This window comes from Platichthys flesus, chromosome 2 (genome assembly GCF_949316205.1).
Source record: "Platichthys flesus chromosome 2, fPlaFle2.1, whole genome shotgun sequence".
NCBI lineage: Eukaryota > Metazoa > Chordata > Actinopteri > Pleuronectiformes > Pleuronectidae > Platichthys > Platichthys flesus.
This window is the reverse complement of record NC_084946.1, coordinates 28,544,734-28,688,912: the sequence shown is the minus strand read 5'-3', so window position 1 is coordinate 28,688,912 and position 144,179 is coordinate 28,544,734. Positions and strand designations below refer to the sequence as shown.

The 144,179-nt window shown below is 43.3% G+C and overlaps 4 protein-coding genes and 3 long non-coding RNA genes across 14 annotated transcripts in view; 5 read left to right on the top strand and 2 right to left on the bottom strand.

The window, feature by feature from the left end:
• The window catches only part of matn4 (matrilin 4), a 23,072-nt gene extending 20,955 nt beyond the window's left edge, over positions 1 to 2,117 (bottom strand). Inside the window, exon 1 of the mRNA XM_062410081.1 lies at positions 1,899 to 2,117. The gene's annotated coding sequence lies outside the window, so the exon portion shown is untranslated. The remainder of the gene's footprint in view (positions 1 to 1,898) is intronic.
• rbpjl (recombination signal binding protein for immunoglobulin kappa J region-like) overlaps positions 1 to 15,618 on the top strand; it is a 19,069-nt gene extending 3,451 nt beyond the window's left edge. For 3 of the 6 annotated variants that reach the window (XM_062410210.1, XM_062410202.1, XM_062410194.1), the window contains 11 exons: positions 1,783 to 1,954; positions 5,071 to 5,205; positions 5,319 to 5,389; positions 5,916 to 6,031; positions 7,398 to 7,575; positions 8,469 to 8,606; positions 9,469 to 9,581; positions 11,134 to 11,274; positions 12,425 to 12,580; positions 12,683 to 12,786; positions 15,129 to 15,618. In XM_062410210.1, coding sequence (XP_062266194.1) covers positions 1,783 to 1,954; positions 5,071 to 5,205; positions 5,319 to 5,389; positions 5,916 to 6,031; positions 7,398 to 7,575; positions 8,469 to 8,606; positions 9,469 to 9,581; positions 11,134 to 11,274; positions 12,425 to 12,580; positions 12,683 to 12,786; positions 15,129 to 15,438 — 1,634 coding nt within the window. In that variant the 3' untranslated portion in view covers positions 15,439 to 15,618. The remainder of the gene's footprint in view (positions 1 to 1,782; positions 1,955 to 5,070; positions 5,206 to 5,318; positions 5,390 to 5,915; positions 6,032 to 7,397; positions 7,576 to 8,468; positions 8,607 to 9,468; positions 9,582 to 11,133; positions 11,275 to 12,424; positions 12,581 to 12,682; positions 12,787 to 15,128) is intronic. The other 3 variants (XM_062410224.1, XM_062410231.1, XM_062410218.1) reach the window with 2 other exon arrangements.
• A 12,055-nt stretch (positions 15,619 to 27,673) lies between these two features.
• On the top strand, positions 27,674 to 120,345 carry LOC133972819 (leucine-rich repeats and immunoglobulin-like domains protein 3). The gene is made up of 8 exons (XM_062410399.1): positions 27,674 to 27,750; positions 33,485 to 33,823; positions 35,782 to 36,063; positions 81,602 to 81,880; positions 114,117 to 114,389; positions 117,987 to 118,121; positions 118,675 to 118,719; positions 118,992 to 120,345. The coding sequence occupies exons 1-8, from the start codon at positions 27,693 to 27,695 to the stop codon at positions 119,024 to 119,026; spliced, it is 1,446 nt and encodes a 481-aa protein (XP_062266383.1). The 5' UTR covers positions 27,674 to 27,692; the 3' UTR covers positions 119,027 to 120,345.
• Positions 42,145 to 43,973, top strand: LOC133973347 (uncharacterized). The gene is made up of 2 exons (XR_009924564.1): positions 42,145 to 43,083; positions 43,343 to 43,973. It is a non-coding gene; the product is annotated as an uncharacterized LOC133973347 (long non-coding RNA).
• On the top strand, positions 66,450 to 67,869 carry LOC133973319 (uncharacterized). The gene is made up of 2 exons (XR_009924554.1): positions 66,450 to 66,816; positions 67,116 to 67,869. It is a non-coding gene; the product is annotated as an uncharacterized LOC133973319 (long non-coding RNA).
• Positions 88,135 to 92,261, bottom strand: LOC133973303 (uncharacterized). 2 transcript variants are annotated; one of them, XR_009924552.1, is made up of 5 exons: positions 91,831 to 92,261; positions 91,054 to 91,199; positions 89,877 to 90,811; positions 89,326 to 89,765; positions 88,135 to 88,997 (listed from the first exon to the last, which is right to left on the bottom strand). It is a non-coding gene; the product is annotated as an uncharacterized LOC133973303 (long non-coding RNA). The 2 variants fall into 2 exon arrangements; XR_009924551.1 differs by having other exon boundaries at positions 89,326 to 89,469; positions 91,831 to 92,252.
• A 6,442-nt stretch (positions 120,346 to 126,787) lies between the features above and the next one.
• The window catches only part of LOC133972706 (CD276 antigen-like), a 37,295-nt gene continuing 19,903 nt past the window's right edge, over positions 126,788 to 144,179 (top strand). Inside the window, exons 1-8 of one of the 2 annotated variants that reach the window (XM_062410281.1) lie at positions 126,788 to 127,106; positions 128,399 to 128,731; positions 129,299 to 129,631; positions 130,201 to 130,533; positions 139,846 to 140,085; positions 140,897 to 141,025; positions 141,652 to 141,696; positions 142,122 to 142,659. In XM_062410281.1, coding sequence (XP_062266265.1) covers positions 126,998 to 127,106; positions 128,399 to 128,731; positions 129,299 to 129,631; positions 130,201 to 130,533; positions 139,846 to 140,085; positions 140,897 to 141,025; positions 141,652 to 141,696; positions 142,122 to 142,147 — 1,548 coding nt within the window. In that variant the 5' untranslated portion in view covers positions 126,788 to 126,997 and the 3' untranslated portion in view covers positions 142,148 to 142,659. Of the gene's footprint in view, positions 127,107 to 128,398; positions 128,732 to 129,298; positions 129,632 to 130,200; positions 130,534 to 139,845; positions 140,086 to 140,896; positions 141,026 to 141,651; positions 141,697 to 142,121; positions 142,660 to 144,179 lie in introns of those variants that run through there. The other variant, XM_062410274.1, reaches the window with a different exon arrangement.

The following is a 144,179-nucleotide window of genomic DNA, read 5'->3' as shown; positions in this document are numbered from 1 at the left end:
ACAGGAATATGAGGGAGGAGGGGGGAGTCAGAGAGACAGGATGATGAGGGAGGAGGGGGGAGTCAGAGAGACAGGATGGAGAGGGATGAGGGGGGAGTCAGAGAGACAGGATGGAAAGGGAGGAGGGGGGAGTCAGAGAGACAGGAATATGAGGGAGGAGGGGGGAGTCAGAGAGACAGGATGATGAGGGAGGAGGGGGGAGTCAGAGAGACAGGATGATGAGGGAGGAGGGGGGAGTCAGAGAGACAGGATGATGAGGGAGGAGGGGGGAGTCAGAGAGACAGGATGGAGAGACAGGAGGGGGGAGTCAGAGAGACAGGATGGAGAGGGATGAGGGGGGAGTCAGAGAGACAGGATGGAGAGAGAGGAGGGGGAGTCAGAGAGACAGGATGGAGAGACAGGAGGGGGGAGTCAGAGAGACAGGATGGAGAGGGAGGAGGGGGGAGTCAGAGAGACAGGATGGAGTCAGTGTGTGTCAGTTAGAGAGGAGGTAGAGGGTGTGAGCAGTGAGACAGGTGAAGCGGCTGCAGTCTCTCCTGTCCCACTGAGACAGTGGGACCGGATGGACTCAGTGAGACAGGTGGTGGTGGTGGGGGGGGATACAGTGAGCAGTTTGAGTGACAGCTGGAGTCCAGACTCAGATGAAGACACAGCACTTGTTGTTAGCTGAAGATCAGAACCAGATGTGGACTCTGCTACTGTTTCACTGAGAGACCGACAGTTTGACTTCCTGTCTGTCCACCTGTCTCACCCTCTCACTTCCTGTGTGCCACACACACTTCCTGCTGTACCCACCTGGGGTCCGTCACTCAAACACTGGCACTGTGGCTTAGATCCAACAGACCTCAGATCAGTGTCTACATTCATCTGCCAGGCGTCGCAGCAGCACTGCCACCTACTGACCACACTGTGCAGCACACCCACCTCAGACCAGTTCACAGTTAATTCCTCTTCACAAAACTCTTAACAATGAAATGGAAACACAGTGAGCATCAGACAGACCCACAGACACAACACCACAGACCAGTCTAATGTCTGTCTGTCTCTCTGTCTGTCTGTCTGTCTGTCTCTCTCTCTCTCTCTCTCTCTCTCTCTCTCTGTCTTTCTCCCTGAGCAGCTCTGAGCGTCTGAGCTTCACCTCCAGTCAACCAGTGTGAACCCAATGCATTTCTCTCTCTCTCTCTCTCTCTCTCTCTCTCTCTCTCTCTCTCTCTCTCTCTCTCTCTCTCTCTCTTTTAATCAACTCTTGTTTTCTGAAATGAAATCTTTGTTTCATCGTCTCACTTCATCCAAAAGCAGAATTACACATAAATACTAAAATCTTAAAAACAAAAAGCTTTTCCCACAATGAATCTGTGACCAATGTGTTCGTCCAATTCTATTGATCAGTTTTTCATCATCTCTCATTTAAAAAAGTTCATTTATACCAAACTTAAAGCTTCTGAGCTTGAAAAATATAGAATACAAAAATCTTGTCTGTGTCAGTTACACCTGATTATTAATTCCTCAAATGACCAACTCATTATTTAATCTCTACGTGAGAGAATATTGAAAACGATGAGGCTGATGTGACAGATGTTTTATAATCGAAGTCCGTTTACACTCAGATCAACAAAGAGAAGCAGAAGATCTTCAGAGTTCAGAAGCTGAAACTAAAGATTGATGAATTACCTCAGCTCCTCAGTTCTAATTCAGATTATTTCAGATTATATTATCTTCTACTCTTCAATTAAAGGTGGTTTAAGTGACGCATTAATCATTGAATTACTTTTATTCTAACAGGTTTAAAATCTCTTATCTCAGAGACTCCGATGCTCCAGGCCGGATGTCCCCCGGCGGACCCCGCGCTCCTGTTCCCCGCCCCTGGGGCCCCGGACCCGGTCATCCCGCTCACTCACCTGGGGCCGCTGCTGGCCGGACGCGACGCACCGAGGACCGGGAGCGGCTGGGACAGGTGAGACGATCAGACCTCTGACACTTAAAGTCCAGATGTCCCGGGTCGGGGAGCTGAGATCAGGGCTCGACTCGAACTTATCCCAAACTTCTTCAGACGCGTGAGGAATGAGCCGTGGAGACGCGTTCAGGGCGCGGGGTGTCTGTGACCTGTCCTCGGCTTGACTCTGTGGAATGAGCCGGTGGAGGGATGGAGGGCAGCTATTAAAATACCAGGAGGAGGAAAGTATTTGTGGAGGCAGAGAGAGACCCCTCCCCCTCGCTCCCCCGGCCCCAGCCTCTGAAACCTGAGGACAGGTCCGGTGGAGCCCGGTGGCTTTCCAAGGTTTTGAAAACTCTGAACTTCAAGACAACTACTTCAAACGTTGGAGCCAAATCAGTCTCATAACTTAAAACAATAATCTACAATAACAGAGCATTATCTTGTATCTTTCATTGCAGTGGCGGATCTAAGATTTATCTCAATCAGGGGCCATTAGGTGGCCACCATTTACACAGAGGGGCCAATTATATGTCCATTGTTGATGATTGGTTGTGAACAGACACACACCAGTGGATATATTGTGAAAATAGTTTTTTGTTCAAGCAAATTGTCATATTTATAGTTAGTAGACAAGTTTATTTAGAAAAAACGACTTCAGGGGCCAATCAGGTTCCAGCTGGGCCCAGTGTGAAGGTGAGGTGAAGACCTGCTGCTGCACAACGATCTCCTCGCCTGCTCCTCAGCTGCTCCTCACTGGCTCCTCAGAGTGAAGCAGCTGTCATGAATGAACTGTTGTTGTGAACGAATGAGTTGTCGTCGTTGTGTCTTGCTGATACAAAGCTCTGGTTGGCAGTTCAATCATATTTAAAACAATTCAGCTCTTCCCTTCAATGGATCCTAACAACACACCTGACGAGTGTGAAGATGATGAGCTGATGAGATGATGAGATGATCGGTTCTGGAGAAACGTGAGACACAGACAGAGTTTCTGGAACAAAGTCCGAACAAACAAACAAACACACGTCTGAATATAACATCTGTTCAACAGAGAGAGGACGGTGATGTCACAGGTTGTGGATGTATCATGTGACCTTGTTGTGTCAGGTGACAGCAGACAGGTCTCAGGTGCAGTTGTGTTGCGCTGACGGACCTCACAATGATTGTAGTCATTACAACTTTTCAACCTCGGGACGAGAGGACAAAGTTTCCCTGGAGGTGAGAGTGAATTCCTCCCCCCCCCCCCCCCCCCTTCAGGCCGTTCTGTGTCCTCCGTGTGAAATACCAGAGGCTCTGAGCTCCTGACACACTGACCTTTGACCTTTGGAGAGGGGAAGGTCTAATTTAGACTCCATGGTGGCACCCTGGTGACTGACCACACACACACACACACATACACATACACACATAGCCAGTGAAGTGTGACCCTGAACTCTGAACTGTGGAGAGGGGAGCAGGGGGTCAGAGGATCCCCCCCCCCTGTACATGACCACTCACTCTCCAGTGTCCTCCTCTGAGGACATGTACCAGGATGCTGCATTGAGGACGGAGATGATGTCAAACCAGAGGGACTCTAATTACAAAGTGGTTTAACACAAGCTTAAAGTTTAAGTTTAACGTTAAAGCACCGGTTTGGTATAAAAGTAACTTTAGATCTCCAGTGGAACAGACGTCAGATGTTTGATTCCTCACGTTAACGTTTGTCCAGTGGATTGGTGCAGCTCCAGGAATCTTCTCTCACGTTCTTCAACACTTTCACTGACACGTCGACTTGTTTCTCCATCTGGAGTCACACACTCGAGTCCTTTCTGCTGTCGTTTCTTTTTGTTGCCGCCCGTCACCACTGCTTGTTTGCTGCCCTCCTCCTCCTCCTGCTCCGGGTCAACAGTCTTCATTATGAGGAGCATTCCAGGCTCCAGGCCCCGGGGCTGTAGCTCAGTGTCCGGCCCCTCATTACACCATCGCTGCAGAGGGAGAACACAGCTGATGTGACAGCTGACTTTGTTAGCGGAGCTCCGAGGGGCCGCTCAGTGGTTCACCGGCCGCCCAGTGGTTCACCGGCCGCCCAGTGGTTCACCGGCCGCTCAGTGGTTCACCGGCCGCCCAGTGGTTCACCGGCCGCCCAGTGGTTCACCGGCCGCCCAGTGGTTCACCGGCCGCCCAGTGGTTCACCGGCCGCCCAGTGGTTCACCGGCCGCCCAGTGGTTCACCGGCCGCCCAGTGGTTCACCGGCCGCCCAGTGGTTCACCGGCCGCCCAGTGGTTCACCGGCCGCCCAGTGGTTCACCGGCCGCCCAGTGGTTCACCGGCCGCCCAGTGGTTCACCGGCCGCCCAGTGGTTCACCGGCCGCCCAGTGGTTCACCGGCCGCCCAGTGGTTCACCGGCCGCCCAGTGGTTCACCGGCCGCCCAGTGGTTCACCGGCCGCTCAGTGGTTCACCGGCCGCCCAGTGGTTCACCGGCCGCCCAGTGGTTCACCGGCCGCCCAGTGGTTCACCGGCCGCCCAGTGGTTCACCGGCCGCTCAGTGGTTCACCGGCCGCCCAGTGGTTCACCGGCCGCCCAGTGGTTCACCGTCCGCTCAGTGGTTCACCGGCCGCCCAGTGGTTCACCGGCCGCCCAGTGGTTCACCGGCCGCCCAGTGGTTCACCGGCCGCTCAGTGGTTCACCGGCCGCCCAGTGGTTCACCGGCCGCTCAGTGGTTCACCGGCTGCTCAGCGATCACGTGACCTCTAATGACACACGGGCTCTAATCGTCCAAACAGAGATTAATCGCTCACTGAGGAATTAATGAGCCGGTTTCCCACTTTGAGGCCGAGAGACACACGAGGAGGAAATATCATAATGTTATGTCAGTTTGTGGCCGGTGTTTCTTTTATTTGATGGAAGCACTTTGATCCTGTTTTCCTGTTACATGACAAGTAACGTAAATACAGGTCAAATGGGAAATATAGAATTTTTTTAAGGAAAAGAGTAAAAACCTTCATATTGATGCTTTTAGAAATGATGATAAACAAACTCCTGTGAAATGTTTCTGAATGTGATTCAAAGTCAACCGTGACCTTTGACCTTCATCCACTGAAATCTAGTTCCATTCTTGAGCTGGTTCTTTGTGAGTCACGGTTTTCTCGTCCAATCAGGAGGCCGGACCCCAGGTTTCACGGCTGCCAGTCGGTGGGAGCAGCGAGGGAACCAGGACGAGACGCCCACGCTGACCAGAGCGTGGTCATCCTGCACGCCAAGGTGGCTCAGAAGTCCTACGGCAACGAGAAGAGGTGACGACAACTCACTTTGATTAACACAACCGCAGCAAACTTAAAAAACACGAACAACTCTGGCTACGTTCACACAAAAGTTCAGGTTCACGAGTAACGTTTGAATTGTTCAGGTTCTTCTGTCCTCCGCCCTGCGTGTACATCCGTGGTCGTGGATGGAAGGTCATGCAGGATCATCTGAAGGGTGAGGAAACCAACATGTTAGAATACAACATCAGATACAGCTCTGTCCTTATCCTTCTTTATTTGTCTTCTGTTCCTCCCTCCTCTCTCTCATCCTCTTCATCCCTCTGCTGTCATGTCTTCCTCCCTCCTCTCTCTCATCCTCTTCATCCCTCTGCTGTCATGTCTTCTTCTCTCCTCTCTCTCATCCTCTTCATCCCTCTGCTGTCATGTCTTCTTCCCTCCTCTCTCTCATCCTCTTCATCCCTCTGCTGTCACGTCTTCTTCCCTCCTCTTTCTCATCCTCCTCATCCCTCTGCTGTCATGTGTTCCTTCCTCCTCTCTCTCATCCTCTTCATCCCTCTGCTGTCATGTCTTCCTCCCTCCTCTCTCTCATCCTCTTCATCCCTCTGCTGTCATGTCTTCCTCCCTCCTCTCTCTCATCCTCTTCATCCCTCTGCTGTCATGTCTTCCTCCCTCCTCTCTCTCATCCTCTTCATCCCTCTGCTGTCATGTCTTCCTCTCTCCTCTCTCTCATTCTCCTGCAGCCGCTGGTTATGGAGACTCTGTGTATCGGATGTGTGGTTACATGTGTCTCGACAACTCCAGCCAGTCTCAGGCCGACACTTTCAAACTGGTCTTCGATGAGCAGCCAGACTCCACGGTTAGAGAGCTGTGTGTGTCTGTGTGTGTGTGTGTGTGTGTGTGTGTGTGTGTGTGTGTTTTTGTCACCAGTTCTCTGGTTTGAACCTTTGTTCAAGATAAATTCTCCTCCAGCAACAGGAGATAAATGACGTGTTGTGTGTAGAGACGAAGCACCAACACATCTTCTTACATCCAGAACACCAGTTATTCAAATCAAAGACTTTCTAAATCTATCAAGAAGTTCTGAGATGCACTGGAGCTCCGTAGCTTTGCTTGATGCTGGGACCAGCAGCAGTGGGTGAGTGGCTGATGGGACCTGAAGACCTGGAGGGACAGACAGCTCGGTGTGATCGTCCACACGAGACAATCACCTCCTTCACAGCAGACACCACTGTTGACTCAACAAACAGTCGTGTCTGCTCCTGTCAACACATTGTTTGTCTCTCGCTGACGTCCTCACCGAGAGAGAAGAGACTTCCTGTTTCTCTGTCCCTACAACTCACCAGGGCACAACTAACACAGTGACAGGAACAATATTCACACATATACGTCCACACTGATGTGACGTTTTAAAATGCTTCACTTTTGCTTTGTTGACTAAAGAGACTAAACGCTGCTGCTTCTCGTTGATTGATTGACTTTGAAAACTCTGGGTTTGAGTTTCAGTCTGAACAGAAACTGAGACTTTAGTAAACGATGACGCAGACGTTCTGATTGGTTCTCATCAGTCACATGACTCGACTACTGGCGGTGAACACAAAGCGTCAGTAACACTTTCTCTCAGTTACACTTCCCGTCAGTAACACCTCCTCTCAGAACACTTCCTGTCAGTTACACTTCCTCTCAGAACACTTCCTGTCAGTTACACTTCCTCTCAGAACACTTCCTGTCAGTTACACTTCCTCTCAGTAACACTTCCCGTCAGTAACACCTCCTCTCAGAACACTTCCTGTCAGTATCTCTTCCCGTCAGTAGCACTTCCTCTCAGTAACACTTCCCGTCAGTAACACCTCCTCTCAGAACACTTCCTGTCAGTAGCACTTCCCGTCAGTAGCACTTCCTCTCAGTAACACTTCCCGTCAGTAACACCTCCTCTCAGAACACTTCCTGTCAGTAACACTTCCTCTCAGTAACACTGTGGACGTGAATGGTCATGTGACGTGTGTTTTTTGCAGGTGTGTTTGTGTGGATGGAGATTATTTCTGATACGTATCTAAAACACTTTTCAGTCTTGAATGTTGCAGAGTGAACGCAGCTAAAGATGGACGACAGAGCAAAGAAGCCAAAACATCTGTATCGCCCCCTGGTGGCTGTCGGTCTGGACAGAGTGGAGTCCATCTTCATTCACCACCTCTGACCCACTGACTCCTCCTCTGTCTCTGCAGCAGATGTTTGCCTGCGCCAAGTCGCTGTTCATCTCTGATCAGGACAAGAGGAAACACTTCCGCCTCCTGCTGCGACTCTTCCTGGGCAACAGACAGGAAGTGGGTTCGTTCCAGAGCAGGCTGATCAAAGTGATCTCCAAGCCGTCACAGAAGAGACAGTCCATGAAGAACGTGGACCGTGAGTCACCTCTTCACTTCTTCTCCACGTTTCATTCCTCCACAGCCGGGTCAGCAGGCGTTGGGTTCTCAGGCTGTTTCAGGTTTCTTCATGTTTGACTAGAGCAGAGTTTGTGTTTCACTGAGTACGAACCACAGCAGCAGGTTGTCGGGTCCGACTCGTTCAAACAGGAACATCTGGGAACATCCAGGTGAGGGGCGGAGCCTGTAGAGCAGCAGGGGCGGAGCCTGTAGAGCAGCAGGAGGCGGGACATGACGTATAAACTCTGCTGTGGAAAGATCAGTGTTGTTGTTTCCAGCTCCTCCACACCGGGTCGGCCCTCATCACCAGAAGATCTGGAATCTCCTCGTGTTTCCGAGTGGACGTCTTCATCTTCTACGTGTGCGGCTCCTCTTCTTCATAGATTTGAACATCTCATAGTAAAACAGCTTCGTTGAATTTATCTTGAAAACTTCAAAAACACTTTCAGTCTTTTTTATTCTGATTCAGTGATAAATCGTCTTTCCGTGGTTTTAAACATCCTGCTCAGACAGAGACTGATCCAGGTTCAGCTGGACGATTGATAGCCGGTAGTGACAGGTCACTGCAGGTCACAGGGTCAAAACCAACACACACACTCACACACACACACGCACACACACACACTCACACGCACACTCTAAAAAGAGGCATCATCTTGACAGCTGACACTGTTGATCATATGACGTCCGATTCCTCAGGTTTCTGTGTGAGAACGAATCCTTATCGAGCTTTCAACCTGAGTGAGTGTCAAATATTACAGATGCCACCAATGCAAAGCTCAAATGAAGAGCTTGTACTGTGTTGTACAGTGTGTGAGTGTGTGTGTGTTCAGAATCAGTGTGGGTCAGCCTCTGTCTTTGTGTGTGTTTCAGTGTGTATCTCCTCGTGCTCCAGAGTTGCTTTGTTCAACCGCCTGCGCTCTCAGACGGTCAGCACTCGTTACCTCTCAGTGGACAGAGGAGCTTTTGTAGCCAGCGCCAGACAGTGGACAGCCTTCACCATCACCATGGGTAAATCTGAGAGTGTGTGTGAGTGTGTGTTCACACACTGACTGATGCCTTGTGTACTGTAAAGGTCACATTGTGGTCACTGTGTGAGTTTAAATCAAAAACAGAGGCTCAGAGGAGAATCCAGAAATCAACCTCCTCTGGGTGTGACCGGGCCGGACGCTCTATGGGATGTTAATACCAGTGGCGCCGCCAGGATCATATGTTACAGTATGAGAAGGAACTGTGGGGAGGAAACTCAGACTGTACACACACATCTACTCAGCATGAGAACGAAATATAGACTAGAATATAGAATATCAGTCTGGTTCCCTCCAGTATCAGTCTGGTTCCCTCCAGTATCAGATTGGTTTTCCTCCAGTATCAGTCTGGTTCCCTCCAGTATCAGTCTGGTTCCCTCCAGTATCAGATTGGTTTTCCTCCAGTATCAGTCTGGTTCCCTCCAGGATCAGACTGGTTTCCCTCCAGTCCCCAGACGTCTCCTCACCAGTCGGCCACCCTGCATTAATACAGTCAGTGTGAGAGCGAGTTATTCACCAGTGTTTCCCTCACACTCGTCTGGAAAGACGCTCCAAAGATCTGCTGGGAGGTTATTTATTTAACACAGTGCACGGACCTCCCACCAGCAAAACCTAAACCTCAGTCCTTCACCCCAACACACACACACACACACACACACACACACACAGACACACACACACACACACACACACACGCAGGCAGGCACTCAAAAGATGAGTCTGTGTTGCAGTGAAAGTTAAATATACTATCTGTTAATGTACAGTTCATATGAATATTCATGTGTGGGTTTGCGCATGTGCGTGTGTGTGTCTCTGTGTGTCTGTGTGTGTGTCTGTGTGTGTAGTGGAGGACCAAAGTGCTGACCAAGGGGACTTTGTGCTGAGCGAAGGCTTCATCTGTTACGGCGCTGTGGTCCAGTTAGTGTGCACGGAGTCTGGAGTAGCACTGCCACCAATGGTAACACAAACACACACACACACACACACACACACACACACACACTCATGTGTACTGACCATATAAAGATGGACGACATGACAGCTCCCAAAAGAGAAGCCAAAGCCCCCTGGTGGCTGGTCATTAACCAAACTATGAAGTCAAAGTAGACGTTAAAGAAATGTTCATCTGGTTCTCCTGTGAGAGAGAGAGTGAGAAGAGAGAGAGAGAGAGAGAGAGAGAGATAGAGAGACAGAGAGAGAGAGAGAAGAGAGAGAGAGAGAGAGCGAGAGAGAGAGAGAGAGGAGAAGCTCATCATATCATGTTTAAATGTTTGAACCACAGATTGTCGTGGTACAAGCAGCTCCTGATTATCACGTGTGTCTCACAGATGTGTGTCTCACAGATGTGTGTCTCACAGATGTGTGTCTCACAGATGTGTGTCTCACAGATGTGTGTCTCACAGATGTGTGTCTCACAGATGTGTGTCTCACAGATGTGTGTCTCACAGATGTGTGTGTGCACGTCTCTCATTATCTGCTGATCCCTGAAAGGCTGAGATGTTCCTCCCATCATGCACTTTGAGTTAAACTGAGAAGAAGCGCTGAGCAGACTCTTCTCAGCTCCTCTAAACTGCTGTGATAACAACCTGAGCCCCGGCCCGGTGCTGGAAGCTGCTCTCTGCACCTCTGGATGTTTTTACACTGGAGGCCTGTCGCTGCTTCAGTTTGTTTGAAGACCAGGAGCGTGGAGAGCAGCTTGGTTGTGGTCGACCTTCAGGGACTGAGGAGGTGAAGGCAGACGTGCAGATGAAAACCTTCAGCTGCATCAGCAGCCCGGGAAGAGAACAAAGTGCTTAATGTTCTGTGTGCATGTTAGCGTGTGGTGTGCACGTTAGCGTGTGGTGTGCACGTTAGCCTGATGGAGCTCAAGGTCAGAAGATACCAGAGGATTTCCCCTGTGCAGCCATGATCAGACCCCTGCTGGACAGTTAGAGCTTTTCAAATCTCAGTCTGCAGTGAGACGCATGTCAGCTGGTCTCAGCTCTCCTTCATCATCCAAAAAAAGAGATGTAATCTCATCTAATCCAGCACTGAAGTCCAGATATGATCCTGCCGTGTTCCTGACGTGTTCCTCACATGTTCCTCACATGAACAAATGTCAGAGTCAGTGTCTCTGGACATGTTCTGGATCTTCTCCTGCAGCCTCCTGGTAACATGTGTGTAACATGTCAGAGTGAGTCCATGTGAGGAACCAGCAGGACAATGTGTGGAAGCTTCCCAGAGAGCGAGTGGACGTGTCGATGAGGTTTCTAACACGTGACGTGAAACCTGAAGAACACAAACATCTCAGGATGAAGAAGAGGAGCCGGACACGAAGAAGACGAAGACGTGAACTTTCAAAGATGTTGTACACTTGACAGGACCACATTTTAGTGAATGAGCAGCGTTCCTGTTTAAGTGTGATTTAGGAAAGTTTTTTAAATGAATCCATAAATATGTTAATTGAATGTATTTAAGTTGTAAATCATGTTATTGTTGTTTCTCTTCATCGTGTTGTTAAACGCCACCAGGTGATTCGTAAGGTCAACAAGCAGCAGGCCATCCTGGACGTGGACGAGCCGGTGTCTCAGCTCCACAAGTGTGCCTTCCAGTTCAGAGACGACCCCCAGGCCTTCCTGTGTCTCTCCAACGACAGCATCATCCAGTACCTGGTGAGACTCCCTCCTTCATCTCCATCCTTCTCTGGCTTCAATCCTCCTCCCTCCTTCATCTCCATCCTTCTCTGGCTTCAGTCCTCCTCCCTCCTTCATCTCCATCCTTCTCTGGCTTCAGTCCTCCTCCCTCCTTCATCTCCGTCCTTCTCTGGCTTCACTCCTCCTCCCTCCTCCCTCCTTCATCTCTATCCTTCTCTGGCTTAAATCCTCCTCCCTCCTTCATCTCCATCCTTCTCTGGCTTCAGTCCTCCTCCCTCCTTCATCTCCATCCTTCTCTGGCTTCAGTCCTCCTCCCTCCTTCATCTCCGTCCTTCTCTGGCTTCACTCCTCCTCCCTCCTCCCTCCTTCATCTCTATCCTTCTCTGGCTTCAATCCTCCTCCCTCCTTCTTCTCCATCCTTCTCTGGCTTCAGTCCTCCTCCCTCCTTCATCTCCGTCCTTCTCTGGCTTCACTCCTCCTCCCTCCTCCCTCCTTCATCTCCATCCTTCTCTGGCTTCAATCCTCCTCCCTCCTTCTTCTCCATCCTTCTCTGGCTTCAGTCCTCCTCCCTCCTTCATCTCCGTCCTTCTCTGGCTTCACTCCTCCTCCCTCCTCCCTCCTTCATCTCTATCCTTCTCTGGCTTCAATCCTCCTCCCTCCTTCTTCTCCATCCTTCTCTGGCTTCAGTCCTCCTCCCTCCTTCATCTCCGTCCTTCTCTGGCTTCACTCCTCCTCCCTCCTCCCTCCTTCATCTCCATCCTTCTCTGGCTTCAGTCCTCCTCCCTCCTTCATCTCCATCCTTCTCTGGCTTCAGTCCTCCTCCCTCCTTCATCTCCATCCTTCTCTGGCTTCAGTCCTCCTCCCTCCTTCATCTCCGTCCTTCTCTGGCTTCACTCCTCCTCCCTCCTCCCTCCTTCATCTCTATCCTTCTCTGGCTTCATTCCTCCTCCCTCCTTCTTCTCCATCCTTCTCTGGCTTCAGTCCTCCTCCCTCCTTCATCTCCATCCTTCTCTGGCTTCAGTCCTCCTCCCTCCTTCATCTCCATCCTTCTCTGGCTTCAGTCCTCCTCCCTCCTCCCTCCTTCATCTCTATCCTTCTCTGTGTTCAGTCCTCCTCCCTCCTTCATCTCCATCCTTCTCTGTCTCCATCTCTCTTTGTCTGGCTCCAGGCTCCGTCCAGCGCCAGGGACCCCAGCCGGGTGGTGCTGAACGACGGGTCCTGTTGGACCATCATCGGAGTGGAGATGGTGGAATTCACCTTTAACGAGGGTCTGTCCTGTGTCCAGACGCCAGTCAGTCCTTTTCCTGTCATCATAGGGCTGGAGGTGAGTCCGATAACACACGTACAAACACACTCACACACACGTACACACACACAGAGGTCACATGAGCTCAGGCCGTCAGTCGCTTGTTTCCTGTTCCTCCAGGTGAACGGTGGAGGACACGTGGCCATGCTGGAAATCCTCGGGGAAAACTTCAGCCCTCATCTCAAAGTCTGGTTTGGAAACAGTGAAGCTGAGACCATGTTCAAGTGAGTCGAGGAGAAAACAGAACAAGAGACATTAAGAGAATAGATCAGGTGGATTCTGATTTGATGGATTCATAAGTTATTTAATATTGACGAGCTAAAGTCTTTTAAACCTTTTTGTTGATGGACAGTTTCCTGATCGTGTTTAACAGCAGGTGGAACGTCGGGGGATGAAATGAGTTATTCTTGAGATTTATCTTGTTAATAATATTGTTGGTTTTCAGGTTCGTTGATTTAATTCAGTTTCACACCAGTCGCTCTCCTGCAGCTTCCCCACAGAGGATCCAGGTGTGAAGTTCTGCTGCTCATAAATTCTGTCCTAAAAATGAATTCTGGCTCCTACAGACTAACTGTTAGGTAACCAGGTTTGAACCCAAATTACATTTCATCTCACCCAGATTCCAAAAGCTGTTATTTAGCTTCTTGTTGAGGAATTTAAATAAAACACAACAGACTCGTTTTAAATGGGAACAACTCAACGACTGGAGAAACTGAAACAAACAAGCTTTTGACTTTGCTTGAACAAATATTTGAATGATAAAGCGATGCATCATCTTTATTCACATTTCATGTCTTCATTCTGTTTCTAAGAGGGTTTTTTTGCTGACTTAAGGTAAAAAACTGTTCACTCAACAAGTTCTAATAATCAAACATTGATTCACACATTCAGGGAATTTGTTGAACTTGCTTGTTTACTGGTTTTGGTCCATTTTGAGAAACCAACCTGGACCTGTGCAGCTTGAAGGAGTTTAAGTTAAAGAGAAGCTTCCCTGACTCCTGAGGCGTCTCCTCACAGACTCACAGATCCAAACAGCTCCTCTGACGTCAGAACCCCCTCAGATGCCCCAGCTGAGGTGCTGAGGCTCCTGGCTCTCTGGCCTGAGGCTCCTGGCTCTCTGGCCTGAGGCTCCTGGCTCTCTGGCCTGAGGCTCCTGGCTCTCTGGCCTGAGGCTCCTGGCTCTCTGGCCGAGAGGCTCCTGGCTCTCTGGTGGATCCTCCTCCTGGCAGCAGCCGCTCGGCAGCGTGGAGCGAGCCGTGTTTATTTAACAGTCGACCACACTGAGCTGTTTGTACGAGAGGCTGCAGCCAATTAGAAACATGATCCTCGCTGCCGTGCAAGAGGGACGTGTGTGAATGAAACACCTCATGAGAGTGCGTTCAGAATATCTGCTGCTCGCTAGGACTTCATATCAGATCGTGTTTAGTCTGTCACGTACTCATATAATCATATAATCATATAATCATCTACACATGGACAGGTTCCTGTGCAGTTTTCTCAGTGGTTTCTATATTTATTTTCCTCTGTCCTCTTCTTTTACTCTAGTTTGTTTTGAAAAGTGCTGAATAGAAGAAGTTTGTGTGTTTTGTTTTCTTAATTTTAAACCTTCATTATCTCTTTTGCGACCACTTGGGGGCAGCACAGAAAGTGGTCAATGCAACAATACATATTATGGATCGTGTTGCATATTCGTATTCAGATAAAAGCAGCTTGGTCCCTCAGGGTAGTTTGTGAGGAGTTTAGTTGCTGGGTTCTCTCTGTTTTGTCTCTGGGTTTGGTCTCCACCACCTCCTGATGGAGACGTCAGCCTCTCGAGCTGCTCAACGCTTCACTGCAGCTTCTCCTGTGGAAACATCTGCTGCAGCTGGAGAACGACACGAGAGGCGGAATCACAACCGTAAATCTGAGCTGGGCCATAATTACTCACGTGATTTACAACTGGAGTTAAAGCTAGAATGAAGTTAACCTCAGAGACATGTTGTGTTGCTGCAGTAAGAAGCAGAGGTTTAAGTTCCATGTTCTTTTTGCCTCACATTGGAAATAATAATATTCACATTTAATACCTGATACTTTAAGTTTTATTAAAACGGGAATTTCTTTGCAAATTTTGCTCAATTAGTCTTTTTCATATGAATTTAGATTTTCAGACATATTTAAAAACTTTAATTATTAAAAGAAACTTCATATATAGAATCAAAAGTTATAGTTTATTAATGTGTGATTGTATCACAAACTGCAAATATAGATGGACTGCAAGTCCCCACTTAAAAAATGAATAACATCTTACACTTGAAGTGTGAAGAACTTTTTTAGTTTGGTCCATGTCCCATCAGCTGACGTGGAGGGGGCGGGGGGGGGGGTGAACTGTGCTGCTGCCGGCCACCAGGGGGCGCTCCAGGTGTTTAGGCTTCACTCGTGGGAGCCCCTGTTTGTCCACAGTCATCATCGTGTTTGTTTGTGTACACGTTGTGATTCTGGATTCCCCCTCAGGACTCAGAGGATGAAGGTCTCACTTCTTCACCGTGACCCATGACCTCACTCTTCTTCCTGCCTTGCTTCTCTGCAGGTCGCCCAAGTCTCTGCTGTGTGTCGTCCCTGACGTCTCTGTCTTCAGCGACGGGTGGCGCTCTCTGCGGCGCGTCCTCACCGTCCCTCTGTCCCTCATCCGATTGGACGGCCTGATTTATCGCACCTCTTTCAGTTTCACCTACACCCCCGAGCTCCAGCCGCCTTCGTCTGTCCGAGGAGGAGGAGGAGGAGGAGGAGGAGGAGGGAGAGACGGGGGCAGTGACGAGGGACAGGAGGACGATGTCCTGCTGGAGACCATCCACCAGGAGTTCACCAGAGCCAACTTCCACCTCTTCATGCAGAGTTGACCTGATGATCAGAAGCCGATCACAGGAGGACATGAATATAAAATATATGATCCAGAGATATCAGTTTAATCTAAATCATTCAATCAACCTATTGAGCTTATTAATAGATTCAGTTTGTAACTTTACTGCATTAAATGTTTATTTCAGACGTCGGACCTGAGTCGTGTCTGAACATTTTAATGTGAAGCTGCTTCATTCAGAGTTTTCAGTTTAATTTAAATTATCAATGTGATTTCCTCTGTTTCTCTTTTCCATCCAGACTAAAACTGTCTCACCCCCAAAAACTGTGTTCACATCCAGACTCATGAGATATATGTTCAGCACATTCAAAAGGTATTTCCTGGTATTGAGCCAGAATGAGACTCGTGTTCAGAGCAGCAGGAGAAACATCAGCTCAGTTCAGTCTGTTTCACTGTGACCTTTGAACTCCAAACTCTCCTCAGTTCATCTTTGAGCTCAGATGTTGTTCCTGAGATGACGCATTCAAAAGAAGCAACAGGGACGAGGTTTTAATGATCCTTATCGAAGTCCCACTGGTCCAGGGTCAGTGTGAGAGGGGATGAAATGAACTGGGAGTGAGCTGGGACCAGACAGAAAGAAACCTGAACTAAAGACAGAGAGTGGGCGGAAGTGGAATTAATGAACTGAGAGTGTCGTGTTCATAGAGAAAGCAGAAGTGAAACAGTGCCCGCTTTCACATGGAAGCTGGTGTGTGTCTGTGTGTGTGTGTGTGTGTGCGTGTGTGTGCGTGTGTGCCTACATTACAGATTTTTTTTTTGTAACATTCATTCCGATACCGTCGAGTTCATACAAATGAACCTGAGCTCAACTTAAACAAAATTATAAAAAACTTTCAGAAATGAACAGATTATAAACTGATGAGGTTGAAGGACCATCCTGGTTGAACTGAACTCTTCTGATCGTTTTCATGAGGGTTTTAACTTTACACAACTTTTACAATCACAAAAAAAAACTAGAGGAAAGAAACAGTGAGAAAAGATCAAATGTCTCTTTTCAGGTTTTCACGTTCAGGCGATGAAGCTTCGCAGGGAAACTTCTTCTGTAACGTTTGTGTGAATGAAGCGTGCACAGAGAGGAGGAGCTGGTCTCCAGAGGAAAAGTTACAGCATCGATCAAACCGATCAAACGCTTCGATCGTGTTCTGGAAGTTCATGAAGCTTTTGGTTTTTCATCACAGCTGCTGCCTGAAGAAACTCGTCAGCTCCTCTCCTCAGGAGGAAGACGCCTCGTTGTATCTCGCTTCGTCTCTACAACACGTGTGATGGAAATTCATCTTGAGATTTGAAACAATGAAATTCTCAGAGCGGAGTTGCCATTGAGTCTTCATAACAGTAAGCTCTGCAGAGTTACACAACAAGCACGGGTGCTCAGGATGCAACAACTGGCTGCAAGTGTGAAAAAACCAGGACTTGTACAAAGAGGCGTTTCACAAGACAATATGAAAAACAGAAGAGGTGCCAGAACTAATACAAAGAGGGGCTTCATAAAACGTAATATGAAAAAAGATATGAAATCCTCCTCTGTGTCTATCTGCTGTGTCCGTCCGCTGTAGCAAACTCCCTGTATGCCACAGCAGTGAGACGACTGGTCAGTTCAATTTCCCCTTACACACGTGTACTAAACAGAAATTATTAATAATTCACATTTTGTCCCTTTGTCCCTTAAATCTCTCCTGGTCCTCGTAGTGTTAATCCTCTCAATGGAGGAGTCTGGCAGCAGCAACAACTTTGTTCCTGCGGGATTTGATCTGTGGGATTTAAGTTGTGATTCATTAAGTGTGTGGTCCAACGCAGAACCAGTAAACCCCTTTGTTCCAGACTGGTGAAGCAGGGGCTGATCTCAGAGGCGTGAGCAGACCTCCCACGTGGCTCGCTCGGAACCGGATTCCTTTCTGTTTTCAGCCTCTCAAGGTTTTCACTCTTTTTCACGAGACCAGTAACTCGACAAAAAAACACAAAGAGGAAAAGAATCTCTGCTAAAGTCTGAACCAGCTTCATGTGTTTGTTCCACAGTTTCATTGTTTCTGGTTAGTTTTGGTTTCTTTATGTAATTTAGGGACTAAACACTTTTGTCATCACCTACGTGGGCGGAGTCTACCTGTCCTGGACTCTGATTGGTTTCCTGTAGTTTGCCACTTAAACAAACAAAATAAATCCAAATGAAATTGGATCATATTTTTCCTCTCCTGGTCGTGGATCCGGTCGACCCCCCCCCCCCCCCCCACACACACACCTTCCTCCATACCTCACGTGCCTGATAGCCTGAAGGGAACAGAGCGGCATGTGTTCCTCTTCCTGCGCTCGTTCTCCCTTCCTCTCCTCCTCCTCCTCCTCTTCCTCATCATTAACAAGACCAACATGTGTGAGAGGGAGGAAGGAGCCGGGTAGAAACACAAGACCCTGCCGTCTCCGGGCTCCTAATCTCTATCATGTGGGAGAAGCTTCAAACTGGGAGATCCACGTGGGCAGAACACCGAGGGCCGCCACGCTTCCCTCCGTCCTGAATGAAAAGAGCCATTCTTCACTTTCCCTTCTGCAGGAACACAGCTTCATTCTTCACTCAGAGCCTCCACCTCCTCCGCTCTCTGTGCTGGAAGCTCACTGCTGCTGTTCAGCTTCACTCTGAATGAAAGTCTGTCTTCACCTCCTGCAGCCGTGACTGTCACCAACACATTCTACAGGCTTTAAGTCAAATAATAACATTAAAGTTAAATATAAATAAAGATTTAAATACAGTGTGAATAATGTTCCACCAGGTTCGTATTGGATCTACAGACCAAGGCTCCTTCAAACTCTGCAGAGTCAGCCTCTGAGACCATGAAGGCTCAGAGGAGAACCTTCACCTGAAGACGTCTCATCTCAGCTCAGTCCTGTGATGATCGTGTCTGTCCACAGTTCTGACACAAGACAGATTTTAGTGACCAGTGGAAAAGAGGCTTCTGCTGGTTTTACTGGTATTTGTTTGATGCCAACACTCGTTCTCCTACTGCTGTGGAGAATATCACAACTTTAGCTAAAATATATGATAGTGGAGCCGTTATGTGACGTCATTCTGAGCTGGAGTCTGAGGGGTGGAGCCACAGTATCGAGGTCCCACCCCCATACATGTAGCCAGCCAATCAAGAGTCAGTCTCGGCTGTCAATCAGGATCTGTTTGTATATCATCAAATAACCAATTAAAAACCAAACTGATCAGAAACAGCTGAACATGGAGACGTGGCAGGTGAACGATACTGCAGGCGGCCACCAGGGGGCTATTCAGGGGTTATGGCTTCATGTTGTGAGCCGTCACAACTGTCGGGGATGACAGTTTCATTGATATATAGCCTTTTACATATAACCTGTGGTTTATGGTAGACGTGAAAAGGTTAAAGGTCAGAGTATCTTTAATTCTTTAGGTCAAAGATAATGTTTGTGTGTTTAATGGAAGAAGAGGGGACACATGGAATTTATATTATTTTGTGTGTGTGTGTGTGTGTGTGTGTGTGTGTGTGTGTGTTATTGAGGGGCCCTTCTCCCTCGTATCTTCACAGTGTGCTGGCGGGGGCCCCGGCCTCTCTTGTGTATTACAGTGGGATAAAGGAGCCCAGTGTCCGACCCTCGGCTTCTCCTCCGTCCTCCTCCTGTACTTCATCACCTCCTCATCACTGTGATGGACAGGCGGCCGGGTGAAGAGAGAGAAAACACACAGAATATGCAGAGAGGCGAAAAAGGAGAGGGCCAGAAGAGAGACGGAGGGAAACAGGGATCCCGGTTTAGATCAAGAGATTTGGACAGAAAGAGGTGAAGAGGCAGAGATGGAGAGAAGTAAAAGAGGAGAGGAAAACATGGAACTGAGATTTCCAACAGATAAAGATTTAATGAAAGAATAAACAAAGTGAGGAGACATCTCATGAGAGGAGAGGACCTATCAGAGGACACCTCCTGTCGCTCACAGCTGTTCGGCGGCCGGCGCTGACGGGAGCTGTCGCTGAGGAATCCCGCCCCCCCGTCAGAGCTGCAGGAGAGACATGAGCAGAATGCTAATTGTCCGAAGCTAACGGAGCATGGGAACTATGAGAGGAATGATAATGATGGTTGATAGAGATCACGTCCAGGTGGCAGCGGCGGTCCTGTGTCCTGAGACGAGGATCCTCAGAAGAAGAGAAGAACTCCGACTGATCAAAGGCACCGGCTGGTTCCTTTGTACCTGAGATCAGGGCTGTGATTGGACGATCCAGAAAAACAAGCCCAGTCGAGAGCTGCTCTTCCTGTGAACTCTTCTCATGCGACCTGCTGAGATGTGACATTTACTCCAGCTTATATTTTCCTTCTGAGATTGATGCAGATTTATAAATACATCCCGATGAAACACGACTCTGACTCTTGAGTCCTTCACTTCGGTTTACTGAACTTCTTTATTCAAAAAGTGAGAGAATCATAAAAACATCCTCACCCCCCCGACAGAGAGACGATTTATTTTCTTACTTTTTTATAATAATTTTGTGACAATTAAAGTTAAAGTCAAGTTAAAGTGTGGATCCGATGTTTCCCAAAACTACAAGATTTAGATGATAGAGAGACTTTGAACTCTCTCTCTCTCTCTCTCTCCCTCTCCCTCGCCCTCTCCCTCTCTCTCTCCCTCTCTCTCTCTCTCTATCTCTCTCTCTCTCTCTCTCTCTCCCTCTCTCTCTCTCTCTCTCTCTCTCTCTCTCTCTCTCTCTCTCTCTCTCTCTGGCATCTGGACCTGACTGAACATCTGGTTCAGGCCTTGAGAAAGGTCTCTCTGTTTTAGAGAGTTTATCTATGACTAAACATTAACACCATGATGATGCGGTGGTTGACACACTGTCGCCTCGCAGCACGAAGGTTGCTGGTTTGAATCCCGGAGGCTAACACTAGATTACCTCAGCTTCCTCCCAAAGAAAAAACTAGAAACTCTAAATCAACTGTATGTGTGAGTATGAGTGTGATTAAACGATAATAAAGTCATAATTGAGAATACACTTGTTATGACATAATAAACAATAAGGAGAAGCTGTGCTACAGGAGGAGAGGTCTTTTACTGTATATATTGTTGTTTTTTTAATATTGTTATATTGTTCGCTATTGTTGTTTTTAATTTGTTGTTTGTAAAGTGCACCAACCACACCAAGGCAATTTCCGACAGTGACTTGTAAACAAATCCTCCTCCTGACAAACCTCTGATATCAACTCAAGTGAATGTGTGAACGTTTCTCTTCATCGGAGTCAAACTCAACATGCAACACAAACAAGTTCCGTCCTGACAAGAACTAATGCAGATGTGCATTCCAGAGCCACGTGTGTGTGTACTTGCACTTACAGTAGCTGTGTGTGTGTGTGTGTGTGTGTGTGTGTGTGTGTGTGTTGAGGAAGTTACCCCAGATACCCAGACGGTCCAGGGTCACATGTAGAGCACGATGTTGAGCAGAAAGAATTTACGAGTCTCCTCAGACATGAAACTCTTGGTATCGTGGTGTGAAGAGTGTTTAACGAGCTCCTGGTGAAGATCGTCCATCATCATCGTCAAACAGGAACAAGTCTGAATCAGTCTCTCACAGTCACCAGGTTGTGTAAATCCCTGTGTGTGTGCCTGCCCTGCAGGTTGTCGACAGTCAGGCGTTGCTGGCTCTGTTGTGTAACGGTTGTGTTTCTTTCAGGTGGACAGGAAGTGCCTGCGCTCTCTGAGTCTCTGCTTCTGATTCGACTTTTCTAAACCTTCTTGTTAGTTATTGTATTTTTTTTATAAATATTTTGGGACTTTCAATATTTTTCGTGGAGTCGAGCTGCAGCGGCCTGCGTCCTGCTCCTCCTGTTCTGGAAACACAAAACAGGATATGAATCTGTTGACGGTGGAAGATCCAGTTGAAGGTTTTTACTGAAGTTTCCAGTTCAGTTTCCCAGTGGGTGAGAGACGGCATCTGGCAAACAAATGTTTCTCTACTGGTTTTTATCACATTAACACAGCTAAGTGCTGGTCGTCAGCATCTGGGAGGTGGAGGAGGTGAAGGAGGTGAAGGAGGTGGAGGAGGAGGAGGTGGAGGAGGTGAAGGAGGTGGAGGAGGAGGAGGTGGAGGAGCTGGTGGTGGTGGAGGAGGTGGAGGTGGTGAAGGAGGGGTTGGAGGAGGTGAAGGAGGTGGAGGAGGAGGAGGTGGAGGAGGTGGAGGTGGTGAAGGAGGGGGTGGAGGTGGAGGTGGAGGAGGTGGAGGAGGACTTGGAGGAGATGGAGGAGGTTGAGGAGGTGGAGGTGGTGAAGGAGGGGGTGGAGGAGGACTTGGAGGAGGTGGAGGAGGTGAAGGATGTGGAGGTAGTGGAGGAGGTGGTGAAGGTGAAGAAGGTGGAGGAGGAGGAGGTGGAGGAGGTGGTGGAGGTGGTGGTGGAGGTGGAGTTGGAGGAGGTCGAGGTGGTGAAGGAGGGGTGGAGGAGGTGGAGGAGGTGGAGGAGGTGGAGGTGGTGAAGGAGGTGAAGGATGTGGAGGTAGTGAAGGAGGTGGAGGAGGAGGAGGTGGAGGTGGTGAAGGAGGGGGTGGTGAAGGAGGGGGTGGAGGAGGTGAAGGAGGTGGAGGAGGAGGTGGAGGAGGTGGAGGTGGTGAAGGAGGAGGTGGTGAAGGTGAAGGAGGTGGAGGAGGAGGAGGTGAAGGATGTGGAGGTAGTGAAGGAGGTGGAGGAGGAGGAGGTGGAGGTGGTGAAGGAGGGGGTGGTGAAGGAGGGGGTTCGAGGAGATGAAGGAGGTGGAGGAGGTGGAGGTGGTGAAGGAGGAGGTGGTGAAGGAGGGGGTGGAGGAGGAGGAGGTGGAGGTGGTGAAGGAGGGGGTGGAGGAGATGAAGGAGGTGGAGGAGGTGGAGGTGGTGAAGGAGGAGGTGGTGAAGGTGAAGGAGGTGGAGGAGGAGGAGGTGAAGGATGTGGAGGTGGTGAAGGAGGAGGTGGAGGAGGTGGAGGTGGTGAAGGAGGAGGTGGTGAAGGTGAAGGAGGTGGAGGAGGAGGAGGTGAAGGATGTGGAGGTAGTGAAGGAGGTGGAGGAGGAGGAGGTGGAGGTGGTGAAGGAGGGGGTGGTGAAGGAGGGGGTGGAGGAGATGAAGGAGGTGGAGGTGGTGAAGGAGGAGGTGGTGAAGGTGAAGGAGGTGGAGGAGGAGGAGGTGAAGGATGTGGAGGTAGTGGAGGAGGTGGAGGTGGAGGAGGTGGTGAATGAGGTGGAGGAAAAAATGCAAAAAATTTGTTTTAATAATTTTAAAAACTCAAAAATTCTTAACAGAATCATAAAATATATTTGATAAACTGACGCCTGAGAGGAGACAGGATATGAATCTGTGATTTTGAATGTTTGCTGACATCCTCCTGCAAACCTGTCAACTCAATGTACACACACACACACATATACACACACACACAAACACACACGCACACACACTCCACACACACACACACACACAAATTATTCTGTTAAACCTCTAATGTCCACGCTTCATATGAATTATAAAACTAAATTAAATTAAGTTTCTCTTTTTTTTCATTTGATCAACAGCAAAGTAGACGTTTAATAAAAGTTTGTCAAAGATGTTTCTTTCTTTTCACATCGTTCTTCTCTCTCTGATGTTTGTTCAAGTTTCTGATCAGTTTGGTTTGAATCAGTTATTTGATGATTGACAGCTGACACTGACTCCTGATTGGTCGAGCCTGTGAATCTGTGTCATTTTGACTCTTAACGTTGTGTGTGTCTGTGTTTGACTTTAGTAAAAACACTCAGAGGTTGTTGGAGTTGTGGGTGAATGAATGTAGAGTGTGAGTCCTGAAGCTGAATATTAAAGAGCTCCTTCAGGTCGACTGCCTCAGGTGGTCTCTGTTTGTTTATGGCTTCAAATATTGAAACTGGCTCAGGCTGATTTATTAAACACAACCAGACACTTCAGTGTGAACATAATATGAAACAAGATCCCAATCTGCAGCCTCATGATGCCCTGGTTCAAGTTATTGATTATTGACTCTGATGTTAGTGAGATGATCACAGCAAAGATACAGAAACGAGATTCAGAGAAAGAATCAGTTTGTGTTAGAATCTCAAACAGGAAACTAAAGAGACAAACATATTTATAAAAATTAAATGTGTTAAGTTTTGTTTTGTAAATCATTTTGTAATAAAAAGGCAGCTCCTTTGCATCCAAGATTTGAAAAGTTGTGTTTGCATTTAAATGGTTTTGTTTGGTGGATCAATAAAATCACCTTTTACATAAACTAATATTTTGTTGTGTAAAGAAATTTGACAGAAGCATGGACTGTAAATAAAGATTACAGTCAAATTCCTCCAGTTGTTAAAACATCTCAGGTTCAGAGACGTCCTCAGAAAACACAGAGAAACAGATCGAATGTGTCTGAGACAGGAAGTGAAGAGACAGGAAGTGAAGAGACAGGAAGTGAAGAGACAGGAAGTGAAACACGATGAGGACATGAAGTGAGAGCGAGAGAAGAAACAAGTCGCTCAAAGGAACGGAGACAAAGGTGTGAGGAGCTGAGACACAAACATGTGCACCAACAACCACACAGACACACACACACAAACACACACACACACACACACACAAACACACACACCCACACACACACACATACACACACACACACACACACACACACACACACACACAGAGACACACACCAACACACACAGACACACACACACACACACACACACACACACACACACACACCAACACACACACAGACACACACTCTGCAGGAGACTGGGCTCACATGACCACCTGGCGCTGCTCCTCTTGACCGAACTAAAGGGTCAAATAAATGAATGTGACCGAGCTAAAGGGTCAAGATTGTCCATATCATTGTGTGTGTGTGTGTGTGTGTGTGTGTGTGTGTGTGTGTGTGTGTGTGTGTGTGTGTGTGTGTGTGTGTGTGTGTGTGTGTGTGTGTGTGTGTGTGTGGGGGTATGTGTCTATGTCTATGTGTGTGGGTGTGTGAGTGTTTGTCTGTGGGTTTGTCTGTGTGGGTTTTGGTGTGAGTGTGTGTGTGTGTGTGTCTGAGTGTGTGGTTGTTGGTGCAACATTTTTTCTCTGATCCGTTGAGCGACTTGTTTCTTTGCTCGTTTTCACTTCCTGTCTTCGTCGTGTTTCTCGTCCTTTGGCCGACATCTGCCAATCAAAATCCATAAATACACATTTCCACTTGTTCAGATCAGTCTGGAGAATCGAGATGAAGAACAAGCCTTTTGAATTCCTTAGTCACAATATCGTGGTAACAAAACACTACAGATGTAAACGTCTCCTCCACTGTGGAATCAAACTGAAAGAATTTGTCTTTATTTAACAAATAAATAAAAAAGGTCAAATTCACTGAAACGTTTTGTGGCCTTGACCGATTCCTTCTTCAGATTTACTCGTTGTGTTTGATTCTGTTTCCTCAGGACTGTGGAGTTTCTCTCTAACCAGGTCTCCACCTCTCTGCCTCCAGACGTTGTGATTCGACGCTGAGCAAATAAAAGTGAACTGAACTGAATTAACTTTCCACCATTAAAGACCCGGCTCTGTTATTCCGGTCTCCTGTTCCCTCAGAACACTTCAGTGATCCTGTAACGATCGGACCACCTCCTCTCAGAGGAAGTTCTTGCTCTCAGCAGCTCAGTTCAAATATGAGTTCTACGACAGAAGGAGCCGGTCGGTTCAGGATCTATAAATCCTGTTCAGGTCAAAGGTCACAGGTTCATTTCCCAGAATTAGTTTTTACAAATCAAGACACAGAAACAACTTAGAATCAGTGAAATCCAGAAGGTGGTTAGGTCCTGACGTGTGATTTCTGTCTCCAGGTCAAAGTTCAGCTCCAGAGGAACAACTGTGAAGAGCAGAGATGTTCTCCTGCTCCGTGGAAACAAACATTCCAGGAATTCTGTTCCTTTTCTACCTGAAGTGATGCGATGCTGAATAATCCACAGGTTCCGTGTTGTTTGCTTGTGACCTGTGACTTTTGACCTGGATTCGGATGATACATCACATCACAGGCAGATATGAACTAAACTGAGCAGAGGGTTTTCTGATTGGCTCGTTTTCTCAGAATAAACAAAGATCGCTTCTGAAGGAATTCATCGTTCAAGCCTTAGCATCAAATCGATTTTTTATATAATCTTTATTTAATCAGGCAGTCAAAGAAACAATGAAACCCAAGCAACAACATAAAAACAGTCACAAGATTCATAAAAACCACAGAGTGAAGTTGTGAAGATGTAAAAAGAGAGTTTCAGGAAACATGACATGAAAAAAAGACAGGAAATCACCATCGCTGTCTATCTGCTGGGTCCATCTGTTGTTGCAGTTTGAAGAAAACGTTCCCTACTAAGGACAAACTCACTGTCTGTCCAGGTCACAGCAGTGAGACACCTCCAGATAAGAGCTCCATCCTGTCAGGCAGACAGGGTCACAGCAGTGAGACACCTCCAGATAAGAGCTCCATCCTGTCAGGCAGACAGGGTCACAGCAGTGAGACACCTGATCACTGGAATCTTCTATCACACAATCATTTGCATATGTGGTCGTTCGACTTCAGTCTGAGAGAAAACATATGAAAGTGAATAACACGTAAGACCATAAACATCAAACAGGATAAAGGATTATTCAAACTATTACTCTGCAGAGAAACTGTTCAGGAAGAGAGTGAATTCATCTCTGCTCCTTGACATGAGAAGAGAAACGTTTAACAGAGTTTAAACACACAGGGTGAACCCTTCACTACAGATGTTAAGATGATTTGCAGGGAAACAAAAAACTGTATTTGTGGTTCATGTGTAAGAGAATGAAATAGACATATATGTGTATATATAGACTGTTATAAGTATGTAGGCAGGTATGTATACAATATGAATATGAGTATACAAATGGTATCTGCTATATGTACATAAATAGATTCATTGTAGTATTCTACAGATGTGTTATAGAGACGTCTCCTATACAACAACACCACAGTCCTCTGTCTACTGAAGCCTGGTGTCGTAGCCTCAGTGAACTCCTGAGCAGACTGGGCAGACTGGGCAGACTGGGCAGAGCAGGACTCTTCTCCTTGATGTGAGACTGTGGGAGACTAACAACACATCGAGTGTTGGAGCGCTCAGGACGTTATGTAACACACCACATGTATACTGACGGCTGGTATAGATCCACTGGCCTGATGCCTGCTCAGCAAACTGCACACGTCAGAACAGACCTGAGACTGTTTGGAAAAATGGAGGTAGACTCCGAGTTCAGAAAGTGAAGCCGATAAGTGCCCAAAACCTGTTTTCTGTGTAGTAACCAGCAGAGGGCGACTCCTACACTTTGCATCTGACAGGTTGACGTCATTCACAGCTGATTGTAAGATTACCTTCATTGGTTAATAAGCGATGATGTCATAAACGTGACGTTATGATCACATGAATTTTCTCAGTCGCGAAAACATTTTTCTGATTATCTCCGTGAGGCCCCGCCCCCCAGCTCATCCGTATATGGTTACTTCTGGCTCAACTGAATCCAAAATGGCGCTGGATGAAATAAAAAACTGGAGGCTTCAAAACTGCAGCTGACAAACCACTGGGTCACGTCCCAGTCCGGCTCTTCACCCCTCTGTAGTGGCTGCCTGTAGAGTGATGTGCATATTATTAACGTGAACGTAGACAGCGCGCACACAAACACCGGCACCGGGCTCCGAGCTCCGTTACCTGATGATTCTGAGGATTTCAGGCTGCTTCATTATTTCTGTTCAACACTTTGAAGAAACTAACTCGGTCTCTACGGCTATTTTATTCTCAGTAAGAACAGTAAAAGCAGAGTCCACTTTATTAGGTACACCTGTGTAATGTGATGCTCAGTCCTCACATGTCTATAAAGACACATGTATGTAGACGTCATGTACAGATATGTGCTGAAGGGCTGATCAATCATTATCAATCAAACAAACTTTATTGGTACAGACGTTTTCATACCAAGAAAAATGGATGAAATAAAAAATACAAATGAAATGAGGAAAAATACTATGATGAAGATTAAAGAAGAAAACACAAAGACAAATATAAAATATGTCAAAACAATATAAGTATATCATGAGTCATCTTTTGAGGGTTTTATTGTGAAGGGCTGTGGGATGCTGCAGCTGCAGAAGAGGATATAAGTGAGAGAGAGAGAGACATAGAGAGAGAGAGAGAGAGAGAGAGAGAGAGAGCAGCGAGTGAAGCAGTCAGTAACGTCACAACTGGACTCGGACAACGATGAAGCTTCTTCTGCTCGTGAGTTTCCTGAGTCTGTGGAGAAGAAGCGATGGAACCGGTGAGAGGATCCCATTGACTCCCATGTTAAAAAGCCTGACTTTAGATCTGAATTAAACCTGTTTACAGCCGGGTTCAAAAAACGGTTTTAGTCTCAATCACTAAGTTCCTCCTTCATGACAACTCTGAGAGGGGGGGACATATTTTTCTAACTCACTTGTTTAAATTATATAGAGGTTTGAAGTTATGAATAATTATCACTTGATGGACAGATGACGTCACTGCTCGGCTTCAACTGAGCTCATCCACTCGACTCTAAACTGCTGTTTGACTGTGGTGAACACGTGTTGATGTGTTTTCTGTCTTTCTTTTAAACCTGATCACGTGCATGTGAACTCACTGATGTGCACGTGTGTGTGTTCCAGGTGCAGCCTTCATCAACATGCTGGTGAAAGAAGGGGATGACGCCATTTTACCATGTTCCTTCAGCAACAAGAACATCAGGCAGGAGCTCTTTGACTGGAAAAAGAACATGAAGGAGGTGTTCATGTACGATAAGGGAAAACTATACGATAAGGGAGATTCACGTCAGGACGAGCAGTTCAGAGGTCGCGTCTTTCATTTCCCAGAACATCTGGACGTGGGTAACGCCTCCATAGTCATCAGAGCCACCAAGTTGACTGACAGTGGAAACTACACCTGTTTATTTCCACTTCTTCTTCCAGAGAGACGATTGAACGTTGTGCTCGTCGTCGGTGAGTTTTTCTATAAAACTGTTGAAAAGATGATTTACAGTCTGAGGCGTTTCCTGACTCTTTGTCCAGAACGGACACAAACCAGTCTCATCTGTAGACTGGTTTAAACTCAACACTGTTTTCCTTCTGTTTAGTTTTCCATGTTAAACGTCTGTTTATCAATAAGATTCCATAGTCACGTGTTTTGTCAGATTGATGACATCACACAGAGACTCTGACATCATGGTGTTTTCTTCTTATCTTTTAAATCCTATCTTAACCGAAGTGATGAAAACATCCCAGGTCAGTCGGATCCGCAGGTTTCAGCAAATGTCACCTTGAGAAATAACACATGACACTAACACTTCACTCATCATGAACACATGAATCAGTTTTTTTCATTAAAGAAGAATCTCTCTCTTTGTTTTCTTTTCTCTTTAACACTTTGTCTCCCACATTAAACAAACAGAACAGAAAGATCCTGATATTTATTAGATGTTTAACTCTGTAAATGTTCTTTACAAGTTTTTCTTCATGTTTACAGGAGCTGCTCCAAAACCGGTGATCGTGATACTTGGTGAAACAGGATAAGGAGTTTTGCTGCAGTGTGAAGTTCATGGTGCGTTTCCAAAACCTGATGTTCAGTGGCAGAACAGAGCTGGAGACATTGTTCCTGCTGAAGAACCTCAGGTCTCTGAAAGAGGAGGCAGATATGACATCATCCTCCAAACGACTGTGACCAAGACCGACCACTATCGCTGTGTCTCCACTCAGGAGGAGATCAACCACCAGATATATACTGAGACATATGTACCTGTCCATGGTGAGCTTCTTTATATTTCTGCTTTTAATCATCCATCTTCTACACCACTCATCTTCTGAGAGTCGCAGGATGGAGAAGGGGGTGGGGGTGTGTGTGGGGGGTTCACCTGTCAGTCAATCTCAGAGCTGAGTAAGTTTACGTGGACAATATTCAGACTGTGACCTTATTCAGAAAAAGACAGTATTTATATAACAGTGTTTAAATGAGTTGTTTATAAAACCATTCATTTTTCTTTTTACATTCTAATGAGCAGAGTCTGATTATGACGTCTTCATGTCCGAAGTTACTCTGCTAGTTTTAAACAACCTGAGACAGTTTAACATACGATGCTACAGATCTTATCATGTTAGGTGAGGAACGTGATAAAGCAGAAGATGGAGGCTCAGGTCACTGAGCCTGGAGACCTTCATCCCTCTGGTGTTTCTATCTGCTCATCACTTCACTTGTGAACCTTTAGTTCTGTGTGAAGGTTGTGACGTCCAGTCTGCTCCACAGGAAGTGACGCTGTCTTCTGTCCTCTCTTTCAGACGCTGGAGGGACGGGTCCTGTTTGGGTGGTTGTTGTCGGTGTTGTTGTTGGTGCCATTTTGACTCTTCTTGTCGGTGTTGTCGCTGGTTTACTATGTAAATACCGTGTGTGTAAAAAGAAATCTCCCACTGCAGTACCACTTGAAGAAAGTAAGTTTATTTAACTTGTTAAATCAACATATTGATGATGAGCAGACGACAACACAAACAATTCTTTATCTGATGTTTAGAGTCTTGACAGAGAAACTATTTATTGCCCCCTGGTGGCTGATGGCAGTATAGGTCATCCCTTTTTTTTTGCCAGTCATTGATTGTGTAGTTATATGCTGTGGGTAGTATTTTACTGTGTGTTGTTATTTACAGTGAAACTTACCCAAAGCAACAATGAGACGTTCACACCTGCTTCATGCAGCCGCTGACCATGTGACACAGGAAACAGGAAGTGAACTTATCCAAAGCTCCTTTTCATTGGTCCAACAAATATTTACCTTCGACTCAAACACGAATGAAAAGCTTCAGAGTGACGACCACACAACGCTGTTTATTTAAAGATGATGATGTCATCATGACGTCACTTCCACCACATGATGACACATGATTGGTTCTTGTAAATAAGCTGATTTTTCAATATATGTATAAAAGCTTCAGGTCGTATCTATCGTCCAATAGGAAGCAGAGACTGTTGAATGATGCATGAAGTCATTTTCTGACCTTTTCTTCAGAAACTGAAATGAAACTGTGACATCACATCCTGGACACGTATTTTGAAGGAGACAGGATGTTCCTCTCTGTTTCATGATCTCTCTGCTTGTGGTTCTTCTCTCAGCTGAACTTTGACTCAACCACACGTCACTGATCTCAGACCTGCTGCTCTGCTCTCAATCAATGTGAATGTTCTGCAGCTAAAGTGAAAATGTGATGAGTCAGTGTTTATTGGTGAAGGTGCTGAGTCGGGTCCAGTTCCAGTCTCAGCTGCTTCCTGTTGTCACTGTGATGTTTGACCCGTCGCTGTCTGACTCTGACTTTGTCTTCATGTTGTAACCTGATGATTCTGAGGATTTCAGGCTGCTTCATGATTTCTGTTCAACACTTTGAATAAAACGTGACAAACATCAAACTGTGTGTTGAGACTGTTTTGGACGTTTCTGTTCAAACTTTGAAGAAACTAAAGTGATTTCAGTGTTTTGATCGAACTCTCCCATGTTTTATTTTCCAGAATCACTCGACCTCTACGACTTTAACTGTAAATGTTTGTCTCAGAGTAAAAGAGGTAAAACAATAGAACAGTGTGTTAATGTGTTAAATATTGTTTATAATAGTGAAAGTGACATTGGTTGTTACATGAACTATCAACAACCCTGTTTTATTTTCTTTATCAGACGGAATAAAACTTGGATTAAAATTAGAAATGAGTCTCAATGTCCATGAGTTCATTTTGCTTCTGCTCTGTTTTCTGTCAAATCATTTCTGAAGGTTTGTTTTATTCTCAGTGATGTGGCGCCCCCTGCTGCCGGGAAACTAACATTTATTTTTTCAACAACCCTGTTTTATTTTCTTAATCAGACGGAATTAAACTTTGCACTGAACAGTGACTCACTTCATTCACGTGCACACACACACACACACACACACAGTCTGAGGATCACATCACGTGTTTCCTGTGGATAGTGAAGCAGTGTCCACTTTATTAGGTACACCTGTGTAATGTGATGCTCAATACTCACATGTCTATAAAGACACATGTATGTAGACGTCATGTTCAGATATGTGCTGAAGGGCTGATCAATCATTATCAATCAAACTTTATTGGTACAGACGTTTTATTACAACTTGTCCTTTACAAAATAAAAGCCGTCTGAACAATACGTAAAAAACTAAAAATTCTCAAATTAAATCACATTTAATTAACACGGAAGATAAACGTTTAAAATACGAAGAAAAATGTAATAAAAAATACAAATGAAATGAGGAAGAACACTGAAGAATAAATAATGAAACAAATATCAAAATTTTAAAAACAATATACAGTAAGTATATCATGAGTCATAGTTCCGATGGTTTTATTGTGAAGGGCTGTGACGTCATGCTGCAGCTGCGGAAGAGGATATAAGTGAGAGAGTTAGAGATGAAAGTCAGAGAGAGAGAGACAGAGAGAGAGAGAGAGAAGCGAGTGAGGCAGTCAGTGACGTCACAGCCACGGTCAATACGTCACAACTGGACTCGGACAACGATGAAGTTTCTTCTGCTCGTGAGTTTCCTGAGTCTGTGGAGAAGAAGCGATGGAACCGGTGAGAAAAGAAACGGGGGAGGAGAGAGAGTTTGTGTGTGTGTGTGAAGGTGTGTGTGTGGGTGTGTGTCACTGACTCAACTTTAAAGGACTGATTAACTCTTGGTTCAGGTTCATGTTGAGGTTTTAGAGTTTGAGGGTTTAGTTGTGATGGTTAAGGTTTGGGTTAGGGAATACATTATGCCAACGAGTGTCCTCACAACTATATAGACATGCATGTGTGTGTGTGTGAGAGTGTGTTTGTGAGGGGGACAGACAGAGTGTGTGTGCACATGCACTTGTGCTCGTGCACGTGCAGGGCGGTGTCTCCATCCTGTTGTCAGTGCATCACAGAGATGTGACGTAAAGAAGTACAAATACTCAGTTCCTGTACTTTTCTTGGGGGCTCAGATGAAAGCAGATTCAACATGTGATGACGTCATCCGGCTCCTCTGCTACATACGTGTTGGTCATGTTCTAAAATCCATGGAGGCTCTTTTCATCAGGTGAAGATAAGTGGAAGGAAACTCTGCTCAGTGTATGTGTCATTCAGATAATGAGATTGCCCCCCCCCCCCCTGCCATCACAGTGCTGAGCAGATAAAGAGGGGGTTTTCATTTCTGGGTGAACTATCCCTTTAATTCATTTCATTCTTATTCATTTGAACTCACGTGTCTCTATCTCTGTTCTTCAGAATTTTCTTCTTCTTCTTCTCTTGAATTTCTGATTAAATGTAAACCTGCCTGAACACGTTTATCTAGTTCTGAAGAAACCGTTTCCTTCTTCCCACGCGTTTTAGTTTCTTACTGGTGCAGTAACATCCTGGTGTATGAACGTGGGCGTCACTGGCACCAGTGACACTGTAAAAGGTGGTAACAGGTGGATCTTATCTCCAAGTCACTTCACGTGGTTTCATTTCCACTGAAGAGCTCAAGTGTTCATTCATTCATTTATGTTTCGCCACTAGGGGGCAGTAGAACCAACTGAACACAAGGTGGTCTTCAGGGTTTTTGGAGAACTTGGTCTCAAATGAGCAGAAACCAGAGAGACACACAAATAAAACCTCCAACAAAAGGTTCTGTGGGGAAGCTTCAGGGATCAACGTCTTCAAAACAAACTTCTAAAGTTTGGTGATGATATTAATCCACTTTCCTGGTTCCACACTCAGGTCTGTTCTCCCCACCAGGGGGCGTAGTTTTCACTCAGCATCAATACACATGAGGGACAAGGACAAATCCCAGCGTCTGGTCAGAACAGCAGGATTCTGGGATATTGAGGCAGGAAGCAGAAGCAGAGAGATCCGTCCAATCAGAGCAATGGTGGAGAAGAAATGTGACTCGTCTCTAAACTGCTGTTTGACTGTGGTGAACACGTGTTGATGTGTTTTCTATGAAACCTGATCACGTGCATGTGAACTCACTGATGTGCATGTGTGTGTGTTCCAGGTGCAGCCCCCATCAACAAACTGCTGGTGAAAGAAGGGGATGATGTCACTCTACCATGTTCCATCAGCAGCAAGAACATCAGGCAGGTTCTCTTCGACTGGAAGAAGGACAAGCGCCAGGAGGTGTTCATGTACGATAAGGGAAAAGTTTATGATAAGGGCGATAACCGTCAGGACGAGCAGTTCAGAGGTCGCGTCTTTCATTTCCCAGAACATCTGGACGTGGGTAACGCCTCCATAGTCATCAGAGCCACCAAGTTGACTGACAGTGGAGACTACACCTGTTTATTTCCACTTCTTCTTCCAGACATCATACAATCAAACATTGAGCTTGTTGTCGGTGAGTTTTTCTATAAAACTGTTGAAAAGATGATTTACAGTCTGGGGCGTTTCCTGACTCTTTGTCCAGAACGGACACAAACCAGTCTCATCTGTAAACTGGTTTAAACTCAACACTGTTTTCCTTCTGTTTAGTTTTCCATGTTAAACGTCTGTTTATCAATAAGTTTCCATAGTCACGTGTTTTTTCAGATTGATGACATCACACAGAGACTCTGACATCATGGTGTTTTCTTCTTATCTTTTAGATCCTATCTTAACCTCTTAGGGCGCATTTTTCACACGTGCACACGTGTCTCTTTACACTTTCCCATTTTAAACTGGGATTCAAACCCGCAGCAGGAGCAGCTGATGCGTTTCCTCTGCGTCAGTGTAAAGTAACGTCTCCGAGGTTTCATCGTGTGCGTTGATGTTTCTCACGGCTCTGAGACGCTCGATGTGCCGAACGATGACACTGCAGAAAATACCTGTTTCCTTCTGGTGTTGTCTTGACTTCCTGTTTGAAAGCGGACCAATCAGAGGTGATGGGAGTTATCAGACTGAAACTCTCAGGATCTCTGCCTCCACTCGTCTTCTACATCTGCACCAAGTTTCATGTTGAAGGCCTCAAGTGGCTCTGAGCTGTTTGACAGAGTGCAGTACCGAGCCCGGCCATCAGGTGGACACAGAGCTTCATTACACTTCTCCAAAGTGAACAGATTAAGAAGATAAACGTGTTTTCTGATGCAGGAAATGTTCGTTACAGTTAAAGTTGTCAATAAAGAAGAAGTTGTTGATATTTAGATCAAGTTTAACATGTTTAATCTGATTGAATCACGTGAGTTTGGATAATAAACGAGTTTCTGTGTCTCTCTGCCCCCGGAAGTCAGGCTGCACTCACCTCCATATATGGTCACACAGGTACATTGACCGGACACTTCCTCGGAGTGGTTTCACGGTGCTGACTTTCTATTGGATGAAGCAGCTGTCACTCAAACACGCCGGGAGCTCCTGTGAGGTTGCTGTCCTCTGATTGGCTGCTGGAGTTAAAAGGTTCGTTATCCTCGTCGCTTTAGATCGTAGAGAGACGCTGATTGGTTGTTAGGCAGGTGGGCGGGTCCTGATTTCAGAGATATTGAACACGATTGGTTGAATCTTTGATGGAGTCTGTAAAATGGGCGGAGCTGTGGTTGATTGTGAAGTTTGAGGAGCAGAGTTAAAACTGAACCAGAGAAATTATCACTTTATTCAGGGGATTGCGTCACTTCCGGTTCAGATGAAACCAGGTGGATTTAATCTGAGTTCTTTTCTGCGGTCACATGTTTCCGCTTTGTCTCTGACGTCACGTGTTCCTCCGTGAGACGGGTTTGAACTGCGGTGACGCGCGTTAGCATGTTAGCTCCTCACTGTCCGCTGCCGTAAAGTAACACGCTGGCGGTGTCGTGTCGTGAACGTTCCCTGTGGACTCCTCCCTCGTTCGTTCATGAACACGTGATGTTTCCAACGAGATATGAAACGTGTGGATTCAACAGGAAAACGTTTCTAACAGCGACTGGTTCAGAGTCACGTGTTAATCTCGGGTCGCCTGCAACCTCCAATCCTCTTGAGGTTAAAAGACCGAAGTGATGAGAACATCCCAGGTGAGTGGAAGGTTCCAGAGGAGATCACACGAGGAGACATCACGTGACATGAACATGAACCGCGTTGTTTGCTTCAATCATGAACATTTCAACAGTTTGTTTATTAAATCAGAACTTAGTAAAAGATGTATTCTTGACACAAACTAGAATAATTATTACAGAAGATTAAAACCGTTTATTAATTTAAAACAACAGTTTTGAAGTGTAACTGATGATTATTTTGTGTTTTTTAATGTTCTATGATCCTGTATCATCTATAAACATGAGCAGTAAGAGGATATAAAAAAACAGATGGCTCTTAATTCCTTCATGAAATAAGTTGTTTATACTCTGTTTACAGGAGCTGCTCCAAAACCATCTGTCACAATACTTGATGGACCACCGGACTGGGCTCGGCTGAGATGTGAGGTTCTTGGTGCGTCTCCAAAACCTGATGTTCAGTGGCAGAACAGAGCTGGAGACATTGTTCCTGCTGAAGAACCTCAGGTCTCTGAAAGAGAGGGGGGCAGATACGACATCATCCTCCAAACGACTGTGAACAAGACCAACAACTATCGCTGTGTCTCCACTCAGGAGGAGATCAACCACCAGATATATACTGAGATCTTTGCACAGGTTCATGGTGAGTTTTGTTCAATTTCTTCCAGTGGTGTACAAAGTACTTGAAAGCCATACTTGAGTAAAAGTACAGATATCTTACCTGAAAGTGACTTCGGTAAAAGTAAAAGTCACCAGTCAGAAAATGACTTGAGTAAAAGTCTTAAAGTAGCTCATATTAAATGTACTTAAGTATCAAAAGTATCTGGTGTTGAAATGTACTTAAGTATCAAAAGTAAAAGTACAAGTATCAAATTAAAAATGTAAAGTGCTTTTTAAAGTAGGCCTACACAGAAACAAAACAACCGAAATTGTTCTATTCAGACTTTATTTCAATTGATTTCAATTATTATTTCTAAAATAATATAGAACTCATACATGAACAAGTGAAATTGGAAGTGATGAAACTTAAAATAAATATTAAATAACATTTTCTCATTTTCTAACAAAGAACTTTAACCACTTTAAACAAAAAATGTTGGGTTGTATTGTTACCGTGCCATGACAACCATGCCATATAACAGGTCTTAAAGCTACACTTGTAGAACATTAACTGATAAGGTCTGATTTTGAGACCCGTTTCCCCATGCAACTACACAACCCAAACCTATACCAAAGTTAACAATTTTGAAATAAAGACGCCTAAAAACTCAATGCAGTGGTTAAACTTTGGTAGAGGTTTGGGTTGTGTAGTTGCATGGTGAAACGCCTATAATGACTTTAATTTGTCATAGTGCTTTATTAAAAGTCAACAAACTTGTGGTTCATCTTTAGCAGAAGTTGATTCTCAAAATTGCTCGAATCCAGCCGAGCTCTTCGAGGGCTGAAGACAGGTCCTGCAATGCTAAATAGTCGTTCACAGGCTGCAGAGGCAGGCAGAGGTGTGTTCAGCTTAACAGACAACTTGCAGACAGCAGGGAACATCTTCAGTACATCCATCTGATCTGCTGTAAGGTATCCATCTAGTTGCTTGGAGCTGTCTTGAGTAACCTGAGAGCTCTTCAGCGAAGAGAAGAAGTCTCCCTCATCAGATGAGCTGGATCTGGCGGCTTCTCCTGACAAGGAAGGATCCGCGATCTGCTCCTTGATGTAGTCCATTCCTGAAATACAGGGAGGGTCAAAATAGAATTAGTACAGATGAAATACCATTAACCCTGATTTCATGTACATTCACATATTATTTTCATTTACAAATTTCAACATTGATCATCTTCATTTGTCTTACCCATTCTGATTGTAGCAATATCTTTTGTCCATGCAGTTCTAAATTTTGGGAGGAGAATAGCAGCGGCAACCATTTCAGGGTCTGTTGACATGTGGCCAAAGCGGTTGTTTATTCCCACTTGTAAGGCTTCAACCAACGGCTTGCAGTACTTTAGATGGAGCTTGGCTTTCGCCAGTTTTGAACTCAACAGGGTAATAGTCGGAAGCAGCCATCGTTTCGGCCTGAAGAATGTTGATGGCCTGGGTGACTGGGCTCATGGTGGTGACATACTCAGATAGGAAAGTGAGTTCAACTGGATTGAACCTGTTCGGAAAAAACAAAACATCAGTGTTTTACCATGGTGCATAAATATTTTATCCAAATAATCAAAAGCTTATTAATCTATAAGGTTTTAGGCTAAGGTTTTAAAGTAAATCATGTAGCTGGGGTTGTCTACCGTTTCCTATTGTGGTTCAGTTTATTGGGGCAATAAAATATTTTTACCACTACTGGAGTGCAGTAGATAGGTTGTTGAAAGCTGAACAGGATTTGTTCTGATGGGTCAAAAGTAGATAAGTAATTTCCCCTTAGGGATCACTACATATGCCGGATTTTTTCTAAAGGGTCAAGAACGATATAGGTGTTGCTGTAATAGGTAACAAACCAGGGACATTCACCAAAGCCATGACATAAGTATTAATATAAATTCAAATTCACACAACACATAATCCCAACTTACATTGGAATCTTCAATTCTGTGCAGACAGCTCTCAAAGTTGTCTCTCCCTTGTCTTTCAGAATCTTGAGCAGCCTTTCCACAGCCATAAACAGTGAGTTCCACCGGGTGGCATTTGGACGTAGCAGCTGGATGGAGCAGAGGTCTTCCACTGCTTCAGCTGCTAGAGTGGATCGCCCACATTTATTCCACAGTCCTTGACACTTGCTGAATGCTGAGCGATGCAGTTTTTTGTATGCATCGTTGGCAGTAGCTTTTTCAGCATCGACTGTAGAGACCAAATTGAGCAGATGACAGGCACAGCGTTGATGCTTTGGGAGCTCAAATTACAAGCCATCATTCGGATTTAGGATCTCAGACACTCCAGCAAACGCCACTCCTTCCTCATCCTCATTCTCTTCTTCCTCCCCTGGTTCTGCATCACCACAGACTTCATTGTTGTTTGTCTCCTCCCCGAAAACATTGAAAGCCTTTAGGAAGTTGGAACCGTTGTCGGTGGTTGTTCTCACAATTTTGTTCCTGATTCCATATTCTGAATGGATGTCATTGAGTGCTGTGGCTAAAACATCAAAGGTATGGGAACCTCTCAAATGTCTACAGGCCAGGGCTGCTGATTGTCTGGTTAGGCTGTCAGGGTCCACCCAGTGGGCAGTCACACCAATAAAGCTCCTAATTCTGACTGACCAGCAGTCTGTAGTGGTGGCAATGTGATCCACAGCCCTCATGGCCTCAGATACCAATATTTTCATTTTCTTGGCGACAGCTTCAATCCTCGAACGCAGGGTGGCCCTTGAGATGAATTTAGCATTAGGCTGTAGATCGGTGACCAAGTCTCTAAAGGCTTGATTTTCCACTGTAGAAAATGTCTGGAGCCCATTGACAACAAACTTCACCACAGCTTTGTCTATTGAGCTTTGAGAGATGGATCTGGCATTCACCAATTTAGTCTGTTTTCTTTTCAGTGCCGTCAGCTCCTCGTATTTGGTTTTATGATTTGCATGCTTTCTCTACATCAAAAAAAGAAGAGGAAAAATATCAGTTTGATTCTCAAGACATCACATAGCAGTTATTACAATGACAGCAGCCTACAGTTTGTTTAAACATGAATGTTGTTGTAATACATTTTAATATTCCTTTCACAGCAGAAATTTTGACACTAATCTAGTAGGGTAGGGTAAACAGTTATTACCAATGATATCGGCCGATGAATATATTACATTGTATATAAATAGAATTGCATCTTTCCTAAGTTAGTGAGGTAGGATATGCAACTATATGTTGCAGCCAGAGAATATGGATGGGAGAATAAATTACCAATTAGCTGTAAATGTGGTGAACTATAACAATTATGAGCTACATACAATCCAAACAACAATTTGTGTATGCACGCCTACACTTGGACCATACCTGGACGCGCATGCACGCGTCTACTTTGTAGACACGCATTTTAAGCATGTTAAGTAAAATGCTCAACTGTATCTGTTCTGTTGGCAAACTATATTTTACCAGCGAGACTTTTGCACTTACTCCTGGCACAATACATTACATGACTCTGGCTGCCATTACTTAGTTCACTTACCTGAATGTGTTTTTTGAGGTTCGACGGAGAGTTTTGAAACGCCATTATTTCCGTCTCCCTCGGTAGACACAAGAGGCACTTTATTCGATAGGATGTATCTTGTATCCCCACGAAGGCAAACATGGTCGCGAGATACGGCCACGCGTGTGGTGGATTTGTTTCTTCGGCCGTGTCTTCAGCATCAGCGATAGATGAGGTGGATGAGGTAGCCATGGTGGTTTACTCCTGTAAAGTCGGGTTGACGGCTAGCGGCTTATCTCCCGTGCCGCCCTCATGTTATCCTCGCGAGACTCTGGACTGTGGAGACGGACGATATGAGCTGGACATGATCCACAGTGACACTCTGATTGTCCACTGCTGTTTGTCCTGGTGTTTCAGAGAAAGTGTTTGAGCTCAGAACCTGAGCTCATTGACAAGTGGAGCTGAACACAAACCTTTCAGTCCTGAAACACACGTGTGAGCTGTGTCTCCTGAAGCTGCACCTTTCCTCCACACTGACAATCACCAGACTCTTTATGAAACATCTGCAAACACCTGGTTGGATTCTGAGAGGCTGATCACATGAAACACTTGAAGGTCACAGATTCTTCAACAGTCCAACTCGGTCTCATGAAGAAGTGAATGTAGCTTCTCAGCTGGTTCCTCCATCTCTTCTTCAGGGACATGAACAGACTGAAGTTCAGCTCTGACTCGGAGCCTCTTCATCCACAGTCTGTGACTCTTTCAGTCCAGAGGACGACTCTCTGGAGACCAGAGGCCTGTGGTGTTGGTCCACTGCCTCCACTGGGAATCCTCTGGTTCCCATCAGTCCTGCAGCTGGAGCAGCAGCTGGTTGGAGAGTGACACTTGGTTTAACCAGTTAGAACTGAGCTGGTTCCTGTTAACAGAGAGCTTTATGAATACAGTTTATTATAGAGGAGATTTCTGCTTCACTGGATTCAAACGGGTGAAGCCACAGAATCAGTTGTTAGAAATTAAAATCTTTAGAAATAGAAAAGTAATAAAAATCCTTTAGATGAAAGAAAAGTCTCCAGTTGAAGAAGAAAGAGTTTTTCGTTGAGTCATCATGAGACCCAGTGTTCACTTTATTAGGAACACCTGCACATTCTGCTGCAGCTCAACACAACAGCTCCGTCATCAACTCTCCAAAGTTTCTAAAGTTCAGCTTCTGTTGTCAGACATGTTTAAACTCAGTGATGTGATTATTACTGAGCTCCCAGTTACATGTGGTGTTGAACTGGACCACATGACACTAAGAACTGTCTCTTTCATTTAACCTCCCTGCTTAGAAACACCAGGGATCAGAATATTAGGAACAGCTCTGAACATGACACAGTCCAGTTCAACAGCATGACTGACCTCTGACCTCAGGGATCGAACATGTGACTGAATTTAAAACCTGTGACTAAAGAAACTGAGACTCATGATGTTCTCTCACAGCAGAGATCTGATGTTTTATTCTGTGCTTTTATTTCTTAGTTTTCTTTCCTCTTCAACACTTTGTCTCTCATATTAACAAACAGAACAGAAAGATCCTGATATTTATCAGATGTTTAACTCTGTAAATGTTCTTTATAAGTTTTCTTCATGTTCACAGGAGCAGCTCCAGAGCCGCACATCAACAGTGAGTTTCTTTATATTTCTGCTTTTAATCATCCATCATCTACACCACTCATCTTCTGAGAGTTGCAGGCTGGAGGGGGGGGTTCACCTGTCAGTCAAACACAGAGCTTCACAGACAGAGACAAACCAGCATCGTTCACACCCACCAGTGATTTAGATCAACCAGTACAACACAGCCTCATGTCTCTATGGGAGGAATGTGGAGGAACCAGAGAGAACCCACTGACACAGGGAGAACAAACTGCTGATCACTTCACAGGTTAGAACCCACAACCTTCCTCCTGTGAGGAGACAGTTCCAAACCGCTGGACCACCGTGCCATCACTGATACTTTTAGAAAGTTTCAATGACCATTTATTTTCTAAATGTTAACAAATATTGAGACTGAACAGAAACTGAACAGTGAGTAAGTTTACGTGGACAATATTCAGACTGTGACCTTATTCAGAAAAGACATTGTTTATATAATGTTTAAATTAGTTTGTTATAAAATCATTGATTCATATATTACATTCTAATGAGCAGAGTCTGATTATGACGTCATCATGTCTGACGTTACTCTGCTAGTTTTAAACAACCTGAGACAGTTTAACATACGATGCTGCAGATTTCATCGTTTTAGGTGTTTTTACTTTTTTAATCTTGAAAAAAAAAACAAATCGTGACCGTGTCTGTTGTGTCACAGCAAAATAAAAGATGTGTAACATTTTCCTGAAGTCAAACCCAGACTCCACGTAGATCTCAGGTGAGTGTTTGAGCTGAAACAGAAGAATTACACCAGGATGGATTATTAACAGAGTCTGAGCCGAGCAGCTGTCACGTGTTCTTTGATCCCAAATATGAGCAGAGCCGTCTCCGTTTGGTTCCATCAAGTATTTATTAAGAAGCAATGAAAAGGTATGAAAAGTTCAGCAAAGCAATGGGCACCCAACGCACAGCCCCCCCCCCCCCCCCCCCCCCCCCCCCTCTAGCAGCACCGCACAGTCAAGAGTCACAAGGTCGGGGTTGTAATATTTATAACAGTAGGTAGAACAGGATTGGTCAATAACAAGGGGAAGTCTTCCTTGATGGTGAGCAGGAGTAGAACCATCCTCTTGGTACTGGAACCAGGAAATGACGAGGAGCCGCTCCCAGTCTAGCCCCTCCTTCCACCGCTGCTGGGAGAATCTTCATATCATGACAGTGCGATTTTGTGTTTTGAGAAAAAGTATTGAGTCTTCAGTGAGCATGAGCAGTCAGAATTCTTTCTAAGGCGTATGTCATAGTTTTCTTATAAGCACAGTGCATTCATGTGTGTGATGTTGATTAAAGCTGAGGAGTTATGGTTTAATATGAAAAGTTAGGTATGAGAACAAGTTAAAGTAAAGTTTATTGTATGCACAGATTTACAGTTCCCACAACAGACAGCGGCTCTTATCAAGACATGTGTGAGACTGACCAGTGATGAGACACACACACATTCTAACAACTTCAAGATTAACACCAAGCAGCAAAGGTTACTAAAAGTCACTATGTGGTGTGCCCTCCCCCCCCTTAGTTTGTTTAGAGTTCAATTCTATTGCAGAGACACACAGACACAATTTAAAATCCCAACAAAGCGGAGCAGGAGGAACGTGAGCAGAAGATGGAGGCTCAGGTCACTGAGCCTGGAGACCTTCATCCCTCTGGTGTTTCTATCTGCTCATCACTTCACATGTGAACCTTTAGTTCTGTGTGAAGGTTGTGACGTCCAGTCTGCTCCACAGGAAGTGACGCTGTCTGCTCTCCTCTCTTTCAGATAATCACACTCTACTGATTGGTGTAGGTGTTGCTGTTGGCTTTGCTGTTGGTGGGATTGTTGTCGGTCTTGTTGTTTACTTTGCTCTAACAAATAGAACACACTCAGCAGTTAGAACTAATCCAGGTAAGTTTAATTCAATTAAATCAACACAATGATGAACACAAACAATTCTTCATCTGATGTTTAGAGTCTTGACAGAGACACAAAGATTTCTGTTGGTATTTATCATCGACTGTAAATAAAGACGAACATGACTGTTAACAATCTATATCGCCCCCTGGTGGCTGATGGCAGTATAGGTCATAATCCTTTTGTATATACAGTCACTGATTGTGTAGTTATTTACTGTGTGTAGTTAAATACAGTTTGTTTTTATTTACAGGGTAAAGTTCCCAAAGCGAATGAAAAGCTTCAGAGTGACGACCACACAACAATGTTTATTTAAAGATAATGATGTCATCATGACGTCACTTCCACCACATGACGACACATGATTGGTTCTTGTAAATAAGCTGACTTTTTAATATATGTATAAAAGCTTCAGGTCGTATCTATCGTCCAATAGGAAGCAGAGACTGTTGAATGATGCATGAAGTCATTTTCTGACATTTTCTTCAGAAAGTGAAATGAAACTGTGACATCACATCCTGGACACGTATTTTGAAGGAGACCCAGGATGTTCCTCTGTTTCATGATCTCTCTGCTTGTGGTTCTTCTCTCAGCTGAACTTTGACTCAATCACACGTCACTGATCTCAGACCTGCTGCTCTGCTCTCAATCAATGTGAATGTTCTGCAGCTAAAGTGAAAATGTGATGAGTCAGTGTTTATTGGTGAAGGTGCTGAGTCGGGTCCAGTTCCAGTCTCAGCTGCTTCCTGTTGTCACTGTGATGTTTGACCCGTCGCTGTCTGACACTGACTTTGTCTTCATGTTGTTTCCTGATGATTCTGAGGATTTCAGGCTGCTTCATTATTTCTGTTCAACACTTTGAATAAAACGTGACAAACATCAAACTGTGTGATGAGACTGTTTTGGACGTTTCTGTTCAAACTTTGAAGAAACTAAAGTGATTTCAGTGTTTTGGTCGAACTCTCCCATGTTTTATTTTCTAGAATCACTCGACCTCTACGACTTTAACTGTCAATGTTTGTCTCAGAGTAAAAGAGGTTGAAGAAAAGAAAAGTGTGTTAATGTGTTAAATATTGTTTATAATAGTGAATGAAACAGAAGTGACGTCTAGTTGTTACGTCAACGATCAACAACCCTGTTTTATTTTCTTTATCAGACGAATTAAACTTTGATTAAAATTTGAAATGAGTCAAAATGTCCATGAGGTCATTTTTCCTCTGATCTGTTTTCTGTGCAAATCATTTCTGAAGGTTTGTTTTATTCTCAGTGATGTGGCGCCCTCTGCTGCCGGGAAACTAACATACATCTTTACAACAACCATGTTTTATTTTCTTAATCAGACGGAATTAAACTTTGCACTGAACAGTGACTCACTTTATTCACGTGCACACACACACACACACACACACACACACAGTCTGATGATCACATCAGTTTCAGCACATCACGTGTTTCCTGTGGATAGTGAAGCAGTGTCCACTATTAGGTACACCTGTGTAATGTGATGCTCAATCCTCACATGTCTGTAAAGACATGTATGTAGACGTCATGTACAGATATGTGCTGAAGGGCTGATCAATCATTATCAATCAAACTTTATTGGTACAGACATTTTATTAAAACTTGTCCTTTACAAACTAAAAGCCGTGTGAACAACAGGGAAAATGTTCAAATTCTAAGATTAAATTAGATTTGAAAACACTAAAGACAATGTTAAAAATATGAAATACAAATGAAATGAGGAAAAATACTGTGATGAAGATTAAATAATAAAACACGAAGACAAATATAAAATATTTAAAAACAATATACAGTTGGTATTTCATGAGTCATAGTTCCGAGGGTTTTATTGTGAAGGGCTGTGACGTCATGCTGCAGCTGCGGAAGAGGATATAAGAGAGAGAGCTAGAGATGAGAGACAGAGAGAGAGAGAGAGAGAGCAGCGAGTGAAGCAGTCAGTGACGTCACAGCCACGGTCAATACGTCACAACTGGACTCTAACAACGATGAAGCTTCTTCTGCTCGTGAGTTGCCTGAGTCTGTGGAGAAGAAGCGATGGAACCGGTGAGAAAAGAAACGGAGAGAGTGTGTGTGTATGTGTCACTGACTCACCTTTAAAGGACTGATTAACTCTTGGTTCAGGTTCATGTTGAGGTTATAGAGTTTGAGGGTTTAGTTGTGATGGTTAAGGTTTGGGTTAGGGAATACATTATGCCAACGAGTGTCCTCACAACTATAGAGACATGCATGCGTGTGTGTGTGTGTGTGTGTGTGTGTGTGTGTGTTCGTGTGTGAGGGAGACAGACAGAGTGTTTGCACATGCACTTGTGCTCCTGCACGTGCACGTGCAGGGCGGTGTCTCCATCCTGTTGTCAGTGCGTGGATCACAGAGATGTGAAGTAACGAAGTACAAATACTCAGTTCCTATACTCTTCTTATTTATCTGAACTCACGTGTCTCTATCGCTGTTCTTCAGAATTTTCTTCTTCTTCTTCTCTTGAATTTCGGATTAAATGTAAAACTGCCTGAACACGTTTATCTAGTTCTGAAGAAACCGTTTCCTTCTTCCCACACGTTTAGTTTCTTACTGGTGCAGTAACATCCTGGTGTATGAACGTGGGCGTCACTGGCACCAGTGAGACTGTAAAAGGTGGTAACAGGTGGATCTTATCTCCAAGTCACTTCACGTGGTTTCATTTCCACTGAAGAGCTCAAGTGTTCATTCATTCATTTATGTTTCGCCACTAGGGGGCAGTAGAACCAACTGAACACAAGGTGGTCTTCAGGGTTTCTGGAGAATTTGGTCTCAAATGAGCAGAAACCAGAGAGAGACACAAATAAAACCTCCAACAATAAGTGACAACTGTTGTCGTCAGAGTCCAGACTCCAGAGGGGACCTCGACCTGGAGGCCTGACTGATGGGGGGGAGCTTGTGGCTATGGGGCTTAATATCCACACTCAGGTCTGTTCTCCCTACCAGGGGGCGTCGTTTCCACTCAGCATCAATACACATGAGGGACAAGGACAAATCCCAGCGTCTGGTCAGAACAGCAGGATTCTGGGATATTGAGTCAGGAAGCAGCAGCAGAGAGATCCATCCAATCAGAGCAATGGTGGAGGAGAAATGTGACTCGTCTGTAAACTGCTGTTTGACTGTGGTGAACACGTGTTGATGTGTTTTCTGTCTTTCTTTTAAACCTGATCACGTGCATGTGAACTCACTGATGTGCACGTGTGTGTGTTCCAGGTGCAGCCCCCATCAAACTGGTGGTGAAAGAAGGGGATGAAGCCATTTTACCATGTTCCTTCAGCAGCAAGAACATCAGGCTGGAGCTCTTCGACTGGAAGAAGGACAAAGACAAGAAGAATATGAAGGAGGTGTTCATGTACGATAAGGGAAAACTATACGATGAGGGAGATTCACGTCAGGACGAGCAGTTCAGAGGTCGCGTCTTTCATTTCCCAGAACATCTGGACGAGGGTAACGCCTCCATAGTCATCAGAGACACCAGGTTGACTGACAGTGGAAACTACACCTGTTTATTTCCACTTCTTGTTCCAGAGAGACGATTAAACATTGAACTCGTCGTCGGTGAGTTTTTCTATAAAACTGTTGAAAAGATGATTTACAGTCGGAGGCGTTTCCTGACTCTTTGTCCAGAACGGACACAAACCAGTCTCATCTGTAAACTGGTTTAAACTCAACACTGTTTTTATTCTGTTTAGTTTTCCATGTTAAACGTCTGTTTATCAATAAATTTCCATAGTCACGTGTTTTGTCAGATTGATGACATCACACAGAGACTCTGACATCATCATGTTTTCTTCTTATCTTTTAGATCCTATCTTAACCTCTTAGGGCACATTTTTCACACGTGCACACGTGTCTGTTTACACTTTCCCATTTTAAACTGGGATTCAAACCCGCAGCAGGAGCAGCTGATGCGTTTCCTCTGCGTCAGTGTAAAGTAACGTCTCCGAGGTTTCATCGTGTGCGTTGATGTTTCTCACGGCTCTGAGACGCTCGATGTGCCGAACGATGACACTGCAGAAAACACCTGTTTCCTTCTGGTGTTGTCTTGACTTCCTGTTTGAGAGCGGACCAATCAGAGGTGATGGGAGTTATCAGGCTGAAACTCTCAGGATCTCTGCCTCCACTCGTCTTCTACATCTGCACCAAGTTTCATGTTGAAGGCCTCAAGTGGCCCTGAGCTGTTTGACAGAGTGCAGTACCGAGCCCGGCCATCAGATGGACACAGACCTTCATTACACTTCTCCAAAGTGAACAGATTAAGAAGATAAACGTGTTTTCTGACGCAGGAAATGTTCGTTACAGTTAAACGTGTCAATAAAGAAGAAGTTGTTGATATTTAGATCAAGTTTAACATGTTTAATCTGATTGAATCACGTGAGTTTGGATGATAAACGAGTTTCTGTGTCTCTCTGCCACCGGAAGTCAGGCTGCACTCACTTCCATATATGGTCACACAGGTACACTGACCGGACACTTCCTCGGAGTGGTTTCACGGTGCTGACTTTCTATTGGATGAAGCAGCTGTCACTCAAACATGCCGGGAGCTCCTGTGAGGTTGCTGTCCTCTGATTGGCTGCTGGAGTTAAAAGGTTCGTTATCCTCGTCACTTTAGATCATAGAAAGACGCTCATTGGTTGTTGTGCAGGTGGGCGGGTCCTGATGGCAGAGATGCTGAACACGATTGGTTGACTCTTTGATGGGGTCTGTAAAATGGGCGGAGCTGTGGTTGTTCGTGAAGTTTGAGGAGCAGCGTTAAAACTGAACCAGAGAAATTATCACTTTATTCTGGGGATTGCGTCACTTCCGGTCCAGATGAAACCAGGTGGATTTAATCTGAGTTCTTTTCTGCGGTCACATGTTTCCACTTTGTCTCTGACGTCACGTGTTCCTCGGTGAGACGGGTTTGAACTGCGGTGACGCGCGTTAGCATGTTAGCTCCTCACTGTCCGCTGCCGTAAAGTAACACGCTGCCGGTGTCGTGTCGTGAACGTTCCCTGTGTACTCCTCCCTCGTTCGTTCATGAACACGTGATGTTTCCAACGAGATATGAAACGTGTGGATTCAACAGGAAAACGTTTCTAACAGCGACTGGTTCAGAGTCACGTGTTAATCTCGGGTCGCCTGCAACCTCCAATCCTCTTGAGGTTAAAAGACCGAAGTGATGAGAACATCCCAGGTGAGTGGAAGGTTCCAGAGGAGATCACACGAGGAGACATCACGTGACAACATGAAACGTGTTGTTTGTAATTTAATTAAATCTGATGCAGAGGAAAACTTCACTAGATTTTTGTTTCTGACATCATCCACTTTGTCTCACTCATGAATCAGTTTTATTTATTTTACACAGATTTCATGTTACAATTAACTTTCATGTTAATTTACTGACACTTGTTAGTTTTAGTGACAGTTAAAAATCTGAACCTTAGTCCTGACAAACTGGATTTATTTTTACTAATTCTTTGTTCCCGTAAAATACATCAAATCAAGCAGAGAAAGGATGAATAAAAAATATATTTTATACCAATATTGTTCTTCTAATTCTGTTGAATATGATTCTGTCGTATGATCTGTGTTAACAGGAGCAGCTCCGATGCCACATATCACCTCACTTAAAGAAACAAAGGACTGGGCTCTGCTGCAGTGTGCTGTTCGAGGTGCGTCTCCAAAACCTGATGTTCAGTGGCAGAACAGAGCTGGAGACATTGTTCCTGCTGAAGAACCTCAGGTCACTGAAACAGGAGGCAGATATGACATCATCCTCCAAACGACTGTGACCAAGACCGACCACTATCGCTGTGTCTCCACTCAGGAGGAGATCAACCACCAGATATATGATGAGACCGATGTTTATATTGGTGGTGAGTTTCCTCTTGGTCATACTCTCATCTTTAAATAATGTTTACTATGTTAATTATTTTTGGGTCATTAGGTTTTATAAATGTTTGCACATATGGAGACTGATCAGAAACTAAACACTGATGGAGACAGAAACCGTCTCAGACAGAGTCAGATCAGTTGTGAGTCTCAGAGGTCACTGAGGTCACACACAGTCAGTGAGGTCAGGCTCCTCCAGCTGCAGCTCACATCTGTCCAGGTGATAAACTGTGTATTTGTGCTGAATCAACACAAAGTGTAAAAACACTGCTGGTCACATTCACAGGAATAAATGAGCTTCAGTGTGAATTCACCTTTTAGGAGCAGGAAGGTCCTGAGTCCTGGTCTCTGGACTGTGGAGACGGACGATATGAGCTGGACATGATCCACAGTGACACTCTGATTGTCCACTGCTGTTTGTCCTGGTGTTTCAGAGAAAGTGTTTGAGCTCAGAACCTGAGCTCATTGACAAGTGGAGCTGAACACAAACCTTTCAGTCCTGAAACACACGTGTGAGCTGTGTCTCCTGAAGCTGCACCTTTCCTCCACACTGACAATCACCAGACTCTTTATGAAACATCTGCAAACACCTGGTTGGATTCTGAGAGGCTGATCACATGAAACATTTGAAGGTCACAGATTCTTCAACAGTCCAACTCGGTCTCATGAAGAAGTGAATGTAGCTTCTCAGCTGGTTCCTCCATCTCTTCTTCAGGGACATGAACAGACTGAAGTTCAGCTCTGACTCGGAGCCTCTTCATCCACAGTCTGTGACTCTTTCAGTCCAGAGGACGACTCTCTGGAGACCAGAGGCCTGTGGTGTTGGTCCACTGCCTCCACTGGGAATCCTCTGGTTCCCATCAGTCCTGCAGCTGGAGCAGCAGCTGGTTGGAGAGTGACACTTGGTTTAACCAGTTAGAACTGAACTGGTTCCAGTTCACAGAGAACTTTATGAATACAGTTTATTATAGAGGAGATTTCTGCTTCACTGGATTCAAACGTGTGAAGACACAGAATCAGTTGTTAGAAATGAAAATCTTTAGAAATAGAAAAGTAATAAAAATCCTTTAGATGAAAGAAAAGTCTCCAGTTGAAGAAGAGAGAGTTTTTCATTGAGTCATCATGAGACCCAGTGTTCACTTTATTAGGAACACCTGCACATTCTGCTGCAGCTCAACACAACAGCTCCGTCATCAACTCTCCAAAGTTTCTAAAGTTCAGCTTCTGTTGTCAGACATGTTGAAACTCAGTGATGTGATTATTACTGAGCTCCCAGTTACATGTGGTGTTGTACTGGACCACATGACACTAAGAACTGTCTCTTTCATTTAACCTCCCTGCTTAGAAACACCAGGGATCAGAATATTAGGAACAGCTCTGAACATGACACAGTGCAGTTCAACAGCATCACTGACCTCTGACCTCAGGGATCGAACCTGTGACTGAATCTAAAACCTGTGACTAAAGAAACTGAACATTACAGGAGTCGTGATGTGCTCAGGTTGAACAGGTGGACCTAATAAAGTGACTCAGTTAAAGTCTGATAACAAACTGAAACAATATAGAATATCAAATTTGAGGAATAGAAAATGTTTATATCTTAAAATCAGGTTTCATGTGATTGTGTTGATAATAATAATTGTTGTAGCAGAAACATTGTGTTGATTGTGTCTGAGCTTCTGTTCTGATGAGTCAGTTCACTGTTGTGAACCTTCACACAGCGTTGTGTTTGTGTTGTGACTCATGATGTTCTGTCACAGCAGAGATCTGATGTTTTATTCTGTGCTTTTATTTCTTTGTTTTCTTTCCTCTTTAACACTTTGTCTCCCACATTCACAGACAGAACAGAAAGATCCTGGTATTTATTAGATGTTTCACTCTGTAAATGTTCTTTATAAGGTTTTCTTTATATTAACAGGAGCAGCTCCACAGCCGGTCATCAAAACACTTGATCAAACTCAGACCTGGGCTCTGCTGCAGTGTGAGGTTCTTGGTGCGTTTCCAAAACCTGATGTTCAGTGGCAGAACAGAGCTGGAGACATTGTTCCTGCTGAAGAACCTCAGGTCTCTGAAAGAGGAGGCAGATATGACATCATCCTCCAAACGACTGTGACCAAGACCGACCACTATCGCTGTGTCTCCACTCAGGAGGAGATCAACCACCAGATATATACTGAGACATACGTGCACCTGAACGGTCAGTTGTATCAAGATCATTGTCTTGAGTTTCTACATGTTTTCAGGTTGAATAGAAAGTTTCAGTGGCTCAAAGTTTGATGAAAACTCCTGAACAGGTTGAAAGTGTTTGAAACTGAAGGTTTTATTTCCACTGAGGCTCTTTGACTCCTTCATAGTTCTACAGAGAGAAGAAGATGGAGGATGAGGTCAGACAATGATCGGAGCCTCTTCATCCACAGTCTGTGACTCTTTCAGTCCAGAGGACGACTCTCTGGAGACTCCATTGTTTACATCTTAATGTTTCTACAACAGATTTCATGGGTTTTGTAAGCGTTCGTCACAAGTTATTATTCATGTCGAGCCAATCCCAGCTGACGTTGAGCGGGGGGGGCAGAGAGAACCGACTGACACAGGGAGAACAAACTGCTGATCACTTGTTTTTTATATAATCATTGATTCATATTTTTACATTCTAATGAGCAGAGTCTGATTATGATGTCATCATGTCTGATGTTACTCTGCTAGTTTTAAACAACATGAGACAGTTTAACATACGATGCTACAGATTTGATCATGTCAGGTGAGGAATGTGATAAAGCAGAAGATGGAGGCTCAGGTCACTGAGCCTGGAGACCTTCATCCCTCTGGTGTTCCTATCTGCTCATCACTTCACATGTGAACCTTTAGTTCTGTGTGAAGGTTGTGACGTCCAGTCTGCTCCACAGGAAGTGACGATGTCTTCTGTCCTCTCTTTCAGACGCTGGAGGGACGCTTCCTGTTTGGGTTGCTGCTCTTGGTGTTGTTGTTGGTGCCATTTTGACTCTTCTTGTCGGTGTTGTCGCTGGTTTACTATGTAAATACCGTGTGTGTAAAAAGAAATCTCCCACTGCAGTACCAACTGAAGAAAGTAAGTTTATTTAACTTATTAAATCAACACAATGATGATGAGCAGACGACAACACAAACAATTCTTTATCTGATGTTTAGAGTCTTGACAGAGACACAAAGATTTCTGTTGGTATTGATCATCGACTGTAAATAAAGAAGAACATGACTGTTTTAACTCTATATCTCCCCCTGGTGGCTGATGGCAGTATAGGTCATCCCTTTTTTTTTGCCAGTCATTGATTGTGTAGTTATATGCTGTGTGTAGTATTTTACTGTGTGTTGTTATTTACAGTGAAACTTTCCCAAAGGAACAATTAGACGTTCACACCTGCTTCATGCAGCCGCTGACCAGGTGACACAGGAAACAGGAAGTGAACTTATCCAAAGCTCCTTTTCATTGGTCCAACAAGAATTTACCTTTGACTCAAACACGAATGAAAAGCTTCAGAGTGACGACCACACAACAATGTTTATTTAAAGATAATGATGTCATCATGACGTCACTTCCACCACGTGACGACACATGATTGGTTCTTGTAAATAAGCTGACTTTTCAATATATGTATAAAAGCTTCAGGTCGTATCTATCGTCCAATAGGAAGCAGAGACTGTTGAATGATGCATGAAGTCATTTTCTGACCTTTTCTTCATAAACTTAAATAAAACTGTGACATCACATCCTGGACACTTATTTTGAAGGAGAGACAGGATGTTCCTCTCTGTTTCATGGATCTCTGCTTGTGGTTCTTCTCTCAGCTGAACTTTGACTCAACCTCACGTCACTGATCTCAGACCTGCTGCTCTGCTCTCAATCAATGTGAATGTTCTGCAGCTAAAGTGAAAATGTGATGAGTCAGTGTTTATTGGTGAAGGTGCTGAGTCGGGTCCAGTTCCAGTCCCAGCTGCTTCCTGTTGTCACTGTGATGTTTGACCCGTCGCTGTCTGACACTGACTTTGTCTTCATGTTGTTACCAGATGATTCTGAGGATTTCAGGCTGCTTCATTATTTCTGTTCAACACTTTGAATAAAACGTGACAAACATCAAACTGTGTGTTGAGACTGTTTTGGACGTTTCTGTTCAAACTGTGAAGAAACTAAAGCAGGGGTTTTCAACCAGGGGTCCGCGGCCTCATTGCAGGGGGTCCGCGAAATTTGCTTTGATATTTCCAGATTATTTGATATAACACATTTCCAGATTAATCTTGAATATCATGAAAAATCTCTGTCTAATGTCTAAAATAATATAAAGGTGATGAGGGGAACCTTGACACCGGCTTGGGGCTAGAAACTGCAAGTAGTTTTCCCCTGTGCATGTGTGTAAAGGTAATTGTAGAAGAGCGGTTGACCTAGGTAGAAAAACTCTCAGGAGGTCTTAGTTTGTATGATGGGAATTTTTATTTTCCCTAAAAGAAGGCCCAAAAGGGCAGAATTAATAATGAAAATATTAAATAAAACAAATACTTTGTAATAAGACAAATAAATTGGCATAATAGCCAAAACAATTAATTGCAATAACGTCAACTTTACCACGTTCGCTGGTGGAGAAACAATTTCTTTGGAGAGCTCTAGACACACACACACACACAGAAGTACTACTCACGCAGTAGGTGAGATGTGCTGCTGGTGATCCTGAGGTCAAACTTAAGTAGTCCTCAATTGTTTTTGTGATATTGTATGATTATCATTTGTGACATATTCTGCATTACTTTGTCATCTTCCCTCTTCAGCTGTAGCCCCAGTTTATGTTGATTGTTATTGATCACCGTTACTTTAACATTCACTCAACATGTCTGTACATTTAAGTCATGAACGTTATATATTGACGTACATATAGTTCTGAGATGCAGTGCAACTACAAACTGCATTTTAATTTTGTTTTCAATTCTTAAGCACTGAAAATCAACCGTTTTTTTTACACATTTTTGTAGATTTGTTTGAGGTTTTTAAATATAACCAACATGGAAAACCAAATGTTAAAACTTCCTTCTATCCACTTGTACACATGCACACACACACACACACAGGCACGCGCGCGCGTAGGCACATCAGTGGGCCGCGGATTACTTGCTCCCTGGGACAAAACCAGTTGAAAACCCCTGAACTAAAGTGATTTCAGTGTTTTGATCGAACTCTCCGATGTTTATTTTCCAGAATCACTCGGCCTCTACGACTTTAACTGTAAATGTTTGTTTCAGAGTAAAAGAGGTTAAATAAAAGAAAAGTGTTAATGTGTTAAATATTGTTTATAATAGTGAATAAAACAGAAGTGACGTCTAGTTGTTACATGAACTATCAACAACCCTGTTTTATTTTCTTAATCGGATGGAATTAAACTTTGATTAAAATTTGAAATGAGTCACAATGTCCATGAGTTCATTTTTCTTCTGATCTGTGTTCTGTACAAATCATTTCTGAAGGTTTGTTTTATTCTCAGTGATGTGGCGCCCTCTGCTGCTGGGACACTAACATACAATTTGTATCAACAACCCTGTTTTATTTCCTTAATCAGAAGAAATTAAACTTTGCACTGAACAGTGACTCACTTTGTTCACGTGCACACACACAGTCTGAGGATCACATCACGTGTTTCCTGTGGACAGTGAAGCAGTGTCCACTTTATTAGGTACACCTGTGTAATGTGATGCTCAAGACTCACATGTCTATAAAGACACATGTATGTAGACGTCATGTATACATGTGCTGAAGGGCTGATCATTCATTATCAATGAATCAAACTTTATTGGTACAGACATTTTATTACAATTTGTCCTTTACAAAATAAAAGCTGTATGAACAACATGTAAAAAGCAAAAAATTCTAAAATTAAATTAGATTTGAAAACACAAAAGATAAAAGTTTAAAATACGAAGAAAAATGGAATAAAAAAAAACAAATGAAATGACGAAAAATACTGTGATGAAGATTAAATAATAAAACACGAAGACAAATATAAATATTTAAAAACAATATACAGTAAGTATATCATGAGTCATCGTTCCGGGACTTTTATTGTGAAGGGCTGTGACGTCATGTTGCAGCTGCGGAAGAAGATATAAGTGAGAGAGTTAGAGATGAGAGACAGAGAGAGAGTCAGAGAGAGAGCGAGAGAACAGCGAGTGAAGCAGTCAGTGACGTCACAGCCACGGTCAATACGTCACAACTGGACTTGGACAACGATGAAGCTTCTTCTGCTCGTGAGTTTCCTGAGTCTGTGGAGAAGAAGCGATGGAACCGGTGAGAAAAGAAACGGAGAGTGAGAGGGTGTATGTGTGTGTGTGTGTGTGTGCGTGTGTGTGTGTGTATGTATATGTGTGTGTGTGTTTGTTTGTATCTGTGTGTGTGTGTGTGTCTGTGTGTGTGTGTGTCACTGACTCACCTTTAAAGGACTGATTAACTCTTGGTTCAGGTTCATGTTGAGGTTTTAGAGTTTGAGGGTTTAGATGTGATGGTTAAGGTTTGGGTTAGGGAATACATTATGCCAACGAGTGTCCTCACAACTATAGAGACATGCATGTGTTTGTGTGTGTGTGAATGTGTGTGTGTTTGTGAGGGAGACAAACAGAGTGTGTGCACATGCACTTGTGCTCCTGCACGTGCAGGGCGGTGTCTCCATCCTGTTGTCAGTGCGTGGATCAAAGAGATGTGAAGTAACGAAGTACAAATACTCAGTTCCTGTACTTCAGGAGGTTTGTACTTTTCTTGGAGGCTCAGATGAAAGCAGATTCAACATGTGATGATGTCATCCGGCTCCTCTGCTACATACGTGTTGGTCATGTTCTAAAATCCATGGAGGCTCTTTTCATCAGGTGAAGATAAGTGGAAGGAAACTCTGCTCAGTGTATGTGTCATCGCCCCCCCCCCCCCCCACCATCACAGTGCTGAGCAGATAAAGAGGGGGTTTTCATTTCTGTGTGAACTATCCCTTTAATTCATTTCATTGTTATTTATCTGAACTCACGTGTCTGTATCTCTATTCTTCTTCTTCTCTTGAATTTCTGATTAAATGTAAACCTGCCTGAACACGTTTATCTAGTTCTGAAGAAACCGTTTCCTTCTTCCCACACGTTTAGTTTCTTACTGGTGCAGTAACATCCTGGTGTATGAACGTGGGCGTCACTGGCACCAGTGAGACTGTAAAAGGTGGTAACAGGTGGATCTTATCTCCAAGTGACTTCAGGTGGTTTCATTTCCACTGAAGAGCTCAAGTGTTCATTCATTCATTTATGTTTCGCCACTAGGGGGCAGTAGAACCAACTGAACACAAGGTGGTCTTCAGGGTTTTTGGAGGATTTGGTCTCAAATGAGCAGAAACCAGAGAGAGACACAAAGAAAACCTCCAACAAAAGGTGCTGTGGGGAAGCTTCAGGGATCAACGTGTTCAAAACAAACTTCTAAAGTTTGGTGATGATATTAATCCACTTTCCTGGCTCCACACTCTGTCTGTTCTCCCCACCAGGGGGTGACGTTTCCACTCAGCATCAATACACATGAGGGACAAGGACAAATCCCAGCGTCTGGTCAGAACAGCAGGATTCTGGCATATTGAGTCAGGAAGCAGAAGCAGAGAGATCCGTCCAATCAGAGCAATGGTGGAGGAGAAATGTGACTCGTCTCTAAACTGCTGTTTGACTGTGGTGAACACGTGTTGATGTGTTTTCTGTCTTTCTTTTAAACCTGATCACGTGCATGTGAACTCACTGATGTGCACGTGTGTGTGTTGCAGGTGCAGCCCCCATCAACAAACTGCTGGTGAAAGAAGGGGATGATGCCATTTTACCATGTTCCTTCAGCAGCAAGAACATCAGGCAGGAGCTCTTCGACTGGAAGAAGAACAAGGACAATAAGGACATGAAGGAGGTGTTCATGTACGATAAGGGAAAAGTTTATGATAAGGGAGATTCACGTCAGGACGAGCAGTTCAGAGGTCGCGTCTTTCATTTCCCAGAACATCTGGACGAGGGTAACGCCTCCATAGTCATCAGAGCCACCAAGTTGACTGACAGTGGAAACTACACCTGTTTATTTCCACTTCTTGTTCCAGAGAGACGATTAAACATTGAACTCGTCGTCGGTGAGTTTTTCTATAAAACTGTTTAAAAGATGATTTACAGTCGGAGGCGTTTCCTGACTCTTTGTCCAGAACAGACACAAACCAGTCTCATCTGTAAACTGGTTTAAACTCAACACTGTTTTTATTCTGTCTAGTTTCCATGTTAAACGTCTGTTTATCAATAAGATTCCATATTCACGTGTTTTGTTAGATTGATGACATCACACAGAGACTCTGACATCATGGTGTTTTCTTCTTATCTTTTAGATCCTATCTTAACCTCTTAGGGCACATTTTTCACACGTGCACACGTGTCTCTTTACACTTTCCCATTTTAAACTGGGATTCAAACCCGCAGCAGGAGCAGCTGATGCGTTTCCTCTGCGTCAGTGTAAAGTAACGTCTCCGAGGTTTCATCGTGTGCGTTGATGTTTCTCACGGCTCTGAGACGCTCGATGTGCCGAACGATGACACTGCAGAAAATACCTGTTTCCTTCTGGTGTTGTCTTGACTTCCTGTTTGAAAGCGGACCAATCAGAGGTGATGGGAGTTATCAGGCTGAAACTCTCAGGATCTCTGCCTCCACTCGTCTTCTACATCTGCACCAAGTTTCATGTTGAAGGCCTCAAGTGGCCCTGAGCTGTTTGACAGAGTGCAGTACCGAGCCCGGCCATCAGATAGACACAGAGCTTCACTACACTTCTCCAAAGTGAACAGATTAAGAAGATAAACGTGTTTTCTGACGCAGGAAATGTTCGTTAAAGTTATAGTTGTCAATAAAGAAGAAGTTGTTGGTATTTAGATCAAGTTTAACATGTTTAATCTGATTGAATCACGTGAGTTTGGATGATAAACGAGTTTCTGTGTCTCTCTGCCACCGGAAGTCAGGCTGCACTCACTTCCATATATGGTCACACAGGTACATTGACCGGACACGTCCTCGGAGTTTTTTCATGGTGCTGGCTTTCTATTGGATGAAGCAGCTGTCACTCAAAGACGCCGGGAGCTCCTGTGAGGTTGCTGTCCTCTGATTGGCTGCTGGAGTTAACAGGTTCGTTATCCTTGTCACTTTAGATCGTAGAGAGACGCTGATTGGTTGTTGTACAGGTGGGCGGGTCCTGATGTCAGAGATACTGAACACGATTGGTTGAATCTTTGATAGGGTCTGTAAAATGGGCGGAGCTGTGGTTGTTCGTGAAGTTTGAGGAGCAGCGTTCAAACTGAACCAGAGAAATTATCACTTTATTCAGGGGATTGTGTCACTTCCGGTCCAGATGAAACCAGGTCGATTTAATCTGAGTTCTTTTCTGCAGTCAAATGTTTCCACTTTGTCTCTGACGTCACGTGTTCCTCCGTGAGACCGGTTTGAACTGCGGTGACGCGCGTTAGCATGTTAGCTCCTCAATGTCCGCTGCCGTAAAGTAACACGCTTGCGGTGTCGTGTCGTGAACGTTCCCTGTGGACTCCTCCCTCCCTCGTTCGTTCATGAACACGTGATGTTTCCAACGAGATATGAAACGTGTGGATTCAACAGGAAAACGTTTCTAACAGCGACTGGTTCAGAGTCACGTGTTAATCTCGGGTCGCCTGCAACCTCCAATCCTCTTGAGGTTAAAAGACCGAAGTGATGAGAACATCCCAGGTGAGTGGAAGGTTCCAGAGAAGATCACACGAGGAGACATCACGTGACAAGAACATGAACCGAGTTGTTTGTAATTTAATTAATTAATTAAATCTGATGCAGAGGGAAACTTCACTAGATTTTAGTTTCTGACATCATCCACTTTGTCTCACTCATGAATCAGTTTTATTTATTTTACACAGATTTCATAGAATCTTTCATGTTAATTCACTCACATGTTAGTTTTAGTGACAGTCAAAATCGGAACCTTAATCCTGACAAACTGGATTTATTTTGACTTTTTCCTGGTTTCTGGTAAAATACACAAAATCAAGCAGAGAAGGATGAATACAAAATATATATTGTACCAATATTGTTCTTCTAATTCTCTCATATGATCTATTATTACAGGAGCAGCTCCGAAGCCACATGTCACGTCACTTGAAGAAACAAAGGACTGGTCTCTGTTGAGGTGTGAGGTTCTTGGGGCGTCTCCAAAACCTGATGTTCAGTGGCAGAACAGAGCTGGAGACATTGTTCCTGCTGAAGAACCTCATGTCTCTGAAAGAGGAGGCAGATATGACATCATCCTCCAAACGACTGTGACCAAGACAGACCACTATCGCTGTGTCTCCACTCAGGAGGAGATCAACCACCAGATATATACTGAGATTCACATTTATATTGGTGGTGAGTTTCTTCTTGGTCATATTATCATCTTTAAATAATGTTAATGATAGTGTCATTAGGTTTTAAAAATGTTTACACAACAGAAACTAAACATGATGAAGACAGAAACCGTCTCAGACAGCGTCAGATCAGTTGTGAGTCTCAGAGACAAAACTTCATTCATCTCCAGAGAGAAGATGATGAGGTCACTGAGGTCACACACACAGTCAGTGAGTTCAGGCTCCTCCAGCTGCAGCTCACATCTGTCCAGGTGATAAACTGTGTGTTTGTGCTGAATCAACACAAAGTGTAAAAACACTGCTGGTCACATTCACAGGAATAAATGAGCTTCAGTGTGAATTCACCTTTTAGGAGCAGGAAGGTCCTGAGTCCTCGTCTCTGGACTGTGGAGACGGACGATATGAGCTGGACATGATCCACAGTGACACTCTGATTGTCCACTGTTTGTCCTGGTGTTTCAGAGAAAGTGTTTGAGCTCAGAACCTGAGCTCATTGACAAGTGGAGCTGAACACAAACCTTTCAGTCCTGAAACACACGTGTGAGCTGTGTCTCCTGAAGCTGCACCTTTCCTCCACACTGACAATCACCAGACTCTTTATGAAACATCTGCAAACACCTGGTTGGATTCTGAGAGGCTGATCACATGAAACATTTGAAGGTCACAGATTCTTCAACAGTCCAACTCGGTCTCATGAAGAAGTGAATGTAGCTTCTCAGCTGGTTCCTCCATCTCTTCTTCAGGGACATGAACAGACTGAAGTTCAGCTCTGACTCGGAGCCTCTTCATCCACAGTCTGTGACTCTTTCAGTCCAGAGGACGACTCTCTGGAGACCAGAGGCCTGTGGTGTTGGTCCACTGCCTCCACTGGGAATCCTCTGGTTCCCATCAGTCCTGCAGCTGGAGCAGCAGCTGGTTGGAGAGTGACACTTGGTTTAACCAGTTAGAACTGAACTGGTTCCTGTTCACAGAGAGCTTTATGAATACAGTTTATTATAGAGGAGATTTCTGCTTCACTGGATTCAAACAGGTGAAGCCACAGAATCAGTTGTTAGAAATGAAAATCTTTAGAAATAGAAAAGTAATAAAAATCCTTTAGATGAAAGAAAAGTCTCCAGTTGAAGAAGAGAGTTTTTCATGGAGTCATCATGAGACCCAGTGTTCACTTTATTAGGAACACCTGCACATTCTGCTGCAGCTCAACACAACAGCTCCGTCATCAACTCTCCAAAGTTTCTAAAGTTCAGCTTCTGTTGTCAGACATGTTGAAACTCAGTGATGTGATTATTACTGAGCTCCCAGTTACATGTGGTGTTGTACTGGACCACATGACACTAAGAACTGTCTTTCATTTAACCTCCCTGCTTAGAAACACCAGGGATCAGAATATTAGGAACAGCTCTGAACATGACACAGTCCAGTTCAACAGCATCACTGACCTCTGACCTCAGGGATCGAACCTGTGACTGAATCTAAAACCTGTGACTAAAGAAACTGAACATTACAGGAGTCGTGATGTGTTCAGGTTGAACAGGTGGACCTAATAAAGTGACTCAGTTAAAGTCTGATGACAAACTGAAACAATATAGAATATCATATTAGAGGAGTAGAAAATGTTTATATCTTAAAATAAGGTTTCATGTGATTTTGTTTATAATAATAATTGTTGTAGCAGAAAGAACGTGTTGATTGTGTCTGAGCTTCTGTCCTGCTTAGTCAGTTCACTGTTGTGAACCTTCACACAACGTTGTGTTTGTGTTGTGACTCATGATGTTCTGTCACAGCAGAGATCTGATGTTTTATTCTGTGCTTTTATTTCTTTATTTTCTTTCCTCTTTAACACTTTGTCTCCCACATTAACAAACTGATCAGAAAGATCCTGGTATTTATTAGATGTTTAACTCTGTAAATGTTCTTTATAAGTTTTTCTTTATGTTCACAGGAGCAGCTCCAAAGCTGAACATCACGAAACTTGATGAAACAAAGGAAGGAGTTCAGCTGCAGTGTGAGGTTCATGGTGCGTCTCCAACACCTGATGTTCATTGGCAGGATGGTGATGAAAACCTTCTTCCTGCTGAAGAACCTCAGGTCTCTGAAAGAGGAGGCAGATATGACATCATCCTCCAAACGACTGTGACCAAGACCGACATCTATCGCTGTGTCTCCAAACAGGGCGAGCTCGAGTCTCATGCTGACAAATATGTCGTTGTCCCTGGTGAGTTTCTTTATATTTCTGCTTTTAATCATCCATCATCTTCACCACTCATCTTCTGAGAGTCGGGGGGGGGGGTTCAGCTGTCAGTCAAACACAGAGCTTCACAGACAGAGACAAACCAGCATCGTTCACACCCACCAGTGATTTAGATCAACCAGTACAACACAGCCTCATGTCTCTATGGGAGGAATGTGGAGGAACCAGAGAGAACCCACTGACACAGGGAGAACAAACTGCTGATCACTTCACAGGTTAGAACCCACAACCTTCCTCCTGTGAGGAGACAGCTCCAAACCGCTGGACCAACGTGCCGTCACTGATACTTTTAGAAAGTTTTAATGTCCATTTATTTTCTAAATGTTAACAAATATTGAGACTGAACAGAAACTGAACATTGACTAAGTTTACGTGGACAATATTCAGACTGTGTCCTCATTCAGAAAAATACAGTATTTATATAACTGTTTAAATGAGTTGTTTACATTCTAATGAGCAGAGTCTGATTATGACATCATCATGTCCGATGTTACTCTGCTAGTTTTAAACAACCTGAGACAGTTTAACATACTATGCTACAGATTTGATCATTAGAGGTGTTTCACTTTTTTAATCTTGAAAAAACTTTATTTTTCCATCTTGTTTACATTATAACTCAGGTGATGAGTCATCATCAGCTGGTAACTGTCGTATGTTGATGTAAGCTGATGAGAGAATCTGGAATCTGAACGATGAATTCAAATTCACGAATCGTGACCGTGTCTGTTGTGTCACAGCAAAATAAAAGATGTTTAACATTTTCCTGAAGTCAAACCCAGACTCCACGTAGATCTCTGGTGAGTGTTTGAGCTGAAACAGAAGAATTACACCAGGATGGATTATTAACAGAATAGAAACCTGGCGCTGCGTGAGTGGCAGCCTGTTACAGTAGCTCTCACTTTTCGAACCTCTTTTTAGTGTGTAAATAGTGTTTTTAGTGTATTTTTCTTGTTGTTTTTTTACCACATTGACACACCCCCTCCCCCCGCTTGGTCGCTCGGATCACAACCTCGTTCACCTCGTCACGGACTACACCCCTGTGGTGAATAAACAACGACCTGTGAAGAGGCTTGTTAAGGAGTGGTCTGAGGAGACCAGTGCTAGGCTCAGAGACTGCTTCGAGACTACAGACTGGGATGCACTCTGCAGCCCCCACGGCACTGATATTGACAGTATGACCCACTGTATCACAGATTATATTAACTTCTGCGAGGAGAACACTGTGCCCTCCAAGCTGGTACGGTGTTTACCCAACAACAAACCCTGGGTGACCCCCGAGATAAAGACCCTGCTGAACGAGAAGAAGAGGGTCTTCAGTTCGGGGGACAAAGAGGAGCTGCGCAGAGTCCAGAAGGAACTCTGGCTGATGATTAGGAAGGGGAAGGACAGCTACAGGAAGAAACTGGAGAAGCGGCTGGAGCAGAACAACGCCAGGGACGTCTGGAGAGGGCTGCAGACCATCGCAGGCCACGGAAAAGGTGTGGGAAGACAACAACCCAGCGGGGACAAGGACTGGGCAGATGAACTGAATCTGTTCTTCAATAGATTTGATCACCCCCCCCTGCCCCCTCTTCACACCTATCCTGGGCAGCCCCCCCTCCCCCTCCCCTCCTCAGCCTGCCACCTTCGACACCTGTCCCCCACCAGCCCACCCCCACCCCATCTCCAGATCATCATTCCCCCTTGAGACTCTCACCACTCCTCACCCCTTCACCCCCACCCCAGTCATCCTCCACCCCCCTCTCTATAACTGATGATCAGGTGAGAAGCCAACTCAAGAAGATCAAGGCAAGGAAGGCCCCGGGCCCGGATGGTATCAGCCCAAGACTGCTCAAGGACTGTGCTGACCAGCTCTGTGGTGTGATCAGGCTTTTGTTCAATCTAAAGCCTGAAACATGCTTCTGCGTTTTCACGGGCCCGTAAGCGCAAGAGCCCTTCCGGGTCCCTTACGTGCTTATGTATCCCTCCTTACGTGCTGACGGGTGTCGACCCCCTTTTCTAAAATTTACGGCAAAGCACCGCAAGCTCACTCCGCCCGCAAGGCTGTGATTGGTCTGCTCTACATCCCTTCTGGAGCTGCATTTCCGGTTTCATGCCCCATAATACCGGCAGAAATCACGGAAGATTTAGAAGAACGAATATGGACCAAACAGAAGAGCACTTGGCAGAAGATATCCGATAGTATGATCACTTGTATAACCTGTCACTGACTGGCGGATTTGTCCGCCAGAAAAAGGCTACGAGGAGCCGCAGTGGCTATGTAAATAAACAATCGACGAAGAAGAAAGAAGGCGTCTCTAAGGTCGTCTCGACAAAAAGCATTACTCCGCCTAGTGTTCTGGCGCAGAATTGCTTTGTAAGACGCGCAACGGTTGGGGAAGCATGAATGAAAACGAGTCTTGCGCCACAGCGGCGTGAAAAGACGCAGACGCAGTCGCAGAAGCATGTTTCAGGCCTAAGCCTGAGCCTGGAGAAAGTCCCAGCCCTGTGGAAGACCTCCTGTGTGGTCCCGGTGCCGAAGACGCCGCGCCCCAAGGAGCCAAACCACTTCAGGCCAGTTGCCTTGACTTCTCACTTGATGAAGACTATGGAGAGGATTATCCTGAGACACCTACGACTACTGGTGGGCACACAGCTGGACCCCCTGCAGTTTGCTTACCAGCCTGGGATTGGGGTGGACGACTCAGTTACCTACCTGCTGCATAGATACACTGTGAGGGTCATGTTTTATGTTTTTTGACTTCTCAAGTGCATTCAACTCCATCCAGCCTTCACTGCTTAAAGTGAAGATGGAGAACGTGGGAGTGGACCAACACCTGGCTGCATGGACAATGGACTATCTCACCAAGAGACCACAGTATGTGAGGCTCCATCACTGTGTGTCTGACGTGGTGCTCTGCAGCACAGGTGCCCCTCAGGGTACGGTGCTCTCCCCTTTCCTCTTCACCCTCTACACCTCCGACTTCACCCACAACACCACACACTGCCACATCCAGAAGTTCTCTGATGACACAGCTATCGTTGGATGTGTTCCTGAGGGAAATGACATGGAGTACAGGGCGGTCATCACAGACTTCGTCAGCTGGAGTGAGCTGAACCAGCTTCAGCTGAACACCAGCAAGACGAAGGAGATGATCGTGAACTTCCGGAAAAAAGCATCAAACTTAACACCAGTGAACATCCAGGGATTGGACATAGAGGTGGTGAAGAACTACAAATTCCTGGGTGTTCACCTCAATAACAAACTGGACTGGTCGGACAACACACATGCCCTCTATAAGAAGGGCCAGAGCCGCCTTCATCTGCTGAGGAGGCTGAGGTCTTTCGGAGTGTGCAGGGCTCTCCTCAGCACTTTTTATGACTCTGTGGTGGCCTCAGCCATCTTCTACGCTGTGGTCTGCTGGAGGGGGGGTAGCACGGACAGAGACAGGAGCAGGCTCAACAGACTGATAAGAAGAGCGAGCTCTGTCCTGTGCTGTCCTCTGGACTCCATTGAGGAAGTGGGGGACAGAAGGATGTTAGCCAAGCTGGCGTCCATCATGGGCAACACCTCTCACCCCCTGCATGACATTGTAGGGTTCCAGAGCAGCTCCTTCAGCAGCAGACTGTTACACCCACGGTGTAAGAAGGAGAGGTTCCGCAGGTCCTTCATCCCGGCTGCAGTCAGGCTCTACAACACCAGCACCACCTGATAATGTTGTAGTCCCTGTCTATTTATCTTTTTCTCCACTAAACCTCTCACATCATAATACTCAATACTTAACATCTATATTTATATCATGGTCACTTAAAATGGTTAAATTGCAATATTCATATTTCCAGTATGCTATCTTGTAGTATTATTTATATTATGGTCACTTACTTTCTAATTATTTTTAATTATTTTCTGTATCATGGTCACTACTGTTTCATATTTTTCTATTTTCATTACAATAACACTTAACATCATTCCACTTTATCCCCAGCACCTGCTTTTTGTACAGTGTCTGTTTTTGCAGGTTGTTTGTTTTCATACTCCTATTATGTGTAGTTTTAGAAGTGTACTTTTTTTTTTTTTTTTTTACAGTGCTTCGACACTGTTACTTTAATTCTGTTTTTCTATTACTGCTGTAACAAGTGAATTTCCCCATTGTGTGGATAAATAAAGAAAATCTAATCTAATCTAACATAGTCTGAGCCGGGCAGCTGTCACGTGTTCTTTGATCCCAAATATGAGCAGAGCCGTCTCGGTTTGGTTCAATCAAGTATTTATTAAGAAGCAATGAAAAGATTTGAAAAGTTCAGCAAAGCAATGGGCACCCAACGCACAGCCCCCCCCCCCCCCCCCCCCCCCCTCTAGCAGCAGCGCACAAGGACGGTAACAAGGACGGTGATTGTTATATTTTATAACAGTAGGTAGAACAGGATTGGTCAATAACGAGGGGAAGTCTTCCTTGATGGTGAGCAGGCGTAGAACCATCCTCTTGGTACTGGAACCAGGAAATGACGAGGAGCCGCTCCCAGTTTAGCCCCTCCTTCCACTGGGAAAATCTTCATATCATATCTTTAGTTTGTAGAAAGTCTTGAATCAGCTGACTCCTTGTGAGTCTTCAGTGAGCATGAGCAATCAGAATTCTTTCTAAGGCGTATGTCATAGTTTTCTTATGAGCACAGTGCATTCATGTATGTGATGTTGATTAAAGCTGAGGAGTTATGGTTTAATATGAAAAGTTAGGTATGAGAACAAGTTAAAGTAAAGTTTATTGTATAAACTTTACTTTACCCCCCAGTTTGTTTAGAGTTCAGTTCTATTGCAGAGACACACAGACACAATTTAAAATCCCAACAAAGCGGAGCAGGAGGAACGTGAGCAGAAGATGGAGGCTCAGGTCACTGAGCCTGGAGACCTTCATCCCTCTGGTGTTTCTATCTGCTCATCACTTCACATGTGAACCTTTAGTTCTGTGTGAAGGTTGTGACGTCCAGTCTGCTCCACAGGAAGTGACGCTGTCTTCTGTCCTCTCTTTCAGACGCTGGAGGGACGGGTGTTGCTGTGGCTGTTGCTGTTGTTGTTACATTTTTCTTGACTCTTCTTGTCGTTAGTGTTGTTATTTACTTTTTGCGTAAAAAGAAATCTCCCACTGCAGAAACACCTGAAGAAAGTAAGTTTAGTTAACTTATTAAATAAACACAAACAATTCTTCATCTGATGTTTAGAGTCTTGACAGAGACACAAAGATTTCTGTTGGTATTTATCATCGACTGTAAATAAAGATGAACATGACTGTTAATAATCTATATCGCCCCCTGGTGGCTGATGGCAGTATAGGTCATAATCCTTTTTATATACAGTCACTGATTGTGTACTGATATATTGTGTAGTTTTATATGGTGTGTACTTATACATTGTGTAGCTATATACTGTGTAAAGTTGTTATTTATTGTGTGTTGTTGTTTACAGTGAAACTTTCCCAAAGCAACAATGAGACGTTCACACCGGCTTCATGCAGCCACTGACAAGGTGACACAGGAAACAGGAAGTGAACTTCTCAAACTCCTTTTCATTGGTTCAACATGTATTTACCTTTGACTCAAACACGAATGAAAAGCTTCAGAGTGACGACCACACAACAATGTTTATTTAAAGATAATGATGTCATCATGACGTCACTTCCACCACGTGATGACACATGATTGGTTCTTGTGAATAAGCTGATTTTTCAATATATGTATAAAAGCTTCAGGTCGTATCTATCGTCCAATAGGAAGCAGAGACTGTTGAATGATGCATGAAGTCATTTTCTGACCTTTTCTTCAGAAAGTGAAATGAAACTGTGACATCACATCCTGGACACGTATTTTGAAGGAGACACAGGATGTTCCTCTCTGTTTCATGATCTCTCTGCTTGTGGTTCTTCTCTCAGCTGAACTTTGACTCAACCTCACGTCACTGATCTCAGACCTGCTGCTCTGCTCTCAATCAATGTGAATGTTCTGCAGCTAAAGTGAAAATGTGATGAGTCAGTGTTTATTGGTGAAGGTGCTGAGTCGGGTCCAGTTCCAGTCTCAGCTGCTTCCTGTTGTCACTGTGATGTTTGACCCGTCGCTGTCTGACTCTGACTTTGTCTTCATGTTGTTACCTGATGATTCTGAGGATTTCAGGCTGCTTCATTATTTCTGTTCAACACTTTGAATAAAACGTGACAAACATCAAACTGTGTGTTGAGACTGTTTTGGACGTTTCTGTTCAAACTTTGAAGAAACTAAAGTGATTTCAGTGTTTTGTGTCGAACTCTCCCATGTTTTATTTTCCAGAATCACTCGACCTCTACGACTTTAACTGTAAATGTTTGTTTCAGAGTAAAAGAGGTTAAATAAAAGAAAAGTGTTAATGTGTTAAATATTGTTAATAATAGTGAATGAAACAGAAGTGATGTCTAGTTGTTACGTGAACGATCAACAACCCGGTTTTATTTTCTTTATCAGAGAATTAATTTTTGATTAAAATTAGAACTGAGTCACAATGTCCATGAGTTCATTTTTCCTTTGATCTGTTTTCTGTACAAATAATTTCTGAGGGTTTGTTTTATTCTCAGTGATGTGGCGCCCTCTGCTGCCGGGAAACTAACATACATCTTTACAACAACCCTGTTTTATTTTCTTAATCAGAAGGAATTAAACTTTGCACTGAACAGTGACTCACTTTATTCACGTGCACACACACACACAAACACACAGTCTGAGGATCACATCACGTGTTTCCTGTGGACAGTGAAGCAGTGTCCACTTTATTAGGTACACCTGTGTAATGTGATGCTCAAGACTCACATGTCTATAAAGACACATGTATGTAGACGTCATGTACAGATATGTGCTGAAGGGCTGATCAATCATTATCAATCAAACTGTATTGGTACAGACGTTTTATTACAACTTGTCCTTTAAAAAAAAAAGCCGTCTGGACAAAACGTAAATTGTAAAAATTCTATGATTAAATTAGATTCGAAAACACTAAAGATAAAAGTCTAAAATACAAAGAAAAATTAATAAAATAAAAAATGCAAATGAGATGAAGATTAAATAATAAAACACGGAGACAAATATGAAATATTTAAAAGCAATATACAGTAAATATATCATGAGTCATAGTTACGATGGTTTTATTGTGAAGGGCTGTGACGTCATGCTGCAGCTGCGGAAGAGGATATAAGTGAGAGAGTTAGAGATGAGAGACAGAGAGAGTGTGTGAGAGAGAGAGAGAGAGAGAGAGAGAGCAGCGAGTGAAGCAGTCAGTGACGTCACATCCACGGTCAATACGTCACAACTGGACTCGGACAACGATGAAGCTTCTTCTGCTCGTGAGTTTCCTGAGTCTGTGGAGAAGAAGCGATGGAACCGGTGAGAAAAGAAACGGAGAGTGAGAGGGTGTCTGTGTGTGTGTGTGTCTGTCTGAAGGTGTGTGTGTGGGTGTCAGAGAGAGAGTGACAGAGTGTGTGTGTTTGTGTGTTTGTGTGTGTGTGTCACTGACTCACCTTTAAAGGACTGATTAACTCTTGGTTCAGGTTCATGTTGAGGTTATAGAGTTTGAGGGTTTAGTTGTGATGGTTAAGGTTTGGGTTAGGGAATACATTATGCCAACGAGTGTCCTCACAACTATAGAGACATGCATGTGTGTGCGTGTGTGTGTGTGTGTGTGTATGTGTGTGTGTGTGTGTATGTGTGTGTGTGTTTGTGAGGGAGACAGAGTGTGTGCACATGCACTTGTTCTCCTGCACGTGCACGTGCAGGGCGGTGTCTCCAGCCTGTTGTCAATGCATGGATCACAAAGATGTGAAGTAACGAAGTACAAATACTCAGTTCCTGTACTTCAGGAGGTTTATACTTTTCTTGGAGGCTCAGATGAAAGCAGATTCAACATGTGATGACGTCATCCGGCTCCTCTGCTACATACGTGTTGTTCATGTTCTAAAATCCATGGAGACTCTTTTCATCAGGTGAAGATAAGTGGAAGGAAACTCTGCTCAGTGTATGTGTCATTCAGATAATGAGATTTACTATCAATGCCCCCCCCCCCAATCACAGTGCTGAGTAGATAAAGAGGGGATTTCATTTCTCAGAAACTTCTTCTCTTGAATTTCTGATTAAATGTAAAACTGCCTGAACACGTTTATCTAGTTCTGGAGAAACCGTTTCCTTCTTCCCACACGTTTAGTTTCTTACTGGTGCAGTAACATCCTGGTGTATGAACGTGGGCGTCACTGGCACCAGTGAGACTGTAAAAGGTGGTAACAGGTGGATCTTATCTCCACGTGACTTCAGGTGGTTTCATTTCCACTGAAGAGCTCAAGTGTTCATTCATTCATTTATGTTTCGCCACTAGGGGGCAGTAGAACCAACTGAACACAAGGTGGTCTTCAGGGTTTTTGGAGAATTTGGTCTCAAATTAGCAGAAACCAGAGAGAGACACAAATAAAACCTCCAACAATAAGTGACAACTGTTGTCCACTGAGTCCAGACTCCAGAGGGGACCTCGACCTGGAGGCCTGACTGATGGGGGGGAGCTTGTGGCTGTGGGGCTGAATCTCCACACTCTGTCTGTTCTCCCCACCAGGGGGCCTCGTTTCCACTCAGCATCAATACACATGAGGGGAAACGACAAGTCCCAGCGTCTGGTGAGAACAGCAGGATTCTGGGATATTGAGTCAGGAAGCAGAAGCAGAGAGATCAGTCCAATCAGAGCAATGATGGAGGAGAAATGTGACTCATCTCTAATCTGCTGTTTGACTGTGGTGAACACGTGTTGATGTGTTTTCTGTCTTTCTTTTAAACCTGATCACGTGCATGTGAACTCACTGATGTGCACGTGTGTGTGTTGCAGGTGCAGCCCCCATCAACAAACTGCTGGTGAAAGAAGGGGATGATGCCATTTTACCATGTTCCTTCAGCAGCAAGAACATCAGGCAGGAGCTCTTCGACTGGAAGAAGAACAAGGACAATAAGGACATGAAGGAGGTGTTCATGTACGATAAGGGAAAAGTTTATGATAAGGGAGATTCACGTCAGGACGAGCAGTTCAGAGGTCGCGTCTTTCATTTCCCAGAACATCTGGACGAGGGTAACGCCTCCATAGTCATCAGAGACACCAGGTTGACTGACAGTGGAAACTACACCTGTTTATTTCCACTTCTTGTTCCAGAGAGACGATTAAACATTGAACTCGTCGTCGGTGAGTTTTTCTATAAAACTGTTTAAAAGATGATTTACAGTCGGAGGCGTTTCCTGACTCTTTGTCCAGAACGGACACAAACCAGTCTCATCTGTAAACTGGTTTAAACTCAACACTGTTTTTATTCTGTTTAGTTTCCATGTTAAACGTCTGTTTATCAATAAGATTCCATATTCACGTGTTTTGTTAGATTGATGACATCACACAGAGACTCTGACATCATGGTGTTTTCTTCTTATCTTTTAGATCCTATCTTAACCTCTTAGGGCACATTTTTCACACGTGCACACGTGTCTCTTTACACTTTCCCATTTTAAACTGGGATTCAAACCCGCAGCAGGAGCAGCTGATGCGTTTCCTCTGCGTCAGTGTAAAGTAACGTCTCCGAGGTTTCATCGTGTGCGTTGATGTTTCTCACGGCTCTGAGACGCTCGATGTGCCGAACGATGACACTGCAGAAAATACCTGTTTCCTTCTGGTGTTGTCTTGACTTCCTGTTTGAAAGCAGACCAATCAGAGGTGATGGGAGTTATCAGGCTGAAACTCTCAGGATCTCTGCCTCCACTCGTCTTCTACATCTGCACCAAGTTTCATGTTGAAGGCCTCAAGTGGCCCTGAGCTGTTTGACAGAGTGCAGTACCGAGCCCGGCCATCAGATGGACACAGAGCTTCACTACACTTCTCCAAAGTGAACAGATTAAGAAGATAAACATGTTTTCTGACGCAGGAAATGTTCGTTAAAGTTATAGTTGTCAATAAAGAAGAAGTTGTTGGTATTTAGATCAAGTTTAACATGTTTAATCTGATTGAATCACGTGAATTTGGATGATAAACGAGTTTCTGTGTCTCTCTGCCACCGGAAGTCAGGCTGCACTCACTTCCATATATGGTCACACAGGTACACTGACCGGACACTTCCTCGGAGTGGTTTCACGGTGCTGACTTTCTATTGGATGAAGCAGCTGTCACTCAAACACGCCGGGAGCTCCTGTGAGGTTGCTGTCCTCTGATTGGCTGCTGGAGTTAAAAGGTTCGTTATCCTCGTCACTTTAGATCGTAGAGAGACGCTGATTGGTTGATGTGCAGGTGGACGGGTCCTGATGTCAGAGATACTGAACACGATTGGTTGAATCTACGATGGGGTCTGTAAAATGGGCGGAGCTGTGGTTGTTCGTGAAGTTTGAGGAGCATCGTTAAAACTGAACCAGAGAAATTATCACTTTATTCAGGGGATTGCGTCACTTCCGGTCCAGATGAAACCAGGTGGATTTAATCTGAGTTCTTTTCTGCGGTCACATGTTTCCACTTTGTCTCTGACGTCACGTGTTCCTCCGTGAGACGGGTTTGAACTGCGGTGACGCGCGTTAGCATGCTAGCTCCTCACTGTCCGCTGCCGTAAAGTAACACGCTGCCGGTGTCGTGTCGTGAACGTTCCCTGTGGACTCCTCCCTCGTTCGTTCATGAACACGTGATGTTTCCAACGAGATATGAAACGTGTGGATTCAACAGGAAAACGTTTCTAACAGCGACTGGTTCAGAGTCACGTGTTAATCTCGGGTCGCCTGCAACCTCCAATCCTCTTGAGGTTAAAAGACCGAAGTGATGAGAACATCCCAGGTGAGTGGAAGGTTCCAGAGGAGATCACGAGGAGACATCACGTGACAAGAACATGAACCGTGTTTGTAATTTAATTAATTAATTAAATCTGATGCAGAGGAAAACTTCACTAGATTTATGTTTCTGACATCATCCAATCATAAACTTTGTCTAACTCATGAATCAGTTTTATTTATTTTACACAGATACAATTAACCTCCATGTTAATTCACTGACACTTGTTAGTTTTAAGTCACAATAAAAATCTGAACCTTAATCCTGACAAACTGGATTCCTTTTTAATAATGTATTTCATTAAGTCTTGTTCCGGTAAAATAGACAAAAACAAGCAGAGAAAGGATTAATAAAAAACAATTGTTCTAATTCTGTTATATGATCTATGTTAACAGGAGCATCTCCAAAGCCACATGTCACATCACTTGGTGAAACAGGAGAAGGAGTTCAGCTGCAGTGTTCTGTTCATGGTGCGTCTCCAAAACCCAAAGTTCATTGGCTGGATGGTGATAAAAACATTGTTCCTGCTGAAGAACCTCAGGTCACTGAAAGAGGAGGCAGCTATGACATCATCCTCCAAACGACTGTGACCAAGACCGACATCTATCGCTGTGTCTCCACTCAGGAGGAGATCAACCACCAGACTCATGCTGAGACATACGTCATCGTCCCTGGTGCGTTTAGTTGAATTTCTGCTTTTACATTCTTCCATTCATCATCTATACAACTCATCTTGTGAGGGTCACAAGCTGGCTGGAGCCAATCACAGCTGATATTGAGCCAGAGGCAGTTAAATCCTGGACAGGTAATAACATCAATCCTGAGTGATCCCATCACAAGTGTTCAGGTCTAAGTTCAGGTCTGAACGCATCTAACTAGGTCATCAGTGCTTCCTGAGATCTGATCACTAGGAGCATGTTCAGAGGTCATGGACACAAGTTGTTTCATCAGTGTGAAGGTTGATGTGTCCTGGGTCACATGTGAAGGTCAGATACCAGCTGACAACTGATCTGCACAGTTTGATAATGAATCATCACATTTTTACACTTTGTTTTTAGATCAGTCTGATCAGTCACACACACACACACACACATACACAGTCAGTGAGGTCAGGCTCCTCCAGCTGCAGCTCACATCTGTCCAGGTGATAAACTGTGTGTTTGTGCTGAATCAACACAAAGTGTAAAAACACTGCTGGTCACATTCACAGGAATAAATGAGCTTCAGTGTGAATTCACCTTTTAGGAGCAGGAAGGTCCTGAGTCCTCGTCTCTGGACTGTGGAGACGGACGATATGAGCTGGACATGATCCACAGTGACACTCTGATTGTCCACTGCTGTTTGTCCTGGTGTTTCAGAGAAAGTGTTTGAGCTCAGAACCTGAGCTCATTGACAAGTGGAGCTGAACACAAACCTTTCAGTCCTGAAACACACGTGTGAGCTGTGTCTCCTGAAGCTGCACCTTTCCTCCACACTGACAATCACCAGACTCTTTATGAAACATCTGCAAACACCTGGTTGGATTCTGAGAGGCTGATCACATGAAACATTTGAAGGTCACAGATTCTTCAACAGTCCAACTCGGTCTCATGAAGAAGTGAATGTAGCTTCTCAGCTGGTTCCTCCATCTCTTCTTCAGGGACATGAACAGACTGAAGTTCAGCTCTGACTCGGAGCCTCTTCATCCACAGTCTGTGACTCTTTCAGTCCAGAGGACGACTCTCTGGAGACCAGAGGCCTGTGGTGTTGGTCCACTGCCTCCACTGGGAATCCTCTGGTTCCCATCAGTCCTGCAGCTGGAGCAGCAGCTGGTTGGAGAGTGACACTTGGTTGAACCAGTTAGAACTGAACTGGTTCCTGTTCACAGAGAGCTTTATGAATACAGTTTATTATAGAGGAGATTTCTGCTTCACTGGATTCAAACGGGTGAAGCCACAGAATCAGTTGTTAGAAATGAAAATCTTTAGAAATAGAAAAGTAATAAAAATCTTTTAGATGAAAGAAAAGTCTCCAGTTGAAGAAGAGAGAGTTTTTCATGGAGTCATCATGAGACCCAGTGTTCACTTTATTAGGAACACCTGCACATTCTGCTGCAGCTCAACACAACAGCTCCGACATCAACTCTCCAAAGTTTCTAAAGTTCAGCTTCTGTTGTCAGACATGTTTAAACTCAGTGATGTGATTATTACTGAGCTCCCAGTTACATGTGGTGTTGTACTGGACCACATGACACTAAGAACTGTCTTTCATTTAACCTCCCTGCTTAGAAACACCAGGGATCAGAATATTAGGAACAGCTCTGAACATGACACAGTCCAGTTCAACAGCATCACTGACCTCTGACCTCAGGGATCGAACCTGTGACTGAATCTAAAACCTGTGACTAAAGAAACTGAACATTACAGGAGTCGTGATGTGTTCAGGTTGAACAGCTGGACCTAATAAAGTGACTCAGTTAAAGTCTGATAACAAACTGAAACAATATAGAATATCATATTAGAGCAATAGAAAATGTTTATATCTTAAAATAAGGTTTCACGTGATTTTGTTGATAATAATAATTGTTGTAGCAGATACATTGTGTTGACTGTGTCTGAGCTTCTGTCCTGATTAGTCAGTTCACTGTTGTGAACCTTCACACAACGTTGTGTTTGTGTTGTGACTCATGATGTTCTGTCACAGCAGAGATCTGATGTTTTATTCTGTGCTTTTATTTCTTTGTTTTCTTTCCTCTTTAACACTTTATCTCCCACATTCACAGAACAGAAAGATCCTGATATCTGTCAGATGTTTAACTCTTTAAATGTTCTTTTATAAGTTTTTCTTCATGTTAACAGGAGCAGCTCCAGAGCCAGTCATTAAAACACTTGGTGAAACAGAGGAAGGAGTTCAGCTGCAGTGTTCTGTTCGAGGTGCTTCTCCAAAACCTGATGTTCATTGGCAAAACAGAGCTGGAGACATTGTTCCTGCTGAAGAACCTCAGGTCTCTGAAAGAGGAGGCAGCTACGACATCATCCTCCAAACGACTGTGACCAAGACCGACCACTATCGCTGTGTCTCCACTCAGGAGGAGATCAACCACCAGATATATACTGAGACATACGTACCTGTCCATGGTGAGCTTCTTTATATTTCTGCTTTTAATCATCCATCATCTACACAACAAACAACAGCTGAACAGAAAGATCCTGGTATTTATTAGATGTTTAACTCTGTAAATGTTTTTTATAAGTTTTCCTTTATGTTCACAGGAGCAGCTCCGGAACCGCACATCAATAGTGAGTTTCTTTATATTTCTGCTTTTAATCATCCATCATCTTCACCACTCATCTTCTGAGAGTCGCAGGCTGGAGAGGGAGGGGGGGGGGGGGGGGGGGGGGTTCACCTGTCAGTCAAACACAGAGCTTGACAGACAGAGACAAACCAGCATCGTTCACACCCACCAGTGATTTAGATCAACCAGTAAAACACAGCCTCATGTCTCTATGGGAGGAAGGTGGAGGAACCAGAGAGAACCCACTGACACAGGGAGAACAAACTGCTGATCACTTCACAGGTTAGAACCCACAACCTTCCTCCTGTGAGGAGACGGCTCCAAACCGCTGGACCACCGTGCCGTCACTGATACTTTTAGAAAGTTGTAATTTCCATTTATTTTCTAAATGTTAACAAATATTGAGACTGAACAGAAACTCAACATTGACTAAGTTTACGTGGACAATATTCAGACTGTGACCTTATTCAGAAAATACAGTATTTATATAACGGTGTTTAAATTAGTTGTTTATAAAATCATTGATTTCATATTTTTACATTCTAATGAGCAGAGTCTGATTATGACATCATCATGTCCGATGTTACTCTGCTAGTTTTAAACAACCTGAGACAGTTTAACATACTATGCTACAGATTTGATCATTTTAGGTGTTTCACTTTTTTAATCTTGAAAAAACTTTATTTTTCCATCTTGTTTACATTAAACTCAGGTGATGAGTCAACACCAGCTGGTAACTGTTGTGTGTTGATGTAAGCTGATGAGAGAATCTCTGTGGAATCTGAACGATGAATTCAAATTCACAAATCGTGACCGTGTCTGTTGTGTCACAGCAAAATAAAAGATGTGTAACATTTTCCTGAAGTCAAACCCAGACTCCACGTAGATCTCTGGTGAGTGTTTGAGCTGAAACAGAAGAATTACACCAGGATGGATTATTAACAGAGTCTGAGCCGAGCAGGAGGAACGTGTTCTTTGATCCCAAATATGAGCAGAGCCGTCTCGGTTTGGTTCAATCAACTATTTAATAAGAAGCAATGAAAAGTTATGAAAAGTTCAGCAAAGCAATGGGCACCCAACGCACAGCCACCCCCCTCTAGCAGCACCGCACAGTCAAGAGTCACAAGGGGATTGTAATATTTTACAACAGTAGGTAGAACAGGATTGGTCAATAACGAGGGGAAGTCTTCCTTGATGGTGAGCAGGAGTAGAACCATCCTCTTGGTACTGGAACCAGGAGATGAAGAGGAGCCGCTCCCAGTTTAGCCCCTCCTTCCACCGCTGCTGGGAAAATCTTCATATCATGACAGTGCGATTTTGTGCTTTGAGAAAAAGCCTTGTGAGTCTTCAGTGAGCATGAGCAATCAGAATTCTTTCTAAGGCGGATGTCATCGTTTTCTTATGAGCACAGTGCATTCATGTATGTGATGTTGATTAAAGCTGAGGAGTTATGGTTTAATATGAAAAGTTAAGTATGAGAACAAGTTAAAGTAAAGTTTATTGTATGCACAGATTTACAGTTCACACAACAGACAGCGGCTCTTATCAAGACATGTGTGAGACTGACCAGTGATGAGACACACACACATTCTAACAACTTCAAGATTAACACCAAGCAGCAAAGGTTACTGAAAGTCACTATGCCCCCCCCCCCCCCCCCCCGTTTGTTTAGAGTTCAGTTCTATTGCAGAGACACACAGACACAATTTAAAATCCCAACAAAGCGGAGCAGGAGGAACGTGAGCAGAAGATGGAGGCTCAGGTCACTGAGCCTGGAGACCTTCATCCCTCTGGTGTTTCTATCTGCTCATCACTTCACATGTGAACCTTTAGTTCTGTGTGAAGGTTGTGACGTCCAGTCTGCTCCACAGGAAGTGACGCTGTCTTCTGTCCTCTCTTTCAGACGCTGGAGGGATGGTTCCTGTTTGGGTTGCTGCTGTTGGTGCAATTGTTCTTACTGCGTTTTTTTTTATTCTTCTTGTTGGTGTTGTTTTTTACTTTAAGCGTAAAAAGACATCTCCCTCTGAAGTACCACCTGAAGAAAGTAAGTTTATTTAACTTATTAAATCAACGTAATGATGATGAGCAGACAACAACACAAACAATTCTTTATCTGATGATTAGAGTCTTGACAGAGACACAAAGATTTCTGTTTGTATTTAAGTACTAGCTTGACTGTTATAACTATATATCGCCCCCTGGTGGCTGGCGGCAGTATAGGTCATCCCTTTTTTTCAGTCATTGATTGTGTAGTTAAATACTGAGTGTAGTTGTTTACTGTGTTTAGTTAAATACAGTTTGTTATTATTTACAGTGAAACTTTCCCAAAGCAACAATTAGACGACACCTGCTTCATTCAGCCGCTGACCAGGTGACACAGGAAACTGGAAGTGAACTTATCCAAAGCTCCTTTTCATTGGTCCAACAAATATTTACCTTCGACTGAAACAGGAATGAAAAGCTTCAGAGTGACGACCACACAACACTGTTTATTTAAAGATAATGATGTCATCATGACCTCACTTCCACCACGTGACAACACATGATTGGTTCTTGTTAATAAACTGATTTTTCAATATATGTATAAAAGCTTCAGGTCGTATCTATCGTCCAATAGGAAGCAGAGACTGTTGAATGATGCATGAAGTCATTTTCTGACCTTTTCTTCTGAAACTGAAATGAAACTGTGACATCACATCCTGGACACGTAATTTGAAGGAGACAGGATGTTCCTCTCTGTTTCATGATCTCTCTGCTTGTGGTTCTTCTCTCAGCTGAACTTTGACTCAACCTCACGTCACTGATCTCAGACCTGCTGCTCTGCTCTCAATCAATGTGAATGTTCTGCAGCTAAAGTGAAAATGTGATGAGTCAGTGTTTATTGGTGAAGGTGCTGAGTCGGGTCCAGTTCCAGTCTCAGCTGCTTCCTGTTGTCACTGTGATGTTTGACCCGTCGCTGTCTGACTCTGACTTTGTCTTCATGTTGTTACCTGATGATTCTGAGGATTTCAGGCTGCTTCATTATTTCTGTTCAACACTTTGAATAAAACGTGACAAACATCAAACTGTGTGATGAGACTGTTTTGGACGTTTCTGTTCAAACTGTGAAGAAACTAAAGTGATTTCAGTGTTTTGGTCGAACTCTCCCGTGTTTTATTTTCCAGAATCACTCGACCTCTACGACTTTAACTGTAAATGTTTGTCTCAGAGTAAAAGAGGTAAAAGAAAAGAACAGTGTGTTAATGTGTTAAATATTGTTTATAATAGTGAATGAAACAGAAGTGACGTCTAGTTGTTACGTGAACTATCAACAACCCTTTTTTATTTTCTTTATCAGACGGAATTAAACTGATTAAAATTAGAAATGAGTCACAATGTCCATGAGGTCATTTTTCCTTTGATCTGTTTTCTGTACAAATAATTTCTGAAGGTTTGTTTTATTCTCAGTGCTGTGGCGCCCCCTGCTGCTGGGAGACTAACATACATTTAAACTGTAAAACTTTACACTGAACAATGACTCACTTTATTCACGTGCACACACACACACACACACAATCATTATCAATCAAACTTTATTGGTACAGACGTTTTCATACAACTTGTCCTTTACAAAATAAAAGCCATAAACAACACGTCAGTAATGAAGTAAAATAATAAGAAAACTAACAACAATTTGTTTAAGATCAGATTAGATATGAAAACACTAAAGGTAAATGTATAAAATACTAAGAAAAATTGATAAATAATAAATACCGTGATGAATATTAAATAATGCTCTGACGTCATGCTGCGAAAGCGAAAGAGAATTGGCAGAGAGAGAGAGACGGCGAGAGAGAGAGAGAACGATGACGCTTTTTCTGCTCGTGAGTTTGCTGACACTATGGAGAAGAAGCGATGGAACCGGTGAGAAAGAAGAGAGCGAGAGCGTGTGTGTCTGTCTGTGTGTAAGAAATTTTGTCTGGTCTTCACTTTCTGACCAAGCGGGGACACACCTGCTGAGCGACGAGGTCAATGCGGAAGTGAAAGAAGCTGCAGTTCACTGGATGGCCACTTGAGGCTCCAGGAAGGACCCCATTGACTCCCATGTTAAAAAGCCTGACTTTAGATCAGAATTAAACCTGTTTACAGCCTGGTTCAAAAAACGGTTTTAGTCTCAATCACTAAGTTATTCCTTCATGACAACTCTGAGGGGGGTGCATATTTTTCTATCTCACTTGTTAAAGGTCTATAGAGGTTTGAAATTATGAATAATTATCACTTGATGGACAGGTGACATCACTGCTCGGCTTTTACATTACATGTCATTTGGCAGATGCTTTTATCCAAAGCGACATAAAATTATTGCATTCAAAGTCTATGAGGGGCCATTTAGGGGTTCAGTGTCTTGCCCAAGGAGACTCCGGCAATCTGCTGTTTGACTGTGGTGAACACGTGTTGATGTGTTTTCTGTCTTTCTTTTAAACCTGATCACGTGCATGTGAACTTACTGATGTGCACGTGTGTGTGTTCCAGGTGCAGCCTTCATCAACATGCTGGTGATAGAAGGGGATGATGTCATTTTACCATGTTCCTTCAGCAGCAGGAACATCAGGCAGGTTCTCTTCGACTGGAAGAAGGACAAACGCCAGGAGGTGTTCATGTACGATAAGGGAAAAGTTTACAATGAGGGAGATAACCGTCAGGACGAGCAGTTCAGAGGTCGTGTCTTTCATTTCCCAGAACATCTGGACGTGGGTAACGCCTCCATAGTCATCAGAGACACCAAGTTGACTGACAGTGGAAACTACACCTGTTTATTTCCACATCTTCATATCAGACAATCGAACATTGAGCTTGTTGTCGGTGAGTTTTTCTATAAAACTGTTTAATAGATTTTTAAGTCTCTTTGGATAAAAGCGTCAGCTAAATGAAATGTAATGTAATGATGATTTACAGACGCGACTGGTTTAAGTGTCCTCAGGTCAAAAAGGGGAGGAGTCCTCCACCTCTAAAGTCTGTGGTAGAGCTGACCTGAAAATACACTGTGTTTCCCACATCAAGCCCCGCCCCCTCAGTCCCCTGCACAGTTTCAAGTGTTTTTCAAACGCTCCTGCAGTCTGACTCCAAATGACATCATCCACTCAAGATGGCAGCGCTCGTACCGGAGACATTTTGGACCAGCAGGTGGAAGTGTAGAGGTGTCGGCCATCTTGATTTACAGTCTGAGGCGTTTCCTGACTCTTTGTCCAGAACGGACACAAACCAGTCTCATCTGTTAACTGGTTTAAACTCAACACTGTTTTTATTCTGTTTAGTTTTCCATGTTAAACGTCTGTTTATGAATAAGATTCCAGAATCATGTGTTTTGTAAGATTGATGACATCACACAGAGACTCTGACATCATCGTGTTCTATTTTTATCTTTTAAATCTTATCTTGACCGAAGTGATGAAAACATCTCAGGTGAGTCGGATCCGCAGGTTTCAGCAAATGTCATCAGGATAAATATCACGTTACAATAACATAGTAATATTTGCTTCACTGATACAAAAATAAACAGTTTGTTGTCGCTTAAATAAGAATTTCATCAAATTTAATGTTTGATTCTGACTGAATCAATGAATAGAAAAAATCTATGATTTAATTATGTTTCCTTTATTCCTTTATCACCGTGTTCTAATTTTTAACTAACAACAACAAATTACACATTTGTTTGATTTAATACAGAATATTGTAACAATGTAGAAAGTGCTTTTGTCATTAGAGTCAGAAACTTATTCTTGACTTATTTTTTTTATCAAGCAGAAGGAGGATGTAAAAACCCAAATGTTGTCTTTGTAATCGTCTGTGTTTACAGGAGCTGCTCCAAAACCATCTGTCTCAATACTTGATGGAACAACGGACTGGGCTCTGCTGCAGTGTGAGGTTCTTGGTGCGTTTCCAAAACCTGATGTTCAGTGGCAGAACAGAGCTGGAGACATTGTTCCTGCTGAAGAACCTCAGGTCTCTGAAAGAGGAGGCAGATATGACATCATCCTCCAAACGACTGTGACCAAGACCGACCACTATCGCTGTGTCTCCACTCAGGAGGAGATCAACCACCAGACTCATGCTGAGATCTTTGTGCTGCTGAACGGTCAGTTGTGTTTTAATCTCCAGATCATTGTTCTTTGGAGTTTCTACATGTTTTCATGTTGAATAGAAAGTTTCAGGGGCTCAAAGTTTGATGAAAACTCCTGAACAGGTTGAAAGTGTTTGAAACAGCTCCGTCATCAACTCTCCAAAGTTTCTAAAGTTCAGCTTCTGTTGTCAGACATGTTTAAACTCAGTGATGTGATTATTACTGAGCTCCCAGTTACATGTGGTGTTGTACTGGACCACATGACACTAAGAACTGTCTCTTTCATTTAACCTCCCTGCTTAGAAACACCAGGGATCAGAATATTAGGAACAGCTCTGAACATGACACAGTCCAGTTCAACAGCATCACTGACCTCTGACCTCAGGGATCGAACCTGTGACTGAATCTAAAACCTGTGACTAAAGAAACTGAACATTACAGGAGTCGTGATGTGTTCAGGTTGAACAGGTGGACCTAATAAAGTGACTCTCCAGAGAGAAGAGGAAGACACCACATGTTGATGAACTGTGTGAAACCTGAACTTCTTCAGTCTGTTTTCATTCAGGCTGCAGCTGCAGGTTGGAAACATGAAGCATCTTTTTCATATCTGTAGTAATTGTTGAAGCAGCAGAAGCTGATGAGAGAATCTCTGTGGAATCTGAACGATGAATTCAAATTCACAAATCGTGACCGTGTCTGTTGTGTCACAGCAAAATAAAAGATGTGTAACATTTTCCTGAAGTCAAACCCAGACTCCACGTAGATCTCTGGTGAGTGTTTGAGCTGAAACAGAAGAATTACACCAGGATGGATTATTAACAGAGTCTGAGCCGAGCAGGAGGAACGTGAGCAGAAGATGGAGGCTCACGTCACTGAGCCTGGAGACCTTCATCCCTCTGGTGTTTCTATCTGCTCATCACTTCACATGTGAACCTTTAGTTCTGTGTGAAGGTTGTGACGTCCAGTCTGCTCCACAGGAAGTGACGCTGTCTTCTGTCCTCTCTTTCAGACGCTGGAGGGACAGTTCCTCTTTGGGTTGGTGTTGCTGTTGGTTTTGTTGTTGGCTTTGCTGTTGGTGTTGTTGTCGGTGCTGTTGTTGTTTTGCTAAAAAAGAAAACTCACTCAGCAGTACCATCTAAATCAGGTAAGTTTAATTCATATATTAAATCAACACAATGATGAACACAAACAATTCTTCATCTGATGTTTAGAGTCTTGACAGAGACACAAAGATTTCTGTTGGTATTTATCATCGACTGTAAATAAGGAAAAACATGACTGTTAAACTCTATATCGCCCCCTGGTGGCTGATGGCAGTATAGGTCATGCCTTTTTTATATCCAGTCATTGATCGTCTTTATATACAGTCACTGATGGTGTAGTTGTAAACTCTGTGTTCTTCGTACTGGAGTTGATGCCTGTGTGTGTTGTTGTTCTTCTTGCTGCAGATCAAGCCGCAGTCGACTCTTCTGGAAACTCTGGATTAGATCGATTTCGACCCGACTCTTCTGTAGTGACCATCAGGAGACGGCCCTTGATCCAGGACACAGATTCTATGACTTCAGGTTCTGACTCGTCATGATGACATCATTCCTGCCACATGAACATTAATGACTTTTCAATACATGTATTAAAGCTTCAGGTCGTATCGATCGTCCAATAGGAAGCAGAGACTGTTGAATGATGCATGAAGTCATTTTCTGACCTTTTCTTCAGAAACTGAAATGAAACTGTGACATCACATCCTGGACTCGTATTTTGAAGGAGACACAGGATGTTCCTGACTGTTAACATGTCAGGTTACGCAGATTGTTAGATTTATCAATTGTGTTGGGTTTATTTAGTTATTTATGCTTAAGTGTGTTTTTTTGTTTAAATGAGTAATTTGTTGTCGTTTTAACGTAGCGACTCATCTCGTGTAAATGCCTGTAGCTTTCATGAAGCGGACCGATATGATAAATTAAACAAAATCCCTCGCTTCCGGTCCGAGACTGATACAAAACACCTGCTGTGCAGCTGCGTCTTGATGATGACTGCAGCTGTACAGCGAGTCCCTATCATATGTAATTTTTAATCCCCTTATTAAATGATTATGTTATACTAGGGATGTTTTTCTTTGTTTCATCAATCTCTCTGCTTGTGGTGCTGCTCTGATCTCAAATGTAACAAAGCTGCTGGATCTGTTTTCTACCTGAGTCACTTCATGAAGGAATAAACATTCAAAGTTTCATAAAACCCACTGAGGGAATGTTCCAGTTCCAATCAACAGTCGACCTTTGACCTGACTCATATTCTGCTCTGATTTCATTCATGTTGTTTATTCTTCAGCACCTTAAATAAATAACCTTTTGTATGAAAATGACTGTTTTCATTACATTTATTTCAAATAGTTTTTATATTTTGCTCCTCTGAGGAAGAGAGTGGATAGAAATTGATAATTAAACATTGGTTTAGTGTGTTGTTCCTTCAGTTCGTCACTAGGGGTCAGTATTACACTAATTACTTTGAGTCAACACAATCCATAACGGTACATTTCATTGAGCTGAAGCTTTTATCCAAAGCGACTCACAATAAGTTCATCAACCATGATCAGAACAACAAGAATCAAGAAAGTACAATTAAACACAAAGTTATTATCTGTGATTATATAAAGTGTAAAATAATATTGGACAAAATTGAACAGGATAAAATTATAGTACTGTTACAGTTTTGGGTTTTGTGAACTTACTTTATTTATTTGATTCAAATATTTGGAGAGAAACAAGCTCAACTTTGACTTTCTGTTATTTTCACCTGGACACATTCTGTTCACATGCTTTTTTTCTGAGTTTTTAGAATGTAAAGTTGTGTGTTGATTTAGGAAACAATAAACGTTCCTGCATATTTTTGACCACAAATATGTTTTAAATTAACAAACATGTTTATACATTTACAATGAATCAAATATCACAGCCTGAAGCCCTACTAACAATAACAAGGGACTCACACGGAGCCATTTGTAGCTAATAACCATGAAAAAAGTTCACAAAAGTAGAAATCTGTATCTAATACCGCACAACAATACTTGAAGTCCTAATAACATCAATCACAAAAGTTACAAGATGGATATACAAGTTTTACTCTTTGTCAGGAGCATCTCTCCATCCTAAGATGACCAGCAGAGCAGATGTGGAGAGACACAGCTTCAGCTTTCTGGAGCAAGTGGAATTTCCCAAACTGCCATGGGGCCATCGACAGGAAGCATGTCACGATAACAGCACCACACCAGTTCTGTCAGTTTGTTGTTCAATTACAAAAAGACATTTTCTATTTCCTTGTTAGCTCTGGTAGATGCCGACTACAGATTCATAACCGTCCAGGTGGGGGACTCTGGCAGATCAAGTAATGGCGCAGTGAACTCAGATTCAGATCTAGGAAAGTGCAGGAAGTGAAAACCCTGGAGGTTCCTGCCCACTGTCCTCTGCCAGGCTCTGACCAACAACCTGTGTTCTGTTCACCATGGTGGGAGATGCTGCTTTCCACCTGAAAAGATATGAGGCCATTTCCAGGAAAGCACCTTAAAGATGGGGTAATATTTTAAATCAGTGACTGTCCAGGGGAGGCTGCTGTACACCAGAACAAACATGAAGCCAGAGAATGTGGACTCTGTTGTTATGGCTGTGTGTATTCTACACAACGACCTCCTGAATCCATCAGAGAATCAAAGATGGTTGGATGAGGCTGAAGAACCAGGGGAGCACCTGCAGGATGCTGGGAACATGGGGAAACAGAGGAAGCAGAGCAGCTCTTTCTTCATCTCTCCTGAAGGAAGAGTGGCCTGACAGGACCTCATGGAGCCGTCTGAAAATCCAGTTGAAGCTTCAACAAACTGAAAGACCTGAGTCCTTGTATGTGGAAGCCTTGTGTATAACTCCTTTTTTTATTAAACATAAATCTTTGAAAATTTAACTTTTATTTGTCACCGTTTCCTCTTTTCTTGTTGTCTGCTTTCAATAAAGTTGTTGAAAAACCTCAAATTGTTCTTTATTCATAACATTCATTAATGCTAGAACTGTACTGCCCAGGTGATCAGATTGTTTATGGTATTTAATAAATCCCACCGTTTTACTTGCACTAGCACAGTAACACAATCAAACATAAATCCTATACTATATGATGCCATTCCATAACATGGTTTATGTGAGTACCTTTGTTGATTTTGATGTTTACTCAAAAACAATAACTGCCAACATCACATCACTAATCTGGAACAGTGTTGTTTGATTCTCCAAATCATCAAAATACATTTATTTATATATATATATATATATATATACTTAATCTTAATTAATAATTGTCTTGTACTGACAAATTCCAACATTTAAATAATCTGATAGACAGATTATGTGGTTAATATGAAGACTATGAATAAACATTGCACATTAGTACGACTTTAAGTGATTGACTTCATATTTCTAAAGAAAGTAGTGTCACTTTTGGCTTCATATGTTATAATATCACATACAGTTGCTGTTATGAGCTAACACGTGATACTGAGGCCGTATGTTTAACCAACATACCACCAGCTATGTGTCATCTGTACGGTATCATTTTTGAAAAATGGAAACCTCACTGCACTTAGGAGACCTGGTGACCCAGAAGTAAAACAGCATATACTTACTTGTTGCTCCAACATTAACTGCAACAGCGTCCCAACATTGTTCTTTTTGGTGGTTTCTTTACACAACATGTGCTGAAGAACACAACTCACTGTACTTCTCCACTTCAATTACTAACTTTATGTCATCCATCTTCAAGAACTCCTCCGCTGTGTGACCTTAAGGTGAACCCTGTTATCGTTCCATCCCGCTCCACAGTCTGGCATCCACACAATCTTTAGCTCATAAAAAAGATTGAGTCGTGCTAAGCTACCAAAAAAATGTTGTCGCTGAAATTCCAGTCGATTGTTGATGCGTCTATGTTTTATGCAGAACTAGTTTCTTCAGAGCGTAATAGGATTTTGGTCGCGAGTGGTGGCACGGTTCGACACGTTACATCACATGTCATTTGGCTGACGCTTTGTCCAAAGCGATTAAGATTAAGATTAAGATGCATTTATTCGTCCCAAACACATGCACAGACATGCAAAGGCACACTCATGCAGGTAGGGAAATGTAACCTCTGCTTTTGACCCATCTGGTGCAGGACACACAGAGCAGTGAGTGACCATGTACGGTGCTCGGGGAGCAGATGTTGGGGGAGTAAGGTGCCTTGCTCAGGGGCACTAGACAGGGTAGGGAGACTCTTGGATTTTTGGACAGATCCATCCAGGTTCGTCTTTTGTTGTCTCTCCGTGGAGTTGAATGAGGGGCCATTTAGAGGTTCAGTATCTTGCCAAGGACACTTCGGCATGCAGATGGGGAAGAGTGGGATTTGAACCGGCAACCTTCTTGTTGTAGAACCACCACTCTACCACCTAGGCCACACGTGATCATTCTACACCAATGAGGTAGCTGCTTTTTGTCAACAGAATGGCAAGATGGCGGCTCCCATGGTTAGATTCAACGTTACCGATAAAGAGGAAAACACCCGAACATCCTCAAAAATGGGCCTAATGGATTCTAAACAGTGCTGTGTACATAGCCACGTCCAAGAAGAACAAGGAGGCAAATATACGATAAGGTTATGTTTATGTTAAGTCATTTAGATCAAGTTTGAATTACCTGGGAATACACCTTACTGACGATCTAACATGGACTGTGAACACCCAGCTCACACTGAAGAAATCAAGGCAAAGACTGTACTTCCTACTTCAGCTGAGGAAGTGACATCACCCATCAGCTGTGGACAGTGTCCTGACATGACCATGGACTTTTCAAAACACTGAGGGCAGGAAAACGTCTCTGCTGCTACAAGACCAGAACAGAGAGACTGAGGAGGAGCTTCTTTCCTCAAGCATTCTGTATCCTCAACACATACAATGACTATATAAACTGCAATTACACTATTTTTCACACTTGCACATGGACTGTACACACACTGCACTTTATACTCCCTCTTGCTATTTATGAAAAATATTTCTTGATCTTTCTTTCTTCACACTCGCACAGAAAAAGCTTTACACTAAACGAAATTTCGCTACATGCTTTACGTTAGTATTTCTCTGTATGTGACAAATAAACCTCCTTCCTTGTATCAATAAAAGGCAGTAATTGTAATAATACCAATGACCATTTGTTTGTTCATTTAGTCATCCATTCATTCTTCCACAAATTAAATCAACACTGATCAACCATAAAAACAATCTTTATTAAAAATATGAAATATGATATATAAAACTTTACAAAACAGAACAAAGAGTAACAGATTAAGGACACTCAGTCCTCACTGTCAGTGTCAGGACAGTTATCTTCCAGTTCCTCAGTTTCTTTTGTGTTGGCACAATTACAACAACAACATAAGTCTGTGCAACACAGTCCTTCAGAAAAACAGGAACAACCTGTCTCACAGGCACTTTTTCAGCCACAGTGTATCACATGCAAAACACTGTCAGGGGCTGGATTTCTTGTCATCCAGGTGACGTGCAAGGTCTCCTCCTTTATTTGCCAACCATATCCAGCAGTTGATGGAGCACTTATATTTTCTTTGACACAGGACCTCATTATTGCAGCCTGGTAGTTTGGCCTTTTGCATGGAGGGCATCAGTAGTAGGGGGAATGCATAATTCTGGCAAGGCCAATGATGCCATACAGAAAGCCTTGTACCTAGCTTCATTTTCATTTTCGGCAGCTGGCTGATCATACAAGTGTGTGCTTCAGTGACATTCAAATATTCAGAAGTTGGAGGCCATGGGCATGACATGGCAGGAGTCTCACTAAGACGTCTTTTTAAGAACAACGCTGCTGTATATAGTGTCCTTACGTCCTCTTGTGTTGTTTGGCACTTTGTTGTCCCTTTTTCAGTCTCGCTGTCTGTCTGGCTCAACTCACTAGACAGTGTGGTTTCCCCACCTGATGGATAAGGTAGCATGTCCACGAGTCTATCTGTTGACAGAGTCTCTGCCATAGCCAGCTCGCAGACGTTGCACTTGGTGGGGATGTGAAACACCAGCTGGGGGAAATCATGAGTCAGCCTCTTCTTCAACATATCCTGTCTGCAACACAACAAAACAGTGACAATGAAGAGTCACAGGAGTACCATCAAAAGCAGAGAGTGGTGGAGACATTACAGGCTAGAACCTATCTGCATTACAGCACATTTAACACAAAAGATGCCCAAGAAAGGCACACAACATCCCAAACCACACCACACACACACACTACACATCAGCTGTTCTCCTCGTTGCCAACTGGTACATGTCTGTGCAAACAGCAAGACTTAAAAACTGTTTCTCCAAACAGGCCTGTCGCACACATTTTGTGTAAAGCTGGCCTTGCACATGACAAATACTAAGACTTGAGAGAAAAATGAATTGCAGTTACCTGTAGTGTGAAGCATCAAGACCTTCATTTGCTTTCACCAGTTCAATGAAGGCCTTCCTCAGCACCTCTTGGTTGAAAAGCAGCCTGTGGCGAATGATCCTCTCACAGAATATCTTATAGCTGACATCAAACATGGGCTCATTCCTAAAACACATATGAATGAGAAGTAAAGAAATGAATAAGTGTCGTGATTGTGTGCACATACAACAGAATGCAGATTGAATGTTTACTTATATAATGTTAAGTTAGTAGCTCCTTGAAATGCAATATAATAAATAACTTAGTGTTCTTTCTCTGGGTTTTCAGGCCTCGTCAAAAACCTGGTGTACTGATTGTAACAGCCTTTGTGGTACTGCACCTCCAGAGCCACACAGTCTTTGACTTTATATGAATCAGAATACTTTGGTCTTCCTTCAAATCAGCAGCTTTCTGCAATTGGCCTGAACGAAACAAAAAGGATAGCTCAATGTGTTTGTTGAAATGTCTCTCACACATACTTGTACCTTTCAGTCACTCTACCACAGTGTGTGTGTGTGTGTGTGTGTGTTTACCAGCTGTTAATGTGTCAGCCTTTGACAGAGGATCCCTTTGTCGTTTGCCTGCTCGGTTGATTAACTTCTCCTTCTTTTTGTAAATTATGCACAGGGCAGGAAGGACGGGGCCAGAGCCTGCGAGTGGCAGCCCTGACCGGGATCGCAGTTTCTTTGTTGGACTCGTGCTGCTAGAAGTCGATGGAATGGCCTCGTGGTCTTCCGTAGCTTCTTGTCTCTCACGTGCCAGACGTCTTTCCACCTTTGCGATGCTCGGGAATATTGTCAAACTCCACATCCACACAGTGTTTGAAGTTCTCAGCCACGTCCCGACACTGCCCCTTCAACCCGAGACACTTTTCTAGGCTTGTCCTGTACGTTCTCCATCGAGTAGTGGTGAAATAACTCACCTCCTCGTGCTTCACTGAAGTAATATGCATATAACAATGTTTGCTTTTCGATTTATTACCCTCTGGTGTATTTTCTTCGTCGTCCGTACTGCTCGATGAAGTCATGGTGGCCGCCAACTTGGCAGTCTGTTGACAAAGAGCAGCTGCCTCATTGGTGTAGCATGATCACGTGTCGAACCGTGCCACCACGGTTCGACTATCGTCAGATTGTTTTCCCACAGATTTGACTATTAGCTCTATCGGTTATAGGCAAAATTGACATTCAGTCAGCCTTTACCGGAAATGTACACAAGAGCGTTGTCCACAAGACCATCGAAGCGGATGGGAAGGTAGCTGTGGTCATGTACTAGGGCAGGAATGTCAGCAAACGGGGATGGAAGATCTTCTTCTCCTCCTGCTGCAAAGGACATATCTACAGCCGATAGGCTTGTAGAGGTGTCGATGACCGCTGGTAGGGACTCTGTCTCATCCTGCGTTGTCACATTGCCTCGGCATGGTTTAACAACTACTTGAACTGGCTGGCATTAGGGTTGTTATTCCAGCCACCTTAAAAAAACAAGATATACAAGTATATTACACAGATATTCAATATATGATATAATATAAAATGTTTGATGCTAAAAAAAAAAAAAACTAGCCACCCCTGAATGATCTTTCCAAATAAATTAAGTTGAATGACATTATCAAACAATTCAGAAAAAAAAAACATATGGACCAACCAACTGAAAACAATATAAGCTTTGTGTCACCAAGTGTTGCGGTTGGTAAATAACATTTATGAACACTACCGGATGCTCTGATGGAGTTAAAGAGCAGTTCCAAGTGGTCCTTGCTGAATCTGTAGGTCAAGACATATCGCTGTCCTTCAATCAGCACAGGAACCATCGCCAGCAACGTGTCAATGTTTATGATGTAGCCCAGGACAGAGAGGAACCTTCAAAAGCAAATATTGTATTACTATGATGATTCTGCCAAAACAGGACACAAGAAAGCAGGGATGCAAACAAATAGTATAGGCTGAAAATAGTGAATGCTCCCAGTGCAGCACTTCTCAAGGCAGACACAAATCCACATTTCAAACAATTCACTTCATTGCCATGGGGGGGGGGGGGGTTAAAACTGACTAGTTTGCATCCCTGACCTTAAATGTAACACAGAATTGAGGCCTGGGGATATGAGTCAAAGACAGATGGGGGGTCCACTGGCAATAAAGTCAGCAATTTCCTGTAGAAATCATAATGCAAGATGTTTTTTAAAAAACAACCCAATTTGAAATCATGTGAAACCTCAGTTAAATCATGTGCAGCTTAAGTTATATTGAAAAGAAAGAACAATTCTGCCTCTCCTATAAATATAAAATTACCCGGTACTAGCCTAGCCTAGCCGTGGTACACAACTAAGCTGCACGATTAAGTCGTTTTTCGGAGAGAAAAGCTGCGATTTCAACATGTTCAAGCATCCAGAACTATAACCACATTAATAACGTTTGTAAGAAACCAAACCATTTGTAAATCCGTCAAGATTTCAGAGAGATAAGAGTATAAGTGTTTGAGCAGATCACTGACCCTCCCTCAGGTACCACAGATCCTTCCAGAAAGCCTGCCTGTGGCAAGATGGCCGCCAGTGATGACGTTCTAGACTCCGCCGGAAGACATCTAGTCTTTATATATATCTATGGCTACTGCACCCAAGGTCCCCGGCGCGGGAAATTGAAACTGTTCCGCCTTCTGTGTGCCCGGTACAAATGCTGCGGCTCGAGAGACAGGTCTCCATTACGGTCTAAGGACAGGACAGGTTCCTGGAGAAGAAGAGGAGCAGGACGTTTCTCTGAATTCCTCCTGATCACGTTTCTCTGGTGATTTGTCAGAATCTCCACTAACGGATCGATATTCCAAAGCTCGTTGGCGTCAGTTAGCGTTAGTTAGCAGCAGCCATCTCATTCATCGCGATGAACCGTCCCTCATCCCAGTTTACGATGTTCTGGTTCATTTCAACTTACTGGATTCTCTTCACCTTCATGCGTGTTGCTGCTGGATCAGTTCTGCGAGACGGACACGGTAAGAGAACACAGTTCAGTAAAGTTAGAAAGATGTTCACAGATTCTGACTTCCTGGATCAATACCTCATCAGCGAAACGTTGTTAAAGCACACACGCTGCATAACTCCCACCGTAGTGAGGTGGCCAGCGGGCTACAGGCCAGTTACCGTCAATATGACTCGTCCTCCGAGATGGACACAGGGCATCTGTGTGTATGTACAGCCTGCTGTGAGACGAGTCGCAGGGACCGTCTACCAAGTGCAACACTGAAAAGAGATATTACAAAGATATTCAATAACTTCACTGTTACTGTATATTCTCACCAAAATCCTGTCACAGGTCCAGGGAGTCCTGTTGGCTAGTCCGTGTGGTAAGCTCACGGGCGTGACGTGTGAACGATGACTCAGAGTTGTCAAGTTGTGACTGTCACAAGTGAACATGGGCGTGTTCCCTGAAACAATAACACATGGTCCAGGTGACGTGCAAGGTCTCCTCCTTTATTTGCCAACCATATCCAGCAGTTGATGGAGCACTTATATTTTCTTTGACACAGGACCTCATTATTGCAGCCTGGTAGTTTGGCCTTTTGCATGGAGGGCATCAGTAGTAGGGGGAATGCATAATTCTGGCAAGGCCAATGATGCCATACAGAAAGCCTTGTACCTAGCTTCATTTACATTTTCGGCAGCTGGCTGATCATACAAGTGTGTGCATGTCCACGAGTCTATCTGTTGACAGAGTCTCTGCCATAGCCAGCTCGCAGACGTTGCACTTGGTGGGGATGTGAAACACCAGCTGGGGGAAATCATGAGTCAGCCTCTTCTTCAACGTATCCTGTCTGCAACACAACAAAACAGTGACAATGAAGAGTCACAGGAGTACCATCAAAAGCAGAGAGTGGTGGAGACATTACAGGCTAGAACCTATCTGCATTACAGCACATTTAACACAAAAGATGCCCAAGAAAGGCACACAACATCACAAACCACACCACACACACACACTACACATCAGCTGTTCTCCTCGTTGCCAACTGGTACATGTCTGTGCAAACAGCAAGACTTAAAAACTGTTTCTCCAAACAGGCCTGTCGCACACATTTTGTGTAAAGCTGGCCTTGCACATGACAAATACTAAGACTTGAGAGAAAAATGAATTGCAATAACACATGGAAAGATGTTCAAAGGCTTCAGTCATCAGTACATAGAGGTGACTGTACATCAGTCAGATCAGTGGGGCCACCGTCTCTACGTTTTCATGTGAACCACAGCGCATCGATTCCCCCCCCCCAGCTTCCACACACAGTCAGCAGGGACTCCCGATACTAACTACTACCAAGTGTTTGCTTCTAACCTGACGGTGTTTGAGAAACAGTGTCATGACAGCCGTGGGATTAAAGTCGTGACAGCTGGTTTTTCACAGTTACCACCGCAGTTAGCATGGTGGCTAGGACGCTAGCACCGTTATGAAAGTTCGTTATAACCGTACACACATGCTGTCGGGGCTCTAACCAGCCACCGTCAGCCGGACAACTCCGCTGGCTTAACACTAGGGGTGTAACGATTTATTTTAACAACGATTCAATTCGAATCACGATTCATGGTTGCCGATTGGATTCAAGGAAGATCTTGGTTAATTTAGAACGATTCAATTACTTTACTGGACAGTGCAGGCAAAGTTTCCAAGATCCCTGTTTCTTGTAAGGAAATCAGGTTTAAATCAATTATGGATATTATAAACAAGCAAACAACAATTAATGGCAAATGTATTAACCTTTTATTTGAATCAAGTGCAACCATTTTCATTGTAAACATTACACAATAAAGTGCAACCACCTGCTACTTCTGCTGTTGTTTTCAACATAAAAATAATACAGTATCAAAAATAAAGTGCAACCAACATTTCTTAAGTTTGAATTAACAGTAGGTTTACCTGCTACTTCTGCTGTTGCAGAGGTTTTCAAAATAAAAACAGTACAATAATAAAGTGCAACCAACTTCTTTTCAGGTTAAATGAGCAGTGGTTGAACCTCCTACTACTCTGATTTTAATAAACAAACAGCAGTGCACTAATATTTAACAAAAGATCGGAGTAACCAACTACTCTTCAATGACTCTACAGATCTTTTTTCTAAAATATCAGCTGATCCACATGATCTGGTTGCAGAACACTTCTCTGTGCGTTTACTATATCCACAGCAGTACTAAAAACTCGCTCTGCTGGTGCCTGGGATACAGAGGTACCGTTTAGCAAGTGTTGAAAGTAGTGGTAGCTCTTTCTCCTGTGATCTCCACCACTTCATGGCATTGTCAGTCAAAGGCAATGCATCTTTGGCTCGGTACCTCATCACCTCTGCTCTGGCTTCTCACTTTCTTTCTCTTTGGGCGAAGGAATCGCCAAACAGTATATCTAAGGTCTTCTTCTTACATGGAGGCGACTCATTTGAAGCTGCAATATGATTAGAAATGTATTTCAAAATATAGTCATGTTTTTCATTCTCATTAAATAACACCATTTTGTTGGTATTACATGAAGCACACCTGTGGTCTCTTCCCTGGATCCTGACAGCTTTGGGCTTGAGCCTCCCTCACCTTCCTCCTCATTTCCCATTGCTGGTATCTATGGAAGTAAGAATGTGTGAACTGTTAAAATTTCTGCTCTGTAAGATTGCACACAGAAATTTAGAGGAGAGAGGTTAAAGAACAGATGAGAGTTGAGAGAGGACAAATGAAAAGTGAACAAAGCAGAGGAATGAGGAGAGGAGGGGAGAGTTACCTGCTGTGCCTCAAGAACCAGTTTTGCATAGACCTGTTCTCTGTCCTCTTTTTCCAGATAGGGCAGTTCTTTGAATCGCGGGTCCAACGCTGATGCTGTTTAAAGAACAGGAGTATTGCATTGCATTATTAAATTAAGTTGACCTGACATTGCAAGACCACCTGCTCATACACAAAATAATCAAGAGATTAAACTTTAGTATGTTTAAAAAAGAAAGAAATGGCACAGCAATGAGGTAAAGCCACCATGAAGAATTGTATTGCAGATATCTTGTTTACCTTTCCATATGAAAAAAAATCAACTCAACTTAAAACTCAAAGGTTTGGCATTTTACAAATTAATACAGTCTAATAACCAAGGTTGATTTTAATTAAGAATCCAAATTAATTACCTATGTTGAGAGCATCTCGGGAGCCTCTGTAGCGTGTGGAGAGGTCATTGGCCATCACCCTCTTAGTCTCTCCAACCAGGGTTGAGTCGTCTTCGCATGGCTGAAGGTGTTTCAGCAGTTTTGCTTGAAGAGGAGCAATTACAGAGAGACTTGGCTGTTCTTCTTCACACATCACAGTGGTTGGCATTTTGACAGGACCCATCAACTGAACAATGTCCTCCATGTTGGCAATATCACTCTCACTCAGCGTGCCTACATCTGTGCCCCCTTTTCGCAGATCCTCGGACATCAGAGTTGCCATTAAGGCGGTCTGTTGTTCCAAAAATCTTTCAAGCATATCGAACGAACTGTTCCATCTGGTTATGATGTCTTCAGTCAGCTTATGGTGGGGTAAATCCATCAGCTTTTCTTTTTCCCGTAGGACGTGACATGCAATCGGGCTGCGGTGAAAATATCCAACTATTTTTCGCACTTTCCCAAACAACCTGGAAGCACGGCCCACCCAGGTTGAGTGTATGTGCGAAGCAGGTAATGTGCGGACTGAACTGGGCTTCTGCTCCGGCCACAATCATGTTCCTGGTGTTATCAGTGACGATGGCAGGATTATTGTCTGAGATTTTCAACTCTACAGGCTTCACGCAGTAACGCACCAATATTTTTACCAGTATGGGCTTTGTTTAAAACTCTGGTTTGCAGAACAAATGTCATCATATTCCACTCCGGATCAATGTGATGAGAGGTTATTGTCACATAGCGACATCTTCACATCATTCTTAGTACTTTCGTACAGTTCAGGAATGACCTTTTCGGAGAACTGTGGTCAGCTCGGTATCAGGTACCGTGGCTCCAATGTTTGGATCAATTCACAGAACCCTGGATTTTCAACCACATTGTAGGGTCGCATGTCTTTACAGATAAACTTGGCAATTGTTACTGTGATGTTTTTCGCCCGCGCTGAGTTTCGGCCAAGGTTCTGACAAAACATGCTGACGAGGCCTGATGTTTCTGCAGAGCTGGAGTTACCTTCTGCTGCTGCTGCAGCGGTAACGCTGCTAGAGGGGCCTGGACTGTCTGCGTTTTGTTTAACCCCATGGCGCCTTAGTAGATGGCTGGAAAGATTCGTCGTGTTTCCGTGGTTTTTTATTTGGCTTCTACATATTCTACAAACAGCGACCGACTTATTTAGAACACGTCCGTTTTTGCAAAAGCCAAAAATGTTTCCACACACTGGATCGATAAGTTGGTTTGTAGATGTCTTGCTCGCAGTCTCCTCCGCCATCCTCCATGCTGTGTTTTGTTGTTGTTCTGAGTTTCGCGCGGCTGCCGGTGCGTACTGATGACGTCACAGACAGGCAGACTGAATCGAGAAACGTTTAACGTGTCTAAAGTGCTAAAAAACAAACAAACACACATCCATACAGTTTTTGTGCTTAAATCCAATGTGCAGTTTCCAAGTATGGATACAAATGGATTATTTACCATTTCAATCGATTTTGAATCGATATGTCGTCCGGAATGCCGATTTGCTGAGCACAGATCGATTCAGTTGGATCACAGGAATATAAATCGATTAATCGATTAAGTGGATGAATCGTTGCACCCCTAACTAACACACTTGTCATATTAATCGTAGAATCGTAGTTGTGTTTGGGTTTATTGTGATATAGGAAATGTAACAGGAACTTTGAGGTCCGGAAATGATGTTGTTCTGAAATGCTGTCGTTAGCGGACCAATCACAGCCAAGGGCTATCCGTGGGCTCTCCGCCATGCCGACGTGTAGTTAGAAAAATCAGAGCTGCACGAAAAGCTCTCCGTGGAGCCCGGAGAGGAGGTTCCACGGCTAAGAAGGCGGTCCTATCTGTCCGTGTCCGTCAAAACGGAGAAGCATAAATAGGCCTTAAGAGGTTGTGTCTGAAGATGATTCTGACTCAAAAAGACACTTTATTGTTAATGTTCCCTGAAGCGTCCTACATTGCCTGTATCACCACACCACATGTTTTGTGAAAATACAAACAGTTTTACGATTATTATCGTAACAGCCCCTGGCTTGTTGAAGCATGACGCAGATAGTTCTGTACTGATGTCACAGCTCTTTATTTATTCACTTCGTTGTGCTGTAAAAACACCGTAAAACTATAACGACAGTAAATACAACATCATTATTCAATAAAGCCAAATATAACCATTAAAATACATAAACAAATAAATAACCATGTGAGACAAGTTTGAGGAGTTAACATGACATTCCGACTCCCAAAGTGAATAGAACCAGCTTCCTTATCTCGTTCTGCTCGGCGAGGGGTGTTAAACTATTATCATTAGGTCCGTAAGGTTGGGAGCTGCCGCACCGCTGGCGTCCTGTCGTTACTTCTGCTACCATTCCTTGAGAAGCAGCTGTACGGCAGGTGTTTGATCTCTGCCTCGGACCGGAAGCGAGGGATTCGGTGTGTGTATTACAGTTTGTCTCCATTGCTTTGGCTCATTTCACGAAACAGAAATGACATTCTCAGAGCTCTAACTGCAAATGGCAAAATAGCCCATATGGTTCAGCACAACTACATAGATCAGCTTCAAAAGGTCATATCTCACCCAAAACAGTTAACTCAAGTTTCAAAACCAAATCATTTTCTCATACAAATAGTCAGTGCCCCCAAAATGAAAAGTCCCTTTGGCATTGTTTAAACACTACAGGTCAAAATGTTTAGATGTTTTGTCAGGATGGTAGTGGACCATAGAAATATCCTTCATGTGCACATTTCAATCTTGGCTCAGTCCTTTGACACTGAATGGTTCCAGTAGATGTTTTCTTTCCAGAATATTATGAGTATCAAACAGAAAAAAGATTAATTCAAGGTTTCACATAAAATATGTTTATTGAACTCATACTGCAATGTGAATTGTTACAGTAATTGCCATACATCATGCTTACAGTAACAGAAAATGTGTACAGCACTATATACTGTCAAACAATAAGCACATCAAAACTAAAATTAGGTATAGCCTTAACTTACAACACATACAGTAAGAAAGTAAAGCAAAGCTGGAGTTTAACTAGTTTTCATCCTCACTCTCCTGCTCATTCTCGCGCTCATGTCTGTCTGACCACAGATTTTCATCAACATCACATCTGATGTTCTCCCTTGCTATGCAACTGGGGAATGATCCAATGCAGATGATCCAAGAGATCCATATATTTCAGTATATACCATGATGTTTCTCATGGTATTATGTGCCTGTACGATTTTGACAGTGGAGTGAACTATTGTGCAGGTGATGATTCACACAATGAAATGATGCCAACATGTTCTGCAGAGAACGACCACTTGACTGAGAAGCGACAGTCAGTTTTCACCAGCAATATATATTCAATTGGTAATTGGGCTAACTGAAGGAGGTTGTACCGAACCGTTTGCAAAGGTGGGCTAAATCATATGAAATTTGTGCAAGCTGTTGGAAATTGTACTTGTCATTGCTAGGATGTGCTAAACCAGTTGCAATTTGATTAAAGGAATGAGATATTCCAATCTGTTGTGAACAAGTGCCCAGTGGTTTGGAGGTTTGCACGTGTTGTTTTGAGAATGTCATTTCTGTTTCGTGAAATGAGCCAAAGCAATGGAGAAAAACTGTAATATGGTCCGCTCCTTAAACTACAGGCATTAATGTGAGAGGAGTCGCTACGTTTAGAAAGACAACAAATTACTAACTTACATAACACAACACATACTTGAAAATAAAGAACAAAATAAAACCCAACCCATATAACAAATGAAACAATCTGCATAAACTGTCTGGTTTATGAAGACAGTTACAATTATTATTATTATGAGTTGCCAGAGTTACTCAGGGAACTTTATTTTCTCCTTCGACTGACACAGCTCCAACACTGAACTCTGAAGCCCTGGAACTTCTAACATCACGAAGATGAGACTAGTTCTAGAATTGAGTACAGTGAATAGAACAATGGATTTAGAAGTGAATTAGAAATTTAAAGTTCATACAACGTGATGAAGAAAGAGAGCCTGATAGAAATAACAAAGGAAATGAGGATAAAAGAATAAAGGTCCAAAAGACAGTAAAACTAATACTAAACAGAAGTGGGTGAAAGTAGTATAGGATAGTACACATGATATTAAAATTAAATATTATACACATGCTGCAAGAATAGTAATATTGTATATTTGGGTGTTCTGTACAAAACACACACACACACACACACACACACACACAAAGATGAAGCGTATACCCGCCCTTGTTGATTGATGAAGCTGCAGTGACATGTCAACATTAACTCTTCTTGTGTAACGTTGATCTTTTCCTTTCTTCTCTTTCCTCCTTCAGGACCAGATGTCATCAAAAGGTTTGTGACAGAAGGGGATGATGTCATCCTGCCCTGCTCTCCACGACCCAACGTGAACATCGAAGCAACAGTGTTCGACTGGAAGAGAAATAACAAGGAGGTGTTCCTGTTCGATAACGGCAACTACTACGGAAACGGCCTCTCGGGTCAGGATCAGGATTTTAAAGGACGAGTTTCTCATTTTGATGAAGAGCTGAAGCACGGAAACGCCTCCATACTCCTCAGAGACACCAGGATCACTGACAGTGGGAACTACACCTGCATCTTTCCTCATCTTGTGCCAGAGCAAACATGCAGGATTGATCTGGTTGTTGGTGAGTACGTTCATAACTCAGTTAAAGAAGCTGTGTGTCAGTTTCTGCTCCTGCTACATACTCAGCTTCTGCATTGTTGACTTCCTGTTCTGAGCAAACAGTCAGGAATGTGTTGAGTGGCAGCTGATTGGCCGATGCAGAGCAGAGTGGGGGGGCTGGGGGGTGAGGTTTGAACATGTCCTGGATGAAGACTGAACCCGATCCATTCACAGCACGGTACCAAGTACTAGTGTTTGAAATGATGCGGGCAGCTACTGGGAACCAGTGAAGGGAGGGGAGGAGTGTGAGTGAAGTTAGGTTAAAGACCAGTGGAGCTGCTGGTTTCTGGATGAGCTGCAGAGGTCGGATGGCAGCAGCAGGTAGACCTGAGGGGGGGGGGGGGGGGAGGGGGGGGAGGGGGCAGGAGTCTATAGGCGTGAGATGACCAGAGCCTGGACCAGAGCCTTAACCAGAACACCTGGACCAGGGCCTGGTCCGCCCTCTGAGTGAGAAGGGGGCGTGTTCTCCTGATGTTGTGCAATCATGAATCTACAGCAGGGGTCTTAAACTCCAGACGATATTTTATAACCCCCTAATATGAAAGTTTAATGTTAGTGTGGCCCCCGCGAGTTTTATATTGTTAGCTTCTGTGTGTGTGTGTGTGTGTGTGTGTGTGTGTGTGTGTGTGTGTGTGTGTGTGTGTGTGTGTGTGTGTGTGTGTGTGTGTGTGTGTGTGTGTGTGTGTGTGTGTGTGTGTGTGTGTGTGTGTGTGTGTGTGTGTGTGTGTGTGTGTGTGTGTGTGTGTGTGTGTGTGTGTGTGTGTGTGTGTGTGTCTCGAGGGTGAAATTCATAGTTTTCCTCTTTCGCGCAGGTCATGATGTATCCAGTGCTTCATTAGTAAATCACAAGGTGCTGGAGATCCGATAGTATGATCACTTGTATAACCTGTCACGGCGGATTTGTAAGACGCGCAACGGTTGGGGAAGCATGAATGAAAACGAGTCTTGCGCCACAGCGGCGTGAAAAGACGCAGACGCAGTCGCAGAAGCATGTTTCAGGCTTCAAGCGCGTCTTACAAAGCAATTCCGCACCAGAACGCTTACGGGCCCGTGAAAACGCAGAAACATGCTTCTGGCTTAAGACAGCACACACACGACACTTACAATGCAGGGGGACTTATTTAGGCTCTACTGCAGTGACGGTATCAGTCTTTGTGTCAGTGATTAATAAAGTGGCATCTTGAGCAAAGGCGACTTCTGTGTCCAGCGGAGAAAACGAATGGAACACACACACACACACACACACACACACACACACACACACACACACACACACACACAATTTGTTTAATTGAAGGCAAATTCAAGGGACACCACGGCTCTTTTACGCACACGCTGCGCTGTGAGGTTTTTGGGAGCTTCTTTACGCAGACGGATTCTAAACCGCAGCAGTTTTTAACACGTCATTGAGCTAATATCTACATTTTACAGTCTGGGCTGTTTTACATTATTATTTACACCTGATATGTGGGGATGAATTTTAATGATTTAAATTCCCTCATCCTCTGGTGGTGATATTTACGCAGCGAGCCACAGACTGTACATGACGATGTGCATAATTATTTTGGTTCATCTTAGAAATCTGCATTTGTTATTATTTTATGAAATTGTGATGCTGTTGTTAAGAAAGCTTTATATATAGCTTATTAGATTCTCTTGTTATTGCAGGGCCACAAATTAGTAATTTATCCGCCGATGTCAACAGGGGCTCCGTAATTTTCTAGTGATTACATTATATAGTTATATTTTATTTTAATTATTTCTTTAAAAACGTTTTAATATTCATATTAATACAATAATAACAAAAATTCGATACGAGAGGTACCGGATCTGGCAGCAAGAAGTAGGCAAGAGAAAGCATGTTCAGAAGAACCGCTCATGTTCTTCAATATTCTATTCATGTTCAGAAGAACCCATTCAAGTTAAATAACTGTTAATAAGGACATTTGAGAAGTTTGGTTTTTTTTGTGGAATACCTGATGCGGCCCAGCCTCACCCAGATACTGCCTCCAGTGGCCCCCAGGTAATTTGAGTTTGACGAAAATGCATTTTAGTTTTAGTCACATTTAGTCATTTTTATCCTTCTTAGTTTTAGTCTAGTTTTATCACATTTAAAAGCCACATTAAACTCCTTTTCTATAAAAACATAAAGCTGGAGCCTAATAGTTAAAAAATATATATTTAATTTTAAATGTGAAAACAAAAAGCAAGAGCAGGTCAGACTGGAGCCGGACACAGAAACTGAACATCGGTACAAACCAACTGCAGCTTCTGCTCTGAAGAAGCTGAGGCGCTGATCTCTGATCAGCTGAGACCAGAGAAACTCTGTTTTCACTGTTTCCACAGTTAAGAAGCAGTCGGTCACTGAGAGGCTGCTCCACGTGTTCTAGCTCTGATCTTGTGTCTCTGAGCGAGTGAGCGGGGCGGGGGGCGGAGCCTCGGGATCGGTCTGCGAGGACACACACACACACACACACACAGACACACACAGACACACAGAATCTCTCGCCCGCTCCTGATACTTCATGACGGCCTGATACGATGATGTTAAAAAAATTATTGTGACTTAGTCAACCACCAAGATTTTCGTCTCGTCTCGTCAACGAAAGTTAAAAATAGATTTCGTCATAGTTTTTATTTTCAAAGATTCGTTTTCTTTACGGCTTCGTCTCGTCTTCGTCATGGAAAAAAGGGTCGTTAACGAATATATTTCGTCATAGTTTTCGTCAACGAAATTATCACTGGTTCCGAAATGCTGTCGTTAGCGGACCAATCACAGCAGATGGCTATCCGTAGGCTCTCTGTCATGCCGACGTATCAGAGCTGCACGAAGAGCTCTCCGTGCAGCCCGGAGAGGAGGTTCCACGGCAAAGAAGGCGGTCCTATCTGTCCGTCAAAACGGAGAAGCATAAATAGGCCTTAACACGTAGCTTCTTCATCACCTCTGTGGAGCGTAGTGTCCTCCATCTTTATTAACAGCCAAAAACGAATTCATTGAGGCTAACATTTATAGAATGTTTCATTTTTGTCTTTCAGAAAAGATCTTCAGAAACAGATTAGGAAAATCGAGGGTGAGAGATCTCTATCCCATTGATTCCTACCCCCCCCCCCTTACCTTTATCTGATCTGTTTTTAAGGTCGTACTTTCACACAAAAAACACTAAAATGTATATAATACTTAAAATAATACATTTAAATGATTACTATAATCAGGGAATCAATATTTCTTATTAATACATTTATATTAATGTTCATATTTGAATTTAACTTAACTTTTTTCTGTGCTTTTATTTCTTAGTTTTCTTTCCTCTTTAACACTTTGTCTCCCACATTAACAGAACAGAACGGTCCTGGTATTTATCAAATGTTTAACTCTGTAAATGTTCTTCATAACTTATTATTTATGTTCACAGGAGCATCCCCAGACCCGGTCGTTAAAGCACTTGGTGAAACAAAGGAAGGAGTTCAGCTGAGATGTTCTGTTCATGGTGCGTTTCCAAAACCTGATGTTCAGTGGCAGAACAGAGCTGGAGACATTGTTCCTGCTGAAGAACCTCAGGTCTCTGAAAGAGGAGGCAGATATGACATCATCCTCCAAACGACTGTGACCAAGACCGACCACTATCACTGTGTCTCCACGCAGAGGAGATCCACCACAGACTCAAGCTGAGACATATGTCATTGTCCCTGGTGAGTTTCTTTATATTTCTTCGGGGGGGGGGGGGGGGGGGGGTGCTGCACAGACAGAGACAAACCAGCATCATTCACACCCACCAGTGATTTAGATCAACCAGTAGAACACAGCCTCATGTCTCTATGGGAGGAAGGTGGAGGAACCAGAGAGAACCCACTGACACAGGGAGAACAAACTGCTGATCACTTCACAGGTTAGAACTGTCAGGTGTGTTGGTTTATCCTAAATATGAGAAGATGAGCCGAATCGGTTTGTTCAATCAAGTATTTATTTAGAAAGCAATGAAAGGTATCAATCCGCAAAAACAATGGGAATCCAACACACTACCCCAGAACTCTAGCAGCCCTGGGGAAGCCTCGAGTCGCATCAGAACACAAGACCCATTAGAACGCATCAAACAGCCGGCGTCTGTATATCTCTTATAACAGTAGGTAGAATCCCATCGGTTAAAACGGAGGCGAAGTCTTCTTAGGACAATATTCAGACTGTGACCTTATTCAGAAAAAGACAGTATTTATATAACGGTGTTTAAATGAGTTGTTTATGAAACCATTCATTTTTCTTTTTACATTCTAATGAGCAGAGTCTGATTATGACATCATCATGTCTGACGTTACTCTGCTAGTTTTAAACAACCTGAGACAGTTTAACATACGATGCTACAGATTTGATCGTTTTAGGAGTTTTACTTTTTATTTTTCTTGTTGAACATTAAACTCAGGTGATGAGTCATCATCAGCTGGTAACTGTCGTGTGTTGATGTGAAAACTCCAACAGGAAGTTACACCGTGATGAAGACGTTAACTGATCATGTGACTAAAGTCTGAATCCTCCTCGTCTTCATTTGAGTTTTGCTTTTTCTAAGTTTGAGTTTATTGTGATGAAGAGGATCAGACACCTTGTTTCCATGGCAGCGTCTTGTTCTGGTTACATTTTGAATATTGTGTCCATGACAACACAAAGTGATTTTGACGTGTGTGTAAAGTTTCAAACGTCTCAGCCTGAGTCCGATCAGTTGTGAGTCTGAACTTCATTGATCTCCAGAGAGAAGAGGAAGAACCCACATGTTGATGAACTGTGTGAAACCTGAACTTCTTCAGTCTGTTTTCATTCAGGCTGCAGCTGCAGGTTGGAAACATGAAGCATCTTTTTCAGATCTGTAGTAATTGTTGAAGCAGCAGAAGCTGATGAGAGAATCTCTGTGGAATCTGAACGATGAATTCAAATTCACAAATCGTGACCGTGTCTGTTGTGTCACAGCAAAATAAAAGATGTGTAACATTTTCCTGAAGTCAAACCCAGACTCCACGTAGATCTCTGGTGAGTGTTTGAGCTGAAACAGAAGAATTACACCAGGATGGATTATTAACAGAGTCTGAGCCGAGCAGGAGGAACGTGAGCAGAAGATGGAGGCTCACGTCACTGAGCCTGGAGACCTTCATCCCTCTGGTGTTTCTATCTGCTCATCACTTCACATGTGAACCTTTAGTTCTGTGTGAAGGTTGTGACGTCCAGTCTGCTCCACAGGAAGTGACGCTGTCTTCTGTCCTCTCTTTCAGACGCTGGAGGGACGCTTCCTGTTTGGGTTGCTGCTCTTGGTGTTGTTGTTGGTGCCATTTTGACTCTTCTTGTCGGTGGTGTTGTTTACTTTGTGCTAAAAAAGAAAACTCACTCAGCAGTACCATCTGATTCAGGTAAGTTTAATTCATCATAATCATGATGAGCAGACGACAACACAAACAATTCTTTTTCTGATGTTTAGAGTCTTGACAGAGTATTTATCATCAGCTGTACAGGGTTCCTACGCTCATGAAAAACCTGGAACAGTCATGGAATTGTAAAATGTTTATTTTCAGGCCTGGAAAAGTGCTTGAAAAAAATAAAATCCCCAAAGTTTTGGAGAAGTCATAGAAATTTGTTATATTCATATTTTCATGTTCATTTACGCTGACTTAAATAATTCATTTAATTTTTAAAGAACTACGCTCAATATATTAGCAGGTGTACTGAAAATACAGACAAACATGACTTTTAGAAATCTATATCGCCCCCTGGTGGCTGATGGCAGTATAGGTCATAAAGCCTTTTTTATATCCAGTCATTAATGGTGTAGTTGTAAACTCTGTGATCTTCATACTGGAGTTTATTTCCTGTCTTGTTGTTTTTCTTGCTGCAGATCAAGCAGCAAACGGGACTCTTCTGAGAAGTCAGAATCAGATCGATATGGATCCATCTCCTCTGTAGCGTCCGTCTGCTCCGCCCTCTTCACTCCGTCACATGATCTGTGAGGTAGACTGCTGAAGCTCGTGTGGCTGTTCTGTTGAAAAGCTTCAGAGTGACGACCACACAACGCTGTTTATTTAAAGATATTGATTACATCATGATGTCAGGTCCACCATGTGACGACACATGATTGGTTCTTGTAAATAAGCTGTAGTTCTCGTCTCGGATCTTATTGGCTCCTTGGCTCTGGATGAGAGCTGTGATGACCGCGACACAGCCCAGTTCCTCAGTTACAAACTGGCAGGTGTTACAACCGATGGCTGTTCAAATCTGACAGGGGAAATGTCGCACTTTTGAAGCGGATGCAAGATGAAGTCATGAAAAACATGGAAAAGTCATGGAAATCCTTGGGTCAAAATGTGTATGAACCCTGTGTATTATACATCAGGAGGTGTTGTGTAAGTCAGTGCTCAAAATGAATCATGTTACTGATGTAACTAAATTAGTAAAGTTTATCAGGGCAAGAGCTGAATCACAGTTTGTTGCACTGTTGGAGGAGCACGAGACTGAACATGAGGACATAGGCCCCCACACAGCTGTCAGATGGATCAGTCTGGACAATGTGCTTAAAACAGGATTGTCAACCACACGTAACACAGTGGCACGGAGAGTCGAGGACATATCGTCAGATATTCAGAGACATCTCAAATGTGATCATGTTATGAAACCACCGTTGTGCAAATGAAGAGTTATGCAATAACTATTGCATCTCTTTCTGTGGAATTCAACAAACGCTTTCAGGATTTTGCAGTTATTGAAAAGGACATGTTGCTTTTCTCTCCTCCCTTCTCCGTGGACCCTGAGGATGCTCCTCATCACAGCTGCAGCTGGAGCTGTGGAGCTCATTGAACTTCTAAAAACGAGAACATTTGCTAAGAAAATGCTGAGCTTATTCAGCTCAAGATATTTGTGTGAGCAGACATACTCTGTCATGAACTTAATCAAGAACTGATTGAGGTCAAGACTGAGTGACTCCCACTTACGTGAAATTTTACGCATCTCAACCACTGCCCTCAAACCAGACCTGCCCTCTTTAGTGAAATCCAGATCTCAACATCACCCGTCACATTAGTGTCAGCAAATTATGGGTTTCTTGATCAATCTCAAATTGAGTGTTTTGAACTCCTGTTTAAAATGACCATGAGGCAAAGATTTGTATCTAACTCATTGAAATGTCATGTATTCCATACAGTTCAATGTTATCTGACTCTCCAGATATAAATGTTTTGGTTAATAAAGCGAGCTGCAGCCATTGTCTGCAGTACCTGTCATGTCGTGTCCTTCCTGTCATTGCAGTACACAAGGTTCAGCACAGTGAGTCTGTATAGTATACAGAATAACATTGACAATAACATTACCAATTGAAAAATAAAGATAATTGTGACAATGAATTTTATTTATTGTTCTATAGCAGTGTATATTTGCATGCAACTTTTGTGGTTAAAAAACATCAGAAGAAAGAAAGGTAAAGATAATGTTATAGCTGATGCACTTTCGCGTTCCGGTGACCTGTGAAATCGATCATTTTCTTTTGGGGAGAAATGTTCGATCTTTAAGGGGGGAGGTGTTACAACCTGGAGGTTGTGTCTCTCTCTCTCTCTCTCTCTCTCTCCTCTCTCCTCTCTCCTCTCTCCTCTCTCCTCTCTCCTCTCTCTCGATGATTGTGTGTCTGTTCGAGTGGATGAGTTTCAAGGGGTGTCTCTTTGAGTGGGTGGATGTGTTTACAGGGAGCGGATTGGTTCCAGCAGGGATGGAGGTGGATCGTATTTCCAGGATAAGAGGACGGTTCCCAAAGCTCCTGCGGTTCTCACTCCTCTTGCCACTGCCAGCAGGACCTCCAGCCGGACTCAACTTATGCAGCCGTCTGTAAATTGTTCTTTTGCTCACAGCCCGTTCTTGGTAGGGGTGGGTAGCATTTTCGTTCGAACCATGTTTTCTCCTGTTTTGTTGGTGAGGAGTTAGGTCAGTATGATGTCTTTTGTTTTCTTTAATTTTGAGTAGGGAAGGTTAGGTTGTTTCGCCTTAGTGTTGTTTTCTGTTTGTTATTTTGCTGTAAGCCCACCCTGAAGCAAATGTGTCAATAAACACGAACGGGCTGTTAATTGTTGTAGCTGGTTCTTGGAAGTGTGGCAAGGAGGGGGGGGGGGGGAAACTATTGTACCATGTTGCGATTATATTTTCCCCTAGACAGGGTCGTAACACCGGGTATCTTCACTTTTTGGACAACCCTGTCCAATAGGAAGCAGAGACTGTTGATTGATGCATGAAGTCATTTTCTGACCTTTTCTTCAGAAAGTGAACTGAAACTGTGACATCACATCCTGGACACGTAGTTTGAAGGAGACACAGGATGTTCCTGACTTTAACCTGTCAGGTTACGCAGATTGTTTGATTTATTATCACATTTATTTTCAAAATTATTATATATTTTGTGTCAGTTTTTTTCCCCTTATTTTTGTTTAAGTATGTTTTTTTGTTTTGTTTAAATTAGTAATTTGTTGTTTTTTTAACGTAGCGACTCACCTCGTGTAAATGTCTATAGCTTTGACGGAGCTGACCGATGTGATAAATACACCAAATCCCTCGGTCCGAGCTGATATAAAATTATAAATGATTATGCTAAACTGGGGATGTTTCTCTTTTTTTCATCGATCTCTCTTGTTATGGAAATTTCTACTGACCAGTGTCTAAGGTTGTGGAAATGACTAGATGTCTCACTGCTGTGGCCTTGGCAAACAGGGAGTTTTCTACAGCGGACGGACACAGAGGAGGATTTCATATCTTTTTTCTTATTACGTTTTATGAAGCACCTCTTTGTATTAGTTCTGGCTTTTTCACACTTGCAGCCAGTTGTTGCATCCTGAGCACTAGGCTTGTTGTGTAACTCTGCAGAGCTTACTGTTATCAAGACTCAATGGCACGTCTGAGAATTTCATTATTTTAAATCTCAAGATGAATTTCCATCACATCTTCTTCCTGCACCGCTGGGTGTAGAGGTCCTCTATGGATGGTAGCTCCGCCCTGGTGATGTGCTGGGCAGACTGCACCACCCTCTGTAGAGCCTCACGGTTCAGGGCGGTGCAGCTGCCGTACCAGGTGGTGATGCAGACAGTCAGGATGCTTGAAGCTGCTGACTCGCTCCACCGTGGTCCCGTTGATGGAGAGGGGGGCGTGTTCTTCTCCTCGTCTCTTCCTGTAGTCCACGATCAGCTCCTTCGTTTTGCTGACGTTGAGATGGAGGTTGTTGTCCTGGCACCAAGATGTCAGGGTCTGACCTCCTCTCTGTAGGCCTTCTCCTCGTGGCCGGTGATCAGGCCTATGACAGTCCATCAATCAAGTTTTGATCGTTAAGTTTAAACTTAAGGATGTGGTGCTGCCTGTCTGCACCGCCTGTGGTCTGCCCGTCAGGAAGTTCAGGATCCACTCACGGAGGGCGATGTTGAGCCCAAGGTCTCTGAGCCTCATGGTGACGAGCTTCAGGGGCACGATGGTGTTGAAGCTGAACTGAAGTCGATGAACAGCATTCTCACATATGTGTCCCTCTGGTGCAGGTGGGAGAGGGCAGTGTGGGGGGGAGGGAGATGGCCTCTGCAGTCGACCTATTGACCTGTAGGGAACTGAAGAGGCTCCAGAGAGTCAGGGAGGGAGGAGGTGATGAAGGGGGGAGGAGGTGATGCAGTGAAGAAATGAAAATGTGAAATGTTTGTAATAGTGAATGAAACAGAAGTGACGTCTAGTTGTCACGTGAACTATTAACAACCCTGTATTATTTTCTTTATCAGATTGAATTAAACTTTTATTAAAATTAGAAATGAATTAGAAATCATTTCTGAAGGTTTGTTTTTTTCTCAGTGATGTGGCGCCCCCTGCTGCCGGGAAACTAACATTTGTTTTTTTCAACAACCCTGTTTTATTTTCTTAAGCTGAGAGACATCAACTTTGCACTGAACAGGGACTCACTTTATTCACGTGCACACACACACACACACACACACGTACACAAACACACACGCACACACAGTCTGGGGATCACATCACGTGTTTCCTGTGGATAGTGAAGCAGTGTCCACTTTATTAGGTACACCTGTGTAATGTGACGCTCAGTCCTCACATGTCTATAAAGACACATGTATGTAGACGTCATGTATACATGTGCTGAAGGGCTGATCAATCATTATCAATCAAACAAACTTTATTGGTACAGACGTTTTATTACAACTTGTCCTTTACAAAATAAAAGCCACATGAACAACACGTAAGTAATGAAGAAATAAAATAATAAGAAAACTATAACACATTTTTTAAGATCAGATTAGATATGAAAACACTAAAGGTAAAAGCATAAAATACTACGAAAAATTGATAAAATACAAAATACTGTGAAGATTAAATAATGCTGTGACGTCATGCTGCGAAAGCGAAAGAGAAGTGGCGAGAGAGAGAGAGAGAGAGAGCAGCGACCTCACAGCCACGGTCAACACGTCACAACTGGACTCGGAACACGATGAAGCTTCTTCTGCTCGTGAGTTTCCTGAGTCTGTGGAGAAGAAGCGATGGAACCGGTGAGAAAAGAAACGGGGGAGAGGGGGGGGAGAATGTGTGTGTGTGTGTGTGTGTGTGTGAGTGTGTGAGTGTGTGTGTGTGTGTGTGTGTGTGTGTGTGTGTGTGTGTGTGTGTGTTTGTGTGTGTGAGACAGAGAGAGAGTGTGTGTGTTTGTGTTTGTTAGTGTGTGTGTGTGTGTGTGTGTGTGTGTCTACAGTTGTGATGTCAGGTTTGGTTCAACACATTTTGTCTGGTCTTCACTTTCTGACCAAGCGGGGACAAACCTGCTGGGCGACGAGGCCATTGCGGAAGTGAAAGAAGCTGCAGTTCACTGGGTGGCCACTTGAGGCGGGCTCCAGGAAGCGTCCCATTGACTCCCATGTTAAAAAGCCTGACTTTAGATCAGAATTGAACCTGTTTACAGCCTGGTTCAAAAACGGGTTTAGTCTCAATCACTAAGTTCTTCCTTCATGACAACTCTGGGGGGGGGTGCATATTTTTCTAACTCACTTGTTAAAGGTCTATAGAGGTTTGAAATTATGAATAATTATCACTTGATGGACAGGTGACATCACTGCTCGGCTTCACCTGAGCTCATCCACTCGTCTCTAAACTGCTGTTTGACTGTGGTGAACACGTGTTGATGTGTTTTCTGTCTTTCTGTTAAACCTGATCAAGTGCATGTGAACTCACTGATGTGCACGTGTGTGTTCCAGGTGCAGCCTTCATCAAAGTGCTGGTGGTAGAAGGGGATGATGCCATTTTACCATGTTCCTTCAGCAGCGAGAACATCAGGCAGGTTCTCTTCGACTGGAATAAGGACAAACGCCAGGAGGTGTTCATGTACGATAAGGGAAAAGTTTACAATGAGGGACGAGGGACGAGGGACGAGCAGTTCAGAGGTCGTGTCTTTCATTTCCCAGAACATCTGGACGTGGGTAACGCCTCCATAGTCATCAGAGACACCAGGTTGACTGACAGTGGAAACTACACCTGTTTATTTCCACTTCTTGTTCCAGAGAGACGATCGAACGTTGAGCTCGTCGTCGGTGAGTTTTTCATAAAACTGTTTAATAGATGATGATTTACAGACGCGACTGGTTTAAGTGTCCTCAGGTCAAAAAGGGGAGGAGTCCTCCACCTCTAAAGTCTGTGGCAGAGCTGACCTGAAAATACACTGTGTCTCCCACATCAAGCCCCGCCCCCTCAGTCCCGGTGGGCGGAGTCAGTCTGGAATCTGCAGGAAGTTACACTTTTGTTATTTGATGATATAGAAACAGGACAAAACGTCACGATTGACAGCTGAGACTGAACCGTGATTGGTCGAGTGTGTGTCTCAGCAGGACAACAAGCGTTTCTGCAGTCTGACTCCAAGTGACGTCATCGTTTCCTAACTCTTTGTCCAGAACAGACACAAACCAGTCTCATCTGTAAACTGGTTTAGCCTCATCACTGTTTTTATTCTGTTTAGTTTTACGTCTGTTTATCAATAAGTTTCCAGAATCACTTGTTTTGTCAGATTGATGACATCACACAGAGACTCTGACATCATCGTGTTTTATTTTTATCTTTTAAATCTTATCTTGATCGAAGTGATGAAAACATCTCAGGTGAGTCGGATCCGCAGGTTTCAGCAAATGTCACCAGGATAAATATTACGAACCGTTTCGTTTGCTTCACTCATCATGAACACATGAATCAGTTTTTTTTCATTAAATAAGAATTTCATCAAATTTAATGATGTTTTTGAATCTGACAAATAGACAAAAATCTCTGATTTAATTATGGTTCCTTTATTCCTTTATCACCGTGTTCTAATTTTTAACTAACAACAACAAATTACACATTTGTTTGATTTAATACAGAATATTGTAACAAGGCAAAAAGTGCTTTTGTCATTAGAGTCAGAAACTTATTCTTGACACAAACTAGAAATCAAAATGTTGTGATAATATTTTTTTTTTTTTTTTTTTATCAAGCAGAAGGAGGATGTTACAACCCACATGTTGTCTTTGTTATCGTCTGTGTTTACAGGAGCTGCTCCAAAACCATCTGTCTCAACACTTGATGGAACAACGGTCTGGGCTCTGCTGCAGTGTGAGGTTCATGGTGCGTTTCCAAAACCTGATGTTCAGTGGCAGAACAGAGCTGGAGACATTGTTCCTGCTGAAGAATCTCAGGTCTCTGAAAGAGGAGGCAGATATGACATCATCCTCCAAACGACTGTGACCAAGACCGACCTCTATCGCTGTGTCTCCACTCAGGAGGAGATCCACCACCAGACTCATGCTGAGATCTTTGTGCTGCTGAACGGTCAGTTGTGTTTTAATCTCCAGATCATTGTTCTTTGGAGTTTCTACATGTTTTCATGTTGAACAGGAAGTTTCAGTGGCTCAAAGTTTGATGAAAACTCCTGAACAGGTTGAAAGTGTTTGAAACAGCTCCGTCACCAACTCTCCAAAGTTTCTAAAGTTCAGCTTCTGTTGTCAGACATGTTTAAACTCAGTGATGTGATTATTACTGAGCTCCCAGTTACATGTGGTGTTGTACTGGACCACATGACACTAAGAACTGTCTCTTTCATTTAACCTCCCTGCTTAGAAACACCAGGGATCAGAATATTAGGAACAGCTCTGATGATGACACAGTCCAGATCAACAGCATCACTGACCTCTGACCTCAGGGATCGAACCTGTGACTGAATCTAAAACCTGTGACTAAAGAAACTGAACATTACAGGAGTCGTGATGTGTTCAGGTTGAACAGGTGGACCTAATAAAGTGACTCAGTTACAGTCTGATGACAAACTGAAACAGTATAGAATATCATATTAGAGGAATAGAAAATGTTTATATCTTAAAATAAGGTTTCATGTGATTTTGTTTATAATAATAATTGTTGTAGCAGAAACATTGTGTTGACTGTGTCTGAGCTTCTGTCCTGATGAGTCAGTTCACTGTTGTGAACCTTCAAACAACATTGTGTTTGTGTTGTGACTCATGATGTTCTGTCACAGCAGAGATCTGATGTTTTATTCTGTGCTTTTATTTCTCTCCTTGTTTTCTTTCCTCTCTAACACTTTGTCTCTCACATTCACAGAGAACATGTGAAGAAAAAACAGTTTATTCATGTTTATTTTCAAGAAGATGTCTCTAGCACCAAATTCAAATGTCCTTCACTTCCTAAAGGAGAAATGTGACAAATAACTGCTCATAAATAGTTTTGACCACAAGTTTATCGACAAATCCTGTCCTGAAGCTTCATCTGTGCATTTCTCTGTTTTTATCTCTTCCTTTGTGTTTTCTTTCCTCTTTAACACGCTGTCTCTCACATTAACAAACAGAACAGAAAGATCCTGGTATTTATCAGATGTTTAACTCTTTAAATGTTCTTTATAAGTTTTTCTTTATGTTCACAGGAGCAGTTCCAGAGCCGAACATCAAGATACTTGGTGAAACAAAGGAAGGAGTTCAGCTGCAGTGTTCTGTTCGAGGTGCGTCTCCAAAACCTGATGTTCATTGGCAGAACAGAGCTGGAGACATTGTTCCTGCTGAAGAACCTCAGGTCTCTGAAAGAGGAGGCAGATATGATATCATCCTCCAAACGACTGTGACCAAGACCGACAACTATCGCTGTGTCTCCACTCAGGAGGAGATCCACCACCAGACTCATGCTGAGACATATGTCCATGGTGAGTTTCTTTATATTTCTGCTTTTAATCATCCATCATCTACACCACTCACCTTCTGTGAGTCCCCGGGGGGGGGGGGGGGGTCCGATCAGTTGTGACGCCGGGTTCACACCGGACGCGGAAGCGACGCGGAAGCGAGGCGTAAGCGCAGTGCCAATCCTCTGGCTCCCATCCACTCCCATGTTAAACCGTTGTGCTGAACACACCGGAGGCTGAAGCACCGCGCTGCGCCGCGGCGGCCTCGCGACGTGAAGCGATCGTTTCGGCGTCGAGTCTATTGTTTCCGCTTGACGCGAGCGTATCGCGACAGAAAACACACTGAAAAATGATTTTAAACGATATTGATGAAATATTTTATATGATATAAATTATCTAATATGCATCCCATACTTTGTATTCACCCTCTGTTGTCTTTGAGTTATGATTTTACCACTTTTACCGACCACATTATTAAATGTCCCCCTCTGCCCATCCACTACAGCCACACATCTCATATAGGTAAAAAGAGAGATGGGGGGGCGGCTACATTTTCGGAAAATATACTTTAGTGGAGAATACGTCATTCACCCTCGACACCCGACATTTAACGGAGCAAACAGCGAAGTTCTTCAACATGGATGACATTAAATTAATAATTGAAGTGGAGAAGTGCAGTGAGTTGTATGATCCTCGGAACATGTTGTATAAAGACAACACCAAGGAGGACACATGTTGGGACGCGGATGCAGTTAATTTTGGAGCAACAAGTAAATATATGCTTGAAAAAAATTATTAAATGCCGTTTTTACTGCAGGCTGATAACAGCGGCGCTTCGGCGTCGCTACCGCGTCCGGTGTGAACCCGGCGTGAGTCTGAACTTCATTGATCTCCAGAGAGAAGAGGAAGAAACCACATGTTGATGAACTGTGTGAAACCTGAACTTCTTCAGTCTCTGTTTTCATTCAGGCTGCAGCTGCAGGTTGGAAACATGAAGCATCTTTTTCATATCTGTAGTCCTGTCAGACAACTAACGTTCGATCATGTAATATATTTATTACAACAGATTTAGTGTTTGGCGTCTAGGCTCCAACTTAATCACTCCCCCATATGATTACACAGGAATGATGGGAGTGATGAGCAAATACTTGTAACCCCCCAAAACTGCACATAGTCGGAGCCTGACGTACGGATCGGTATCTGCTATGTGTGCGCCATTCACCGCCGCGGTGTGGTCATTCGCTGTAGGCAAATTGTCTGCGGGGGAATATACTACCTGGTGAGGTTCCCTATACGGGAATATAGTGAACTTGGCACATGGCAACATATGCAACGGAATTTCACACTTTAAGCCCAGCAAACCACCTGAAATGCAATAAAATAATCAGTCTGCAAAGATCATACAAATTATTCACTCACATGTTTTGTTTGTATCGCCAATATTCAAAAACATGATTCGTTTCATCGGGCTTAACAAATGCGACATCCTGTCCTTAACCCTCGACAAGAGTAAGGAAAAACTACCAAAAAAACCCATAAACAGGGGAAAAAGTAGAAACCTCAGAGAGAGCCACATGTGAGGGATCCCTCTCCCAGGATGGACAGGAACAGATGTATGCCACGACAAGGGTGCAATGAATCCCTTGGCATCGTTCGCATTGTGTCGTCACCATTTGAGGGGATGAAGGCGCGCAAAAACTAGGGCTGCAACTAACGACTTTTCTCCGGCTCGCCCGTCCGGCCCGGCTGAACGCGGGTCCGACAAGCGGACCAGCGTAAAGCGGGTCCGCCGTGCACGTAGTTATTTTCGGGCCATGTTGAGGGTGAAGTTCTCCCGAACTATTGACCTCCTGTTGCGCGATACTGTGACAGCGGACGCCTGCTATTTGTCCATGTTTTGTCACTACTGCACATGCGCGACTTTCAGAGATAGGAAGGAAGCGAGATGGCTCACTCCTCAGCTGTTTCCATCAGCACCTCCGGTAAAACAACGTTTAGTTCATCTGCACGGCACAAACAACACGCGCTATGACGTGACCAACGAGTCGCCGACGAGTATATCCGTCGGTGACTATTTTTTTCGACTATCGAATTTCGTCGACGACGTCGACTAATCATTGCAGCCCTAGCCGAAACATGCCTGTGACTACCCCGGACGCGGAGACGTGATGGATCCCGAGATCTGACATGCAACAAAGGATTTATGCAGCGGAGATTACATATTTAAAACATCAAGGCTGCAGATGATGTTTGAGAGTCAATATTCCTTCTTGTGGTGTCCAACATAGCATGAGTAGCATTGATGATGGAGTGTTGCAGTCATAGCGGTGCCACATCTTAGTGAGTGCGGGGACAGCATCCAGGTGTTAGGCCTCAGCTCTGGCAGGGATGGTGAAGCTTTGAGGAGATCTCGTCATGCATTTTCGACCATTGGCTGTAATTCACAAATCGTGACCGTGTCTGTTGTGTCACAGCAAAATAAAAGATGTTTAACATTTTCCTGAAGTCAAACCCAGACTCCACGTAGATCTCTGGTGAGTGTTTGAGCTGAAACAGAAGAATTACACCAGGATGGATTCAGTGTTAATTTCGTTGACGAAGACGATGACGAAATATATTCGTTAACGACCCTTTTTTCCTTGACGAAGACGAGACGAAGACGTAACGAAAACGAATCTTTGAAAATAAAAACTATGACGAAATCTATTTTAATTTTCGTTGACGAGACGAGACTAAAATGTTGGTGGATGACTAAGTCACAATAATTTTTAAAACATCATCGTATCAGGCCGTCATGAAGTATCAGGAGCGGGCGAGTGAGTGATTCTGTGTGTGTCTGTGTGTGTCTGTGTATGTGTGTGTCTGTATGTGTGTGTGTGTGCGCCCCAGATATCGCTCCGGTCCGTAGCTCCGCCCCCCCGCCTCGAGCACTCGCTCAGAGAGACTCAGTGAAAGCTCGTTCTCTATGAGCAGCCTCTCAGTGACTCACTGCTTCTTAACTATGGAAACAGTGAAAACACAGAGTTTCTCTGGTCTCAGCTGATCAGAGATCAGCGCTTGGTTTGTACCGATGTTCAGTTTCTGTGTCCGGCTCCAGTCTGACCTGCTCTCCCTTTTTGTTTTCACATTTAAAACTAAATATATATTTTTAAGCTATTAGGCTGCAGCTATATGTTTTTATAGAAAAGGAGTTTAATGTGGCTTTTAAATGTGACTAAAACTAGACTAAAACTAAGAAGGATAAAAATGACTAAATGTGACTAAAACTAAAATGCATTTTCGTCAAAAGACTAAGACTAAGACTAAATCAAAAATAGCTGCCAAAATTAACACTGGATGGATTATTAACAGAGTCTGAGCCGAGCAGGAGGAACGTGAGCAGAAGATGGAGGCTCACATCACTGAGCCTGGAGACCTTCATCCCTCTGGTGTTTCTATCTGCTCATCACTTCTAGGCTTGCCAAATTCCGGGAAGTTTGAAACTTTCCATGGGAATTAACGGGAATAAACATGAATTAATGGGAATAAACTGGAAATGTTGTGGGTAATTTATACTGACTGTATTTACCTTGTCATATACAGACTTCCTCCTTTTTCGTATATATTTTCTTCTGTCCTCAGACAATCTCTTCAAGGACAAGACCTCCCATTGTACCAGTGTGCCCATGGTTGTGATAATAACTATTATAGTAACTCTGGTTATTCCACTTCTGGTGATTGCACTTCTAGTAAAGACCATCATGAACCAGAGGAAAAGTAAGTTATTTTTTTGTGATTTTAACAATAAATTCACAATGTGTCAAAACAAGGGAACAGAAACTTTAGTCTACTACTATATTGATTAATCTGTTGAGTATTATTTAGATTATTTAATGATCATACTCATCTTCCTGTAAAGTGCTCTTTCTATAGGTTTTACAAATATAACTTGTCATAATTCAAGTTCAAGATATATTTAAATTGCCTCAATTCAAGATCCCTTTAATTAATTGAGACTATTTTGTAGTCATCATGAATTATGACAAGTCAGATTTAAACTGAACATGACTGAAACTGCAATTCAATAGAGTAATAATATAACTGAATTATAGACAACCCCCCCACACATGAATGGAAATCTAGTTTGGGTCTTACTTGTCTAAATATTTATTTCTGTTTAGTCAAAATAACAGAAATCATAGTGTTGAATGTTGAATTGTAAACTTGTGTTTCAGAGGAGTTGTAGTGTCATGGAAGTGTTACCTGATGTTTTGTGTAACCTTGATTGCTCTGTTTAAACTTAACAATAACATTTTGCTTCTTCTTTCAGACGCAAAGCAGAAAGGATCATCAACAGAAGTTCTCCCACTGAACGGTACAGTGGTTCCAGTGTTTTGTTCTCGTTTGATTCCGTTGAGTTTGCTTTTTCTAATACTAGTTTGATTTTCTGCTGATTTTTCAATTTCACTGGACACAGCATTAATTCAGCCTCGTTGAATGTGACTCAGTGATTTCACAAGTTGTGTTGGTGTTCAGCAGCGAGTTGTCTGTGAAAGATGATGGAGAAAATAGAATCTGTCTGTTGGGAATCATTTGTGTACAAATCAGAGGTTGATGAGAGACATGGATCTGTTTTCTCTCCTGCAGGTCATCAGCTGAGTAACGGATCCGGATCTACATAGACCACACTTTAGGGAAATTCTGCAATAATGGTTCATGACATGATTATTTTTCACAAAATTGGAAACCTGCATTGTATCTGTATCAATCATATCATTTTTAAAATGCCTGTATTCACAAACCAAAGTTAGCGTCATGGGGCTGAACAAGGTGAGACCTGCTTGAGCTGCTTCTGGACTCATTTTTCTTAAAGTGGTCAGGCAATTTAAAGCTTTAGTTCGGTGCATATTCAACTCCATTATTAATCTGTTACATTACATTACATTACATGTCATTTAGCTGACGCTTTTATCCAAAGCGACTTACATTTTTAGAACACTCATCATTTTTATGAGGGGCCATCTAGGGGTTCAGTATCTTGCCAAGGACACTTAGGCATGCAGATGGGATAGAGTGGGATTCGAACCGGCAACCTTCTTATTGCAGAGCACCCGCTCTATCCCCTAGGCCACGCTCTCCCCACCTGTTAACACCAAGTATTCTGCAGTATCATGTCTTCCTGATAAAATCATGGTCAGCTGAGAGGATGCTCACAAGAAGGTTGATGGTTAGATTCTAAGCACACGAGCTCAATGCACAAGTATTCTTGTAAATGCATGTTTACATTTTCATGGGACAATATTTAAAAGGGTACGTCAATCTCGGAAATGTGACTGCTACGATAAACGGAGCCTTAAATATTTTTCTATTTGAATGAATCCAACACTTGATTTTAAATCCGACTACACTTGGATTCATAGTTTAAACTCAAGGCAGTTCGATCACCAGTCTGACCCATCTGCATGCCGAAGTGTCCTTGGGCAAGATGCTGACCCCCGAGCTGCCCCTCGTAGAACAATAAAGTGCTGCTGATAGATGCACTTTATGAATGGGTGAATGTAAAACTGTACTGTAAAGCGCTTCGAGTCACCAAGACTACAAAAGTTCTTTATAAATACAAAGCCATCTACTTGTTGTAAGTCGCTTTGGATAAAAGCATCTGCCAAATTAAATGATGAGTCAGTGCCTTGATGCAATTTCCTCAAATTTGGTGCAAATATCCATTTTACTTCAGGATGAACTTGACATCTTAAGATCAATTTGAGGGAAAGTCTCAAAGAGGAGTTTGGTGCTTGAAGGTCTCGTCACTGTGACCTCATGTTACTGTTTCAGCTGCCATGTGACTCTTACTGGAAGAAAACAAAGAGTATTTAGAGACTCATTTCATATGTTTTTGTAAAGATGCTAAAGTGATTCTTATTCCTTTGTACCTGCTCAACATGTGACCAAAGCTTTTTACACTGTGACGTCTGCGAAAATAAAAAACTGAGTGAGTCTTGAATCTGTTTCCTATTCCTGTGAAAACGATATCTCAAGAACAACTTGAGGGAATTTCTGTAAATATGGTGCAAACGTTCAGTGTAACTCAAAGAGGACGTTGTGGCTGTGCAGTGGGTCGTCCTCTAACCAGAAGGTTGGTGGTTCGATCCCCGTCTTCCCCATTCCTGCTGCGTGCTTTTTATATCTTTTATCTATTTTTTAATATTGCTTTTCAAAGTAACAAACCTTCCTCAGCTGCCCTGAAATAATCATAAGAATTAGAGAAAAGGAACTAAGTCTAAAATCTGTTTTACATCAGAAAGGACAAGACTCTGACCGTCTACGTGTTTACAATGTTTGCCCTTGATGATCAGTATAAATACTCTGTGTATATTTACATCAACCAGCCTCGTCCACTCGATGTATAAAATTGTTCTGTGGACATTATTTGAAATGGGCCTTTGCATAGTTTATCATCAATGCAGAAGCTGGAACTTTAATTTTAGGTCGGAATATGAACATGAGCTCTGCTGAGTCATGATCTATTTCTGCACTTTGTCATAGCTCCACATTTACAAGTAAAATCAGATTATTGTTAATAATAGAAAAATTATACAAAACGGTTACGAGCAAAGGGTTTATTATTCGTTAAGATAAAACTTTATTGATATAAAGGAAAATTGAAAAGCTTCTCAATATAAAATATCCTGAAGACTAAAGTGATAAATCAAAACTTTGTGTTTATTTATGTTTCTAAATGTGGACTGTTGTTTCTGTTTTCACTGTTTCCTCCGGCCCCGACTCATTTAGATCTTTAAGGAAGTTAAATATTTAGATTTGTCCTTATTTTTTTTAATTTTTTAAATTAAATGAATTTTTCAGTTTTTATCCCTGAGGCCTTTACTTCTGTAAATTTGACTGTTTCCTATTTGTGTTTATTTCCTGTACTCGGCCTCAATGAGGTGAACAGGTCCTCGTTGCTTCAGGTTGAAGTGAGAACATGAAAAGACAGAAGGTCTGTGAAGAGTCGAAGTCGAGCTGAACGCGGCTCAATTGGTTTTTCAATTTCAAAGACAACCTGTTAGAACCGGTGTGAGTTTCAGAACGAGGAGTTGAAGACGTTTCTGCTGCTGCTTCAGGTTAAAGTTAGGGTCAAGGTCGTGGTAGGTCAGATGGGCGTGATGTTACGAGGTGAAAGGTCACCGCCCTGATGTGCACGTAGCTCGTTGTGTTTTCATGTGGAAGCGTCACCACGACCTCCATCTTCCCCGACATGATTATTAAAGCATGGTCACACGTTGTAACTTGACGTCAGAAAACAACTCGACTCCGTCTGGAACTTTCCCAAAACAACAATGAGACGTTCACACCTGCTTCATGCAGCCGCTGATCAGGTGACACAGGAAACAGGAAGTGAACTTCTCCAAAGCTCCTTTTCATTGGTTCAACAAGTATTTACCTTCGACTCAAACACGAATGAGAAGCTTCAGAGTGACGACCACACATCGTTTATTTAAAGATAATGATGTCATCATGACCTCACTTCCACCACATGACGACACATGATTGGTTCTTGTGAATAAGCTGAAGGTCTCGTCTCAAATCTTATTGGCTGATAAAACTTGTGATGTATACTATTTATACATCTCACGATTCACACGTTAAAAACCAAAGGTCGTTAAAACTGTGTGGTCCAAAATAATATTGGACAAAAATATTAGACAAAATTGAACAGGATACAATTATATTACTGTTACAGTTTTGGGTTTTGTGAACTTTATATATTTGATTGAACTATTTGCAGAGAAACAAGCTCAACTTTGACTTTCTTATCTTTTCACCTGGACAAATTCTGATCACATGCTTTTTTTCTGAGTTTGCAGAACGTAAAAAATGTTTGAAGGTAAAATTTCTTACATTTTTAAGAGGCCAGTTGTGTGTTTATTTAAAAATAATAAACTTTCCTGCATTTTTTCGACCACAAATATGTTTTGAATTAACAAACATCTCACAAACATGTTTATACATTTACAATGAATCAAATATCACAGCCTGAAGCCCTACTAACAATAACAAGGGACTCACACGGAGGCGATTGTAGCTAATAACCATGAACAAAGTTCACAAAAGTAGAAATCTGTATTTGTAACCTTAATTTCCCTTCGGGGATGAATAAAGTAATCTATCTATCTATCTATCTATCTATCTATCTAATACCTCATAACAATACTTGAAGTCCTAATAACATAACAAAAGTTACAAAGATGGATATACAAGTTTTACTCTTTGTCAGGAGCATCTCTTCATCCTAAGATGGTTTGTGCAGATACTGGTCCAGATACTGGTCCAGATACTGGTCCAGATGTTGGACAGGACCACTTTCCTCTCATGGGGGTGTGACCAGTGCTGTTGTTTTTAGACTAACCACACGTTTTACTCAGTCTATGGTTTTACTCTGGTAATGGTGACTGGTCTTCAAGAGCTGACTATTCTAGACACAACTATAACAGGACAGCAACAGAGACATCATGTTGTGTAATAGAATTCCATATTATAACTGTAGATGATGACTTTCTTCTTGTTCTCCTGATAAGACCGTGGCCTGGCTCTGCAGTGTTGACTGGGACGGAGCACTGTATCCCAGTCGGTACACAGGACTGGCCGGGCTATAGAGAGGTGGATGAAGGAAACACAGTTCCTCACACCAGCAGAGCAGATGTGGAGAGACACAGCTTCAGCTTTCTGGAGCAGGTGGAATTTCCTGAACTGCCTAAAGGCCATCGACAGGAAGCATGTCACGATAACAGCACCACACCAGTCTGGCAGTTTGTTGTTCAATTACAAAAATAAATTTTCTATTTCCTTGTTAGGTCTGGTAGATGCCTACTACAGATTCATACCGTCCAGGTGGGGGACTCTGGCAGATCAAGTGATGGAGCAGTGAACTCGGATTCAGTGAAAACCCTGGAGGTTCCTGCCCACTGTCCTCTGCCAGGCTCTGACCAACAACATTGTGTTCCAGGCACGTGCACAGACATTTTTGGGGGCAGGTGCTCAAACCATAAATAAAAGGGCACCCATCGCCAGAATGATTTATGAAATTAAAAATTATAATAAATAAAAAACACAGTAGAAACACATTTTCAACTTATATATCTATTTTTGTCAACAAACTAACTCAAATTATCAAATTGAATAAATCAAAATGAATAACAGGTAAAAACAGACAAATCAAGGCCAACTGACAGATTTGAAGCATAAGCAGCATTACACTAATAATATACCTCACCAGACTGTCATGTAGCTCAACTTAAGACCTACCTTTCATTTCAATTACGATTTTAAATGAAACAAAACTATATTTGTCTAATTTGTAGAACAGTAAAACTGCCTTTAAATACTCTGCCCGTCCGACCGCATTCTCATCCAGGGCAAAAGGGCCAGTGCTTGAGCACCACTTCAGAGCTGCCAACTTTTCAAAAAACCTTGGAGTGAGATTTTGTCGGGGGTGACCAAAATTTTGCTGCTCAAATATCAGGGAGTTGGAATTAATTTGGTGTTGTATCCATGTTGTGCATTCTGTGTTTTTTGGGGCCCGAAGTCGTTGATAGGGTTAACCTACTGGAGATGGACAACACTGGTTACATTCTATGAAGCAAAGACATAGCTGAAGGTCCACCCCCAGGAAATGTTGGTTTAAGTAGATGTTATTTCCTGCATTCTAGTGGATGTTTGGGTGGTGTGCTAAAGATGTGCAATACCTGACCTTCTTCTGATTCATGTTCATTTGATCATGACTTGTAGGGCCTTCTAGACTTGAGCTGAACATTCAACCAGAAAACTATTGTTGTGCCTCAATGACTTTCTATGTACCACAATATAGCCTAATTAATAGACCTGTGTTTAAGATTTGACCGAGGTAGGTTGATTGACATTTTGATTACAATGGTATTCAACTAATTATTAACTGAAACCTAATCTATATTGTTAATAATTGTATTCTTAAGAGCAGTTAATGATTTAAAATAATCAATGCTATGATGTCTTGAGCATGCAGTATGCCACGAGGTTAACAAGGTGCTCTCCTGCTGTTTGTTATGACAGCTGAGTTTACATTCACCACTCAAAATCAAGTTGACACGCACAAACACAAACGAATAATTTCGTTAAAGTTTTAAGAGAGTGAATACTTAATTGAACCACATGTCATGTCATCAACGATATTGATGACATATTTTGTATAACATAAATGATCAAATATGCATCCCATACTTTGTATTCACCTTCTGTTGTCCTGGAGTTTTAATTTTACCAATTTTACTGGATGGGAGCCAGAGGTTTTTTAAGGCTTGGCGCAGCGCTTACGCCACGCCTCGGCGTCGCTTCGGGGTCCGGTGTGAACCTGGCGTAACTCTTCTTCTGTCTCCTTCGGGACTCCTATACTCTTTGGGGTAAACTGGATGTCTACGCAGCGAATAGGATTACAGATGCGCTCCTTAGCGGCATCTACCCTCGGGGAATTTGAAAAGGAACGACCGCGTCTCGGCCCAAAATCAGATTTTTTTTTTGGCCGTGAGAAATTGGGTGTGTGGCGTGAGTGGGTGTGAAAAAATGCAACAGCGTGAGAGTTGGCAGCTCTTTATGTGAGTGGAAAAACTTCCTCACCCTGTTGAGCAATAGGGGCTGGCACTTTCCTTCGCTCCTCCCCCGCCTATGGAGGACCATACATGACATAAGTAAAAATAAATAAATAAATAAATGTATAAATAAATACATAAATAAATAAATAAATGAATAAATAAAAATGGAAATAAATACAGAAATAAATAAATAAATATGTTAATACCAAAAGAAATGTCAAAAGAAATGTCTTAAATATATTTTAACATTTATTTTTTCCCTGATACATTTCCTTTGCATTTGCAGTGTCCTTATGCTAATGAGAAAGGCGGGCCTAACCGCAGTCTCATGCAGGATTGGTCACAGGAGTGTAATGATCCAGCCCTACTACTTCTGCCTCTCAATGCTGGTGTCCAGTAGCTGTTTGCAGCGTTGAGCCAGTTCACACTTAAAATGAACTAGTTCAAGTTCAGAGGGTTAGTTAAGGTTATTTTTTATTGGGATGATTTAGCTGTCAGTAGTCCTGACTGTGAGCGTCACGTCTCGTGTTGTAATGAGCACAAGGAGCGAGCCGAGAGGAGGAGGAGGAAACAGAAACTCCAGCTCGTTACAAACCACCTGCCGCCTCTGCTCTGAACATGAAGCCGCTGATCTCTGAGCAGATGTGACCAGAGAAGCTCTGTGTTTCCACTGTTTCCACTGTTCCACAGAGTCACTAACTGGCTGTTGCACGGTGAAGAGCTCAAGTCTCAGTCACTGCCCGTGTCTCTGAGCGATTGTGTGGCGGAGCGCAGGGGCTGTGTGTGTGTAGCTCAGTTGACCAATCCTGCTCGAGACTGAGGTTAGGCCCGCCTTTCTCATTAGCATAAGGACACTGAAATGTGGAAATAAATAAATGTGGAAATAAATAAAAGTTGCAATAAAAGTGGAAATAAATAAATAAATGTGGAAATAAGTTTAAGACATTGATTTATTTAATTCTGCATTTATTTCCATATTTATTTATTTATTTCCACATTTATTCCAACTTTTATTTTTCGATTTCAGTGTCCTTATGCGAATGAGAAAGGCGGGCCTAACCTCAGTCTCGAGCAGGATTGGTCAACTGAGCTACACACACACAGCCCCTGCGCTGTGCCACACACTCGCTCAGAGACACGGGCAGTGACTGAGACTTGAGCTCTTCACCGTGCAACAGCCAGTTAGTGACTCTGTGGAACAGTGGAAACAGTGGAAACACAGAGTTTCTCTGGTCACATCTGCTCAGAGATCAGCGGCTTCATGATCACAGCAGAAGCTGCAGGTGGTTTGTACCGAGCTGGAGTTTCTGTTTCCTCCTCCTCCTCTCGGCTCGCTCCTTGTGCTCATTACAACACGAGACGTGACGCTCACAGTCAGGACTACTGACAGCTAAATCATCCCAATAAAAAATAACCTTAACTAACCCTCTGAACTTGAACTAGTTCATTTTAAGTGTGAACTGGCTCAACGCTGCAAACAGCTACTGGACACCAGCATTGAAAGGCAGAAGTAGTAGGGCTGGATCATTACACTCCTGTGACCAATCCTGCATGAGACTGCGGTTAGGCCCGCCTTTCTCATTAGCATAAGGACACTGCAAATGCAAAGGAAATGTATCAGGGAAAAAATAAATGTTAAAATATATTTAAGACATTTCTTTTGACATTTCTTTTGGTATTAACATATTTATTTATTTATTTCTGTATTTATTTATTTATTTCCATTTTTATGTATTCATTTATTTATTTATGTATTTATTTATACATTTATTTATTTATTTATTTTTACTTATGTCATGTATGGTCCTCCATACCCGCCAGGTATACATGCTGCGGCTTGAGAGAGGACTCCATTACAGTCTCCAGACAGAACAGGTTCTTATAGAAGAAGAGGAGCAGGACGTTTCTCTGGTTCCTCCTGATCACGTTTCTCCAGTGATTTGTCAGAATCTCCACTAACGGATCGAGTTTCTTTGGTTCAGGTTATTTTTTTAAGTTTTACAGCTCATAGGAAGCAGCATCCATCTCTTCACTATGAACCGTCCCTCGTCCCAGTTTACGATGTACTGGTTCATTTCAACTGTTTGGATTCTCTTCACCTTCACGCATGTTGCCGCTCGATCAGTTCTAAGAGACAGACAAGGTAAGAGAACAGTCAAGCTAACAGGGAGGCTAATGGGGCTAGCTAAGCTAACACACATAACAGGAAGTAACTGGAACTTTCCTTCATACTAACCACGCCCTTAAGCCTGAAACATGCTTCTGCGTTTTCACGGGCCCGTAAGCGCAAGAGCCCTTCCGGGTCCCTTACGTGCTTATGTATCCCTCCTTACGTGCTGACGGGTGTCGACACCCTTTTCTAAAATTTACAGCAAAGCTCCGCAAGCTCACTCAGCCCGCAAGGCTGTGATTGGTCTGCTCTACATCCCTTCTGGAGCTGCATTTCCGGTTTCATGCCCCATAATACCGGCAGAAATCACGGAAGATTTAGAAGAACGAATATGGACCAAATAGAAGAGCACTTGGCAGAAGATATCCGATAGTATGATCACTTGTATAACCTGTCACTGACTGGCGGATTTGTCCACCAGAAAAAGGCTACGAGGAGCCGCAGTGGCTATGTAAATAAACAATCGACGAAGAAGAAAGAAGGCGTCTCTAAGGTCGTCTCGACAAAAAGCATTACTCCGCCTAGTGTGCTGGCGCGGAATTGCTTTGTAAGACGCGCAACGGTTGGGGAAGCATGAATGAAAACGAGTCTTGCGCCACAGCGGCGTGAAAAGACGCAGACGCAGTCGCAGAAGCATGTTTCAGGCTTCATTCACCACAACACGCACACACCCATAGATATGTCTATGGTCTCTACAGGGGCTCGTCTCTACGTCACACGTTTTCATGTGAACCACAGCGCATTGATTCTCGTGTTGTGATTTCTCTCACATCTGTAATCAGCCCCACAACTAAGAGGTTGTGTCTGAAGATGATTCTGATTCTAATCATCTCCATTCCCTGTATCACCACACCACATTGTTTGTGAAAATACAAATAGTTTTATGATTATTATTATTATGAGTTGTCATAGTTACACAGGGAACTTTATTTTCTGACACAGCTCCAACTCTGTAACTCTGAACCCCGGAACTTCTAACAACATGAAGATGAGACACACACCCATACACACACACACACACACACACATACACATACACATACACATACACATACACATACACACACACACACCTCTAGGTTGTTCAACAGTAGTGTCTTCTGAACCACATTTTTGCATGATATCTCACACACACACACACACACACCCACACACTCACCTAGACCCGCCCTTGTTGACTGATGAAGCTGCAGTGACATGTCATCATTAACTGATGTCTTCTTGTGTAACGTTGATCTTTTCCTTTCTTCTCTTTCCTCCTTCAGGACCAGATGTCATCAAAGTGTTTGTGACAGAAGGGGATGATGTCATCCTGCCCTGCTCTCCACGACCCAACGTGAACATCGAAGCAACAGTGTTCGACTGGAAGAGAAATAACAAGGAGGTGTTCATGTTCACTAAGGACAAATTCTTCGGAAACAGCCGAGCGGATCAGGATCAGGATTTTAAAGGACGAGTTTCTCATTTTGATGAAGAGCTGAAGCACGGAAACGCCTCCATACTCCTCAGAGACACCAGGATCACTGACAGTGGGAACTACACCTGCATCTTTCCTCATCTTGTGCCAGAGCAAACATGCAGGATTGAGCTGGTTGTTGGTGAGTACGTTCATAACTCAGTTAAAGAAGCTGTGTGTCAGTTTCTGCTCCTGCTACATACTCAGCTTCTGCATTGTTGACTTCCTGTCCTGAGCAAACAGTCAGGACTGTGTTGAGTGGCAGCTGATTGGCCAATGCAGAGTGGAGTGGGGGGGCTGGGGGGTGAGGTTTGAACATTTCCTGGATGAAGACTGGACCTGATCCATTCACAGCACGGTACCAAGCACTAGTGTTTTGAAACGGATGCGGGCAGCTACTGGGAACCAGTGAAGGGAGGGGAGGAGTGTGAGTGAAGTTAGGTTAAAGACCAGTGGAGCTGCTGGTTTCTGGGGTCGAGATGACCAGAACCTGGACCAGAACCTGGACCAGAGCCTGGATCGAACCACATTTTTGCATGATATCACACACACACACACACACACACACACACACACACACACACACACACACACAGATGAAACCTAGACCCGCCCTTGTTGATTGATGAAGCTGCAGTGACATGTCATCATTAACTGATGTCTTCTTGTGTAACGTTGATCTTTTCCTTTCTTCTCTTTCCTCCTTCAGGACCAGATGTCATCAAAGTGTTTGTGACAGAAGGGGATGATGTCATCCTGCCCTGCTCTCCACGACCCAACGTGAGCATTGAAGCAACAGTGTTCGACTGGAAGAGAAATAACAAGGAGGTGTTCATGTTCACTAAGGACAAATTCTTCGGAAACAGCCGAGCGGATCAGGATCAGGATTTTAAAGGACGAGTTTCTCATTTTGATGAAGAGCTGAAGCACGGAAACGCCTCCATACTCCTCAGAGACACCAGGATCACTGACAGTGGGAACTACACCTGCATCTTTCCTCATCTTGTGCCAGAGCAAACATGCAGGATTGAGCTGGTTGTTGGTGAGTACGTTCATAACTCAGTTAAAGAAGCTGTGTGTCAGTTTCTGCTCCTGCTACATACTCAGCTTCTGCATTGTTGACTTCCTGTCCTGAGCAAACAGTCAGGACTGTGTTGAGTGGCAGCTGATTGGCCAATGCAGAGTGGAGTGGGGGGGCTGGGGGGTGAGGTTTGAACATTTCCTGGATGAAGACTGGACCTGATCCATTCACAGCACGGTACCAAGCACTAGTGTTTTGAAACGGATGCGGGCAGCTACTGGGAACCAGTGAAGGGAGGGGAGGAGTGTGAGTGAAGTTAGGTTAAAGACCAGTGGAGCTGCTGGTTTCTGGGGTCGAGATGACCAGAACCTGGACCAGAACCTGGACCAGAGCCTGGATCGAACCACATTTTTGCATGATATCACACACACACACACACACACACACACACACACACACACACACACACACACACAGATGAAACCTAGACCCGCCCTTGTTGATTGATGAAGCTGCAGTGACATGTCATCATTAACTGATGTCTTCTTGTGTAACGTTGATCTTTTCCTTTCTTCTCTTTCCTCCTTCAGGACCAGATGTCATCAAAGTGTTTGTGACAGAAGGGGATGATGTCATCCTGCCCTGCTCTCCACGACCCAACGTGAGCATTGAAGCAACAGTGTTCGACTGGAAGAGAAATAACAAGGAGGTGTTCCTGTTCGATAACAGCAGCTACTTTGGAAATGGCCGAGCGGATCAGGATCAGGATTTTAAAGGACGAGTTTCTCATTTTGCTGAAGAGCTGAAGCACGGAAACGCCTCCATACTCCTCAGAGACACCAGGACTACTGACAGTGGGAACTACACCTGCATCTTTCCTCATCTTGTGCCAGAGCAAAGATACAGGATTGATCTGGTTGTTGGTGAGTACGTTCATAACTCAGTTAAAGAAGCTGTGTGTCAGTTTCTGCTCCTGCTTCATACTCAGCTTCTGCATTGTTGACTTTCTGTTCTGATGTCGTTGGGGAGCTCGTTCCCCCGTTTAGGAGTGTAAGGGAAATGTAACATATGACCATAATATAATCATGTTTATTTCCCCTTTGATTGATCATGATTGAATCTCTAACAATGTAACCTTGATCATGCTGTTTCCTGTTCTACTGAATGAATGTTGGCCTGATTAGTCTAGACCAGGGCTCTTCAATTAGTTTGGAGCTGGGCCGGCTCTTGAAACTGAGGCAAAGTCAGGGGCCTGAGGATATGAGTGATCACACTAACAAGAAATTACAACAACATACTGAAGGAGTCAATATATTTTATAAAAGCGTTACAACATATGCCCAAGAGGACGCATAGGCCCAAGGATTCAAAAATCTAACCAAGTGAGCAATAACCAAGCCATATTAACAGACAATTGGAGAAATGCAATTAACTAATTAAAAACATGCACTTCATTGTACATAGCTGTACAATAATTAATTTGAGGCTACGTATTAACAATTTATTGGGGGCATAATTAATCGACGATCGATTAATTGATCATTAAGAATTTCGTCGATGAAATAATGTTTTCATCGAGAAATTCGCTAATTACACATTTGACCACGGGGGCAGTGTTTGAAAAAAACGCCACAGGCCTACTCAGTTACCTGCGACTGGCTGAGAGTTACCGTGTATTTCCATTTCCAAAGTAAACATGAAGAGGTCATGGCGAAGTGTAGCGTGGGACCATTTTGAGTTAAAAAATGACTTGGTTCACTGCCAACACTGCGAAGCCATCCCAGAGGCTGTTGGAGACGAGGAGCCTGGTGGTCTGACACGGACGAGGGGAGCGCAAACACCGGAGCCGCGGCCAGGCTAGCCAAGTTAGCACGGAGCTACCTGTGTATCATGTGGATGTCAGTCCCCTCAGAGCGAGTTTTTACTGCGGCTGGACTGACAGTCACCAGGCTGCGTTCGAGTCTGAACCCAGAGCATGTTAACATGCTCGTCTTTCTCAACACAAACCCGTAGGCTGGTGCTGAAGTTGTATGAGAGTCACTGGTTATTTTTATGAAGCGTTCTCGACTCTGTACCTTGTTTGATAGTTTTGAGTTACATCTGGCAAAACCTTTCAGACCTAAGTATTATATATTTGTAGTTGTTGTTTAACATTATGTTTTTTTATATTATTATTATTTTATTTTGGAGGGGAAAAAAACGAGGGTCAGTTGTGTTTTTAGTAGCTCCGGCTTCTAGCTGTCGGCTCCGCTGCTTAAGATTACGGCAGCGCATATTTTGTTCATCTTGTAATAAAGATCTCAATGAGGAAACAAGCTTTTTTTTCCCACTGCATTTTAATGTAGCTTAGAAATAGTGAATTTTTTAACTTGAAAATATTAATGATTAACCGAAAATTCGTCATTAACTCTCCCGACGATCGACAAAGACAATTTAATCGAACGCCCATCCCTATTTAAAATTACAAATTAATTCCTTAATTAATAAAAACTTCAACCGATGTTGCTAGAGGGGCTGTGTATGTGGCAGATAAATACGACAAAATATAATGATATACGACTAGAATCAGAATCAGATTATAAATAAAACGGATATAATGTAAGTTGTTTATTCTTTCTGGGCCTGGTACCAAATGACCCACGGCCCGGTTCAAAATAAAGCAAAACTGCAAAGTGCTATGAGTAAGGGCCATTAAAGTGCTACTAAATTGTTAGTTTAAAATGTTTTTTGTACCTTTTAAAAAAAAAAAAAAAATTCAAGCACTTTTCACGCACACTCCGAGAGCCAGTCCAAAGCAGCTCGGGGGCTGGATTCGGCCCGTAGGCCGCCTATTGAAGAGCCCTGGTCTAGACACTGTAACCTGATTAGTCCAAACACCTTTTCCTGATTACTCCAGGCACAGTAAACTGATTAGTCTACACACGGTAACCTAATTATGCTGATTTTATATGCTACTGAATGAAATTACCTGATGCCTCTACTAGGCATTGTTTGTATTCATGTGATCAGAAAATCTCAGCCATTGACGGTTTAACAACCCCATCCAGAATTGGACGGGTTAGACAAATGTAAAAAAACAAATGACTGTTTCTCCTCTGGGTGCATATTACAAACTGAAGTCTGTGGTATGCACCATGTTCGAGCATTAAAGGTGAAAATACTGGAAGAGAAATTTGTGCCTCCTTCCCTCGTTGGTAGTGGGATTGTAGAAATTGCCACGACAGGAGCCAGGCAGCAAACAGTCGGGACTGTGTTGATTGGCCGATGCAGAGTGGAGGGGCTGAGCTGTGAGGTTTGAACATGTCCTGGATGTAGACTGGACCCGATCCGTTCACAGCATGGTACCAAGTGTAACGGATGTAAACATGAGTTTCAGGACTTGGTTTTGAGGTTCTTTATTCACCTGCATACGCCTGCAGAAACCAACAGAAACCTTTTTGCTCCACTCAAAAGTCTACAAAATAGAATAAATTTACATTAAAGGCTGCCAAAATAATTGGCGCGAAAACAAAATGGCGGCCGCATTACATAAAATGCATCTCCGTGGACGTTTTAATTACGTTAATTTACTGCATTACCAAAACATATAAACACTCAAAACAACAGCGCAATGTACTTATATATACAACATGAAATTTACACCAGTCATTTATCAAAGAAAACGATAAAACAGCATGGAGCATTTTTGATCAGACTCGAACGCAGCCTGGTGACTGTCAGTCCAGCCGCAGTAAAAACTCGCTCTGAGGGGACTGACATCCACATGATACACAGGTAGCTCCGTGCTAACTTGGCTAGCCTGGCCGCGGCTCCGGTGTTTGCGCTCCCCTCGTCCGTGTCAGACCACCAGGCTCCTCGTCTCCAACAGCCTCTGGGATGGCTTCGCAGTGTTGGCAGTGAACCAAGTCATTTTTTAACTCAAAATGGTCCCACGCTACACTTCGCCATGACCTCTTCATGTTTACTTTGGAAATGGAAATACACGGTAACTCTCAGCCAGTCGCAGGTAACTGAGTAGGCCTGTGGCGTACCCTTAGTGTAACAAAATTGCACTGAGGGAAAGAAGAGCCGACAGGAAGTCAGAACTTCGGGGAGCACAAAAGGTGGTGCACAGCAACATCACTTCCGCAGGTAACGTTAACAAAATAAAATAATAACAAAATAAAATTCACAAATACAAATTAAACACAGTACATTCTTAACTCTGTTACACAAGTACTATTACATTATTACATTACATGTCATTTAGCTGACGCTTTTGTCCAAAGCGACTTACATTTTTCAGAACACTCCATTTTTTAGGGGTTCAGTATCTTGCCAAGGACACTTAGGCATGCAGATGGGAAAGAGTGGGATTCGAACCGGCAACCTTCTTGTTGCAGAACACCCGCTCTATTCCCTAGGCCACGCTCTCCCCTATTGTTTTGAAACGGATGCGGGCAGCCACTGGGAACCAGTGAAGGGAGCGGAGGAGTGTGAGTGAAGTTAGGTTAAAGACCAGTTGAGCTGCTGGTTTTTGGATGAGCTGCAGAGGTCGGATGGCAGCAGCAGGTAGACCTGTCAGGAGGGGGGGGCAGTAGTCTAAAGGGGCCTGGAACAGAGCCTGGATCAGAACCTGGACCAGAACCTGCAACATTCAAAGGATGTTTCATTTTTGTCTTTCAGAAATTACCTTCAAAAACAGATTAGGACAAATCGAGGGTGAGAGATCTCTATCCCATTGATTCTTATTCCCCCCCCCGAGTAGTAGGTTTAGCAGGTATTCTTTGGCCCTCCAAACTGTGGGGTCTTGTGGGATGTCCTGTTGGAATATCTCTTTGAGGGCAGCAAAGACTTCTCTCCAGTATGTGATTACCTTAGGGCAGAGCCAGAATATACAGTGGATATAAAATGTCTACACAACCCTGTTGAAATGCAAGGTTTTTGTGATGTAAACAAATGAGACAAAGAATCCTGACCTTTTTCCACCTTTTAATGTGAACAATTCGATTGATAAAACAAACTGAAATCTTTTAGGGGGTAAACTAAAATAATGTGGTTGCATAAGTGTGCACACCCTCTTATAACTGGGGATGTGGCTGTTTTCAAAATTAACCAATCACATTCAAACTCATGTTAAATAGTAGTTAGTACATACCTGCCATAATTTACAGTGACTCTGATTAATCCCAAATAAAGTTCAACTGTTCTAGGAGAATTTTCCTGACACTCTCTTAGTTGCATCTTACAGCAAGAGCCATGATCCGCAGAGAGCTTCCAAATCATCAGAGGGATCTCATTGTTGAAAGGTATCAGTCAGGAGAAGGGTACAAAATAATTTCCAAGGCATTAGATATACCATGATACACAGTGAAGCCAGCCATCACCAAGTGGAGACAATATGGTACAACGGTGACATTGCCAAGTACTGGACATCCCTCCAAAATTTATGAAAAGACAACAAGAAAACTGGTCAGGGAGGCGTCAGCAACATTAAAGGAGCTGCAGGAATTTCTGGCAAGGACTGGCTGTGAACTACATGTGACAACAATCTTCCGTATTCTTCATGTGTTTGTGCTATGGGGCAGGCCTTTTCTTACTAAGAAAAACATCCAAGCCTGGCTAAACTTTTTAAAATCATACATGAAGTCTCAAAAAAGCATGTGGGAGAATGTGTTATGGTCTGAGAAAAAAAAAAAAAGGCAAGTTTTGTGAGGGCTCTGGGCATAGGTTTTTCTCAATATTAAGCCAGCGAGTGTACGTGCTATTCTGAATCCACGCTATCAAGGGTTTAATTTGTGCTGCCCAGAAGTAATATTTTAAGGTTTTAAGTCTAATTCTAGGACACTTTTTTTGCCAGATAAATTTGGAAATGATTTTATCCAGGTTATCAAAAACGGATTTTGAATTTCTATAGGTAGCATCTGAAATAAGTAGAGAATTCTGGGCAGAACATTCATGAGAATACTTTCAACACGACCGAGCAGGGATAGAGGGAGCGTAGACCAACGTTCCAGGTCACTGTTAATGCATCGAATTATTTTACTATAATTGGCCTTGTATAAGCTCTGTATGGATGGGAGGATGTATATGCCAAGGTATTTTATACCGTCTTTTGGCCACTTAAATCCACTTTGGAATTTTACAATTCTTGAGATGTTACCATTGACATCCATAGCCTCTGTTTTTTCCACATTTACCTTGTATCCTGAGTAGTATCCATACTGTGATATGAGCTCCTTTTTAGATGTGGTATAGTTGATGCAGGTTGCGTCAGATATAATAATACATCATCAGCGTAGAGGGATATTTTATGCTCTTCTGTATGTATTACAGTTCCTTTTATTTTGTTATCATCTAGGATGAGCTGGGCCAGGGGTTCGATACTAATTGCAAACAGCAGGGGTGATAAAGGGCAGCCTTGTCTGCAGCCGCGTTCCAGTGTGAATCTTTGTGATCTATATCCATTAACTTTAACAGCTGCCTGTGGTGGTGAATATAATGTTTGTATCCAATTGAGGAAGTTGGGGCCAAATTTTAATCGTTTTAGTGTTTGGAATAAATATTGCCATGATACTCTGTCAAATGCTTTTTGAGCATCTAGGGACAAAATCATTGATTCTGATTGCTCTTCTTTTTGATTGGATATAATGTTTAATAAGCGTCGTAAGTTATCGCCATAGTATCTTCCAGTGATGAATCCCGTCTGATCTGGGTGGATTGCTGTTAGGATGCGCAGGTCCCCATTCAGCAGCGATATCGGCACTCTGTGGGGTCCTTGCCTTCTTTATGAATTACCGCTATAGTGGCCTCTTTCCAAGATGGTGCCATAGTTTTAGATTCTAATGCATGATGGTATGCTTTTACCAACAGTGGTGATAAAATATCCTTAAAGGTTCTATAAAATTCATTAATATATCCGTCTGGTCCTGGGCTTTTATTATTTTTGAGCGTTTAGATCACTTGCTTGATCTCCCATTCCTCAATAGGCTCATCTAATTCCTTGGCTGCTGGTTCTGTAAGTTCAGTTAATTTTATAGGGTTTAGGAAATCAGTAAGTTTTGCATCATCAGAGCAGGTATCTGTATTTTTGTATAAAGATTCATAAAACTCAGCAAAGGATTCTGCTATTTTATCTGGTTTTGTAACAAACGTTTCTTTTGATTTTATTTTCTGTACTGTATTAGATGATTGCTTAATCTAAATGCTAATAATCTGCTTGCCTTGTTACCGTGTTCATAGTTTCTTTGGTTTGTGAATCTTAAACTTCGCTCAATTTGATCCGATAGTAGGGTGTTGAGTTCTCTCGGGTTGCGTTTAGGTTATTTGGGAGACTGGTTGATGCTGATTGTTTATGTTTATTCTCTAAATCTTTTATTTTATCTTCCAATTCTCTGTTTAGCCTCCTTACATCTTCTCCTAGCACATGTAAATTAGAAAATACGGCCTCTGATGTACGCTTTGGCACAGTCCCACAATATAAGAGGAGTCGTTTCAGCCGAGGTATTATTATCCAAGTATTCCTTGAGTTCTGCTGTGACAAAGGAGGTGAATTCTTTATCATTAAGGAGAGATGCATTAAGTCTCCATTGTTTAGATGTTGGTATTTTGCCTATGTCCCATTTTAATGCCACAGCTGCGTGATCAGATATCATTATAGGAAGGATCTCAATGCCCACTATCCTATGTAGCTCTGCTTTAGTGGTAAAGAAGTAATCAATCCTTGAGTATGATGCATGTCTGCTTGAATAGAAGGTGAAAATCCGGAAACCTGCTTCTCCATACATCTACTAGGCCTGCTTCAAGGGATTGGTATTTGAGCATTCTACTCATTCTAGAGAGTGGATCTTTAGAGGCAGGTTGTCGGTCGATTGATTGCGACATTACGCAATTCAGATCTCCTCCCATCAATAGTAATCCTGAACTATATTGTAAAATCTTATTGAACAATGTCCTGATAAAGCCGGGCTCGTCTTCATTAGGTGCAAATACATTTATGAGGGACACTTCTATGCCATCAATTCAACTATAACTATAATATATCTCCCCTCTGTATCTTTATGTACTAGTGTTTGTGTGAAATTAATTTGTCTGTGTATCAGTATGGAAACTCCCTTTTTCTCCCTGACCGGTGTGAAGAGTAATATACTTTATCTGCCCAGGATCTTTTCAACTTTTCATGTTCTGCATCAGATAAATGGATTTCCTGTAGGAATGCAATGTGACAGTTGGCTTGTTTCATCTGATGCAGAATTTTCTTTCTCTTAACAGGGCTATGGAGACCTTTGACATTATAACTTTTCACTTTTAGCAGGTACATTACGAATTATATGTTATTTGGATATTTGGACCTTGTTGCACTTATATCCAACATAGGATCCCATGGGAAAAGTGGGATCAGAACAAGGGGAACACAACAGTTGTGACTGCTGTTAACTAACATCAACAACAGTCCGGTGGGACCTAGTCACTAAGGGCAAGCAGCAATGGTGCACAGTCGAGATAAGATTGACTATGCTTAGGGTGTGCTAAGATAAGGAATAGTGAAAGAAAGAATAAAAAGAAAGTAAAATAGACACAGAAAGGGAAAGTGTCGAGTAATGGCCATTCAGGCCCCTGCAGTACCTGGTATAGGTATGTAAAATCAAACAGCTCCTTATGGTAAAATAGTATCTGAGTTACACGCAGAGCTAATAGTCTCCTCTTACAGGTTTTTTCGATTGCTTAAGCACGATTTTCAAAACAGGGCCCGGTGTTTCAGAATACTACACACAATCAGCAGAACACCTCAGATCCTTTGCAAAATGAAACACTCTTGTAAAAACTATACACTAATTTAGCAAAACCATATTTTTTTACCAAATGAAACACACACGCTTCATATGACCTAACACTACACAAGTCCAATACTGCAGGCTCATGAAAATAGAATTTATTTCTCTCCATATCCCCAAATCTGTCAACATGTCAACATGGAGAATCACAACAAAACATGTCCCAGTTTTCATTCTACTACAGGAGTGTGCATAAAACTGTAATCTCAGCAAATATTAGACAAGCAGAACATTCTGTATCCAGTACAGTTTCAATGAGGGGAACCTGAGCCTGGGGCTGGAGATCATAAACCCTCCACCGCCATGCAGAGAAAAACTCTTTGATTGGGTTTAGAGACGGAGAGTATGGTGGGAGGTATGGTACTGTAAACTGTGGATGGTATTGAAACCAGTTCTGGACCAGAGCAGAGCGGTGGAATGACCCATTGTCCCAGATGACAATGTATTGCATCTGGTGCCTGTGATTTACTGCTGTGACGATGTTGTGTAATCGGCACAAACATGTGAGAATGTGAGGTGTGTTGTAAGGGCCGATATGGGCGTGACGGAGGAGGACCCCATTCTGTGTAGTGGCAGCACAAAAGGTGATGTTTAGGGGTGTAATGATTCATCCACTAAATCGATTAATCGATTTTTTTTATTCCTGCGATCCAACTGAATCGATCTGTGCTCAGCAAATCGGCATTCCGGACGACATATCGATTCAAAATCGATTGAAATGGTACATAATCGATTTGTATCGATACTTGGAAACTGCACATTGGATTTAAGGACAAAAACTGTATGGATTTGTGTTTGTTTGTTTTTTAGTACTCTAGACATGTTAAATGTTACTCGAGCTAGCAGCTACCTGTCAGCGGCTAGCCTCGGAGCTAGCGGCTACCTGTCAGGCAGATAGTAGCGTAAGTCGCCCGGCGCTCTCTCCCTGTCTTGGTGAATGTGTGTTCGCCTTCTGTCATCCACTGCTCCCACACAGCTCGCAGTTTAGCTCTGAAGGCCCTGTTGACACCAATATCTAGCGGTTGGAGTTCTTTAGTTAATCCACCCGGAATGATGGCATGTCCTTATACACACACACTGTAATATTATGGTGAAGCTCAGTATGTATTACTCCGCGACGCTCCTGACTACGGTAGCCGTAATGCTGCAAGCGGTGCGGCTTTGTAGTTGACCAAAGTCGTACTAAAACATTTTGACAGAGCGCCGTGTACCACACAAAATCGCTTCGAGGTAGATGGATGGATAGATAGATACATGGGGGGAAATGTAGGAACATCAACTGATAATAAACTGACAGGATGTGTGTAGTTAAGACTAGCTGTGTGGCTTTCTGTTTCTCTATGTAAGAGAAATGATAAATCATTATAATATAACATTCCTCTGGTTGTAGCACTGGTTAATAAGATATTCATGTGTTTACAGGTGCAGCTACAACTCCATATGTAAAGATACGTAACATCACAGGAGATTGGGTGCTACTGGAGTGTTTTGTTCGAGATGCTTATCCAGAGCCTCAGGTCGAGTGGCAGACGAGTGATGGGAACGTGGTCCCTGCTGAGGAACCACAGGTCTCTCCAAGAGGACACCGCTTTGATGTCCTCCTCCTCACCACCGTGAAGAAGACCACTACCAACATGTACCGCTGTGAGCTCCTTGTGCCAGGTCAGATTCTTTACATGTACTTAGACATATACTGTATAAACTAGTGGTGCACCGATGTATCGGCCGAACATGGGTAGCGGCCGATATTCGCCTCGTTTACTGACATTGGTGCATCTGTAATAAACTTGACTTTCACAGATGTCATTGGTATTTGTGGTAAAACCGCTGGGCACGTGCCGCGGCTGGGGGAGCTGTCGCCCTCCTCTCCACGCCGCCGGAGCCTCGTCGTGCGGCAGGCCTCGAGTTTGTGTGTGTGTGTGTGTGTGTGTGTGTGTGTGTGTGTGTGTGTGTGTGTGTGTGTGTGTGTGTGTGTGTGTGTGTGTGTGTGTGTGTGTGTGTGTGTGTGTGTGTGTGTGTGTGTGTGTGTGTGTGTGTGTGTGTGTGTGTGTGTGTGTGTGTGTGTGTGTGTGTGTGTGTGTGTGTGTGTGTCGTTTACCCGCAAGGAAGCGCGGGAGTAACTGTTGGCACAAAAACAGGTCAATCTGAGGAGGGCTGTTTTGAACCAAAATATGTTACAGACATTTCATTAAGACCCCAAGGAACCATATCAACTGTGGTCAAATGGGCATAATATGTTTCCGTTAAATAAAGTTTAGTTAAACCAAAGATTGTTTCTTAAAACTGATGGCACAAAAGGGTGAATGAATAACAACAAAAAATAAATAAACAAACATCGGTATTGGCTAGATAGTTGTATCGACCAAGAATTTCCATATCTGGGCATCCATAGTATAAACATATAAATGTATGCGTGTGTATGTATTAACACATAATGTAGTAATGTTGTCCGTATATTTTCTTCTGTCCTCAGACAATCTCTTCGAGGACAAGTCCTCCACTTCTTCCAGCTGGCTCATAGTTATAATAACTATAATAGTAACTCTGGTTATTGAACATCTGGGTGGATTTCTAGTAAAGGTCATCATGAACTGGGGGAGAAGTAAGTTATTTTTTTGTGATTTTAACAATAAATTCACAATGTGTCAAAACAAGGGAACAGAAACTTTAGACTGTTTCATATTGAGACAGAAACTCTCTTCAACCAGTGACAAGATGTTCAGATCTGAGGAAGGGCTGCAACCAACAACTACTTTATATTATGTTGATTAATCTGTTGAGGATTATTTAGATTATTTAATGATTAATACTTGAAAGTGCTCTTTCTATAGGTTTTACAAATACAACTTGTCATAATTCAAGTTCAAGATATAATTAATTTGCCTCAATACAAGATCCCTTTAATTAAGTGAGACTATTTTGTAGTCATCATGAATTATGACAAGTCAGATTTAAACTGAACATGACTGAAACTGCAATTAAATATATTAATAATATAACTGAATTATAGACAAACCCCACACACATGAATGGAAATCTAGTTTGGATCTTACTTGTCGAAATATTTAATTCTGTTTTGTCAAAATAGCCGAAATCATAGTGTTGAATGTTGAGTTGTAAACTTGTGTTTCAGAGGAGTTGTAGTGTCATGTAAGTGTTACCTGATGTTTTGTGTAACCTTGATTGCTCTGTTTAAACTTAACAATAGAATTTTGCTTCTTCTTTCAGACGCAAAGCAGAAAGGATCACCAACAGAAGTTCTCCCACTGAACGGTACAGTGGTTCCAGTGTTTTGTTCTCGTTTGATTCCGTTCTGTTTGCTTTTTTTGCTGATTTTCAATTATACTGGACACAGCATTAATATAACCGATTCGTGTTTTAAGTGCACGTTAACAAAAAATTTGAATCAGTGTAAAGTTGCTTAAACATTCTTAGAAAACAAATAAAACCAATGGAACCAATGAGATTAGAGTTTTGTATAAAGAGTAGTTTGACCTTAACGACACGTCTCCTGCTGCTCAGGGGCCGTTTGAGATGAACCTCGTTGAATGTGACTCAGTGATGTCACAAGTTGTGTTTGTGTTCAGCAGCGAGTTGTCTGTGAAAGATGATGGAGAAAATAGAATCTGTCTGTTGGGAATCATTTGTGTACAAATCAGAGGTTGATGTGAGACATGGATCTGTTTTCTCTCCTGCAGGTCATCAGCTGAGTAACGGATCCTGATCTACACAGACAACACTTCTGCATAATGGTTGATCCATGAGTATTTCCCCAAAATTTGGAGACTTGATTGTATATGTCTATCTGAGCTGCTTCTCGATATGAGCTGTTGGTGCCACGATTACTGACAGAGGTAATGTCACCGTTCGTCGATTCTGACGATGACCAGCGTCGGTGGTTGGTTACCAGTGGCCGCTCGCATCCGGTTCAAAACACTAGTACATGCGTACCATGCTGTGAACGGATCCGGTCCAGTATACATCCAGGACATGGTCAAACGTTACACCCCAGCACGTTCGCTCCGCTCTGCTTCGGCCAATCGTCTCGTTGCTCCCTCACTGCAAGGGACAGCTGTCGCTCATCAAAATCAAAACGGAATCTGTCGTGGCTCCTTAATGGTGGAATGACATCCCCATCGACATCCGGACATCTGAAAGTTTACACATCTTCCGCCGAAAACTAAAAAACGCACCTCTTCCGACTTTACCCTGAATAAAAAAAAAAAAAAAAAAAAATTTGATTCTTGTCGTTCTGGGTCTGTACCCTCTGGGTTGAATGCACTTATTGTAACTCGCTTTGAATAAAGGCGTCAGCTAAATGAAATGTTTCAGTGGCTCACACACATATTACGTGACTTTCAAGAGGCAGGACACCGTAGCCTTGAGCCTCAGTGTAGCCTGTATCATTGTATCATTGATGACAAGGCAAAAAACCCTGATGACGCTAAGATGCAAAGGGAATTTATGACACATGACCAATGATGCCGGTAACGCGTTACTCTAATCTGACCACTTTTTTCAGTAACGAGTAATCTAACACGTAACTATTTCCAAACCAGTAATCAGATTAAAGCTACTTGTCCAAGTCACTGTGAGTTACTATTTGGGTATTTGTGGTTAAACCGCTGGGCACGTGACGCGGCTCTGGGAGCAGTCGCTCTCCTCTCCAACCCGGAGGCTCGGTGTGAGGCACCCCTCGATGTTTTTATCGGGGGGTGAGGTCTTTGTCCGCGGCACCTCACGGCGACGCTGCTGCGGGGGCTTTCCTTCTCTTGGGCCGCGGGGCGATGTCGGTCGACGGTGCAGAAGGCGGGGACCGGTTGGAGGGGACCGGGTACGGCGGTCGGCGGCGGCGACTCTGGACGCGTGTCGGTCCGTCTCGCGGATCACCTCAGCTACGGCGCCCGCTGGGGGAACCCTTCGGCGGTTTCTAATAAAGTGAGTGTTGGCAAAACCGGTTCTAATTTTTATGTTGAGGCGGCGGGGGTGTTGTCAGCAGCTGCTGAATGTAAATAATAAAGTAACTTGTAATCTAACTTAGTTACTTTTAAAATCAAGTAATCTGTAAAGTAACTAAGTTACTTTTTCAAAGTAACTGTGGCAACAATGCTCATGACACACGGAGCTTCTCCTTCCTCTTCTCCATCCATATCCCCCTTCCCCGAGTCCCTTTGCTTTATCGCCCGCAGATCCAGGGCCTCTGTGGCCGCACCATGGATTGCAGTTTGTGGATCACGCATCAGAGGTCGCAATGGTGGATCCAGTTTGGCGGATTCTATATCGTGTGGGCTGATCGTAGTGGTGATGGCGGATCCTGTGTCGCGTTGGCTCCAGATACGGGCGGTGGACCAGGGCCGCGGCGGCGGCTCATGATGGATCCTAATAAGCGGCATGTACAATGACTGTGGACTAAAGTGGATCTGATCTGGATGGTGGATCATGATCCTGCTGGTTGCTGAACATAAGACAACTTCACGCATAGGTGTGAGAAGCCACAAAAGTCATCTCCTATTGGTCACTCTTGACCAGGACCCGTGAGGTCACGGGGTCAATATAAGGGGACTTCTCCCCCATAACTCTCTCTTTCTCCAATCCCTCTCAGGGGCGGAAGGCTGCTCCAGCTTTCTTTCCATCCACCCACCGAGGTCAGCAGGGCTGTCCAGCCGCTTCACCTGCATCACTGAGGAGAGGGCCTGGCTGCTCCAGCACTTCTCTTCCCACCAACGACCGGAGGTCAGAGGTGCAGCTCTCCAACT

Excerpts from the sequence above, each read along its gene's own strand:
- LOC133972819 (XM_062410399.1), top strand. The coding sequence starts at position 27,693 with ATGAAGCTTCTTCTGCTCGTGAGTTTCCTGAGTCTGTGGAGAAGAAGC. Across the intron at positions 36,064-81,601 it reads GATCTTTGCACAGGTTCATG|GAGCTGCTCCAAAACCATCT; the intron begins GTGAGTTTTGTT and ends CTGTGTTTACAG. Across the intron at positions 114,390-117,986 it reads TGCTGAGACATATGTCCATG|ACAATCTCTTCAAGGACAAG; the intron begins GTGAGTTTCTTT and ends TTCTGTCCTCAG.